The following is a 125,104-nucleotide window of genomic DNA, read 5'->3' as shown; positions in this document are numbered from 1 at the left end:
AGCGAGGGGAGGCTGGGCGGGAATGCCTGGGGGCTGGCCACAAGCTCAGGCACTTTCTGGAGCCAGGGCCCTGTCTGGCTCTCCTCTGTGGGGCCCTGCAGTGATCAGGACCACTTCAAGAAGGTCTTGTTGTGAGGTTTAATGAGTCCAAGTCCCTGAAAATATGCTCACCTTGTGTCAGGATAGACCATCTTAGACCTAAAAGATGTCAGGGGTCACCTCTCCCAGAGTCACTCAGGAAGGTCACAAAAGGTATCAGAATAACACTCTTCAAATCCCATTTCCCTGCTCCCAGAGGACCAACATGGCATGGGGTTGCCTCAGGGGATGCCAAGGCTTGGGCCAGAGGTGACAATGAATTGTGTCACTCAAAATTCATGTGTTATAGCCCTAGCTCCCACTGTATAGTTTTCGGAGCTGGGGCCTTTGGGAGGTCATTAGTCTTAGGTGAAGTATGAGGGAGAAGGCCTCTTGATGGGATTAGTACCCTTAGAAGTAGAAACAGCAGAGGGCTCCTCGCTCCCTCTCTCTGTGTCCCTCACGTGAGGATAGAGTGAAGAGTCCGCCTTCTGCAAGCTAGGAAGAGATCCCACACCAGAAACAAATCCTCCTGGACCTCTACCTTAGACTTTGCAGCCCCAGAACTGTGAGATGTAAATTTCTACTATTGAGGCCATTCAGCGTATGGGATTTTGTTACAGCCGCCTGAGTATGCTACAAATTAGGGAACTGCATTTCCCCCGACGAATGCCCCGCCATTCTCTGGTTGAGCTACTAATTAGTTTTGACCAGGTATTGTGGATTTCCGTAATGAATCCCAATAGAGTTAAAGTGTTTCAAATAATCTGGGAGCATCTATTAATAGAGCTCTCCTTTGCTGAGGCCTCTGCGCTAGGTATTTAGCAGGTACTCTCCCGATCTTCACAATCACCCTCTGAAGTGGCGTACCCATTTAACAGACAAGGAAACTGAGCCTCCGAGAGGCAACGTGATTTGCCCGAGATGATCCAGCTGGGGACAACTAGAGCCAAGATGAGATTCAAGACTCCTGGCTCGAGATAATTCTACTACCTTCTAGATGCCAATTGTACATGACTGTGACCCGTTCCCCAAGCAAATGAATCCTGAAGGAGAGATAGAGGTATTCCTTACCAAACACACTCTGCTTCGGCCTTCTCCCAAGCTCCCCCCCCCCCCCCCCCACTCCGGATGAATGGAGCCCACCTCTGGACCGGCCCTTTTTTGTCCACTGTCCCCCTCCCCCCCAACAGGACTCAGCGGGCAGGTTGCCTTAGGTTTATTTTCTAATTCCCTGCAGCCCCTGCTCAGGAACAGTTTCCCCCTTATTGCTTCGTACAGCACACAAGCCAGCACGGCTTTCAGGGATCCAGGCTGGAGGACATGAGGTACCAAGGAAGGCATGGAAGGGAGCAGAGAGGGGAGGTCCATGGGAAGAGTCTCCCCTCTCTGCAAAGTGAACATTTTGCCTAGTGGTGACTTGGAGAGCAACTGGGGCAGTGAAAGAGCAAGGAGGGAGGGAACAAAAGCAAGGCCCTGGAGAAGGGGAAACCGGGAGGGAGGCCAGGATCCGTCCCCTCCCATATCAGAAATTCATTGCTCCTTGGGGAGGCAGACACTGACTCCTCCCAAGGGGCCTCCCGGATCTCTGTGGCTGACATCCCTTCCTGCCTTCTCTGTAGCCCCCAGGCCTTTTGGGGTCGGTAGTGGTCACTCTGGCTCTGCGTCTGGTTCGCTGCCCGGGTGCCTCTCTCACCCAATAAACCTTAAATTCCTTTGGGGTCCGAGCCATGCCTTCTTCTCTGGGTTCCTGCAGCTCCAGATTCAGGGCAACTGACACACCAAGAGCCTGTTGACTGGGAGTCAGTTATTCCAGGGATGCAGCAAGGAGTGAATGTGTCCTGCACAGAGAGTGCCCCCCCCCCCCCCCGAGAGCATTCATAACGGAGGTGCCTTGCACAGCGCGCTTTGGCTCCAAGCACTTCGCATCTCAGCTCGGGAATTAGAATGGTGCTATCCAGTTGGCCGCCAGAGGGCGCTCCGAGCAAAAGCTCCCAAGGCGGCTCTTCAGCCCTTTAACTTAAACTCCCTCCAAACTCTGGAATCACTACTGTCCCCCAGAGACAGGGGATACAGGAGTCCCATGCAGGTGGCCAGGGTCTCAAGGTATGGGTGTTTACAGTTTGCTGGCACTTCCCCTGGGAGAGCAGAGGCAAGAAATCACCAAATTGACGATGGCCTGCTTGCGGGATGAAGAACAGGGCTGGAAAAAAGGCAAGGCGGTTAGTGCAAAGGTGTCACGAGCCCCGAGCTGTCTGGTCCCTGCTTTACCGATTTCTGGAAGTGTGACCTTAAAAAAATCATTCTCTTCTCTGGGCCTGTGAAGTGGCAGGGCTCAAGTTCTAGCCTGTCCCAGGATGTCAGCTCTCACAATCCTCCTGGGGGGTGGGTATGCATTGTAATTTAGTCCACACACGAGTTTAGTCTCTGCTTTCTGCCCCTCTTCGGGACTCGCAGTCATGGGCACCATGCAAGCCTGCAGCCCTTGCTGCAGTAGGAACCACTAATGTCCTGGACATTCCCCATATTCTTCCTGAGCTGACCCACGTACCACCAGAGGAGTGAACCATTCAGAAAAGCAAAAGCAGGCCAGGACATCCTTCAGAAGTGAGCTTCAAAGGGGCATATGCAGAAGGAAGCTATTCACACAAATTCTTCCAAAGCACAGAGATGATGATGGCCTGTGATGCAGGACTCATTCTTGTGTAGAACCGTAGAGCAACATGCAAAAGCACGAGGCAGCATTCAGGATGGGGGAAGGCTTGGAAGGGAGATGATGATGAGGAGGGAGAGAAGCAATTGTCTCTGTAGCATTTTATTTCAGACTAGACAGACAGAGGGGCAGACTTCAAGCATCTGTAGCAAATGTCCACTCTGATAAATCTGGTTGGTTCTTATATATATATATAGTTGGTTCTTAAATTGTTTTCCGTAATTCTATGTTTGATCCATCCTTTTAACTGAAAAGAAAAAATGATTTACAGTAATTTTTAAGATAACAGAGCCCACCAGCCCCTCAGAACACTTCAGAATGAAACTTGGCCTAAGGCAGGTTTTTTTTTTTTTCTGTGACAGAACTGTCCATAGCTGAAGACATGTGCTCCTAAAGTGTCTTAGGTTTCGAAGCCCAGGTGGGGCAGAATAATCCTAAAGGAGGGCAATACACTCTGGGGGAAGGACCAGCTCCTGCTCTGGATCCAAGCAGCCCTATAGTGACTCAGATCTCTGGGACTTTGTCTTCCTCATCTGTAAAATGGGATGACGTTTGTCCTCTCTACTGAGTTAGGACTTGCATTAAATGAGATATTTGTAAAAATAATGACCTGCTTGAAAATAATGATAGAAGCGGTAAACAGTGATTATTTACTTATCAAGCTATGAGTCCCAAGGTCTCATTAGTAACATTAGCAATAACAATGGAAAGAAATGAAGGGAGGCTCTATTACGGAGTATGGGGGGAAGGAAATATGAAGAGGAAAAACCTAGTGAAAGCTAAAACCTCCAAGGAAATAACTCCTCTTTCTGCATCCCGACTCAAGGCCTATCTTTCAAAATAATGAAAATTATACTCTCTGAAAAATGATCCCAGTGATCATTGCGATTAGAACTTAGAACAATATTTATATATCTCACCACAGTGAGTCAACAGTTATTTCCTACGAAAGCCACGGGGCTTCAATTTCCAGAGTTTAAATAATGGGCACAGAGATACCACCAAAGAAGCACTTATTAAATATCAATATGGAATAAACTGGAAGAAAAAGAGAAAAACATCAAGCTGCTCACTGCCGTGTTTCCAACTGAGACTCTGTTCTGCAGACCCTGAGGGAGCGACAATGATTGGGCAGTTTCCTGAGGCCCAGGTTAACCCCGCAGGCTACAGACTTTCGGGGGGCGGGCAGGAACAAGTCAGTGTGTCTTCTAGAAACCTGGCACAAAGGAAATCCAAACCAATCAGATGGAAGCTTTGCAGGAGGACTATTAATGGTATAAAAGGGTGCTGGGAGATACACCTGCAGAGACTTTCCGACAGCTGACGTTGGGGCCGGCAAAAGCAAAATGTGCTGTGGGTGGTCGCTGACTGGCTCCTCCCAACTCTGCTTCCTGGGCCTGTCTTCTGCTCAGTGTCCCCCATTTCTCTCCCCTTATATCAGGCCAAAGGATCCAGGCTTCTCTGCCTCTCTCACGACATTCCTAACATAATTGATTTATCTACTCCATGCTCTTGCAGGTCTAAGGGGATATCCCTTTCAGAAGGACCCCCAAAGTCAAAGAGAATGCTTGAGGACGGAAGCACAGTGCAGCCAAGGGCTTTGCCATCGGACAGACCTGGATGTGAGTCTTAATCTCCGCTTGCGGTAGTTGTTCTCCACTACAACCCACAGTGATCTGCCTCCTGGTATTCCTGCCCTTGCCAGTTCCCCCACAGATTGAATCAGGGGGTGTCCTGGGTGAGAATATGGTGGACGTGACAGTGTACAAATTTTGAAACTAGGTCACAAAGGGCAGTATAGCTTCTGCCTTGACCTCTTGGATCTCTTTCTGGGGAAGCCAGCTATCACTGTGTGAGGACGCTCAAGTCGCTCTGTAGAGGGACCCACAGGGAGAAGAACCGATGCCTCCTGCCAATAACCAGTCGACATGTGCCAACCTCGTAAGTGGCTTGGAAGTGGGGCTTTCAGCCCCAGTTGACATCTAACTGCAGCATCGCGAGGGACCTTGAGTTTGAGCCACCCAGCTGATCTGCGTCTGAACTCCTAACTCACCAAAACCATGAGAGATAATCAATGGTGGTTGTTGTTATTTTAAATCCTAAATTTGGGGGCAATATGTTACATAGCCATAGGAACAAGAACTTAACCTTTCTAAGTAGTGGGGGCAGTCAAGGCTGATATATTTATATCAGCTTTATCAATTGTTAAAATATTGAACTATTTCTAGGCTGCTTTGTAAAGAGCCTTGGACTTGAATTAATGTGATCTTAGGTGGCTAGTTCCCCAAGGTCCTTTGCAAAGGCAAATCATATCCTCTTCAGAAGAAGGAAACATTATCTTTGGCCTCAAATTATTTCAACAGATAGTTTACAAATACCATGTCCAGCACACAACCAAAGACAAACTGAGACATGGTCCAACGCAGAATTTTTTAGGCACCCAGAAGATATCCTTCACCCACAGCTTCTGGGGTGAAAAAATTAAGGAATATGTTGGCAATGGATTTAGTGTGTGGCAGGGAGGGAGAGACCAAAGATGGGAAGGGGTGCAAATGGGGCTAATGAAAGAGGAAAGAGGCTCCCGTTGCTTCCCCAAACTGGGACCCGGCTCTGGAAATAGCAGAAAGCAACCTCTTCTTCTTGATGTTCTTCAGAGGGTAGCTGGACCTCAGGTGGAGTATCCAGAGGCCCCTACAGCCCAGATTTTCATTTCTCTACAAAATCCCATTTCCAAGCTTGGCTGGAGAATGGCAAAGTTGCTTCTTGACAGTGGCCCAAACCATGGGCCCACGAAGGGGACAAAAGGGTTTAGAAGATCCTTAGCTGAATGTTCCAGACTGCGTGAGACCCAGAGACTCCTAGAAAACATGACTGAAGGAAAATGCTTCTCCATCCAGGAAGGTGAAGACCTGGGACAGCTATATCAGATCTAGGGTGGGGGGAAGGTAATTTTTTTTTGCATTGAATAATGTAAAATAAAATGAAAACCCACTCTAGGATATTAGCAAGATCTGTGGCTAGTCTCTCACTATACAGATGAGGAAAATAAGAACTGGAAGATTAGACAGTGAGTCCTAGCTTCCCACACTATGTGCGGCTCTCCCCTGGGGGGTGTTTTCGCATACGATTTCTACCTTATTCTCAGGATATCGAGACCCTGAATTTCATAGACCAGCCGGCACTTCTTTCTCAACAACCAATCTTGTTCCGCCCAAACCGAAAGGCTCAATTTGACATCATTTCAAGTATCCCCTGTTTTTCTTTCTTGTAAATTTCGACATCCACTGCTTTTTCCAGGCAGACATCCACACAAGGTCTTTCTCCTGACCCTGCCAACTCATCATCATAGGATAGCATTTTGAGTGGTAGCATCTAGCTTATCTTATTTCTCTGTGCCTTTGTTAAGAGTTTTATACACTTATATACTCTGACAAATAGGAGCTTCCTCCTTCCTCTTTAAAGTAATTTTGATAGTGATTCCCCAGTGGAGCAGATGATGTGGTCAGAATTTGCCAGGTGCTCCCAGGCCCGTGAGGGGATGAGCTCTCCGTCCCTGGAGATATTTGAGCAGGGTCTCAGTGATGGTCTGCCAGTCTCTCAAGTCAAGGAAGTTGCTCCAGATACTGAAGGCTCCTTCCAGAATTAATCATTATAAATAAAATGTTTTGATTTCTCACCATTTCTGGGGTGCCTACCCTGCCTTACCAACCCCAACCCCCCCTCCTATCTCCATTCACAGTCATTTCCAATCCTTTCTTCTCCTCACCTCCATGACAACCCCTGTCATGGTCTGGAGAGACCCAATTTTTAATCCCAACTTGACCACCAACTAGCTGTGAAAACCTGAGCAAATTCGCTAACTCCTGTGGACCCCAGTCTCTTCCTCTCTCCCTTCATCAATGGAGCTGCTATGGAAAAGAGCAATAATGAATATGAAGAACCAACCACTCTCCAGCACAAAGTTCCTTGGTACCCAGAAGCTTCCGTAGCTGGGCCACGGTGTCTTATGGTCACTGATTCATGTCTTCCTTCCCTTTAGCCTCCTGGAGGGCAGGCTCCGGGTTTTCTCTCTCTGTATCCCCCGGGGCCCCAGCCCAGAGCCTCATGGCTGACAGACACTCCATGAATTCGTTACTCAAACATTACCGAGGTAGAGAGACGGTGCTGTTGACACAGGGTCAGACTAGATCTAGACTCTCAAGGAAGTTATATTCGAGCAAGTGAGATAAAAACAGGCAAATGCCAAGTTCTTAGAGCTGAGCTATAATTTTTAGCTTTTCCTGACCTTCTAATATGACTGCTTCTACTTTAGTATATGTCAAAATAATTGACCTAGATGGGCAAAGAGTCATTAAGCAGGGAAGCATTTCAATTAAGGAAGATTTTATTTTCCATGGGGTCTTTGAGAGCTTAGAGAGAAAAGAAGCAATAGTGAAATAATAGCAAGCAGACTGCTGCAATTAAACGTGATTTACCACAACGTAAGTATCACTTTCAGATAGTGTCAAATTAAAGCATTTAGGAAGATTGCTGAAAAAAGACTTTTTTCTTTTTCTTGTCTAAGTGAAATGCTGGCACAAGAGTCCTCCAAAGGGAAACTGCCAGATGCTGTTTTATATGCGTGGCATGTTGGTGCCTAACGTCTCCTTAGTGTTTTTGAACTCTCCATTGTCTGCAAAATTGCCACTTCACTAAAACTGCCTCAGAAATTCCCTTTCAAACGATGCAGGTAGCTGTCAGCCCACGACTGTCCTGCCTCGTCTGCATTTTAGAAACGCCGGAGTTATTTTCAAAAATACTTTTATTTAACCTCAAATTTCCTGTGTGATTCAGGAAAAATGCCAGTGAGTCACGGAAACCAGAGGGATGACATTTTACAGTGGACATATTTATCTCTTTACTTTCACTGTTAGTAGCTAAAAATTCCTCAAGTTTGACCTTCCTGTTGTCATGATATATGCCCTAAACCCTCACCATAATTTTGTTTTGGTTTAGACTGTAGTCTCTTGCTATTTGGGGTCCAGTAGGATTTGAGTAAGTGTGCGTCATAGAGGTAGAGACAGACACAGATGTAGAAGTGGCAAGGTGGGGGAAACAGTTTAATTTGTAAATTAAAAAAAAAAACAATAGGGGAGTCTGGGTGGCTCAGGCGGTTAAGCGTCTGCCTTCAGCTCAGGTCATGATCCCGGGGTCCTGGAATCGAGCCCTGTGTCGGGCTCTCTGCTGAGTAGGGAGCCTGCTTCTCCCTCTACCTACCACTCCCCCTGCTTATGCTCCCTCTCTCTCTGTCAAATAAATAAATAAATAAATAAATAAATCTTAAAAAAGAAAGGTATATATGCAAACAGAGGATTCAGCCTAATAAGTTAGAATGCCTGTTCCAGCCTGGAGTCAAGTCTTAGTGTGGTTCAAGTACCTAAAGTTTATTTCTCAGGAAAAAAATAATGTATAGATTCAAAAACAGTAGTAAAAAGGAGAAAAATCTTCCTAGATGGCAGGAGCCAAGGTGAACTACAAGGTGATAGGTGGCATCAACAATATTGGACACACCTGATAAAAAATAGGTCAAAAAATATGTGGGCTGTGGAAAGCTTATTGGTGACAATGTATATCAGATCTTTTATTTACTTAATGTAGCTACAGATGCCTACACAGAACTATTTATAGATGTGCATGTATATGTAATACATGCATGTATTCCTTTGAGGTGAATGTACCTAAAAGAAATAAAACCCAGTAGCAACTAGCACACCTGGCTCTCAGATCTTCTAAAGGAAATAGGGCTTCTTGGAGAAATGACTGATTCTAGGACTGGGGAAGGACAAGATGAGCCTGGAGCATCTTGTAGGGCCTGAAAGGAAGTGCTAAAAACAAAACAAAACAAAACAAAATAACAACAACAAAAAAACCATTGATGGGAATGTGTCAGGGGGACACAGGAACCAACTGAAGATCTCCCAATGCAAAGCTGGAAATGTAAGCAACAACATAGAGTAGTATTGGATTATAACCCAAAATGTGACATAAATACCCATGGGTCCATAACCATATAAATGAATAAATAAATAAATAAATAAATAGGAGAGAGGAGACAATACAGAATTCCAAATAATTTATGTAGATACTTTGCTCTCAAGGAGGGGGAGCATAAATTCTCACTCCTTATATGTAGGCTTTACATAGAGACTTCCTTCCAAAGAGCGCAGTATGGAAAAAGGGCAGGGGGGGAGCAGTAGTAACTTTATAATGGAGAAATCTGAGAAACACTACCTGAGGTGATCAAGGTCAGCATCAAGAGTGAAAGGTCATGTTGGTAGTATGTTCCCTTTACACTACAATGTGATGAAAATGGCATGTTACTGCCAAGTTTATCCTCCCTAAACCCATAATCCTAGTCTAATCATGAGAAAAACATCAGACGAATTCCAGTAGAGTGGCATCCTACAAAGTACCTGACCTGTACTCTTGAAACTGTCATGGTCATCAAAAACAAGGAAATTCTGTGAAATTGTCACAGTCAAGAGGAGACTAAGGAGACATGACAACTAAATGTAATGTGGCATCTGGATGAGATACTGAAACAGAAAAAGGACATTAGGTAAAAGCTAAGGAAATCTGAATAAAGCATGGACTTTAGCTAATAATAATGTGTCAGTATTTGTCTATTAATTGTAACAAACCTACCACAGTAGTGTAAGATGTTAGCCATAGGGGGAAGCAATATAGGGTATATAGGATCTCTCTGTAATATAGTCTCAATTTTTCTGTAAGTCTAAAACTTTTATGAAAAAGTCTATTTTTTTAAAAAATCAAACAAAAGTAATATGAGCTATAGGCCAAATGCAAATCTAAGGCTATGGAAGTACACAGAAAGGATATCATTGACATTAATATGCCTATAAACTTGTGTAATTCTCACATGAGGAATGTGATATTATTAATATTCTCATTTTAAAGATGAGGAAATTATGGTTTAGTAAGGTTTAATGAATTGCCTGAGTTTGGACAATTACTAAGTAATAAACACAGATTTGAACTTGGGAAGTGTGAATCCTGCACCCACAGACTTAACCCTATGTGTACATACCAGCATTAACAGCTGAAAATATGGCTTTTGTTTTAGACAAGTTGATTTGTAGATTATTTTTCTGACAGAAGTTTGAAATCAGACACTGTTGCCTATTGGACATCTTGTGGGTTTACGATTTAAAAAAACTCATAAAACTTGCAAAAAAAATGACCATGTCAGGAAAATTCTCTTCATACTACAATTTTACACAGTGTTGAAACAGATTATTGAACTTAGAATATCAGGTTTTTGCCTGAAAACTATTTCTACTCACCAAGAGATGTTCTTCAATGGAAGCAACATTATGTCCAAGGCACTGACTTCTCATAAAAAAAATTAGAGAAAAATGCTTTTTTTCGTTGAGGACAGGGACTTCTCACCATTGGTTGCTCTTAGTATGTTATGAGTGAAATTCAGATTCGTATATAATAACATTCCAAAGGAGCTGCTTATCACACACACACTCCCAAGATACAGTCTTTGACCAGGAAGACTCCATCTAGCAAATGACCTTTTCCATAATGTAAATGTGACTTTCAGCCCAAGATGGTACCAACAAGTTTTGCCTTAAAGAACTTAAAAACTTAATTTTTAAAATTCCAATGTACTCCTTAAGGTAAAGTCAGCAACAATTTCTGAACTTAATATCAAGACCCAAGGAAGATGAAAACATACAATAAATCGAGCCTTACATTCTACAATTATAGAGGACCCAGGAGCCCTACTTCTGAGGCTCTACCAGCATGATCTGAGTTTCAGCTCTGAGCTCCCCGTTTTGATCCCTCAGCATTAGTTACAGGAGGGGGCTTTGCGTGGCTGGTGCCGGATTTCCTTGGGCCTAACTTGACCATAGCATCAGACCTCAACATCATCTTTCCTTCTCTCCCATTTGAGTCTTCTTCTTCCACTATATTCAGAGGGAAAATGGTGGAAGATCTAGGCAGAAGAAAAAGTTCATTCTGCTTTTATTTTTTATTTCTTTGGGCAGACAGTAGATAGTGGTGGTGAGGATGAGAAGACACCTGGAATGGGGCGTGGTTGGCAGTGAGTCACTAAGCCGCTGGTGCAGGACAGAGGTACAACCACGGAGGATAAGGCCACGTGACATCTTCCCACACCAGGAGTGTTGAGGGCTTTCCTCACAGCTTTCTGTGTAGTTTTGTGGTGGGTGGGCTGGCAGGGATGAGAGGCTTGATGGGAGCAACATAGCACCCAAGGCCCAGAGAGAGGATTGTGTCAACAGCCTGGGCCCCCAACATTTTAATGCACACCATGACAATCCAGGTGAGAGAAATAATTCTCTTGACACCTGTTTTGTTCTAGGCCAATATATTACTGTACCTATCCTTGGCTGGGAGAGTGCCAAAAAAACAAAATGAGAGGCTCTTGGAAGTTCATTCTAAGCTTTGGCTCTTCCCACCTCCAGCAAGACATGTCACCTCTTGGCTCCAAGAAGTGGGAATAACAGCCCTGTCCTGCCTTGATCACGAGACTGGGGAAAGAATCACAGGCCACACAGCTGTCAGGGACCCTTTCCCAAGTTCCCCAACCTGCTCTACCTTTATCTGATATTTTTAAGTACAACTGTAGGAAAGGCAAGTCCTTTTAGTCAACAAGTGTCAGGAGGTTGATGATGCTATAAAGGCATCTTGGGAAACCAGGGAGGGAGGCATGAGTCTAATTCCTACTGTGTTTCCCTGGCCTCCAGCAAAGCCTCCTCTTGTATTAGAGAGGCCCATTTTAATAAATATGGACTGCCAACAGCAGAACACAGCTCAGGAAAACCACCCAACAGATGGTTCAACTTTGTATGCACTAGCCAAGGGCCAATGTGGCAGACAGTAGCTTCTTCTTCCTCTTCCTCCTCTTCTTCTTCTTCTTCTGCTGCTTCTTCTGCTTCTTCTTCTTCTTCTTCTTCTTCTTCTTCTTCTTCTTCTTCTTCTTCTTCTTCTTCATGTTGGCTCTACACCCAGCATGGATCCCAACTCGGGGCTTGAATTTATGACCCTGAGATCAAGACCTGAGCTGAGATCAGGAGTCAGACACCCAACCCACTGAGCCACCCAGGTGCCCCCAGACAGTAGCTTCTATTTGTGCCTTAAGTCAGCGTCGTGGATATAGGATAATTGTGGGATGACAGAAATCCCTGGTACAGTTCCATCCAAGGCAGACATTTCTGCTGCCCTCTCAAAGCCTTGACCACCCAAACTCACTGGCAAAGGGGATTAAGGGCTCTGGGCAGGAGGGCAGCACATTTTTGTGTGGCTCCGAGAATGGGGACCAAACTTTGGACCTTCTATTCTAGCCAAGAGCTTGGTCCTTTGACCTGTGGGCAGCACTGTAGGCCAGTCCAGGAAGTGGGATGGTGGCCTTGAGCAGGGGGCTCTTGTTTTTGTCAGGTTCCTGCAGTAAGATGAGGAAGTGGCATAGTGGAAGGTGGGGTGGGAAAGTGGGGTCCAAATCCTGGCTCTGTCTTGGCTGGTTACTTAACTTCCCTGAGCCTCCATTCCCATCTGTAAGACGGGCATGACTTCAGCACACCGGGCTGCCTTGAAGAAAGGGTCTCCCCCGCATGGTGCTTGGAGCCTAAGTTCTCAACACTTCTGTACATTACACTTAACTCCATCTTAGTCCATTCGGGCTGCTATAACAAAATACCATAGACTGGGTGGCTTACAAACAACAGAAATTTATTTCTCGAGATCCCGGAGGCTGGATGTCCAAGGCCAGGGTGCCAACATGGCCAGTTCCTGGTGAGAAGCATCGTCTGGTTTGCAGGCTGTGGACTGCTCCTTGTATTCTCACATGGTAGAAAGGGCGAGCCGGCTCTTCCAGCCTTCTCTTGGAAAGGGGCTGATCCCACTCATGGAGGGCTCCACTCTCGTGACTTATCTCCCAACCACCCCACCTCCTAACACCGTCACATGGGGAATTCAGTTTCAACATATGTGTCAGGCAGGGGGTGGGGTGGGGAGACACAAATATTCAGCCCATAAGGCCCACTTTCCAATGACTGGCTCTGTTGCTTCGGGGCATGTCGCTCTCTGTGTCTGAAGAGCTGTGTCCGACGTGTCTGACCCACAGGCATCCGTGCCCACCCCCAGCCCCAGCCCCTTTCCTCACCGCACAGGGGAGCACTTTGGAACAGACTGGCCCTGAGACCCAGCTCCACGACAGCATTTTGAGCTTGTCCCGATGTTAAAGCTGCAGCCGCAGTCTCAAAAACGAGCTCTTGCAAATCAAGAGATAATCAGTCAAAAATATTACGGGCTCTAAAGAAGTCAGCACCTGAGAAGAATGAGGTGAGCAGCCTGCACTGTGGCAGAAGGCCGATTTGGGGACAGCTTGGCCCGTGACAGATGTGCCGGACTTTGGGCTATCCGGCAGACTCTCAGCTTCAGCTCCTGCCTCCAGTAGATGAGAATGATAATACCAGCCCCCAGGAGAGGCCGTTTGTGTATTTAAAAAACAGCATCTGTTAGACTACTACGCTGATAAGGGGATGGCTGAATACCAAGAGCATGTACATCTGTCTAGAAAAAACAAAGGCCAGAAGTCATGAGATGGCTCTTTGGGAAGGAAAACAGGGGGATTGGAGAAGAGTCCTGAGGCCTGGACAGAGTCCAGAGGGGAAGCCAGGATGTTTCTATAAGAAAATGGGTTGCCCAATGGCCCTGTGCAGAGACTGCTCTCTGAGGGGCTGGGTGTCACCTTACGGGCTGTGACAGGTGGGGAGTTGGACGAGCGTCCTGTTTTCTGCTCTGTAACAGAGGGCTGGGGTCTTCGGGACTGGCGGGCAGCTAGGACCGGGGGTCGGGCACAGCCTGGAGCAGGGTCCCCAAGGTGCCGTGGGCCCCTCTCTCTCTCAGGCCCTGGGCCTTCGGCAGTTTGGGCGCCTGGATGCTGGTGAGGTTGTGTCAGGGTGGAGGTGGGGGGCTCCTTCATCCCGAGCACATCTGCTGGGGAAGCAGGAACCATGTTTAGGCTGCTGTTGGACATGGAGAGCTCCCCTGTCCACTGTGGGTGGGGTGGGGGGGGATTCTCTTCAGGAGGCAAATTATTGATTTCCCACCAACCTATCCTTCTCTCCTCAGAATCTGCAAACCTGACAGACCCCCAAACAGACCAGAGGTTGCCTCTCTTTTGTGTTTAACTCAAATGTGCGTGTGGAAGCTGAGATAGAGAATCCTTAATTTTTATAATATATATTCAGTTACAGAACTGCAGAGGGGGACTATTCAGAGAAAAAACACACACACACACACAAAACCCGGAGGTGCTACCGACTCTGTGTGTGTCTTGGTTGCCGGCACAATTGGGATTTCCTAATATGGTTTTGTTCCAGTAAAGTGTCTCCAGAAGATTTCTGTCAGCAAAACACTTTGTCGGAGTACCAACTGGGCATTGAGCTGATCTCCTCCACAGCCTCTCCTCACCCCATTGCTAAGCTTCACGGCACCTTTCTTCCAAAGCCCGATTTTTAAATTTCTTACCATTTTATTTTTAAAATATTTTATTCATTCATTCATTCGTTCGTTCGTTCATGTGTGCAAATATCCTAAGATTCTTTCTTTCTCCCTTGGTAAGTGAAAGAAATGTGAATTCAGTTCTAGAATAAGGTTAGAATATTTACTCCAGCTCCCTTTAAAAGAAGCCTGTGTCAAAGGTTGAGCCATGAAGACAGAAATAAACGCGGAGTCGCCCGGCCTCCCTGTGGGCTGTCAGAGATGCAGCCGGAGGGGGTTTCCTGAGCAAGGCATCTTGCCCTGCCAAGGACGATGCCCCTTTCTACCAATAAGCGAGGGGTTTCCACTCAGAACAGAGGGATCATGCTACAGCATGACCCCTTTCTCTCCTCTGTCAAGAAAATAAGAATCAAGAAAGCCAGAAGGGGCATTTTGAGAATGAGCTGGAGATTTTAGAAAGCAACATAATACTTTCCAACTATGCTGGAAACAGAATCTTTAAAAAAAAAATATTTTTTTAAATAAGGAGAAGATCACTTAGTAGAGTGCAACTGAAATGGCTTTCAATACTCTGTGAGCCCCAGAGGATTTGTATTGGGTATATGTCCATGAATGTTTTCTTTCTAGATGGGTTTAAGATAAATTTGAACGTCCTGTTTCTCAGGGAACGGAAAGAAAGCCAGGTGGCCTACGAGATAACTGAGAACAGGTGGCTACTGCACGTAAAACTAGTTAACTGGACTCCGGCATTTGTATTTCATGCTGTTTTCAGGACAGGAGCTGGTTGCCTGAGGAACCAACTATGTGGCTAGAGGGCTGGAACTTTTGGCCCCACCCCTGATTTCCAAGGAGGGGAGAGGGACTGGGGCCTGGGTGAATCACCATGGCCAATGATTTCATTACTCATGCCTACCTAATGAAAGCTCTCTACAAACCCTAAGTGACAGGGCTTGGGGAGGGTTTGCCTCCTTTATAATATCCTTTATAAGAAACCAACAGTAGCGGTAAAGTTTTCCTTGAGTTCTGTGAATCATTATAGAAAATTATCAAACCCGAGGAGACAGTTGTGGGAATCACCTACTTGGAGCCAAGTTGGACATAAGTGTGGCTAATTCACCATTTCCTGCAGACAGTGCTAAGACACACGTGATCGGAGGCCTATCCCCCATGAATTGCCATGGATTGTGGGCTACAGTCCATGTCCTAATTCCAAGGAAAGCCTCCTAAGAGCACTTAGCAATTAGCATTTGTAGCCCCTCACGTGACACAGAGCCTGCTCTTGCATAAGGTAGGAACGCCATGTTCTTCTTTTTTTTTTTTTTTTAAGATTTTTTATTGTTTTATTTGACAGAGGGAGAGTATAAGCAGGGGAAGTGGCGGCAGAGGCGGAGAAGGGGAGAAGCAGGCTCCAGGGAGCCCGATGTGGGGCTCGATCTCAGGACGCCGGGATCATGACCTGAGCCGAAGGCAGACACTTAACCGTCTGAGCCACCCAGGCGCCTTGGCATGTTCTTTAGAATGAGTCTTCATCAAAGGCAGGACTCTGGTCTCAGCCCATTCGGGAGATGAGATCTGGTATTTAACAGGATTATAGTTTGGTTCTCCCTGCCAGGGGGTGAAGATAAATCTGCCTGTGTTTGCACTCTATCTCTCTGTATGTGTATACGGAAAGATTACTTTGATTTTTTTCTAATTAATTATGTCTATATGAATATGCTTCAAATGCTGGTGGAAGCATAGTAGATATGATTTTTGTCTGCTTTTAAATTTTGACCTAATTGCTTGTTTGTGCTGAGTTTGGATTGCCAGGGAAATAAGGACATGCATATTTATTTACATATGATTTTAGTTTCTATGTACTACAGCAAAAGGTATTTTTCTTCTTGCAAACGAGTTGAAATTGTACTAGGGAAGCTCTTAAATGATCTGTCCCGTTTCCAACCATTACATTTCCCTAGTTCTATACTGAGAATAGATCTGGATTTTTTTTTTAAGGTCTAGCTTTAAATGAAAATCTCCTGAAAGGCTTGTAATTAAAAACAAAAAGCAAAAAACAAAAAACAAAACCCACAACAGTCTCCTCTCCCCAAGTTCTGCTCCCCAGAAGCTTCTGAACATTTAGCTCTTTTCATCTTTTTTTCTGGTTGCTTCCTGCATTTTTCTAAGTAATATGCTTAGGCCATAATTTTATGATTTATCAGTTTTAAACACTACCAGCTTCCTATTAGGCTAGATGACGAGGTAGTTCTATAAATCTACAGGTGGTTATACTAATTCTCAGGGTGATTATATTACTATCTTATTTGAAGTTACTAGTCACCATTTACATTATCATGACTTCTTAAATATTGTCCACAGCAAAGTCCTTAGCATACTGTGAAAGCATTTTTTGGAAGCAGCTTCAGTAAAGTGGTTACGATTGTCCCCTTGAGTGAGATGTCAGGACCTAGCTGATACCAACACCTTCTCCCAAGAGAAACCCCCCCACACCCCCGCCGAAGGGCACCCACAGGGCTCAGGGCCACCCTACCAAGGCCTGACCCCATTGTTCCTACTGTGCTCCCCAGTGGGCATGGCGGAGCTCAGAAAAGTCTTGGTATCTCAGCAGACTCCCAGAGACACATTTTCTGCGTGCGTGTGTGTGTGTGTGTGTGTGTGTGTGTGTGTGTGTGTGTGTGTGTGGCTCAGCTCCAGTGTGGGCCTCAGAAGCAGGGGCCATGCCCTTGGATGAGAAAGGCATTCGGAGTCACAAAGATCAGCGTTTACATCACTGTGGTAGACAGAATAATGACTTCCTGTGATGGTTAATTTTATGTGTCAACTTGACTGTGGTCAGGGATGCCCAGGGAGCTGGTAAAACATTATTTCTGATTGTTTCTGGGAGGGTTTTTCCAGAAGAGATTAGCATTTGAATCTGTAACCAAGTAAAGAAGATTGCCCTCACCAATGTAGGTGGGCAGCATTGTGGCATCATCCAATCCAATGAGGGCTGAATAGAACACAAAGTAGGAGGAAGGGCTCATTTTCTCTTTTTGCTTGAGCTGAACCATCCATGTTCTCCTGCTCTCAGATCATGCTCCTGGTTCTTGGGCCCTCAGACTTGGACCAGAATTTACACCATTGGACTCTTGATTCTTAAGTCTTTGGACTTGGACTTCACCTTACACCTTCGACTGCTGTAGTTTTCAGCCCTTCAGACTTGGACTGAATCACACTACCAGATTTCCTGGTTCTCCAGCCTGCGGACAGCAGTACATGGGACTTCTCAGCCTCCATACTTGTGTAAGACAATCCTTATAAGAGAGACCCAAATAAATAAATCCTAGTGACTCTTTTTCTTTGGAGAATCCTGCCTGATTAACTGCCCAAAGATGTCCATGCTCTAATCTCTAGGACCTGCAAATATTACTTTACCAAAGAGGAATAGTGGTAAATCTTGTTCCTTCGGAAACCCTAGGTCTAGCAAAGGTGGTGGTTTCTCAAATCCTTCCAGCTTGAGGACCCCATGACCAGTGAGGAATTAAAAGATGAGAGAGATAAATGTACCTGGAGGAATTTAGCAGAAACCCAACTGGGTTGTGAAAGATGGGCCAGATTTGGAGACCTGAGTGTCTTCTTCCATACTTGGGTAAACTGAAATGAAGTACTTTGTAGAGATAAATGATCTGTTTTCCATCCTCTGTGTGAAGTCAATCATGACATCCCCCCCACCCCACTTCTGGGAATAGTAAACCTCACCCCACACTGTCCTGTCTCCTTGACAGCGCTGGGGCCAAGTGGCTCAGCCTGACAATTTTCCAAAGCTTTGTTCTTACAACATGTTCGTGCATCATACTCTGGCACGTATGGCAGATAGAGGCTATTTGCACTATCTCTTTAAAATTATTCGGCCATGAAGGCAGGAAACTTATAGACCATGAAACTGTCTTTTCTACCATTGCCCTTTAAGTGAAATAAATTTTTGCTAGATATAAGTTAAGATGGAACTAAAAATCCCTAAGAGTTAATACATCTTTCATGATGGAATGTGTCTATTTTGGTAAGGTGAATTTCTAACTTTAAATATGAAATTACTTGCCTTTGGAACAGGTTTTGTGCTAATGTCCTTATGGGAAATGAAAAATCGGAGTGGAACAGTTTTTGAAATTGTTAGTTAAAAATAGCATCTCCCATTATAACAAGTAAGTGCACCATCAGATTCTGAAATGTTCCGGAAGAAAATCAGCAGAAATCAACAAAATGGGGTTGGTGATGGAGGTGAATTTTCTTGAAATTTCTAGACAGTGCGTTTTCCTTTTCATTGAACTGGACTCCCACAGAGGGCACAAGATGGGGCTACTACACAGAGAATAATATATTTAAATCATGAATGCATGGAAGCTTTCAGAGTGTCTGTCTGCCCCTCCTAGGCAAGGACTAGAGAAGGAATAAGATATATACACTGGATCCAGATCTTCACCTTCACCAAAATGGTGCAGTATAAATCCTGCTTAAGGGCATCACTGGGCTGTTTTAGGACAGCAATTGAGTTCTTTTCCAAACTATTAAGCTAATTTCTCAATTTCCTTTATTATTATTATTATTATTTTTTAACACAGGGGCTCATGCTGCCCCTGTTTTGTTTGGCCATCTGCTTAAATCTTAAAATCTTAAATCTTTAATTCAAAAATCACCTTTAGCTATCAGCTAAAACTCCAAGTAATGATGACTGTGACATTTTATTTTATTTTTAAATTTTTATTTATTCATTTTTTCAATTCCAGTATAATTAACATACAATGTTATATTAGTTTCAGGTATACAATATAGTGATTCAACCATTCTATACATTACTCTGTGCTTTTAATCCCCTTTACCTATTCACCCATCCCCCACCCACCTCCTCTCTGGCAACCACCAGTTTGTTCTCTAGAGCTAAGAGTCTGATTTTTTATTTGTCCCTTTTTTCTTTGTTCATTTGTTTTGTTTCTTACATTCCACATATAAGTGAAATCATATGGTACTTGTCTTTCTCTGAGTTATTTCACTTAGCATTCTACCCTCCAGATCTACCGATGTTGTTGCAAATGGCAAGATTTCATTCTTTTTTATGGCTGAGTAATATTTCACTGTGTATATACATACCACATCTTCTTTATCCATTCATCTGTCGATGGACACTTGGGCTGCTTCCATATCTTGGCTATTGGAAATAATGATGCTATAAACATAGGGGTGCATCTATCACATTTAAAAAATTTTTTTAAGATTTATTTATTTATTTATTTGAGAGAGAGAAAGCAAGCAGGGGGAGGGGCAGAGGGAGAGAATCTTTCAAGTAGACCCAGCGCTGAGCTCAGAGCCTGATGTGGGGCTCGATTCCACAGCCCACGAGATCATGACCCGAGCTGAAACCAAGAGTCAGACATTTAAACAACTGAGCCATCTAGGCACCCTGCATAAATCACAATTTAAGTAGGTGAGAAGTGTTGTGTTGGGGAAAGGTATAGTTTGCTAAGCAGAGAGAGATAGAGACATATTCTTGGGAGCATTCTATGGTTGTTTCTTGGAAATGGCTTTTAGCTTTGATTGCAAAAATTTTGCAAAATTGTTCTATTTTGGTCAACACTAGGACAAATCCACCTGGACAGAATGGGATGTTTATAGAAATGAATCTGAGATATTTACTTTTTTTTAAGAGATTTTATTTATTTATTTGTCAGAGAGAGAGAGTGAGCACAAGCAGGGGGAGCGGCAGGTGGAGGGAGAAGCAGTCTCCCCACTGAGCAGGGACCTCGATGCGGGACTCAATCCCAGGATCCTGGGATCATGACCTGAGCCAGAGAAGGCAGACACTTAACCAACTGATCCATCCAGGCATCCCAATCCTGAGCTATTTTCTAATAGCCAAAAAATAAATAGTTTGTGGTGGTCTCACTATTGGGCCAGATATTTTCCATGAGTTCCTCTGTCTACACAGGTGAAGATGTCACCGTGAAAGCACCGTTAACTCTTGTAGGACACCAAGGTATTCGGGGTTTTAAAGGTTTTCTTATTGCCTCACTATGATGGAGTACATACTGTTTAGGAAGCTAGCATTTTGTGTATTAAATGTAGATTTTAATGTTTATTTCAAATGTTTCTCCAGCTGATGATCATGTTTTCCTTACCAAGCAGCAATGACTTTGGGAAATTATCTTTCATTTAAAAAAAGAAGATCATTAGAAAAAGTGACCAAACTCCAACTCACTGAGCTGATTGGACTTCATGTTCTCGTTGACAAATAGCGGTAAAGAGGCTGGGAGCTGATTAATCCAAGCCACCCACCCAACACCCCAGAGCCGAGAGTCCAAGAAGGTCTAGGACACTATTTACAGCGGCCATCCACCATCTGAGCATTTCGCTGCAGGAGAAGATGTTCAGGGTCAGGAATGAGGACCTGCAGTGCTGTCAAATGCATGAGGCAGGGATGATGTCAGTTCACCGCCCTATTCCCAGGACTTGGTGACACTGAGAAGGTGCTCAGCAAATGTTTGATAACTGATTCTGGACTGGTCATTTTATTATTTGCTGGCACATCTGGGGCAGTTCTAATTATGGAACATGATGACTTCCTAAGGGCTTCCATGAAATTTGCTTTGTGAATCTTCCCATGTTGAGTGTCTCCAAAGCACAAGTCTGGGGCATTGCAGCAACTAACATATTGAAATTTCTTGATGACTGGGACAATGGTCCACTATCCTCCCTCTCTGAACTTGTAGGTTAAAAAACTGTACGAGGCTAGCACCTTTATATGATGGGCTTGGTATGGTAGAAAAACATTTAAGAAGAAAAAAGAAATCCTCACCAGTAATAAATGACACTATGCCCTTGGTGCATTTCTGGCTCAAGGCTCCTCTGCTCTACCTGGCACTCTGGTAGGCCAGTAGCAGCACTAAATCTCCTCTTTCCTCATTCAGGAAAATGGGATGGCCCATCCTATGCTTCTTCTCTACAACACTTCGAGCAAGCTCTGCCAGATCCTAGAATCTGGAAGAGCCTCTCCAGCTACTTGGCTGTGGCAAGCATATTGGCCAACTTTGTTCTCCTACTTGGGATACTGTGAGTATGGATTGAAAGCCCCCACTTCTGTGTCCTGAATGTTATAAAGCCATTCAAAAAGAGCCAGCCCAGAGCCAGTGTGTCCTTACCAGACATTGCTGAGCCCCTGGCCTGTGCCAGGCGCTGCACTAGGTACAGGGGGTACATGAACAATGAAGGTGTGATCTCTGGTGGCCAAAATGGCACCAAATCACAAGGTCCTTGAATATAAAGAGGTGATTTAAATGGGAGCAAAGGAGGATTGTTTCCAACTCCTTCTTCACTGTTGGGTGGCAGCCACCAACACTTTCAGCTCCCTCCAGGTGTCAGCTGCCTCCCAGTGCCAGGGAGTCAAGCATAGGGATGCCAACTAAGTGCTCCCCCAGAGATGCATGTGGCAATTAAGCCATCAGCCGCTGCAGAAGCCTGCACTCTGGTTGCTTTTCTCTCCAACAGAAAATGAATCAAATTACAGGGAAGGTTCCTTCCCCCCGCCCGCCTCACCCCCCAGCCCCACACTATTATCCATGCCAGGGAAATGAGGCAGATTTCTCCAAAGAGCTAATTGCCAATTTTAACAGAGTAAACTTGAAAATCCATGTATGGACTTTGCTAACAGATCGGGCGTGGGTCACAGAGCAGACCCCAACACCCAGAGCAGGGCTTGTGGGATGTCCCAGGAGAATCAATTTCACAGCCAGAATCCTTGGAGATTTTGCTTCATAATGGTCCATTCTGAAGATGTAGACATTTTCTTTCTCTTTCCACCTTCCATACACCCAGAGGGAGCTGCATGGGTCCCGGGGGCCTCTTTTCTGGGGCAGACCACACTGCAGCTGTGTAGTCTTCTGGGCTTGAGTAGCAGGGATGTGGAAGGGGCTTGGTCCATAGGCTGGAGGGCCCAGACACATGGGGGCAAGGTCCCTCTTGGTGTGGAATGTAGCTGAGGGCAGAGGGAAGCGGGGAGTAGGGTGAGCCACAAGTAAGGGGTCGGTTATCTTGCATCATTATATTCCGACTCAGAAATCCAAGGGATATCAGAATTTGGCCACCGACCAGGTGGTCACAGAGATATATGTATCACAGCAGAGGACAGAGCATTTTATTTACAGTTTGTGAACTTGCTTTGGGACTTTAAAGATCTCTATTTGTATTCTTTCCCCAAGCCCCACAAATGTCTGAGGTGAGCCTGTGGTCTAGGCACACGGAGGGGCAGGGGCACTCAGTGGCTGTCCCCTCAGGTGTCTGGATGAGACACCACAAAGGGCACTTCCCAAAGCAGTGGGCATGGCAGATCTGGCTTGTTAATTCTGGGGTCCTATCACAGGCAGCTGCCAGCTCGTGATAAACCTGCTGACGCTTTATCCAGCCCAAATCATGTTTGCTCATTCATATGTCATCAGCATGTTTTCCAGCCCCAGAAGTGCATCTCAACTACACTATGTACCTCATTCATTTATTTCAAATTTCCTATGCATTCACAATGACACAAAATCACCAGCTTGGACCGCATTTTTATTAACAACAGCAGAAGCGGCAAACTGAAGCAAGGATTTATCAGTGACAAGAAGTCTATAGTCAAAGAACAAAGAATGAAAATGATCAGAGCGAGATTTCCGGCGGGGGTGGGGAAGGAAAGGGGGAGCAGAGTCTGGAGAAGGTCTCATTGCAGGAGAAGCCGGAGAATTTCAGTAGAGCCCCTTCAGCAAGCCGTATTCTACTGAGACTCACAGAAGGCTCCAAATATTGAATTGGCTAATTAATGTGACCAAATAGAAAACTACCAAGAGTAAAAGTACCAATGATGCAAGATTAAATGTGTCTGCTTAGGGATCTAAGGGAAATATAGTCTAGGGTGGAGACACACTTTGCAGAGAGTAAAGACAGGACATAGGCAACTGCTCTATGACCATCAGATCCGTGAACTCTTGCTTCTGAGAGCAAGCCTCAGACCAGTATCATCAGCATTGCCTGAGAGCTTGTTAGAAAAGCAGAGTCTCAGGCACCCTCAGTCGAGCCAAATCAGAACCTGCCCTCTAGCAAGTGGTTCCCATGCACATTAAGAAAGGGGCCAGGCTGCCGACAGTCCTTTGAGATGCTGGGTTTTCAGCTCTGACTGCTTTGGGCAGACTATAAAAATGAGCGAGCCACTGGCTGGAAACCACTCCTTCCTCTTTCCCTCACGACTTTTGTCCCTAGCCCTGTGTGTCTCTAGGCCGCCTCTAACCCTACTGCCCGAGATCCTGGGCGCCCTGGCCGCCAGGCAGAAAGAGGCTTTTGAGGGCACAGGGCAGAGGGACTGTTCTGGAGGCTTTGTGAGTGTTGGGCTAACCCCTGACTCTCCACCACAGGAACTGTCACCCCCATTGCTATATTCCTTCACATCCTAAGACCCCCCACTGTAATGACCAAACCTCACGTTGCCATCATTTGACAACTTCTTTTTTTTTTAAGATTTTATTTATTTATTTGAGAGAGAGAAAGAACAAACAGGGGGAGGGGCAGAAGGAGAGGGAGAAGCAGACTCTCCGCTGAGCAAGGAGCCTGACGTGGGGCTCGATTCCAGAACCCTGACATCATGACCTGAGCCGAAAGCAGACGTTTAACTGACAGAGCCACCCAGGCGCCTCCATCTCACAACTTCTAACGAAGCTAAAAAGATGACCAGAACAGCAACAGTGCTATTCAAAGATTCAGATGCCTTCATACCACGAGAAGTGTTAAGAAAGATGCCCCTGATTTTGAGCTCAATTCAAAAGCCTTCAGAACAGAGAATAATGCCTATTTTTGCTCCAGGGAAATTTACTCAAAGCCATGGAAGGCATCTCCAATCTAAATTTCATTTAACTCGTGCTTTAAGAAGCCCTAGCCAGTCCAGCCCTTGGAGAAAAGTCCACCCAATTTAACCTTTCTAAGATTACTTTTCTCTTGCTTGCTTTTTTTACTTGATAAATCCTTGCTATATATATGTGTGTGTATTTTGTTTTATTTTCATAATCAATTTTTATATTTTTATGAAATAAATGGATTTCTGGAAACAGAACTCCAGCTTATAACTTTGTGCCTCTAGGAAATAAGGGTTTCATTTATAAAGTGTTGACTTGCAGCCATGGCTCAAGAATTTAATGAACTCATAAGTCAGGTGAATTGTGCTTCCTCTCCTAGCCCAAAGCCAGAGTTCCTGTGTGTGTGTGTGCGGCGGGGGGGGGGGGGGCTGCTAGGCATGACCAGGGTGCCCAGGAACTCTGGGAAGCCGCAGGGCCATTTGGGGAAGCACCATGGCTGTGGAGCAGGATTAGGGGCTCTGGAGTCTGATGTTACAATTTACTAGCTGTATCTTCTCCTCTTTCATTATTTCTAAATGAAGATATTGGTCAATGCAATTACAAATTAATGAGAAGTGTTCATCACAGTGCCTGGCACTTAATAAATGTACGGTATGAGCTCTTAGCCACCCCTCCCCAGGGGTCAAAAGCCATGTGTAAAAGAGAAAACAGCCTCCCCCACCCACCACTAGGCCCAATCCTGGATGGATACTCATTCCTGGGAATGAAATCTTCCTGCAAGGTCTTGGCAAAGTGGGACTTCTGGGGAGCCTAAGTCTCATCTCTCAGCAGTGACCAGCGGTGGATGGCCTCCAAGTGTAACTTCGGCCAAACCGAACATCATGCTGCTACCTGTCCTGTGTGGTTATACAAGCATCTTCCAGGGATTACAGAATATTTGGATACAGAATATTTTGGATGGAAGAAGGGATTTTGCAAACCTCAATGGCTTTTGGCAGGAAACAAATAAAACCTTTCCTTGTGGCTGGCCCCACACCCATCTCACCATCAAACATCCTCTGGGGCCTCTGAGTTTAAAAATGCTCTGCTCAGAGTTGCTGAGATGTCAAACTCACCGAGGAAGTGTTTTCAGTGGTTCTTTGCAATGGACAGCACAAGTCCTGTAGTACATGTAGTACATGTCTGCAATGGACAGACACCTTCCTGTAGTAAGGAAGCTTCAGGGCCTTTGCTTCACTCTCCAGCTGTCTCCACTGAGAGGCAGAGCACCCTGGGAAGCAGTACAAGAACATTTTGGGGGAGCTGGAATGTTTTATATCTCAATGTGAGTGGTGGTCACGTGAGTGAATCCATTAACAAAAATGCTCATTGAGTTCTAAAGTGAAGACATGTGCACTTCATTCATCCTTTACATTATACATATATTACTATGTTTCAACTAAAAATTAAAAAAAATAAGACCTAGAGAAGCTGTGGAAATCAACAGGCAGAATACAGATGCCTGAAACACTCAGTGCAGACTCTCAGAGAGGGAAAAATTAACTTCTGCTTCTGATGAAGAAATGAGAGAAATCTGAGTGCTAATCACAGGACCTCTGGAAGCTTGGCTTTCTGTTTTATTTCTGATTTTCATGGATATGGCTGTTGACCTTAATTGAAATCCAGTGGTAAAGTTAACAGCAAAGAGAGTTGAGTTTGTTGCTTCTTGGACAATCTGTTCCAACTAGACACTGAAGACAGTTCTCCCCACACTTGGGTAATCCCCACCTAATTTCTTCAAGAGGGGCCAAGAAATCAGCCTACAGGAGTTTGGATTAAATTCAAAATTGGAAATCATTAGCTGCCTTACCAGCTCCTTAAGCATTTGCTGTTAGAAACCCTTTGCCGCAGACACAAATTGTGGGTTATAAATTATTTATGGACCCAATTAGGGACATAATTGGAGTGATCTGGCTGGTTGCCATAACACTAATGCATCTAAAGTTTTTCATCTTTCAGTTAAAACTTTTCCTGCTTTCTATAACATTTTGATATTCTTTTTTTTTAATTTTATTATGTTATGTTAGTCACCATACAATACACCATTAGTTTTTGATGTGGTGATCCACGATCCATTGTTTTCGTATAACACCCAGTGCTCCATGCAGTACGTGCCCTCCTTAATACCCATCACCAGGCTAACGAATCCCTCCTCCCCCCTCCCCTCTAGAACCCTCAGTTTATTTCTCAAGGTCCATAGTCTGTCATGGTTCATCTCTCCCTCCGATTACCCCCCTTCATTTTTCCCTTCCTTCTCCTAATGTCCTCCATACTATTCCTTATGTTCCACGAATAAGTGAAACCATATGATAATTGACTTTCTCTGCTTGACTTATTTCACTTAGCATAATCTCCTCCAGTCCCATCCATGTTGAGGTAAAAGTTGGGTATTCATCCTTTCTGATGGGGGAGTAATATTCCATTGTATATATGGACCACATCTTCTTTATCCATTCATCTGTTGAAGGGCATCTCGGCTCTTTCCACAGTTTCGCTATTGCAGATATTGCTGCTATGAACATTGCGGTGCATATGGCCCTTCTTTTCACTACATCTGTGTCTTTGGGGTAAATACCCAGTAGTGCAATTCCTGGGTCATATGGTAGCTCTACTTTAAAATTTTTGAGGCACCTCCACACTGTTTTCCAAAGTGGCTGTACCAATTTGCATGCCCACCAACAGTGTAAGAGGGTTCCCCTTTCTCCACAACCTCTCCAACATTTGTTGTTTCTTTCCCTGTCCATTTTTGCCATTCTAACTCGTGTAAGGTGGTGCCATTTGTATGTCCTCTTCAGAGAAGTGTCTGTTCATGTCTTCTGCCCATTTTTTGACTTGATTATTTGTTTTTTGGGTGTTGAGTTTGAGAAGTTCTTTGTAGATCTTGGATACCAGCCCTTTATCTGTAATGTCATTTGCAAATATCTTCTCCCATTCTGTGGGTTGCCTCTTTGTTTTGTTGACTTTCCTTTGCTGTGCAGAAGCTTTTTATCTTGATGAAGTCCCAAAAGTTCATTTTTGCTTTTGTTTCACTAGCCTTTGGGGATGTATCTTGAAAGAAGTTGCTGTGGGCGATGTCAAAGAGGTTACTGCCTATGTTCTCTAGGATTTTGATGGATTCCTGTCTCACATTGAGGTCTTTCGTCCACTTTGAGTTTATCTTTGTGCATGGTGTTAGAGAATGGTCGAGTTTCATTCTTCTGCAAGTGGCTGTCCAATTTTCCCAGCACCATTTATTGAAGAGACTGTCTTTTTTCCATTGCTTGTTTTTTCCTGCTTTGTCAAAGATTATTTGACCATAGAGTTGAGGGTCCATATCTGGGTTCTCTATTCTGTTCCATTGGTCTGTATGTCTGTTTTTGTGCCAGTACCATGATGTCTTGGTGATCACAACTTTGTAATATAGCTTGAAATCTGGCAACGTGATGCCCCCAGCTTTGTTTTTCTTTTTCAACATTTCCTTGGCAATTCGGGGTCTTTTCTGATTCCATACAAATTTTAGGATTGTTTGTTCCAGCACTTTGAAAAATGTCATTGGAATTTTGATCGGGATGGCATTGAAGGTATAGATTGCTCTGGGTAGCATAGACATCTTAACAATGTTTATTCTTCCGATCCATGAGCATGGACTATTTTTCCATCTTTTTGTGTCTTCTTCAATTTCTTTCATGAGTGTTCTGTAGTTCCTAGAGTATAGATCCTTTACCTCTTTGGTTAGGTTTATTCCAAGGTATCTGATGGTTTTTGGTGCTATTGTAAATGGAATCGTTTCTCTAATTTCTCTTTCTACAGTTCCGTTGTTAGTGTATAAGAAAGCAACTGATTTCTGTGCATTGATTTTGTATCCTGCCACATTACTGAATTGCTGTATGAGTTCTAGTAATTTGGGGGTGGAGTCTTTTGGATTTTCCACATAAAGTATCATGTCATCTGCGAAAAGAGAGAGTTTGACTTCTTCTTTGCCAATTTGAATACTTTTATTTCTTTTTGTTGTCTGATTGCTGTTGCTAGGACTTCTAGTACTATGTTGAACAATAGTGGCAAGAGTGGGCATCCTTGACATGTTCCTGATCTTAGGGAAGGGCTCTCAGCTTTTCCCCATTGAGGATGATATTCTCTGTGGATTTTTCATAGATGGATTTTATGAACTTGAGGAATGTTCCCTCTATCCCTATACTCTGAAGAGTTCTAACCAGGAGAGGATGTTGTATTTTGTCAAATGCTTTTTCTGCATCAATTGAGAGGACCTTATTGTTCTTCTCCCTCCTCTTATTAATGTGTTCTATCACATTGATTGATCTGAGAATGTTGAACCACCCTTGCATCCCGGGGATAAATCCCACTTGGTCGTGGTGGATGATCCTTTTAATGTATTGTTGGATCCTATTAGCTAGGATTTTGTTGAGGATTTTGGAATCCATATTCATCAGGGATATCGGTCTGAAATTCTCCTTTTTGATGGGGTCTTTGCCTGGTTTGGAGATTAAGGTAATGCTGGCCTCATAGAATGAGTTTGGAAGTTTTCCTTCTGTTTCTATTTTTTGAAACAGCTTCAGTAGAATAGGTATCATTTCTTCTTTGAATGTTTGGTAGAATTCCCCAGGAATCCATCAGGCCCTGGACTCTTGTTTTTTGGGAGGTTTTTGATCACTGCTTCAATCCCATTACTGGTTATTGGCCTATTCAGGTTGTCAATTTCTTCCTGTTTCAGTCTTGGCAGCTTATAGGTTTCCAGGAAGGCCTCCATTTCATCCAGATTGCTCAGTTTATTGGCATATAGTTGTTGATAATAATTTCTAATAATTGTTTCTATTTCCTTGGTGTTAGTCGTCATCTCTCCCCTTTCATTCATAATTTTATTACTTTGGGTCCTTTCTCTTTTCTTTTGGATAAGTCTGGCCAGTGGTTTATTGATCTTATTAATTCTTTCAAAGAACCAACTTCTAGTTTCGTTGATCTGATCTACTGTGTTTCTGGTTTCTAATTCATTGATCTCTGCTTTAGTTTTAATTATTTCTCTTCTAATGTGTGGCTTAGGCATCATTTGTTGCTTTTTCTCTAGTTCTTTAAGGTGTAGAGTTAGTTGGTGAATTCAGGATTTTTCTATTTTTTTGAGTGAGGCTTGGATGGCTATGTATTTCCCCCTTAGGACTGCCTCTGCAGTATCCCATAGGTTTTGAACATTTTGATGTTCTAATCTGCTCTCCAGAGGTGTGTGAAAAATGTTTATGAACATTCATAATGTGTACAAAATTCAGCTTTTGTAAAGAGTCTTTGACTATCAGCGAATTAATCCTGCTTTTGCTTCATCACGCTCCCAGAAGTATTAGCAAAGAGCACCGAGCTCAAGTCACTTATAAAGAAATGGCTTTGAAGTCTTTACAGAGACTCCTCCCTCCTCCAGGGTCATTTCAGGGATGTTTCATATCCCTTCTCTGTCCTCGTGGCTGTCTTCTTGCTGTTGGACTTAGTGAGATACCCTAGTCCCCTACAATGACATCCCTTAACTGAAATTAGTTTGACTGGATTTGGATTTCTTGCACGAAACTTTTTCCATGACACAGAATGAGCTTAGTTAATCCCTCCCTCCTTTGGTCCTGCCCCATTAAACACTCAAGCTCCTTCATCTTCTTAATGCCCAGTCCCACACTGACACACTCAATGGTTTCTGTGCTGACTTCAACTACTGGGACACTCGCCCACTCAGAGACATCTCAGCCCATGTGGATTTCCATGGTCATTGCCTGGCTGCGTCTCTCTTAGATGGGCCCTCCCTTTCCTATGAATTCCCTATAATTCCTGTTACTTGCTTGGTTGGCTCCACTGCCCCTCTGCAGGCTCCAGAATCACTAACAATGACCATGTCTCTACCCGTGTGACCTTAGGCAAGTTACTTAACTTCTCTGTGCTTCAGATTCCTCATCTGTAGGATAGAGTTCAAAAGCAAATCTTGATAGAGGCACAGTTTTGTTTTGTGTTATGCTCATAAGTGAAGCAACCATCTGTCACCATGCAACACTTTTATAATACCACTGACAATATTCCCTACACTGTATTTCACTTATCATCAGGGAGATGCAAATCAAAACCACAATGAGATATCCCTCACACCTGTTAGAATGGCTAGACTCAAAAGAAGTAACAAGTGTTGGCAAGGATGTAGAGAAAAAGGAATGCTTGTGTACTGTTGGTGGTCAGGCACACAGTTTTGATTGAGACAGCAAGTAGGAACTCATATTACCAGACGTGGTAGGCAGCAAATGTGTTTGTCAAATAAGTGAATGAATGAATGAGTGAACAAATAAATAGTATTAACAGTGTTGACTTGACAAGGTAGCCAATCCTCCTTGTGGGACTGGGACCAAAAAGCTTGAGGCTCAGCTTGCACTTAGGCATTTACTGATTCACTCGCTCATTCATTCATTCATTCATTAAGTCACTCATTCATTCAACAAATATTTGAGCACCATGCTTGATGAATCACACAAAGCACACACAATTCCTATTCTTAAATATAATTGGGAGATAGCAGACCTTATGTTCTTAAAACATTTTAAAGCTTACCATATTTTTTAAATCTATTATCTCATTGATCTTTACAATAACTTGATGAGGTCAGGGCTGTTATTTACATGTCCAGGTGCAGTTAAATGATTTGCTCAAGACCTTACAGGGAGAAGTTGTATCTGAAATCCATTGTTTTGAATACAGACCCAGGGGGTTTTCCATGACCACATTCTAGGCTCCAGACAGATAGATGTGAAAAATTAAAGAGTGTGTAATTAAGTGCCCAGTGATCGAGCCAAAAAACATTGCAGGCAGACAATAAGTGGTGAGAGAGTTATGTGAGGAATGGATTCCAGCATTTCTTCTGCTTTCCTGCTATGGATTATGGTGAAAACCACCTATTAGTGATGTCCATTTCTCTGCAGTGTCCACTCTCCCCTTTCCCACCTACCAAGATAAACTCTGGAATCTGGATTCATTTTTTTTTAATTGCTATATCCTCACCTTCTTAGCCTTTCCCAGAAATTAACCTGGCATCTAGTTCTGAAGCCTATGTTCTTAATTACCATGCAAATAGCCCTAGATAGTGATAAAAGGTGAAGGCCAAAAGTCCAAAGGTTCCACTAAGGTTAAAAGGTAGTCTCAGTGGAGTCTTTGATAGGAGGTGGTAGTTAGAGAATGGGATATTTGAAGTTGCCATTTCGGAAGTCATGAGGTAGGGTTTGACTGGATGTCTGAGGCAAAATGGAGAAGTCTTTAGAGATGATTAAGCCAAGGAACTGAGGATCCAAGGTGGCAGATGATTCACCCATGTAGAAGTAGAAATCTTCGTTCACATAGAATGAAGCAAATGTTGAAGAGAGAAGAAGACCATGAAAATAGAACCCACCTTTTTTGATAAATGAGGGGAAGTGATGAGGATGTTGGTGATTTATAATAATGAGAGGGAAGAGAGAGAAGACAAATGGAGTGATCCTCAAAGGAACAGGAGCTTTCCAGAAGAAATGGTTGGTATGTGGAAATGGGAATCAAGAAGAACTCCAACTCCACTTCCTTGTCCTGAAGAACTTGTGCTGTGTGAGGGGAAAATAAATAAAAACCAGCCTTCAGTTGGGAGAGCTATAAGCAAAAGACGGTCCTTAAAGGAGAGCCCATTCAAGTCCAGAAAGAAGGAATGCTTTGAGAAGGTGTTGATGACAGGAAACTTTGCTGGCATACCAGAGGAAGGCTTTGGGATGGAGGAGAGGTTTGAAGGATTGGTCTATATTAGGGCATAGACTCAACAGTACAAGGATGAATGAAAGATGGTGGCTACTGCTGAGATGTGACTTCAGACTCGCTCAGAAGCCTGGATGCATGGAGCCAGCTGCCCACTGGGTTTCTCCACCTGACGTCTTCTGCATTCCTCGAACATAGCTTCTTCCTTTTCCTCCTTCCTTCTCCATCACAGTTTCCTCTTCCATCTCAGTCAGTGGCATCTGATTCATCCAGTGCCCAAATCGGAAAAACAGGAATTTATTTTTTCCACCCCAACAGGTAAAAAGTTATCAACTCTTGCTACTTTTATCTCTTGAATATTTACTGAATATGTCCCATCTTCTTCATTTCTGCTAAGCGTTCTCTCATCTCCTGTCCAGATTGCTAGTTGCCTCCAGCCTTGCCCATCTCAAACTCCTCTTACACTTTGCCAAAGTGACCTGATGAAAACATGAGTCTGAGGCATCACTACTGACCCACTGGTTCCCTGCAAGATGACACTGGGGACTCTCATCAGAGCATACACAAGGACTCCATGACCTAATCTCATTACCTCTGCAGTCTCATTTCCACCAACTCTCCGACCTGTACTTTATGATCTAGAAATATCAAATTGCTTGGAATTCCCTAAAACACCCCATAGTTCCCCACTCCAGACCTTGCCCATGTTCTTCCCAAAGCCTATGTGGAAGCTGATTCTTTCAGATATGAGGAATACAAACATACTCGTGTTGCCTTGGGAAAGGTGCTATTGTCTTTCAGAACAGAATTTACACTGAGTGGCATGTCCTCATGGCAGGGCTAGAACCAGGACACTGACCTTGTGGAGACCAGAATGTGGTTCAGGAACTAAAATGCCCTTTTGGGTACTCTTGTGCTATTTTGTTCCTCCCTAGCTGGCTGTATATACCCATGGCTTCCTACCCAGTGTTTCACCATACGGTCACTCCAGATCAATTTGTCTGTGCTTTGTCTTTTGCTACCACTGACTGAGTGCTCTGCCCCTTCCATCTGATTCATGGCTCCTGCTTACTGCTTCCTTTTCTCTGCATGCCTTTCTGTTTCTGCTCCCTGCTGCCTAACACTCATTATCTCTCCCCCTCAAATTAAAACTCCCCCAAAGAAGGGCTCTGCTGAGTTGAGCCAGGCAGTATCCAGTGTGTGCTTGTAGGGAGGTTGAGGGATTGGGGACTGATTAAGGAAAAAGACATGACTACCAGTAACACACAAAAAGCTTTATTGAACTGCACTTGGTCATGGTTGAATGAGAGGGGGAAGTCCCTTATAACATGAGACTGTCCAGAGGCTTACAGCAGAGGAAACACCATCCAGGAGAGGAAGGCAAGGGAACTCCCAAGGAAAAGGGGGTTTGGGGAGGGGTCTACCTGTCTGGGTGATGTCACTCAGCAACACATTGGGGAGCCTCTGGGTCAGAGAGCTCCAAGTGGCAGGAGCAGCTTGGAGTCTTATAACCACAAGGTTCTGTCTTATCAATGGTCAGTAGATACTGGATATAGTTTCACAGGGTATGCCTAGCAGATGGGCCCTAAATGGTTAAAAATCTGCTTCTTTGGGCTAGTTTTAAAATAATATGTAAAATTTTAAGTTTGGTGCCTATGGGCTTTTAAGCTAAGTCTCAGCCTGCTGTGAAGACATAATCAACCTGGGGGCAAATACACAGAGGCCATCTTTGGCTTATTTATGTAACAGGGCAGTTCTTGTGTCTGTACCTTCCTATGTCTCCAGCCAGCCTGTAGAGTGGCTGCCCTTTGATTTGGTATGCACTTCTGCTCCAGTCAGCTGGGACTAAAGTGGGAGGGCTGATGTGCACTCAGAGGCTAGTTACAAGCTTCACAAACCCTGGACAGACTCTTTGATTCCCCCCCTCCGCCAAAAAAATCCCAGAAAGCCCTTTATTCCTTATTATCCGTGCCTGTTACCATCACTCACGAACAAAGTCAAATACTATCATTTGAGGTAGCCTTCTCCCTGAACACCAGCCCACCATTGCCCTCATTCTCCTGTCTCCATTGCACATACCTGTCAGGTGTCTTACCTTGTCATTTAGATAGGATTTTTTACATCTCATCTTTGAAACTGCAAATTGTGAACTGTTTTGAGTCACTCCCATGTTCCCAGGACATTCCAGGGTTCCTGGTACAAAGGTGCTCAATAAATAGCTACAAAATAGATTATTTCTAGAAAAGATAAAGAAGACTCCACAGAGGCAGTGATGCCTGAATAGTGCTTTGGAGGATTCCTAGGAATGACCCAAGAGATGAGAGGGTGGCCCATAGAAGGAGAGAGAAAGAACAACCTGAATAAAAGCCCAGAGGCATGAAAGCATGACGTGGGTGAAGAACCCTACGTAGCTTGGGGAAGGGGTGGGAATGGATGGTCACCAGAGCCTCCAAGGGTAACATCATCTGGGTGAATTCAGCCCAGACCTTCACTTTTGGCAGCACCTCAGATTCATTAATCCCAGGCAGGTTGAATTGTACTAACAAATCTAATTTAATAAGAAAGTATGAAGCCAGAATGCCAATTTCTTAATTAACAATGAGAAGTATAAATGCCAGGCAGAACAGAATGCTTGCGTCAACATGACCCGTACATTCTCTCCGTGTAGATGGATTTACATGTGAAGCAAGTTTATAAACAGAATAATGCTTGGTGAGGATGAGATTGGGGCAAGGGAGTTGGGATATGAATGCTTAATGATATCAGGCTCTGATCAAGGATCCGGCAGGAAACAGATGGCACGCTTGAATTGGATAATTTGGGGGACAGTGCAATACCACCATTATTTCCTGTGGACTAGAAAGAGTGACAGAAGAGAGGCAGCTGGAAGTCAGAGAGAGCTTTAGGAGAAGCCATAATGCTGAGGTATGGCCTTAAGTCAGGATGACCAGCATGGAATGGAGCTGGAGAAATCAGTAATCCAACCTCATTCTACTTTCTCTCTCTAATCTCCTATGTTCTCCATTAACTAAACCCAGTATAAATCCAGAGAGCAAACAAAGGAACCCAGGGTTGCAGTCCATTCAGGCCAGCCTCCCAAAGCCAGAGTAGGGTAGAGGGGCCAACTGAGAATAACCTGCATATCCCATTCACCAAACAAAGATGCATCTGTGACAAGGAGTAGACAAGCTGCCTGAGCAATGTTTGAACCAACATTGCCATTTCTTCTTTGTTGCAAACTCATCTTCCTATCATCTGCAGATGGTACCCCTACCCCTTATAAATGACATATTTTCTTCATAGATCTTTAAACATGGACATCACCTTCACTTTACCTGGGATTGGTCTGGATCACATAGACAAGCTGTTTACTCTTGCTGTTTCTGGTCCTGGAACTATTTTTATCTCTAAGGAGATTTTCATGTATCATTCTCATCTATTATGAGTTGATATTTATAGTTTAACTGCCAGAGCTTCTGGAGTGCCTTGCTGCAGTTTCTCCCACTCTTAAGACCTTGAATTAATCTCTATAGGCATTGGGATGGAAATTGTTAATCGCAGCTACTGAGGAGCAAGATGTTTGAGAGAAATCAGTTAGGAAATTATTTCAGTGACAATGGGAATGGAAAGGTGATGGTTTTAAAAGTTATTTAAGAAGCAGAGATGCCAGGACTTAGGGAATATAAGAGAGAAAACAGGTGACTAAAAAGGAAATTAATTTTGTCTTGCACTGTAAAGTTTGAAGGGGCTGAAGGACACCCCAAAAAGGATCTTCCGCAAAACTGTTCTTGATCATTGTTTAGACTCTGCTGCATTTCCAAAATCTCTGGGTAGCACAAGTTCAAAGTTAATTTTTCAGCACCACAACTGAGGACAGCTCCCAGTCAGGTTCTCACTAAGTCACCCTGTGACCATCAAGGTGCTAGATAACTGTTTGGAGGACCATATCCATATCCTTGAGCAATAAGAAGCATGATTGTTCAACCACACCTACTTGACTTCTTTATATTGGCACAAGTTAACTGGCTCCCCTACCTTGGGATTCACTGGAGATTACACATACATTTCATCACTTTTTATCTGCAAAACTGTCTATGCAAAATTTTCTTGGATGTTCTGTGATTATCCAGATATGCAAACTAAGTTCCATTGAAAACTGGGAGTTTTATATTTTCTTACATATATGAGTATGTGTTTCTTACTGGCTTCAAAGAAAGGTAGGATGTATTAATGGAGCCTACAATCTAATTGGATGGACAAAACATTTATATATTGAAATGATAATTATATGAAGCAACATTGGCATTCTAAGGAGGGAGAGACTGCTACCGGGGGTGGCTTGAAAGAAGAGGCTTGTAGGACATGCAAAATTCAGTTATGCTGGGAAGAGAGGGAAGGGCACTCCAGGTGAGGGAAGGGCCTGGGCAAGGGCATGAAAATAGGGATAGCCCATGTGTCCCATATGTTATGGGAAGATAGGGAGTGTCAGTGAGCAAGCATCTGTAATTAGATCATTGAGTAGATGTGGTAACTATAAAAATCAAAATTTGAGGATGTCGATGGCCTTTGGCTTCACCTACATCTGACTCCAAGAAAAGAAACAATAAGCCTAGTACATAAGAGCTGAAAACAGGGGTCTTGGGATCACTTTAACATTATGAAGACCTGCTATGAACAAGACTCCATGGACACAAAGATGAATGTCTTTGAGTACTTTCATTTTTGTTTAATCTATTTGATTACTAAGATACCTTTGTAAGGTCCACAAAAAGGAGAAGATATGTGCAATGTCCAGAGGAGAATGCTGAGCACAGGGAATTCAGATGGCTTGAGTAGGGTCATGAGGTTATTTAGCGAAAAAGTCAACACCATCATCTGGGTCTCTTTTTCCCCATTGGGGTATGACTGAGCCCAAACTTCACAAGCAACCCCTTGCCTGCCTAGAGAGTGATGGATGACCAAGAGAGTGAGAAATGGTGCCTACTGAACACTAGTAGTTCATATTGAGTACCTACTGTCCTAGGAAGTGCTGAGATTCATCTGAGAGCAAGAGAGTCATGGACCTGGCTTCATAGAGGTTGGTTTAGACTTTAACTATCTCTGTCCTAACTGTTGATCCATACAGTGGTAGACTTGCAAAGGCAAGAGTCCTACATGGTAGGAATGCTGCAATATAGGGCAATCACACAAGCTGATGCCCACTTTTTTTCTGCTTGGCTCTTTGTAATAAGCCAATTTGGAAAGAACTCCCCTGGGTCTCAAACCCCACACTCTAATTGGCTTGATCCACCATGTAGACATCTACATAGATATGTCCCCAAAGTGAATTGATGTCATGTTTAAAGAAGGCTAGGCATATGGGATTCCCTTCTTTTAGGTCTACAATCAACTGGCGATTATGCAGGGGATATAATGGATCCCTCGGGATTCTCCAGGCTCCTGTAACTCAGTCCTTTTTGCAACTGCTTGCTTTTTTAACCAGTTAATTAACACAATTACTCAAGAGTAGTTAAGGAGAGTGAAGAGAAGGAAGCCATGGGATCCATTCATTTCAGGGCAAGTTTTGGCCACTCTGCCACCAAATTTTTCCAATCACAATGCACAGCCAGACCTGTTAACTACATGATTTCTATGAACTGATGCTTAGTCAAGGAAGTATCAAGACAGACGTCATGCCTTATACCTCTTGCTTACCCCAGAGCCAATATCTTATTTCACTAGTACATAAATATTTTTTTAGTAATGACGAAAAAGCAGTGAGGACACATAGAATTGTCTGAGCAAACTCCGGAATTTAGGAATCAGCAATCTGAGATCTATTCCATCACTTCGAATTTCAAAGGAACTTTTCTATTGACTCTGCATTTATCACCCTAATTGAGAGCAACACTCCCATTTCTTCGTGTATTTTTCTACATCCACATCCAAATTTTCCACATTTCTTAGTATATTTTTCTACATCCTTGAAATGCTGGAAGTGCCTAAGTGTCTCACCAGACTGAATCTGTAACTTTCCTAGGTCTAATGTTTTCCTTGAAAATATTTTCTCCTGCCATGGATATGATCCTAACAAATTGTTATGCAGAAACCAGGGATCTCTCATTTCACCTTCTATTTCCAATAATTATATACTTAAACATTCTAAAATAATTGTTTTAATTCCCCCTATGATTTTTAACAAATCTTTATCTTTCCCCAGATGCGGAGACAGTAAAGTAAGTCAATGCATTGAGCTTACAGTACTTCTAATTCCTTGTCTTTAGGCTACTGTCCCATCACCAACTAATGTGACCCCATATGCAAGACGGATTATTTTCATTAAGTATTTTTAAGAGTCGCAGTGTTCTTTTGGGGAAGGTTGCACTATCTGAGTTTTTCCAGCAACTAGTTATTAGAACTCAGTTAAAAATGGGAGTTCAGTAGGAGCGGCTCAGTTACCCCACCTGTTCTTATTTGTTGTTCACAATTTTATTATGGCCCAGACCAGGAGGCTGCAGCTCAAGCAGATGGGGTGCTGGTAGAATAAAATCAACAACTGCAGGCTTTCTGCCCAACCAACTCCATATTGTTTGTAGATTCAGTGCAGTCAATCACTGTGGAAAGAAGATCAACCCACAGATCACTGGTATTTTTGTTTGTTTTATTAGCAAAAAGCATTCTCTCAGCTGACCCCTGGGCTAGAAAACTTGAAAGAAAAAAATGGTTAGAGCATCTGTTCTTAACCCTGGCTGTGCATTAGATTCAGTTGGGGAAAATTTTTAAACCCCCAGTGCCCAGGCTGCATCCCACATCCGTTAGTCAGAATTTCTGGGGCATGGTTCCAGGTATCAGTATTTTTTAAAGCCCCCCCCCCAAGAGATTCTAAGTGTGCAGCCAAATTTGAAAACTACTATCATCAAAATACTACTGATGCCTGGGCCCTGTCACCAACATTCAGATGCAAAAGATCAGGGGCAGAGCCTGGGTGTCGGGAGTCCTATAAGCCCCCCAAGTTATTCCAGCGGTGGAGCCAGGCAGAGAACAACTGGTTTAGAGATGAGAGAGCAATGCAGGGTCTGTGTAAAATAAAAAGTGTTCTAGGCGTTGTCCACCCCTGTGTCCATCTTATTTCCCACCCTCTCGAGGGAAACTATGTATTAGGAATGAGTGGCTTGGCATAGAGCTTTTCCTTATCAAGCTATTGAGGGAGGGCTTTGTAATGTATTGGGGAGGTGGGCAGACAAATCTACTATGTAGATCTGCCGAGGGTTTCCAACAAAAAACTACCTGCAACGCTGTGAGCCATCTCTGAGTTTTAGGCTCTCAGGAAAGAGGAAAAGGATTCTACCTGGAGTGGAGGGGCCTCACACTTTACCACCTCTTCTTCCCACATAGGGACTTTGAGTTCTTGTAACAGGCAGAGATCACATCAGAGGCCACCACCAGCTGCAGAATGGGTAAGACTCAAGGGGGAGGTGGGAACCTTATGGTTCTTCATGCTGAAAGGGAGGAAAGAGTTTGAATCTTGGAGAAGGATGAAGAGGGAGAGAAACATAGAAGACAAAGGAATAGGCAAAAGAAAGACACCTGGGAAAACAGAGGCCACGTGGATAATCAATTTTGGTAGCATATCAACATTCAGATTGTTCCAGGCTCTATGACTCACAGGAGAGCCACAACTAAAGAAGACCTAGAAAGGTGATATTTGGGGCAAGACTTCAGGCCTCCTTCATCTCTGTAGATGTACTGATCATCAGTAAATGTTTAAGCCAGTACTTAGACACTTGGACAACAGAAAACAGCAAGGATGTCATGTGGGGAGAAAGAAAACCAGACAAATGTAATTACCTTTTTTGCCTTTGCCATGTCGTTCCTGACCTATGGAGCTTATCAGCTCAAACACAGAACAACATTCAGTTTGCTGATACCCCCAATACCTATTTTCAAGCATAAAGCAAAAGTTGAATTCTTGAGTGTAAACAGTGCATTTCTGTGTTCTCTCTGAGGCACATGTGCCAGAAGAAGCCTCTCATATGCCCCTTCATTTGACCTTGGTCCTAGGTGGCATTCTTGGTGAATAAGGGCTCATTGGTCTCAGTCTCTGGAGTGATGAGATGGTGATGGAGCAAAGAAGATTGAGAGAGGTGGCTGGCATCAGAGGGTTGTGCCATTACTGACTTCAAAAATACTCTTATCCTGGGATTGTTTTCTCTACCGATTCTTTGGTTCAAAGTCAGTGGTCAGCCAGCACCATGACCAAGAAGACAACCCCACCCCCACCCCATCGCTCCACCTGTTCTGCCATCTCACCTGCTCTCGTGGCATTACTCATTAGGCAGCATGATTTGCAGGGCTTCCCTTCCCCTTTTGATTAGCTTGTTATCTGTCTTTGAAGCTAAGCCCTCAGTAATGAATCCCCAGATGGGAGAATAAGCCCAGCCATTGCCAGCACGTCCATCCCTCAGGGAATCCTTTACTTCCCATCAGAAAGGGGCAGACATTTGGCTTCCGTCCAGCCCAAGGCTTCACAATTCCACTTTGATAAAGCCCTGGAGAGTCTCTCTCTCTCTCTGGGAATCCACTTTCTCAATCACAAGCATTTCAGGGCTAATTACACTGATTTAATGCACCTGGCTTTCTCCTACACTTAAAATCTCAATGGGAGAGAAAATACTCTGACCCATCAGCATTTATTGGAAGGCCAGAGAACCAATGGTGAATAGTCAGTTCCGGAGCATGTGCTGGGTGGCAGGGGGCAGCAGTTACCTTCAGCCCCAGGGAGAGCTTTCTACCCTCCTGGTGTTAAAGGGTCATAAATCATCCTGAGAGTCTTAGCACTGGGGCATCTGTGGGCCAGGGTTGTTTTCTAATGGTTTAATGTGTATGGGTCTTCTTTCCTCAGTAAACAACAATAATAGATCGCCAGTTAGTGTTGTCCTTGTGGGAGCCCATTTGGAGGAGTGGGAATGGGAGCAGACTCTGAAGCCAGACAGATCTGGGTTCAAGTCCTACCTCCATCATTGTCTATGAATAGGATTTTAGATAAAGTAATGTCTCTAATCTTTAGTTTCTTCAGCTGTAAAATGAGAGTACTATTAGTCCACATAGCAGTGGTTCTCAACTTTAGCTTGTATTGGAGCCATTTGGGCCTCACTCCCAGGGATAGTGACATGATTAGTACAGCTGCATCTGAGGATTTAGAAGACTTAAAATCCCCCCAGGTGCGGTCAGGATTGAGAAGCACTATCATGAGAGCTTATTTTGAGGCTGAACCAAGATGGTGCATAGAAAGCCTTGCTCCTCAAAGTGTGGTCTGTGGACCTGCAGCATGGGCTCTAACAGAGAACTTGGCAGAAATGTAGACTCTTGGTCCCATTGATGTGGGAAACAAAGTTAAAAGAAAAATTAAATTTCCTTACTACCTATAGCCCACTGACAAGTCCTCGAAACAGGCAGAGTGACCTTCCTCTAGGAACTTAGCTAACTCGATGTTAATACTTTGCTAAGGGCAAAAGGCAGTCTTAACCTAACCCCCAGGATCCTGTAAGTCTTCTTTAACATACAAAAATTCCTTTGGAAACTTCCTTTATCTCTACCCCACTCCTGAGATATATGTTGGCAATCATCACCCAAGCATATGGCCCACTAATATTCATCTGAAGGGTCTCATGACTAAGGTTTTATTAGACAGTAGTAAATGACCTTTTCTCAACAATAGCTAGCCCCTTTGAGGTCCTGGAAACCTTGCTTCCAAATTCCTTAGAGACTTACGCTATCCCTAACCCCCTCCCAACTCCCATATATGATGGGCCGCTCCTCGTGACCCCAGTTCATCTCTTTCTGCCGACGGTCCTGTCCCATGCTTTCATAAGCACAGTTGAGGCGCTGTCAGGATTAGTCCATGAAAAGGAACCTGTTCATAAACTGTCAAATGCTATAATAGAGGACAAAAAGCTACTGGTATGACACTTTTGTCACTTTCCCTCTCCCCTGGCCCACCCAAAGGACCCTAAAACCCAAACCTCATTTCTCCTCCTCCTCCTGGGGAAGAGTTTTTCTGGCTGAGAGGACTAAGTGGACCTACATCATAAAGGAATGGAAAGAGAGAGGAGACCAGAGGGGGAGCCAAACAGTGTTGAGACGGGGGGTAAAAAGGAGACGCTCCAAAATAATGGTCAGACGTGTAAACAAAGCCAACGGGAGAGGAAAGGCTTCTGGGGGCGGGGTTTATTTAGAGCTCTTTCACACAGATGGGATTTCTTTTTCAAAATTATCTTTTTGTCATTAGAGTCGAATTCCTGGAATGGGACATTCCTCCGAGATTTGACTACACGAGTCCCACGGTTTAGTACAATGACATCATCAGGGCCCACCAATGAAAGATGCCCAGACACCCGTCTGTAGTCAGAAAGAAAGTCGGGTTTATTGAGCTTGCTGCGGCAAACAGGACGCCTGCTGCAGTGGCATGGGGCGCCTCTGTAGGAGGGACTTGGGAGAAGCTTCATATAGCATTTGGGCAGGTGCTAGGAGTTTACAAGGAGGGTTTAAGGAAGCAGGGGACCAGTTTTCCAACAACTGGGCTGTCTTTCCCATTCTAAGGGCGTTGTAGACTTTAGTGCTTATCAGAGTGTGGGTTAATTCTTGTAGCTGGCTCATGCTCATTCCAGGCGGAGTTCACCCATCAAAACAAAACTGTTTCTTGGATTATAAATGCAATATCATCAGCTTTTCTTTTTTAACTTGCTGTGATAATGTTTTAGGGAAAGGGTTTTCTCAGGGTGTCCAGGGACATCATTGCAATTTATTTTGATCGGTTTCTCTATGTAACTGAAGATCTAGAAGATTGTATGGTAGGCTTTTTATACCTCTCCATTGGGGTCAGTTTGGTAAACTGTATTTTTCTACAACTGTATTTTTTTCCTAAACCATATATTTTTTTAAAGATTTTATTTATTTATTTGAGAGAGAGTGAGCACGAGCGGGGTGAGGGGCAGAGGGAGAAGCAGACTCCCCGCTGAGCAGGGAGGCCAATGCAGGGCTCAATCCTGGGACTCCAGGATCATGACCCAAGCTGAAGGCACACACTTAACCAACTAAGCCACAAAGGTGCCCCTAAACCATATTTTTTCTAAATGCATTCATTTTATCAAGATTTTCAAATGTATTTCCATACATAGTTGTGCAAAGTAGCTTCTTATGGTTTTTTTTTAAATTTCCTTTGTTTTGATGGTTTTTCCCTTTGATATTCCTAATTTTTACTAATTAGGTTAGCTGTTTATCTAATTAATTTTTTTTTAAAGAACCAGTTTTTCTGGGGTGCGTGGGTGGCTCAATCGGTTAAGCATCTGACTCTCAATTTCGGCTCAGGTCATGATCTCAGGATCATGAGATAGAGCCCTGTGTCGGGCTCTGCACTGGATGTGGAGCCTGCTTGCAATTCTCTCTCTGTCTCCCTCTGCCCCCCTCACCCCGCTCACGTGCTCTCTCTAAAAAAGAAAAGAATCAGTTTCACTTATTAATTTTTGCCTTCATCCTTATTAATTTCTTCTTTCTGCTTTTCTGGGGGTTTTTTTGTTCTTTTTTTCAAGTTGGTTATCTAATTCATTAACTTTATGTTTCATTTTTATTGATTTAATTATATATAGATATGCTTTTTTTTCTGTTTGCTGATTATCATTAGCTTCAAGAGATTCTACAATTCCACTTAGTATTTCTTCTTTGACCCAAGAGTTTGTTGAATAGTGAGTTTTTAAATTTCCAAGTAGATGGTCTGACTTTGTAATTAATTTACAGCATTTTGATTAGGATCAAATTCTTTACAATTTGTGGAAGTTTTCTTTGTGGCCTATGCTGTGGTCAATCTTCATGAATATTCCATGTACACTGGAAAAGATAAATCCTCCATTCTTGGGGTGAAGAATTAGACTTTTATAAGATCTACTTGATTGTTACGTTGCATAAGTCTTCTGCGGTTTTTTTTTAAAGATTTTATTTATTTCTTTGATAGAGAGAGACACAGCAAGAGAGGGAACACAAACAGGGGGAGCAGGAGAGGGAGAAGCAGGCTTCCCGCTTAGCAGGGAGCCCAATGCGGGACTCAATCCCAGGACCCTGGGATCATGACCTGAGCCAAAGGCAGACGCTTAACCGGCTGAGCCAGTCTTCTGCATTCTTATTGATTTTCCCCTAAATGATCTGTTTGGAATTGAGCAAGATGTGTAAGTCATCTGCTCTTAATGTGTTTTTTTCCTTCTCCTTACATTTCTTCTAATTTTTGTTTTGTGAAAGCTGTTATTGGGTGTATAGATGTTAATAACAGCTCTATCCTCATAAAGACTTTAGCCTTAAAAGACTCTTTTTTTTTTTTAAATGCTTTTTGGGGGTGCCTGGGTGGCTCAGTGGGTTAAGCGTCCAACTCTTGGTTTCAGCTCAGGTCATGATCTCATCAGTTGTGAGATCCAACCTTGTGCTGGGCTCTGCATTCAGCAGGGATTTTGGCTGAATATAAAATTTTGGCTCATATTTTTATGTTTCTTGAATGTCTTAATGATATTATTTCATTGTTTTCAGACACAAAGTATTACATCAAAAATCTAATGGCAATCTGATTTTCTTTCCTTTATAAGTGACTTGATCTTTTTGTCTGGATATCCAGGCTTTTTTCCCCTCAGTTTTGGCCAATATGGGTTGATTTTCCCATATACATGATGTGCCCACTCGATGTGTAGTTTTGTGTCTTTTTATTTCAGAAAAATTTTCTTGAGTTATAGTTGTAGTATCTGTCTCCTCCATTGTGTTGGCTTTTTGCATTGTGGCTTCCTATTGTATATATGTTGGATCATTTTTCTTGTTTTTTATATCTAACTTTCTCGAATCATGTTTCTCTCTTTTTGCATTTATTTATTTTGTTTTTTAAAGATATTATTTATTTATTTGAGAGATAGAGCACAAGCAGGGGGAGCAGCAGAGGGAGAGGGAGAAGCAGATTCCCTGTTGAGCAGGGAGCCCAATGCAGGGCTCAATCCCAGGACCCTGAGATCATGACCTGAGCTGAAGGTAGACACTCAAACGACTGAGCCACCCTGGTGCTCCTGCATTTATTTATTTTAAAGATTTTCCTCTTTTGCAAATTTTCTCTTAAACCATTATTTATGGTAATATTTTACTTTTGAGTTCCTTCTAATTTTATCTTCAAACTTCTGAACTATTTTTTCCTATATTTAATTCAGACTGTGTTTGTTCCTTTCTTTTCAAAATTTCCTTTTGTTACGTCATTTGTTTCTTAATTTTTCTAACTTTGGTTAATGCTTTTATTGCTTTTTATCACTTCCTTGATTTCTGTTAGCTTGTTTTAAAATATATGGTTACAGGGGCGCCTGGCTGTCTCAGTCAGAAGAGCATGCAACTCTTGATCTTGGGGCTGTGAGTTTGAGCTCCACGTTGGGTGTAGCGATTACTTAAAGATAAACAAATAAACTTAAAAAATTATAATTATAAAAAAATGTGGTTCTAGTCTTTATCATCTTTGTAAGCATTTCTTTCTTGCTGCCTTTATTGTTTATAAAAATGTTATTCTGTTCTACATTCTCTTCTTTATAGTAATTTTGCATAGGAATCAAACTAAACTTTTTCTGTGGCTCATTTCCAAGAGTGATTAAGTCGTTCATATTCTTAAGATGAAAAGATGGGCCAGGACAACTTTTATGAATTCGCAACTCTCAAGTTCCCTCTTCTGTTGTTTTGGGAAGTGATCATAAACATGGTTTCACTCAGTGATGCCTCAGCCTCTCCCCACCCCACTTTTATCTAAACCTTCCCTTTCTTTTGTCCCTGTTATTTGGACTCTATTTCCAGTATTTTTTCTCTTTTCCTGATAGATACAGTATGAAGAAAGCATCCGTTCTAAGGATCAGTCTTGCAGAGAAGTGAAAATTGGGGCCAAGATGGTGGAAAACTAGGGCAAAGCAGGCATCAAGTTGGGAAGAGCCCCACAGTATATCTGGAAAGAGAGGAGGGAAGGTCCACATCCCATGTCTGGACACAGAAAGGGTAGGGAGGCCAGGCATCCCAGTAGAGTGACACGCCCTTATTCCAGAAGCCCAGGATAGATAGGACAGTATGTCCCTACATGTGTTGAGTGATTGGGATTATCCGGTGGGCCTGGTCCCCACCTTTTCCTCTCATCAGAGCACAATTTTCCCTCTTCCCCTCCAGAACCCAGTTTACACCTGTTCAGATACACCATTGCCCGAAGAAGAGAAGCAAGGGAGTTTCTCTGCTGAACACAGAACATGCCACAAATAGAAATGTCCTTAAAGGTAAGTGGTGCACATTTCATTTATTTAAATGTGCATTGAAATCATATTATGTACCCAGGACTCCTTTGGTGCTAGAGATTCAACCTTTGTTAAGACAATTGGCCAGAAAGAGGTAAGATGCTGTCTGCAGTTTTGGAAAAAAAAATTTTTTTTTGAGACAAGCTAATAAAAGCATATCTGTTTGGTAAGCAACTAATATAGGACGGACATGTATATACCTCATCTCATTTAATTCTCTTTAACAACCCTGAAAACTAGATAATTCTATTCATTTTTGGTCATTATAACTGACTCAGAGAGGTTAAGTAGCCAATCCAAGGTCATAGTAGATCTGTCTGGTTCTAGAACCCAGGCTTCTGCCATTGCATAAATTCGCCTCTCCACTGGTCGATATTGGACAATATTGAATAATAACCATATGATCTTGACCTCACCAGCATCCCTAGTTAACCACATGAACTAAATGGGCTAAAACCAGTAAATTACAAAATGCCCTAAAAACAAATTCAGTAAAGGCAGGATATAAAATCAATGCACAGAAATCAGTGGCATTCCTATACACCAACAACAAGACAGAAAAAAGAGAAATTAAGGAGTCAATTCCATTTACAATTGCACCCAAAACCATAAGACACCTAGGAATAAATCTAACCAAAGAGCAAAGAATCTGCACTCAGAAAACTATAAAATATTCATGAAAGAAATTGAGGAAGACACAAAAAATGGAAAAACATTCCATGCTCATGGATTGGAAGAACAAATATTGTGAAGATGTCAATGCTACCTAGAGCAATCTACACATTCAATGCAATCCCTATCAAAATACCATCAACTTTTTTTCAAAGAAATGGAACAAATAATCCTAAAATTTTTATGGAACCAGAAAAGACCCCAAATACCCAGAGGAATGTTGAAAAAGAAAAGCAAAGCTGGTCACATCACAATTCTGGACTTCAAGCTCTATTACAAAGCTGTCATCATCAAGACAGTATGGTACTGGCACAAAAACAGACACATAGATCAATGGAACAGAATAGAGAGCCCAGAAATGGACCCTCAACTCTATGGTCAACTAATCTTTGACAAAGCAGGAAAGATGTCTGATGGCAAAAAGACAGTCTCTTCAACAAATGGTGTTGGGAAAATTGGACAGCCACATGCAGAAGAATGAAACTGGACCATTTCCTGGGCACCTGGGTGGCTCAGTTGGTTGAGCGACTGCCTTCGGCTCAGGTCATGATTCCGGAGTCCTGGAATCGAGTCCCACATCGGGCTCCCCCTTCTCTGTGGGGAACCTGCTTCTCCCTCTGCCTCTGCCTGCCACTCCCCCTGCTTGTGCTCACTTTGTCTCTCTCTCTCTATGTCAAATAAATAAAATCTTTAAAAAAAAAAAAAGAAACTGGACCATTTCCTTACACCACACACAAAAATAGACTCCAAATGGTTGAAAGACCTAAACGTGAGACAGGAGTCCATCAAAATCCTAAAGGAGAACACAGGCAGCAACTTCTTCGACCTCAGCCACAGCAACTTCTTCCTAGAAACATCGCCAAAGGCAGGGGAAGCAAGGGCAAAAATGAACTATTGGGACCCCATCAAGATAAAAAGCTTTTGCACAGCAAAAGAAACAGTCCACAAAACCAAAAGACAACTGACAGAATGGGAGAAGATATTTGCAAATGACATATCAGATAAAGGGCTAGTATCCAAAATCTATAAAGAACTTATCAAACTCAACACCCAAAGAACAAATGATCAAATCAAGAAATGGGCAGAAGACATGAACAGACATCTTTCCAAAGAAGACATCCAAATGGCCAACAGACACATGAAAAAGTGCTCAACATCGTTTGGCATCAGGGAAATCCAAAGCAAAACCTCAATGAGATATCACCTCACACCAGTCAGAATGGCTAAAATTAACAAGTCAGGAAATGACAGACGTTGGCGGGAATGTGGAGAAAGGGGAACCCTCCTACACTGTTGGTGGGAATGCAAGCTGGTGCAACCCCTCTGGAAAACAGTATGGAGGTTCCTCAAAAAGTTGAAAATAGAGCTACCATACAAACCAGCAATACAATCCATTGCACTACTGGGTATTTACCGCAAAGATACAAATGTAGGGATCCAAAGGGGTACATGCACCCCGATGTTTATAGCAGCAACGTCCACAATAGCCAAACTGTGGAAAGAGCCAAGATGTCCATCGACAGATGAATGGATAAAGAAGATGTGGGGTATATATATATATATATATATATATATAGAGAGAGAGAGAGAGAGAGAGAGAGAGAGAGAGAGAGTGGAATATTATGCAGCCATCAAAAGGAATGAAATCTTGCCATTTGCAACGACGTGGATAGAACTGGAGAGTGTTATGCTGAGCAAAATAAGTCAATCAGAGAAAGACATGTATCATATGACCTCACTGATACAAGGAATTCTTAATCTCAGGAAGCAAACTGAGGGTTGCTGCAGGGGTGGGGGGTGGGAAGGATGGGGCGGCTGCGTGATGGACATTGGGGAGGGTATGTGCTATGGTGAGCACTGTGAATTGTGCAAGACTGCTGAATCACAGATCTATACCTCTGAAACAAATAATACCTTATATGTTAAAAAAAAAAAAAGAAGAAGATAACAGGAGGGGAAGAATGAGGGGGGGGGAATCGGGGGGGCGGAGATGAACCATGAGAGCCAATGGACTCTGAAAAACAAACTGAGGGTTCTAGAGGGGAGGGAGGTGGGAGGATGGGTTAGCCTGGTGATGGGTATTAAAGAGGGCACATTCTGCATGGAGCACTGGGTGTTATACGCAAATAATGAATCATGGAACACCACATCAAAAACTAATGATGTAATGTATGGTGATTAACATAACATAATAAAAAAATGCCCTAAAAACAGGGGTGGGGGAAAGGAAGGAGGTTGGTTACTCTTGAAAGTTGTTTTGCCAAAGCCACATTAAATGACCGGCTTGTAAATATTGTTCCATTGCTTGCCCCCTCCCATCTTGAATGGTTCAAAGCTTTCCTCCCTCCATCATGCGGGGCAAAGAGCAGCCACCATGGAGGGCTGAGTTCTAATGCTTATTCTATGCTATAACAAGTCTTGAAAAGAATAAAATAAAGCTATATCCACATACAAAAATCACATAGTTGAATGGAAAGAGTCTGACTGATTTCTTACTATTAGATTTTTTCCAAAAGCCTGCTGCTTTTGTCATCTTACTGGCACTTAGTGAAGGTTGACAACTTCTCCAAATAAAAAATTTTGGAGATTGATGACATGGGGAGAAAATACCCCAATTCCATGTAAACAGAGGAGTATTAACACCAGGTACAGGTACCAAATCAAAAAGCCCAGCAAGCTGGTGTTAGAAGGCTAACAATGCTTTCAAAATAAGAAGTCACCCCAGGAGCCGCTCTAAACCCTATTCAGTTATGGTGAGAAATAGCTCCAAGAGTCCAGGCATGGGGCTGAGGGGGTTGAGTGGCCACAAGAAAGGGGTTATTAAGCATTTTAATTAATATTTGAAAATATTGGAGGCTTCCCGGGTGGTGCAGTCTTGATACCCAGGCACCTGTTCAGAATGTTGAGCCCCCAAAGCCGAAGAAATGGCTATGCATTAACCCGACTACTCGTTCTGGGCTCTGATTATACCTAATATGACTTAAACGGTTCTGTATTTGTTCTGAGAGTGCGTTACTCAGCACGACTGTGTTTTCGGTTTCTTTTGTTCCTCTCAGCATTTATTCCCATGCCCTTTGTTTATGCGTTTTACCTGCAAAATCCCACTTCTTCAGGGTAGGAGGACTGGGTAAAGGAAGGTGTATCTGCCCACCAGCCATCCAAGATGAAGGAAAATGGTTTCAGATTATTGGGATGGTTGGCTAAGAAATACAGATCATGGTAACAATCTTATGGGAACAGATTGGACCCCTCCTGTGTGTGACAGCCCATACTATCTCCATGGTTCTACTCACATCTTGTTTTGAAGATATTTGAGTACATGACAGTCTCCCCAACTAGTGTATCTCATATATCTGTTGTTAACTGTATTTTTTGAGGTATAATTTATATGTAGAAAAGGGTATACATCTTACACATACAGCTCAGTGACATTGAACCTATAAGTTGCACCTCTATCACTACCACCCAGACCAAGACTTAGAATATTTCTATCATCTCCTTTTCTGTGCTTTCTAGTCAGTTGTTTCTCTTTTAAAAATCCAGCATTTTTTTCTTTGTGACACAGCATTGGAAATAAAGAGGTCCATGGGGCACCTGGGTGGCTCAGCCGGTTAAGCATCTGCCTTTGGCTCAGGTCATGATCCCGGGGTCTTGGGATCGAGTCCCGCATCGGGCTCCCTGCTCAGCCAGGAGCCTGCTTCTCCCTCTCCCTCTGCCCCTCCCCCTGCTTGTGCTCTCTCTCTCTCTCTGACAAATAAATAAATAAAATCTTTTAAAAAAAAAAAGAATTAAAGAGGTCCAACAACTCCACATCAAAACAAACAAATAAAAAACTAATTCAATTTAAAAAATGGGCAGAGGACCTGAATAAACCCTTTTACGAAGAAGACATACAAATGACTAACAGGTACATGAAAAGACGCCCCACACCACTAATCACCAGGGAAATGCAAATCAAAACCACAATGAGATATCACCTCATACCAGTCAGAATGGCTGTTACCAAAAAGACAAAAGGTAAGTGTTGGTGAGCATGTGAAGAAAAGGGAACCCTTGTGCGCTCTTGGTAGGAATTCTTGTACACAAATTGGTATGGCCACTATGTGGAAAACAGTGTAGAAATTCCTCAAAAAATTAAAAATAGAACTGTGTGATCCAATAATACTGCTTCTGGGAATATATCTGAAGAAAAGGAAATCACTGTCTTGAAGAGATATCTGCACCACCATGTTCACTGCAACATTCTTCACGGTTCCATAATATGGAAGTAACCTAAGTGTCCATCAGAAGATGAATGTATATATAACATACACACACAATGAAATATTATTCAGCCATCAGTAAAACCATAAGATACTATATATATATATATATATATAATGGAATATTGTTCAGCCATAAGAAAGAAGGAAATCTTGCAATTTAGGACAACATGGATGGACCTTGAGGGCAGTATGCTAAGTGAAGTAAGTCAGACAGAGAAAGACAAATACTGTATGATCTCTTTATATGTGAAAAGCCAAACTCATAGAAACAGAGTAGAATGGGGTGGGGGGAGTAGGGAGATGTTGGTCAAAGGGTGCAAATTTCCAGTTATAAGATGAGTACCTATAAATTCTGAGTACCTAATATTCAGTGTGATGACTATATACTGTATTATACACTTGAAAGTTGCTAAAAGAGTAAATCTTAAGTGTTCTCACCACATCAAAAAAAAATTGTAATTAGTGAGGTGACGGAGGTGTTAATTAACCTTATCATGGTAATCATTTCATAATGTATGCATGCATCAAATCATCATACATACATCTTAGGCTTACACAGTGTTCTATGTCAATTGTATCAATAAGGCTGGAAAAGAAGGAAGTAGGTCCATAAAAATAATGACCATGGCAAAGCACCCCCACCTCCCTGGAATGGAATTGTGGTTTTGAAACCAACGACAGAAAACGGTTGCCATTTACAGGTGGTAGAATGTGCACCTAACTGCAAGACAGAAGTAGAGACATCAGAAAAGAAATACTTGCATTTCTCCTAGCTCAGGTCTCTGCATGTGACACGAGCATTTGGGGTCAGAGAGCTCATTGTTCTCTGAGAGAGGATTTTTCCAGCTTTAGAATCTGAAGTCTTTATGAACACTTACAGGTGTAAAGACCATCACTTCTAACAGCCCGGCAGTATTTCTTAAGTTTGAGAAGAAGAGCATCTGGAATGAGTTCTTGCAGATGGAATCCCGGCCTTGGCACCTACTAGGTGTGTATCCTTCAGCAGCTTATGAAATTACTCGGTGCCTCAGTTTCTTCATCTGTAAAATAGGGACAATAATAGCATTTTCCCCCACACAAAGTTGTCAAGAGAGGGTAAGTTCACATGCAAAGATTTAAAACAGTGTCAGATGCGTGGTAAGGGTCTGATGATAAATGTTAGTCATTTATCATTTCCTCTTTCTGCTCCTTCTGTTCCTTCTGCTGCTGCTTCTTCCTCCTCTTCTTCTTCTTCATATGTTCCTTCTTAATTATTGAAGGGTACGAGAAAAAGTTTTGCTAGTCATATTGTTTCTTCAAAATTGAAAATGGTCTTCATTTCCCAGTTATATAAATAACACATGTTCATTGTTTTAAAAACGCAAAAAGTGGCGAAAAGAGTAAAGAACAATTTAGGAAAAGAAGAAATTCTAAGACTCACTACCTGAAGGTAACCACCACTTGTATTTTGATAACAATTTTTTCATCTCTCTCCCTCTGGGTATACACACAAACGAAATTTCAAAGGTGGGATTGTAGTATACGAGTTGTTTCATCCTGGAAACTTTTCTTTGTTTTTAGTCTTTCTCCCCCCTTAGCTCCCATTCCCTGATTTTCACCCTTCCACAATTTTCTCTATGCTCACCTAATCATATACATGTATGTGTGCACATAAATAAGGACTTTTAAATGTTTTTTTACAGATACAGTTAATCATACATACATATACATGTACATATGCATATATAATATATGTATTACATAGCTATCTACTTGCATCTTTATTTGTCTCTCTTTATAGCAACAAAAACCACTGGCTATTGAGCACATATGTGTCATGCACTCCTCTAGGTTCTTACATTGTTTTATCAACTGATACATATGTTTAAAAGCAACATGACACTCCCTGGAAAGAATGAATTTCCATGTATTAAATCAATCACCTATTAATGTGTATTCATGATATTTTAAATATTTTCCACTAAAAAAAAGCACAGCAGATAATCATTAAAATTATCCTAGGAGTGGAATTTCTAGGGTGAAGGGCATGCATTTTATTTTAACTCTATTGGTTTACCCCCTCCACTGAGGGGTGACAGAGTGGTCATGTCCCATTGTGTCAGGCATTCCTGTGACCTTCTGCAGAAATGAATCCCAGAACCGCATCACATCATGCAAAAGTACAGCGAATGGACACTCAGAAAAGGAAGGGGGAATGTGGCACCTTCCACCCCCAGTAACTCCCCAGGCCACCCCAGCCAGAGCCCTGTGCAGGAGATCTCACTCCCCAGCCCTGCAACCCCGCCCTCCCACTCCCCGCCACACACACAACCCAAACTCAACTAGGTCCCACTCTGCGGAGTTCAGAACTCATGCTCAGGTGGAATAGAATTAGTCACACTCAATTCAGTGATGATGATGAAATCCTAAAAAAGAACCCTCTGAATGGAGATATAAAGGTTATAGATTCTGCCCTGGACAACTCAGTGATGCCCAGAGCTTCCAAGAGGCATCTTCTAGACAATGCATTTCATTTCCCCCAGGACTCCAGCAAACAAAAGCAGAGAACAATCGTGGCCAGCCAGACACTTTACCCAGTGTGGAAGTAGATGTCTGATTCTAAAGGACTCCTAGCAGGCATGAGGGTGGAGAAGTAGCTCACCCAGCCCAGAGAATGGAGAAGAAGCTGGCAAGAGCAGAGGAGGAACCCTTCAACAATGGCTCCTACAGGAAACTCTGAATGGAATCTCACACAAGATCACAGATAAGAACCTTCCACCCCAGGAGGGACTGCTCAACAGCTATGTACTCTCCAAGAAGGCTGAGTGAGACAGAAACCCCAACATCTCTCTCCTAATCCAAAAGAGGAAGATGATGCTTAACCCACTCACCTTCAACATGTCCCAGCTGCTTGACAAGGTGAATCTGCTTTCTGTGGAGTTAAGCAAAACTAAGAAGCTGGTGAGTCCCAGCTTCGTGGAGATGAATCCTAAGTCCCAGGTACACTCTTGCCCCCAAAGACCAATCATGGCAATTGAATTCCAACACACTGTAGACCAGAACTTGTTGGATGGTGTTCCAGTTGTTTATTGCTGTATTTAAAGCAGCAACAACTTAGTAGTTTAAAACAACAACTGTCATTTTGCTCATGAATATGTAATTTGGACAAGTCTTGGAGGGTGCAACTCATCTCTGCTTAATGTAGCATCACCTGGAGCAACTCCACTGGGGTTGAATATCCACTTTCAAAATGGCTCCGTCACTTGGCTGGCAAGTTGGCACTAGCTGTCAGCCGGGAGCTCAGCCAGAGTTGGCATCCTGGGGTTTTGGTTTCTTTCCACATGGGCTTCTCTTCAGGTCTTGAGCTTCCTTACAACATGGGATCTGGGTCTAAGAGAGGGCGTTCTGAGAAGTCTGGGCAGAAGCCAAATGTTTTCCTATTACCTAGTCTCAGGAGCTCCAGAATATCCCCCTCACTACATTTTTTGGACAAACCAATCACTAAGTCCTGCTCAGAATTAAGGAGAGGGGAATTAGCAGCCACCTTGCAATGGGAGGAGTATCAAAGAATTTAGTGCCATCTCATCTGAGGATGACCTGCATTGGCTGTATAACTCTTCCTAGAGGAAGCCTCAGGCACATCTAAGCTGTGCATGATGGTGCCTCAGCAGTAGAATGCCATGCTCCCTCTGTTAGGACAGAACAGTGGAGGATGATGGGAATGTAGACAGACTTTGAAAACCATATTCACCAATTCATAATCTACCCCCATCCTCATATCCTTACAAATCCTTATAAACAGTATGTTCACCTACCTACCTTTGGGAGCCCTAATGCCTAAGAGGTAAGAGAAACACTCTAACCCAGACCGAACATCTCATATCACAAAGCTGGAAAAATTAGTGGGCTCATGCAAACAGTTCACAAAATCCTTGCAGACTTTTACAAATTTAACAACCTGATGGTTTGATTTTTTTTTTTTCTGAGTTAGTATAGGGCTACAGTAGAAACTGGGAATTGTCCAATCCAGCCAATTGGACTTCAGTTCAACTAGCTGAAGGACATAAACTTTCCTCCTGTCCACAGCAACCACAGTCAATTTGCACAGGATCTGAAATCCGGATGTCTCGTGCACAGTATAAGGCCCTGATTTTAATGAAATTATTTTGGGAAATCATGCGTGGATTGTTTCTGTGGAATCTGCACACCCAAGTTATTAGAGTTCAGACATTCATAGGCATTGAATGAAGTATTCTCTCTACCTCCTTCTTTCTCTCTCTCTCTGTCTCATGCACACACACCCAAGTCACCATACATTTCTTCTTGACTAAAAAACCCTGAAGTAGGGTAAAGGGGACTGCATCCAACTTCTTTGTGGCTGGACAGAAGAAAGAGCTGGAAGAGCCATGACATCCCCAGTTGGTCTCCCATTTGGGCCTTTCTCTATACCTAATTCCTCCAACAGAGACACACAGAGGCCCCACTCAGGGATGGTGGTGGCACTCTACACCATGGAAGCAGCTCTGGCCTCTGAGACATGCCCAAAGAGGACTGAGTCCAAACCTAATAAAAATGGTCTTGGGGCACCTGGGTAGCTCAGTCGGTTAAGCAACCAACTCGTGATTTCGGCTCAATTCATGATTTCATGGGTCATGGGATGGAGCGCCACATTGGGCTCCATGCTCAGTGGGGAATCTGCTTGAGATTCTCTCTCCCTCTGTTCCCCCCCCAACTCGCACTCCCTCTCTTTCAAATAAATAAATAAATCTTTTTTAAAAAAAGGTCTTGATTTCCAGAAGTTGGAACATGGACCTACAACTCAGAAGCAAAATTACTTATTAATTTAAAAAAAAGCGCTAGCTACCCTTGTCCGGAGAAATCGGTAAGAGCTAAGATTTCAAAGGTCTCTTTGCCCTCCAGAGAATGTTATAAATTTTTAGAAACCGGTACCTGGCTGTTTCCCTTACTGCTCTTACTGTCCAGGTCTCTCCCTCCAAAATGTGAGAGTACCTTCCAGGGCCAGGTGATACGCCAACACCTCCAGGAGCTGCCTCCTACCCCTTCGTCCCCCCTCACCCCAATCAGGAGATGTCTCCAGATCCTCTTTCACTTTCTTCCCTGTGTCTTCATAGCCCTATAAGTGGTCCCAGGTGATGGTAGAAGAGAATACTTAACAACCTTCCCAGAATTTCATGTGTTCTAGAAAATACGTCGTTAACCATCATTTTTCCCCTTCTAAACGGTTCAATGTGATTTTTTTTTTCCTTTGTGGCATCTTTATTTTTCTATCTGGTACATGAACAAAGTGAACATGGTCAGAAAAATCAGCTGCACCGAAACACTTCAGCCGGTTGTAAAACAGAGGGCACGTGGACATGGAAGGGCGGGGTGGCAATTCCAGACTAGCTTACCCCAAAGGGCTTATGCTCCAAGCCCGCAACCAGAGGCTGCTCTGGGCAGGACTGTGCAGTGCATCTCTGGGGAGGAGCGACAAGAAGGACCAGTCACAACAGGGACTGCAGCCGGGCATGAGTTTATTGGCTTCTGGCCTCACGCTCCTGCTTGATGAAGTTGATGAGCCCATTGGTGGAAGAGTCTTGAGAGGTCACTGGGCTACTGCCGTCAAGCTCAGGCTCGATTTTCTTGGCCAGCTGCTTTCCCAGCTCCACCCCCCACTGGTCAAAGCTGTTGATGTCCCAGATGATACCCTGAACGAAGATCTTGTGCTCGTACATGGCAATCAAGGCTCCCAGAATGAATGGCGTGAGCTTGGTGAACACAATAGAGTTGGTTGGCCGATTTCCTTCAAAGACCTTGTGCGGCAACAGCTTCTCCAAGGCCTCTGGACTCTTCCCTGTGGCCTGCAGCTCCTTCCGGGCCTCCTCTGTTGACTTCCCCTTCATCAGGGCCTCAGTCTGGGCCAAAAAGTTGGCCAGGAGGATCTTGTGATGCAAACCCTTCCTTATCGGGTGCTGGGTCTAGACTGGGATGAGGAAGTCACAAGGTATCATCTTGGTGCCTTGGTGGATGAGCTGGTAGAAGGCATGCCGGCCATTGGTCCCTGGCTCCCCCCACACAATGGGGCCCATCTGGTGGTCCACACGAGTGCCAGACTTGGTGATGTACTTCCCGTTGGACTCCATGTCACCCTGCTGGAAGTAGGCCGCAAAGCGGTGTAGATACTGGTCATAGGGCAGCATGGCCTGCGTCTCACACCTGAAGCAGTTGATGTACCAGACACCCAGCAGAGCCAGCAGGACGGGGGCATTCTTCTCCAGGGGCGTCGTACGGAAGTGCTGGTCCATCCAGTGGGCCCCTGAGAGCAGCTGCTCGAAGTTGTCAAATCCCACATGCAGTGCAATGGAGAGTCCAATGGCTGACCACAGCGAGTAGCATCCTCCTACCCAATCCCAGAACTCGAACATGTTTTGAGGGTCAATCCCAAACTCCTTCACTTTGGTCGTGTTGGTAGACAGGGCAACAAAGTGCTTTGCAACTGCAGAAGGTTCCTTGGCCGACAGGAGAAACCACTCCTTCACCGTCTCCGCATTCGTAATGGTCTCCTGGGTGGTAAAGGTCTTGGAGGCAATGATGAACAGGGACGACTCAGGGTTCAGAATGGCCAGAGTTTTGGAGATGTGGGTCCCGTCGATGTTGGAAACAAACCAGACCCGGGGACCTCCTGAAGAGTACGGCTTAAGGGCTTCAGTCACCATGAGGGGTCCCAGGTCAGAGCCGCCAATGCTGATGTTAATGACGTCCGTGATGGGCTTGCCCGAGTACCCCTTCCAGTCACCACTCCGGACTCGCTGGCAGAAAGACTTCATCTTCTCCAGGACCCTGTTGACCTCTGGCATCACATCCTTGCCGTCTACCAGAATGGGTGTGTTTGCCCGGTTCTGCAAGGCCACGTGCAGCACCGCCCCATCCTCTGTGAAGCTGATCTTCTCGCCGCTGAACATGTGCTCCCGGGCAGCCTCCACACCCCTGGACTTGGCCAGGTCCACCAGCATCTGCATCACAGTTTCGGTCACAAGGTTCTTTGAGTAATCCACCAGAATATGCCCATGGTTGGTGTTCAGGTTCAAGCTGAAGTGGCTGAAGCGTTCCTTGTCCCCCTCGAAAAGGCGACGCAAGTTGAGGTCAGAGCCGTGCTCGCGGTACCATTTCTGCAGCTTCTGGAACTGCGGACTCTGGGTGAGCGCGGCCATGGCGACAGCAGTGGGGTACACGGGCTCGGACGAGCTTGGAGGAGGAAGAGCTCAATGTGATTTTTTGATGTTTTTTCTTTAATTGGCTTTGTGTAACAAAGACAATGGAAGGAACACAGATGTATTCCAAGGTTGAATAAAAGTACAACATATCACCATAATGGTATAACCATCTCCTCTGCTTGTAAGTTTTAAAACATTGTGTGGAGGTAATTGTGCATGTACTAACTCTTCGACCCTGCTTCAGGCCATTTTGGCCAATTCCAGGGGAACTGTCCTCAGGCCAGTTTTCCTTGTGTCTCTCCTGCCGTGTGCAGGTGACAAAGGAAGCGCCTTCCAGACCTCCTTCCCCTGTCGCTCCTGGACCCCTAACCTGGGACCAGGCTGTGTTGGCTCCTCCTGGAGGTCTGGCTGCCGTACATCTGGCTCTTTGTTGAGGATGACAGCAGCCTAATTGCATATTTCTTTTCTCATCAAAGCAAAATTGTTGGCATTCCACGGAAGCTGTTTGCCGAATAATGCACCATCTGGCCTTCTGTGATAAGGAAATAATTGATTATTTTGAAGAGTCTTAATTCATCCTGCCTGCTGCACGTTAAGGAGAGAGAGAGCGGGGGCCTGAACTTGCAAGATAGCTGTGTTTTCACTAAAATAAAGAAAGAAGCTGCAACCTCAGAAAGCCAAAGTTCCCTTCTAATTCATTTATTTTTTAACAAATAGTGATTAACGTGATTACTCTGTGCTAGGCACTGTTCTGAGACTTTACAAATATCAGCTCATCGATCCTCAAAACAACCCTCTTCTGCAGAGGAGACCGTAAGGAGTCTTAAGAAGGTTCTGGTTCTTCATCTGGATGCTGGTTACCTGAGTGTGCTCAGTTTGGAAACATTTGTCGACTATACTCATACAGTGGATGTGCTTATGCATGTTATTCTTCAAGAAAAGTAGAACAAAAAATTCCAGTGCGGTGAATGCTATATTTGTTCACCCCTTTTGCAGACGGGGAGACTGAGGCCTGGAGGAAGCCAGCAGCCGGATGCTCGCCTCCAGGCCCCTCCCCGTGCCCCGCCCCTCGCTGCGTGGTGTCCTGGGGGAGGGGGCGTGGCTGGGGGAGAGGGATGCGAGGTACCTGTTCCCCGCACTGTTGGAACAGAGCGTTCTGGTCACCAGCCTGCTCGCTGCTCACGGCTTATTCTCTTAAGAAATAAGTTTCCAGGGCGCCTGGGTGGCTCAGTTGGTTAAGCGACTGCCTTTGGCTCAGGTCATGATCCTGGAGTCCCGGGATCGAGTCCCGCATCGGGCTCCCTGCTCAGCAGGGAGTCTGCTTCTCCTTCTGACCCTCTTCCCTCTCGTGCTCTCATTCTCTCTCTCTCTCTCAAATAAATAAATAAAATCTTTAAGAAAAAAAAAAAGAAAGAAGTTTCCACTGAGGACCGTGAGGAGACAGCCGTGGCTAGTCCAAGGCAAGCTGCTGCCGCCCTGGGCCCAAAGGATCCGAACGACACGGCCAGGAACGCAGGCAGAGTGGGGAGCCGGTGGACAGAGCGGAGGGGCCTCGGGGGGTGAAGGTGGGCCACCTGACACCAAGCAGGTCACATATTAGCCAGAAGTGGCCCCCAAGGAGAGCAGCAGCGGATGTCAGGGGACTGGACCCCCCACACCAGAGCTTTCTTCGTCCCCCAAGTTAACATGCAGTAAGATGAGAAAAAAGAAAAAAGAATAGCCTCTCGAATAACCTCGGGAGGATTTAGGCAGACGCCCACACTCTCAGCTCTATCCCTTCCCTACCCAGCTCAGGAAGAGCCCCACAACCCAGCCAAGGGGGGAAAGGCCAAGACACAAAACATTCAGGGTACATCCCAAGATGACCGAGTTCAATGTGGTTTCTTCCACTGTCTCTGGGGGCCTCTTCAGATACGGAGCACACATTCCCAGCGGCTCTGTCAGCATTTCACCCTCCCCAAAAATAAGCCATGACCATGGAGGCCCTGCTCTGTGCCAGGAACTTGACTCATGTTGGGGGGGGGGAAGCAAAAGTAAGAGGAAAAGGCAAGTTTCACCTTAGCTGCATGCTCAGGACAAGCAGTCACGGTGCTGTGAGGTACGTTTGGGAAGGAGAGTGCAGGATGCCATCTGAGCAGAGACACACAGGTTAGACCAAGAAGACTCTGAAGCCACAATACACTGGACCCCTATGTAAGGTGCTTGACCTTTTCTGCAGGCCCTGAGGTTGGTTCAAGTGCAAAAGGTTCTTTAAGGGGTGGTCCGAGGAAGTGAGGAGGGGGTAGGAGGGGGGAGGGGGCCAGCCCCTGGAGTGTGAAGGTGTCCACTGTGGGCACGTGGGGCTCAATCCTGCTGGGGCCTCTGGGAGACAGACACACACACACCACACCGGACTTGGCCATCATTTTACTCACTGCCACCACTTGTGACCAGCCCTGCCCGGGTGCCAAACACGCTCCAGTAGGTGGAGAGTAAAGCCCCTCCCTCCTGGGGCTTGCAGGAGGGAGCCCGTGCACCAAAACAGCCTCGAGCATGATGGGCCGAGGGCAGCATTGAAAGCCTCAGAGGCATCTTTACACCCAGGCCGCCTTAGCATCATGGCTCAGCCACCTGAGTCTTCTTTCGTGATCTACACGAGGTGTGTGGACTTCTTCTGCTTCCCATTCTGGGTTGGTCCAACCCTCCACCTGGACACAAGACCCTGCAGGCCAGCCTGGCAGGAACTCACTGGAGTGCTCCAAACCCGGCCTCAGGGCACCAGGGCAGTGACGGCATGCCTGACTTCCAGAATTTTCTTTAATCGCAGAGCTGGTGTAGACCAGTGTCTACCAAGTCGATTCAGATCTAGGGATTTAGGCTCAAGGAATAAATTTGACTGGAAAAATAAGAGGTCAGCATTCCCTTCAGCATGCTGACTCAAGGTAACCGTTCACACATAACGCACACTCCTCCTGTTTGTTGTATGGCCTGTCCTGAAGTATAAACCCCTCCCAGTGCCTTCCCCAAACCCTCCTCGCCTGGAGTTCACCGCTGACTTCATTTGCCCGTTGTTTTCCTCGCCATACCATAAAGGAGGAGAGAGGGCTTCTGACCAAAGCAACTGGCTATGGGGCGTGGGTCAGGCAGGGGAATCCAGGATCTGCCTCAAAAAAAAAAAAAAAAGATTCTGGTTAATCTGAAAATTCACAGAACAGGAATGCCCCTCAGCGCTAAGACTAAGGTTGCCCCTCAGCTGCGGAGGAGACAGAAAGCCCGGTACATCCACAGGATGGAGGACTGACACGCTTCAGCAGAGAGGAACCTTGGATGCATATGCTACATGGTAGCCGCCAGACTCAACAAGTTATACACTGTGGGGTTCTCTTTGTATTGCATTCTTGAAAAGGCAAAACCGTAGGGCCGGAAAACAGATCGGTGGTTGCCAGAGGCTAGAGGTAGAAGAGTTAAGCGCCAACAGCACCAGCCTCAGGATCTGAGTGACTTGAGGGCTGCGTGCTCGGAAGGGCCCCATGCTTAGCCTAATGCTCTGCTGTTCCTGTCCTGACATTTGTAATCCTTTTATCTTTGAACCTGGGCTTCATAAGTGATGTCTGGTGGATCAGAGGGGGATATACCCATGAGGGGAGAAGATACGTATAATATTCTTGCCGCCATCCCTTGCTGCCCCATTCATGTGGAATGTTCATGACGCCTCAAGAACACAGAACTTCCGATCCATGATGTTGGGAAAGTACAATGAGAATCAAAGCCAAGTACAAGGAAATCCTGTCACAGAACCTGGGAAGGACAACAGGCTGGAGCCAGGGCCTGGGTGAGAATGAAGCACCTTGCCTCTCATGTCTACCCCCTCCCCCATCCACACCTCCATGACCCCTTTGCCTGATCTCCCCTATCCCGCTTGCTCTGATGCAAATGGAAAGGTTGGGAGACCTGAATCTGAGCCTTGCTATGCTTTGGCACCGAGAAGAGAAATGCTGTGCCCCCCAGATATGTAGGTGTGCTGCCCATCTGCAAAGGCAGCCCCTTCTCATTTTCTGTATATCTTAATCCCCTAATCAGACGGAAATCATTAAGGACAGATTAGTTTGCCTCTTCCTTTTAGTATTTCTCCAAGCCATTTCCTCTCCACCACTGTGGGCTGAGTGCCTGGCACAGAGGAGGGAGGAAGAAAAACAGTTTCACCTTCCCCACCTCTACCCCCACCACCATTTCTCAGATGACTCAATTATCGGTGGGGAATGAGCCCCTCCAGTGTTGCTGCATTCACGGCACCGAACCCCGACAGACCAAATTGGTGTCGCCTTTCCGAAAGGCAATTGGTAGCATGTATCAAAAGCCTTGGAAAGGCACAAACCCTCTGGCTCAGTATTTTAAAGAATTTATCCTAGAAAATAATCATGAGATTATATGAGTTCCATGAGAAATGTAACTATAGGGATGTCAGCTAGAGTGAAAAAAAAAGGAACTAGCATTAAAAACCTACATCCACATACCTATAAGCAGAAGGAAGAAAAGACTAAAGATATACTCACAAAAATATTAACAGTGTTAGCTCAGGGTGGGCTAATTTTACTTTTCCTCTTTTCAGTTATCAGTATTATTCTTCAATTTTCCATAATAAACTGGTATCATTTCTTTTATTATCTATAGATTTATTTTTTAATCTATAACTTCTAGGGGTGTGAAGGCTCCTGTTTGTTGAATCTGATGATTCATTCCTGGTAGTTTATATCCTAACCACGTGATTTCCATCCACTCTACACGTAATCCACAAATATCTGTTGACTACCTGCTGCTAACACTAGAAGCTCTTCTGGGGCTGGAGGTGGGGGTTCGGGGAGGGGGTGGGAGTACGAGATTCAAGCATGATGCACAGCTGCTGTCCTTTACATATACCCTAGTCTTGTCTGGAGCCAGACGGAGAAGCCTTCCAGACGGGTAAGCCTTTCAACAACACAGTGATAGATTGTATAAGGAGGGGTACCTGCTTCTGTCCTGGGTCCTTGGTAGCTTCATCTTTTAGTTCTGGCCGTGTTAATAAATGCTAAACACCAACATTTCTGAAAGTATGTGTGTGTGCACACTTCCCAAAATGCTAGTTGTAAAAAAATAGGTAACATTTAAAATATTAAGGTTATTACTATAAGAATAAGAAAGAATAATAACTCCTAATTTAGTAGAATTCAAAACAGAAGAGGGTAAATAAAATTTGATCAAGCAGACTGCAGAAAAAAAGAACAAAAAAGAAGTCATAGGGGGAAAAAGAATAAATAGAAAGCACAAAGAGTATAGTGGAAATAAGTCTACATATATCAACCATCACGATAAATGTAGACAGATTTAACTGACATAGTAAAAACCAGAGATTCTCGATTTTAAAAATTTAATCTCTATGCTCTTTATAAGACAGAAACAAACAATGCCCCAGAGAAGTTGAAAATAAAAGAGTGGAAAATAAAGCATTAGGAAAAAAACAAAAGGAAGCTAGTGTAGCGATATTAACACCAGATTCACTTGACCCAGAAAACCCTAAGAAATCATGTAAATCAAGAGGTTCAAATCTTCGTGTTCACTTTAGGAACGCACATGAAACTGCCCAGGCCATCAAGGGTATGCACATCCGAAAAGCCACCAAGAAGAGCCCCTCACCCTGCTCTTGTGCTCTCTCTCACTCTCTCTCTTTCTAATTTTTATTTATTTATTAGAGAGAGAGCGGGAGAGCACGAGCAGGTGGAGGGGCCAGAGGGAGAGGGAGAAGCAGACTCCTCGCTGAGTAGAGAGCCCAATGCGGGGCTCGATCCCAAGACCCTGGGGTCAGGACCTGAGCTGAAGGCAGGCATTTAACTGACTGAGCCACCCAGGCGCCCCGAGAGAGAAAAAAATTAAATAATTATCAGAGATATTGAAATACAACCACAACAGAAATGTATTTTAAAACTTTTTGCTATGGAAATTTTCAAACACACACAAAAGTAAAGAGACTAATACAATGGTCCCCAAGGACCCATCACCCAGCTTCAAAAATTACTAACACATGGCCAGTCTCATGTCGTCGCCACCCACCCATCGCCCCTACACTGGGATGGATTATCTTGAAGCAAACCTTAGCTATCACATCATTCCTTCTGTAAGTATTTCAGTATGGGACTCTAAGAGTTAAGGAATTTTTTAAAACATAACTATGACCTTAAATGTATATTCCTAAGTGAAAGAAGCCCATCTGAAAAGGCTACATGCTGTAATGATTCCAACTATATGACATTCTGGAGAAAGCAAAGCTATGAGGTCAATAAAAAGATCAGCAGTTGAGGGGCAGGGTGGGGTGGGGAGAGATGAACAGGCAGATCACAGAGGACTTTTAGGGCAGTGAAAATACTGTGTGAGATATTATAATGGTGGATATACATCATTATACCTTTGTCTGAATCCATAGAATGTACAACATCAAGAGTGAATCCTAAAATAAACTATGAACTTTGGGTGATTATGATGTCTCAATATAAGTTCATCCTAGGTTTTAAAAAAGTGCCATTCTGGGGTGAGGGGGAATGCTGATGATGAGGGAGGCTGTGCAGGTGTGGGGGCAGGGGGTGTATGGGAAATCTTTGCATCTTCCTCTCAATTTTGTGATAAACATAAAACTGCCCTAAAAAAATAAAGTCTTTATATTAGAAAAATGATGAGACTATAATCATACCTGTACTAGGTTCCCCAAATATGTCCACACCCTAATATGGCTCTACGGCCTAATTAGGTTCCCCTAAATATGTCTACAGAAAAAGTTTGTGAGCCCCTGTTCTAGATCTATGCTGCCCAATATGGTAGCCGTTAGCCACTTGTGGTTTTTGGACCCTTGCAATGTGGCTAGTGCAATGAGGAACTAAAATTTTAATTTCGTTTAATTTAAGTTCATTTAAATTTAAAAACTGATACTGTATTCAGTTATTAGAAACCTTTAGTTTTGTGGAGGGGAGGTGGGTAAGGGGATGGGGTAATTGGCCATGGGCATTAAGGAGGACACTTGATGAATGAGCACTGGGTTATATGCAACTAATGAATCACTAAACTCTACCCCTGAAGCTAATAATACAGTATATGTTAACTAAGTTGAATTTAAATACAAAAAAATTTTAAAAGAAACCTTAGTGATCCAAAGGGGCACCTGCACCCCAATGTTTATAGCAGCAATGTCCACAATAGCCAAACTATGGAAAAAGCCAAGATGTCCATCAACACATGAATGGATAAAGAAGATGTGGTATATATATATATATATATATATATATATGCACAATGGAATATTATGCAGCCATAAAAAACCCGAAATCTTGCCATTTGCAATGATGTGGACGGAACTAGAAGGTATTATGCTAAGAGAAATAAGTTAATCAGAGAAAGACAAGTATCATATGATCTCACTGATATGAGGAATTCTTAAAACTGAGAGTTGCTGGAGTTGTGGGGGGTGGGAGGGATGGGGTGGCTGGGTGATAGACATTGGGGAGGGTATGTGCTATGGTGAGCGCTGTGAATTGTGTAAGACTGTTGAATCACAGACCTGTACCTCTGAAACAAACAATACATTATAAGTTAAAAAAAAATAGTAGGACGGGAAAAATGAAGGGGCGGAATTGGAGGGGGAGACAAACCATGAGAGACTATGGACTCTGAGAAACAAACTGAGGGTTCTAGAGCGGAGGGAGGAGGGGGGATGGGTTAGCCTGGTGATGGGTATTAAGGAGGGCATGTATTGAACGGAGCACTGGGTGTTATGCACAAACAATGAATCATGGAACACTACATCAAAAACTAATGATGTAATGTATGGTGATTAACATAACATATTAAAATAAAATTAAAAAATAAAACTTTAACTCTGGGGGTGCTTGGGTGGCTTAATTGGTTAAGAATCTGACTCTTGATTTGGCTCAGGTCATGCTCTCAGGATCATGGGATTGAGCCCCATATTGGGCTCTGTGCTGAGCATGGAACCTACTTAAGATTTTCTCTCTCCCTCTCCCTCTGCCCCCATCCCCTGCTCATGCACTCCCTCCCTCCCTCCCTCCCTCCCTTCCTCTCTCTCAAATAAATAAATAAAACTTAAAGAAAAAAGAAACCTTTAACTTTGGAACAACCTTTCAAATATAAGTTTTATGAAATCTAAACACAGATTAAATGCTTCCAATGAAAATTGAGCATCCAAATTAAAACGTGCAGTAAGTGAAAAATACACACAGGATCTCAAAGACTTGTATAGAACTAAAAAATGTATAATATCATGGTAATAAATTTTGTATTGACTGAACGTTGAAATGATTTGGGATATATTGAATTAAATAAAATCTAGCATCAAAATTAATTTCATTTATTTTTCCTTTTTATTTAAGATTTTTATTTTTAAGTAATCTTTACGCCCAAAACGGGGCTCAAACTCGAAACCCCAAGATCAGGAGTTGCACGATCCACTAACTGAGCCAGCCAAGCAACCCCCCCTTTTTTTTTCTTGCTTTTTTAAGTGGTTACTAGAAAATTTAGACTCATCTCTGTGACTCCTGTTGTATTTCCGTTGGACAATGATGCTCTAGAACACTGTGAAGATGAAGTATAACATCAAAAGTCAGACACTTAAAATTTTTTAAAAGGGCAAATTTCATGTCACGTATCCTTTTACAATAAAAAAAGAGTGAGGAATTTACTTTTTAAAATCTATTAATAATCCATTCTTTTATTAATTATATGCTTTCATAGAACAAAACTTGTCACCCAGGGGAAGCTTCACAGGATTTTGGAAAAGATACCAGAGGCTTGATTCTGTTTCTTACCAGTTGTGTGTCCTCTGGCAAGTTACTCTGTGCTCAATACCTTCATCTGTAACATGGAGATGTCCCTCACAGGGCTGTAAGTGAGGACAGGTTTATAGGAAAAGTGCTGCCCTAAAGACAAATGTTAGTTATTATTTCAATTATTTTGGATGTCTTTGAAAATGAGCTCCTGATCGTATTTTTATTATTTCCATCTTGAGTTTTTTCCCCATGTGAAATCTTCAGCCTAATGTTTGTTTGAATTAATAAGCACTCTCAAGAATTCTTTCTATTCTCTTGAATTCTTCCACTAAGCCTCACAACAATGGAAGAACTTACCATAATTGCTAATTGGCTCTAATTTAATATGTCTGCATGAATGCAAATTCTGGATGGTAATTTGGTGTCTGATTTGTGTTTCTCAAGTGCCTCAGTGCTGACGGAGAGTTAGTACTTCTCAGGAGCACCAGAAAACATCTGGAACAACCCATCAATGAACTCAGATAGTACACAGTTCAGGGTTACTGAATTTTACACAAAAAATTGCAACTGGTATCAGGAAACCAACTCTCCCTCCACCCTTCGCCAAAAAAGGCACTGCAAAAATAAGATTGGTCCTTGAGTGTGATGGAAATGCTCTGTTGAATAGCCATGGAAAGGTGAATATTATTATATTATTATAACGTTAATATAATATTGGGACAGCCTGGGTTGCTAACACCTGTCCTTCAGATGGACCCCCAACCCTGATGGGAATGGGTCTTTAACATAGCAGAACACCAGAGTTATATACCCTTCTGTGAAGGCTCAAGGATCCACTAGGCTGGAGTCAGGAACCACCTGACCATTTCTGCCTTCCTGACACCTGGGCACCACCTGATGGGAGTCGGGACAGGAAGGGCAGGGAGTAGTAAAGAGTAGAGGAGGGAGGCCAAGGGCAGAAGGGAGTGTGAGCACCAGCTGAGGCTCACCAATCTGTGGGATCAGAGGGAAACCCAACGGAAAGAAGAAAAAAAGTCTCCTGCCATCTTCAGTGCTCCGTGTGCTCATGACTGTTGACTAATAGGATGGTTGTTCTGTTTCTGGTGCTGAAATCTATCAGGGCACCAGGCATTCTAGGCATAACAATGGGATAACAACATAAACAGCCGCCATTTATTGTGTGTTTTCTCTACTCAGACACTACATTCCTACCTTATCTCACCCATGAGATAATATATTAGCTATCTATTGCCGCATAACAAATTACTCCAAAACTTAGCGGCTTCACACAGGAAACGTTTATTATCTCACACAGTCTCTGTGGGTCAGAAATATGAGAGTGATGTGGCTGGTGGCTCTGGCTCAGTCTCTTACGAGGCCACCATCATCTGAAGGCTTGACAAGGGTTGGAGGATCCTCACTCGCATGCCTGGCAAAGTAGTGCTGGCTGTTGAAACCAACATGTTGCCCCACGGACTGTTTGAGTGTGGGGCTGTTTGAGTGTCCTCGAAACATGACAGCCAGCTTCCCCCAGAGCAAGAGACCCAAGAGAGAGCCAACTGCCGTATGTTTTATAATCTTGCCTCAGAAGTCATATCCTGTCATTTCCACAATACCCTATTGGTTACACAGGTCACCCCTGTTCTGTGTGGGAGGAGCATATACAAGGGCATGAAAACCAGGAGGGAGGATCACTGGGGAACACCTTGGAGTCTGGTGACCTCAGGAAGGTATGATTGTCCCCATTTCACAGCAGAGCAAACTGAGGCACAGAAAGGTAAGTCAGTTTTCCCAAAGACACACAGCTGGTGTGTGGCAGAGCTGGGATTTGAACCCTGGTCTCCTCGAGTCCAACACCACGAGGAGGCAATGTGGAAGCCTGAATGATGATTAGGTGAAAAGGTGGGTGGGGTCACTAGCTGTACCTCAGGGCACAATGCACTTAAGGATTTTATGTCTTATGGCCTGGCCGTCCAGCCTCCACTTAGGACATTGATTCCATGGTAGATCATCTTCTCAATTCCAGATACCCAATCTGCACATTTTGGAATCCAACCTGCTAGTAAAATGAGAACAGTCTGCATCATCACATTCCAGGCATCCGCCACGAGTAATAATAATGTGGACTTAATGCAGAACAAGAGTCCCACTGATTCATAGCCACCAAACTACTGGGGTCAACTATGAATGCTGTATTTTGGAAGAATAACTATGCCCAGCATCCTCTTTAACTTACCAAGTTTCTTCCAAATTCAAGAATCTTCCTGATTCTTTGATTATAGGAAATTAAACTGTTTTATTAATTTGCCACTTCTTCATTTCCTCTAATATGCAAAGCTATTCATACCAAGAGAACTATTTGAGAAAATTAAAGCTGAACAGTGATAGCTAGAGAGAAGCCCATTTTATTCATTAAGATTCAAAACCTTATTAAAAAAAAAAAAAGATTCAAAACCTTATAAAATGTTCCCGGATTTTGGTGCAAATACTTCATGCAGTGGCTTGTATGCCTCCTGTTGGGTCTGTCAGCCTTTTCCAGTCTCCATTCTGAAAACAAGAAAACCGAATTTTTCTGCTGTTCTGTTTATCTGGTTGAACGTTTTCTCACACATATAAGACAAGGATAATTAGCATTCATAAGAAAGGTCCCAAGGCATCCAGAATCCTGAACTGTCTTCTGATTTGCCGAAGGAAAAGTAATTGGTTGACAATATTAAGAATACTTAGTAACTGTTTAATCGATCCAAATGCACCATTTCGACCTAGACAAGATAACAGGAAATTTACCACATATGGGGAAAATTAAGATTATATTCATAAACAGTGCAACTTAAGTGACTTACCCTTTCAGCCCCAAGCCACTTCCTCAAAGAACAACTTAGATGCTAAATGTATTAAGCTCTCCATTGTCAGGGGTTTTTTTGTTTTGTTTTGTTTTTTACTATATGCTTCCTAACATTTGGCCTTCCCATCTGTGATTCCTTTAGTTAAAAAAAAGAAAAGAAAAGACGGTAGATTTATAAGGACAACTGCCCACTAGTGTGATGAGTCAGCTGGGTCATCAGCCCATGTGAGAAACACTGAACATTACGATAAACTGTGTGGTGAGTGAGGAAAGTGACCTTGTCCATCAGTCAAAAACATCTGTGATACACCCACCATGTGCTAGGCTCCTTGCGTGCCCTTTGCAGGGATCCTGAGTGTCCGGAAGCCCAGGGGAGCTTGCTGGGGCCTCCTCCACCACCACCCCTGCCTTCTAGAACACTTTCAGGCCAATACTCTTCAACCTTTTTTACTGTAAATTTATGAGAGTTTCAAAAGCTCTGTCTCTCCCTCACCCACACATTGGTATGTTTGCATCTAAATATTCTCATCATAACTTTCAGTGGTTGAAAAACAAGGTAATTTCTGGCATACTGAAAAAAAATGGATATTTAAATTAAAATGTTACCTCCCTTTGTAACCAATAACCAGCTGTTCCTTAATCCATCCAGGGAATTATTGGCTTCCTTGCACCTCCCTCCACCCTAGTCTGTCCTTGGATTAAAACACGACTAGCCATCCTTAAAAGAGTTCACCTCTCTCTACTAAGATACCTCAAAAGAAAGAACTAAACACATGAATAAGGATTTGCTGATTCTTTATCTGCCGTCAAACTTTGTGCTTCTACCTGACATGTTGATCTTGACTCACATTCAGTAAAAAACCTGGGAGTGTGTTATATATGTGGAAAGTGTATTCACATCGATGCTAGTCCATTACTACGTGGGTGAAACCCCCAACACAACACCTGGTTTTGGCTGTCTTGGGCACTGTCGTCGGGAAGTGCCTGTTCAATTCTTAGTCCACCTTTCTGTTTGGGTGTCCAACTTTCTTCTCAGTTTGTAGAAGTTCTTTATGTATTCTGGATACAAGTCCTTTGACAGACATAAATCTTACACATATCTCTTCCCACTCTGTGGCTTGCCTTTTGCTCTTTGCATAGTCTTGTGAACAGATATTCTGGATTTTGATGGAGTCCAATTTTTCAATATATAACCTGCTTAAGAAAGCTTCTCTAGGGGTGCCTGGGTGGCTCAGTCGGTTAAGCGTCTGCCTTCAGCTCAGGTCATGATCTCAAGGTCCTGGAATTGAGCCCCATGTCGGGCTCCCTGCTCAGTGGGGAGTCTGCTTCTCCCTCTCCTGCTCCCCCTGCTTGTGCTCTCTCTCTGTCAAATAAATAAACAAAATCTTTAAAAATAAATAAATAAATTTTTTAAAAAAGAAAGCTTTTCTCATCCACAGATATAAAGATACTCCCCTTATGTTTTCTTCTAAAACAGCATTGTTTTTCCTTTCTCATTTAGGTCAACAAGCCACCTGAAAATTATTTCCTGTCACCTGCGTGCGGTGGATGAATGCTAGCAATGGCACTGGGGTGGGCACAGCCTTCTGCTCCCTCCCTAATTCATCAGATGTGCCCCGGGTACTCCAGAGCCAGAACAAGCCATAGAGACGTTCTGTAAGTTTCTATTTGCCCGTTTCTTAGAGGAAAAACTGAATGTTATGTGGACATAAGAGCCAGAAAAGGAAAACCTCTTTAGACTTTAGAGCAGAATTCTCTTTCTCCCCAACTTATTGCCCCCACTCTGTGCAATACCACTTTGAAATTAACAAGAGCCCACCCCTCCCTGGAAATCGATCTATGACCACCGGCAACCAGTGCAGCAAAGATGGCCACGCCTCTCCCTAAGTTTCCTACCTGCTGCCAGCCCAACCTCACAGGTGATCTTTTCATCTGACAACGCACCCAGCACCACACTCCCTCCTTCCTCACCTCTGCCCTGACTTGGGCTGGAGCAGTGCACATCTTGGCTCCTCTTAAGAGAAATTACGGACTTCCACATAGGAGTCAATGAGGGAGTAACAGGAGCCCAGGCTTGTGAATCAAGAGACCTTATTTCTAGTCCCAGGATGCTGGGCAAGTCACTCAACTTCTCTGAACTTTGGTTTTCTTAACTCTGACAGAAGGGGTTGGGATGGACAGTCTCAATGACCCCTTCAACACTGCAGGATCCTGTGAGATTCAAAGCAACGTTCAAGTCAACCATGATGCAAAATGTTTCTGCAGTTGAAATTTGGCTTTTGGGGACACCCCCAAGTGTTGTGTGTTTTGATGACGATTTCTCAAACCAGCAGTAAACTTCCTATATGCATTTAAAATAATAAAATCTGAGAGCCACAAAGGAACTCTGAGTTCAGCTTTTCTTTTTGGTGGTGAAGAAACAGACCCAGAGAAGTGATGAGCTAATTTTTGGTTGAATCGAAGTCCTTGGACTCTGGTGTTCTTAGAACTAACCCATTTGGCTTTACTAAGCTCCATTTTCTAAATGGGTAAACTGGATGATGAAAATGTCACATTTAAAGTTCTCCAGTTGTGCTTTAGCATTTAACAAAAGGAAAGGATGATGTGAACTATGGTGTTTATTTGTTTTTTCCTTTTGTGCCCACATTATTACTGGAATGCCAGAGAGCATTTGCTTTGTGGTCATCCACAGCACTTCCTAGAAGGAGCCAAGGAAAATAACCCATCAGCAAACTTGGGGACCCTTTCCCCAGACCAGACTTGGACCCCACCAAAGGGTTGGAGACCACTTCCCCAAGATAGAGTGGAAAGATCACCTTGTCACGTTTTACTGATAAAAGCTTTGGTGGGATGCCAAGAGCTATGCTAGAGAATTTTCCCTCAGCTGTACCCCAGGGGGATGGGGGACCATGTGCAGAAAATGGCCACATATGCCTCTGAATTTGTCAGAGTGAAGATGAATTTGTCATTGCAGGGGACATCGATTTCTACCTAAAACAATCCAGAGAACAAATTTTGTTGACTCACTATGTAGAGCTACTGCATTGGTTTCCTATGGCTTCCATACCAAATTACCACAAACTAAGTGGCTTAAGACAACACACACTTATTCTTTTGCAGTTCTGGAGGTCAAAAGTCTGAAATGAGTCTTCTAAGGCTAAAATCAAGGTGTCGGTAGGGCTATGTTTCTCCTGGAGGCTTCAGGGAAGGATCCATTTCCTTGCCTTTTCCAGCTTCTGGAGGCCTGCTATGGCCCTTGACTCATGGCTTTTCCTGCACCTTTGAAGCACATCACCCCAACCTCTGCTTCCATCATCCCATCTCCTTTCTCTGACTTTGACCACCTCCCTCTACAAGGACCCTTGGGATGACATTGGGTTATCCAGGATAATTTCCGTATCTCCAGACCTTTAACTTCATCACATCAGCAAAGTCCTTTTGCCATGTCAAGTACCACCATCATGGTTCCCGCAATTAGGACGTGGACATCTTTGGGGAGAGGGGAGCATTATTCCACCTCCCACATCCACTAAACAGGCTTTCTGTTGGGAAGAGAGGAAATACACCACAGAAAGTCACTACAGTTACTCATGGGCTTTGGAAAGCTACTCACTTCGCTCTCTGCTTCCATTTACCCATCTCTACAGTGAGGTGCTGGTAGAAGCTGCTTCTAGTTCCAACACTCTATGATTCTAGACCCATGCTGCCCAGTTCAGTAGCCACTAGCTGCGTGTGGCTACAGAGCACTTGAAAGTCAGCCAGTGCCACCTACTGAAGTGGTAATATTTTGGCTATATAGTGTTAAATAAGGGATTTTATTAAAAGTAACTTTATGGTTTCTTTTTTATTTTTTTCACATGGCTACTAGAAAATTTTAAACCGCATGCATGGCACACCTTATATTTCCATTGAATAGCACCGTTGTGGACCACGTGGCCCAACCTCTGTGATAGGAATCTGGACTGTGATATCCTGAGAAATGAGCATCTAGCCCCAGGATGGCAAATGCATGGCATGATTGACACAACTCCCCTTCCCACTCCTGTGACAACACTCACCAACCTTACTCTTTCCACTGTATCAGGATTTGGCCCCAGGATCTTCCTCAGTGCAGGGCTGTAGGTGGGCACTATCGACTGATCAGAGCTGACACTTAAATCATTTGAGACTCATGTTGTTGCAACTAACAGAAAACGCAACCCAAGGAAAAATGTTGGCTCATGTTGTAGGAATTCAGGGTGGATCTGACTTCAAGCACACATAGAACAGGGTTTCCCTCTTTATCTCAGTTCTACCTTCTTCCAAATCAGCTTCATTCTCAAGTTTCAGATGGCGGCCACTGGTTACTCTAGACCCTCATCATCATGACACCAAATCCCTCAGGAGAGTCTATTTCTTCTAAGGCTCAAATGAAAGCCCTGGGTTGGACCCAGTTGGCCCTGCTTGACCTGATTTGGGTCACATGCATGCTCTTCTTGAACTAGTCACTAGTTCCAGGGGAATGGAATGTACCAATTATGTTAGCCTCTGGATTTGGAAGTAGAGTGAACTTCCCAGAAAACACAGGGCCTGAGAGTGAAAGAAGGAAACACCAAACAGAAGTTGGCAGGAGCTGTTATCACAGAAGAGGGTAATGGATGTCCATGCTGAAATCCCACTGCTGCTTCCAAATTCAGAGTCCTATTATTCATGAGATGGACTATAATGCCATCTGGTAACTCTGGTTATTAGAAAAGCCTTCCTTGGGGTGCCTGGGTGGCTCAGTCATCAAGTATCTGCCTTCAGCTCAGTTCATGATCCCAGGGTCCTGGCATCAAGCCCTACATCAGGCTCCCTGCTCCTCAGGAAGCCTGCTTCTCCCTCTCCCACTCCCCCTGCTTGTGTTCCTGCTCTTGCTATCTCTCTCTCAAATAAATAAATAAATAATCCTAAAAAAAGAAAAGAAAAAAGAAAAGTCTTCCTCATCTTAGTGGTATATATACACAATGGAATATTACTCAACCATAAAAAGGAATGAAATCTTGCCATTTGCAACAACATGGTTGGAGCCAGGTAGTATAATGTGAAGCAAAATAAGGGAGAAAACAAGTACCATATGATTTCACTTATATGTGGAATTTCAGAAACAAAACAAATGAACAAGGGGAAAAAAAGAGAGAAACAAACCAAGAAACAGACTCTTAAGTATAGAGAACAAACAGGTGGTTACCAGAGGGGAGGTGGGTGGGGGATGGGTGAAACAGGAGATGGCGATTAAAGAGTACACGTGTCAAATAAATAAATAAATAAATAAGAGTACACGTGTCATGATGAGCCCTGAGTAATGTATAGAATTGTTGAATCACTGTATTGTATACCTGAAACTAACATAACGCTATATGTTAACTATACTTGAATTTAAAAATTTAATAAAATAATAAAAAAAGGAAAGTCTTCCTGATCTTGAGCCAAAATTCACATCTCGATACCAATGACACATTCATTCCTGTCTACACATGGGACAATGTGGGATAGGTTTGCTTCCCTTGGATGTCCACTTATTAATACATTCCACAAGTATTTATTGTCTACTACTCAAAGCTTAGGGGTCCAGCAGTGGGCAACAATGGACAGTTGTCGAAGAGGTCATATTCCAGGGGTAAGAGTCAGAAAATAAACAAGCAAAGACATAAGTAAGCAAGAAATGACAACTATTGGCCGAATACCCCATTTGGATGTTCCCAATATTGTGTGGTCTTGGTATAAGGGCTGTCCCAGTGCCAGCCTCCCTCTGCCTCCTCCTGGGTCCCCAGTGGAGAAGGGGTTCAGCATATGACTTTGGGTCAACCAGTCAGATGCTTTCTCGCTCCACGACTTGGGTGGGGGGAAATATTTGGAGTCCTGGCAGCCTTTGTCCTGAACAGGGGTGCACACACCCGCCCCCCTTAGTTCCTGCCCAGGCCCCAACCCTAACCCCTGTTCTGTAACTCCAAATCCCCTTTCCATTAATACCAATTTGGTTTCTGTTGGTTGAAACCAAGTTCCCTGACTGGTATGATGAAAATTATTTCCTACCCAAATCACCTCTTCTTCAGACTGTGATATGTTAGCATCTTCAGCCTTTCCTTCAATCAATTGATTTCCTGATCATTCTCCATCTCGACCTCTGACTATTGTAATGGGACATAAGTCATAAATAGTCCCCATATTTTCCCTCCTTCAGTGGGGGTGAGGGAGGGGTTGAACACAGAATTCTATGTATATTTTGACTTCCCTCTTATTTGTTCCAAAAGAATTTATAAAATAGATCATTTGCATTGTGCAAGCAATAAGTATGTCTATTTTAATACTTTTAAAAAATTGAATATTTTAATCAAATTACACGCAGAGTTTTGTTTCTATATGCCTATGGAAGCACACAGAAGTGAGGGCAAAGCCTTTTTGAGGACTGCAACAATTTTTAAATTTCCCTTGTATTTTCCTGAAAGGGAATTACTATGTAAATAATTGTGTTTGGGCTTTACTTGTCTCCTAAAATATGTTTAATATCGTTTGAAGAAGTTTAGGTATAAAAAAAAATTTATCAGCTCACTGTCCTGGGAGTTGAACAGTTCAGGTCTTGGAAGAATAAAGACTCAGAGGTCTCCTTGGCAATGACATTGTGTCTCTTGAATCCAGGCTTTGCTCATGAGGCTCCATCTGCCTGGGACATTGTCCCCAGCCCAGCCTGTCCCCTGGTCTTTCTTGACTAAAGCCAACTCATCCTGCCATTCCTGGCTTCTCAGGATCCTTTCTCTATCACCCCAGACTAACTTCAAAACCTTATTCTACACCTCTCAACACCCTACATTTCCCCCGATGATGACTTCTCTAATATCTGTCCTTCAACACCATGAGAGGAGAGAAAGCATTGTTCACTGCCAAATAAATCTCCAACATCTAGCTAAGTGCCTGACACACAGCTCTCAAAACCTCATGCACTGAATTGAATTTGTAGACAAAAGTAGAAAGAGGAAGAAAATCCGCAGGATACAAAAGAAATCTAATCCAAATACATTCCAGGAAAAAACAGTCAAGGAAGCAGGATCACAATGCCCCAGACTTCCATTGTGAGCACATCCCAGTTCTGAGAGGGGCTTGCTTCTGCTTTAGGCTCTTGGGGCCCACATCCCTTCCCCCCCTTTCCTCACCAGGACCAGCTCTCTGCTGGGCTTTCAGCGAGTCCCTGGGAAGAGCCCTGATGGACTAGTTCACAGACTGAGTCCAGCCACACTCTTCCACTAACCAGGTGTGTGGACTTGGGGAGGCCACCTGGCCTCTGCAGGCTTCATTTTACTTACCTGTCAAAAGAGCAAATTGCACAAAAGGATCTCGAATGTTCCTTCCATCTCAAAAGCCCAGAAATCTAATTTGGATAGAGTTGTGGCAGGATTTTCCATTAAACCTGAACCCGGGTAATGGAAATAAAACCAAGCCCTGCGACTCTCAAAAGAAACCATTATCTTTCTTCAACTACCTTGTAAATTATAATGGGAGAGGGGCTGTACCTTGCCCTTTTGAGTCTGAATAAATGCTGATTATGTTGGCATGTTTCTCTGTTTCTCCCTCTTTTCTGATTAGTTATCTAAAATGCAGGTTAGGCCATGCATATGTAATAAGTATTTGTGCGTTTTGGAATGAAGCTGTAATGATTTGCAAATGTCTTCATTATGAGTTCATAACGTCTCCTAGATGTTCATCTTACTCAATAAAATTACTTCCTCAAAAAGCTCTGCCCACATGTTTACCAAGTGGGCTGATGGGGAACAAATAATCACACAGAATTTTCTCTTCCATGGAATTCCAAAGGTGATTTAAAGAGGATCCCCCGGAAAAAAAGACAGTAAAATTACTATATCAGAAAAAACAATCCAGGGAAATTGCTCATGAATCAAAAAGATAAATTGTATTGCAAAACCTGACTCGGAAACATCAGCAAGATGTATTTTAGAACCCTTTATAAACTTCTAATCATTTTCTAGTGTCAACACTCTGTTCCAAATAAGGTTTTGGCAATTAGTGCACCATGTGGGTCACTAATGTTCCTCAACCCATGCATCGAAAACAAGAAACTGGACCCAAACCCCAAATATAGGCTACAAAAAAATATGCTGTAGGAAAAAAATCACATCAGGACTCAAACATTTTACAACACCCACCAGTATTTTTTAAAAATTTCACAGAAGTATAACATAATTACAAAGAAGAATACAAATGGTAAGTGTATGGCTTGATACTTTTTTTTTTTTTTACAAAAGGAACACATCCGTGTCAAGAGCACCCAGAGCAAGAAATAGAACATAACTAGTTCCCCTAAAAGCCCTCCTTGTGCCTCTTTCCAGACACTTCTCCTTCCAAGGTGACTTCTGAATGAGGAGCAGAGAAAGGCCCCTGAAAAAGTACATCTAAACTAAGAACAGCAAGCTGAGGAGGACCTAGAGAGGAAAGAGCAGGGGGCGGGGGCTGGGCTGGGGTGGGGACAGTGTCCCAGGGTCGGGGAGCATCGTGCACAAAGCCTGACTGCTCACAACATACATTACTTTTGCCCGGGTTTTTATATCAATGGAATCATACACTATGCATTCTTTCGTGTATGGCTTCTTTCGTTCAATGTTTTGTCTGTAGCTGCAAATCATTCACTCTCGTTACTATACTCTGGTGCGTGAATATACCTCCATTTGTTTATTCATTCCCCTTTTGTGGGCATTTGGGTCCTCTCTAGTTTGGGATTCTCACAAAGAGAGCTGTCCCACCATCTTTTTATCAAAGGATTAGATGTGACATCCACGCACCATTTACCCAGTGGTTCTGAAGGTAAGAGAATGAGTGGTAGACAACCAAGGAACTAGAACAGTAGTCCTCAAGCACGGCTATGCACCAGCATCTCTGGGAAGGATTCTTAAAGCACAGATGGCTGGATTCCCCCACACACACCCCAGGGTGTCTGACTCAGTACGTCTGTGAAGGGGCCTGAGAACTTGTGTTTCTAACACCTTGCTGGGTGATGCTGAAGCTGTTGGTCCAGGGCCCACTTGGAGAACCACCGAACTAGAGTTATTTGTGAAGCTCTACCTCTGTGGGACCCGCTATTATGGAAAACACCGGATAAAGGGCACAGGCGGTCTGCAGCGATCCGTAAAGCCCAGACTCATTTTCAAAATATCTCCAGCTTTAGACGGCTCTTACGCGGAAAGTTGTATTGACCTTCCCGGGGATAGATCTTTCTGGTTGCAAGAAACAGAGACCCACTCAGATTCCCTCATGTGATTCCCTTATAAGACCCAGGGAGTAAAAGAAGTCCAGGATATAATACGAGAAACCACTCAGCCAGGCTATAGTTACAGCTGTGCTTGACAAAGTTATTGAGCAAATGAACTTCCCCGGGCTCTTGTAAAAATGCAGATCTTGGTCAGGAGGTCAAGGGCAGGGCCCAAGGCATTCTTAACGAGCTCCCAGATGATGCTGGTGTTGCCGGCCCTCAGAGTAAGGAGACTGTGCGGCAACATGGCTGGTTATTCCCGGGCAGCTCTGAGGACGCTCCAGCAACTCAAAAAGTCTTCCAAACTCAGATTCAACACTTCGTTTCTGCTTTCCTCTGCAGCTTCTCCCCCACCTCCCCAGCACTGACCTTCCCGCCCCCTGCCTCCCACTTACTCCCATCATCTGCTTTTTCATGGCTTCTCCAGCTTGAGCTTGGGCTCGCTGCCTTCTGTCTGCTTCTGTGCCTCTCGATCATCTGCTCATACTGTTTCTATATCTCACATTCAAATTCCCAGGTGAGAACCTAGTCTTTCCTGTACAGGATTCTCATGTCGGACACAGTTCTTGCACTTCAAAAGCCAAATCATACCTAACCGTCATTCAGAGATGCTGATCATGGCCTCATTAGCAGGAGCCTGAGAAACATGGGCATGGGGTACAAAGCATGATGACGTTCTCGGTGGTTCCAACCTCGCTGCATGGTGGAATTACCTACTGGGGGCGGGGAGCAATACCCAGGCCAAAACCCACACCGCGGAAATTCTACCAATCTAGGACGGGGGCCCAGGCATTCGTATTGTCTATGAGCTCCCCAGGTAATTCTGAATACCAGCAGTGTTGAGAGTCGCTGGCCATATTATGTTCCGAAGGCTGCTGTAACAATGTACCATAAGCTGGCTTAAAACAATAGACATGTATTCGCTCATAGTTCTGGAGGCCAGAAGTCTGAAATCAAGTTGCTGACAAGGCCATGATCCTGCTGAGACGTCTAGCAGAGGATCCTTCCTTGCCTCTTCCAGCGTCTGACAGCCTCAGGCGTTCCTTGGCTCCGGTCCCTGTCTCCATCTTCACATGGCTGTGTACTCCGTGTGTGAGAGTCTGTATCTGAATTTCCCCCTTCTTTTAAGAACGCCAGTTATATTGGATGGGGGCCCACCCTAATGACCTCATCTTAACTTGATTACATCTGTAAGGAATCTATTTCCAAATGAGGTTACAGCCACAGGAATCAGGGGATAAGACTTCAACATATTTTGGGGTGGGAGGTGCACAACCAACCTGTAACACTGACCTTTATATAGGAACCTTCCAGAAGGAGGTTACAGCTTAGGCAGGCATGATAAGAGTGTTCTGAGGGGCTACTATAGGTGACTGTCAACTTGCATGACCCGTCCTTCCCACATTTCCTCCCACCCACCCAAAAATAAAGCCACCTTGGAAACTGGCGGTCTGTTTGCCCCCTCAATTTTGAGAAAGCCACTCATCTGTCCGCTGCGAACTCAACACTCAAGAAAACAAAACCCATACCCTTGGGGTCTACATTTGGAAGGTGGTTACCCCCCACCCTCCCTAATTTAGTCTCAGACCTGTTTACAAAATTGCAGAGAGGGCATTTTACTATCATGTAATTAGCATCATGTACTTCGTAAGAAAATCACAACTCTTTAAAATACTAAAGTAGATCAAGCCAAAACAAAATTTTTGTGACCAGAAAAATCTGGGTTGTTTTTGTTTTTTTTTATGGTCAGAAAAATCTGGCAGGTTTGTCAGGCTCATTCCATAAATGATGGGGTTTTACAATTTTGTAGGAATTATGGGCTCCCCCCATTCATATAAAGATATAAATGTGGAGAGATTCTTCATCAGTCACTGACTTTTTGGCATATCGATATTTGAGACATTTGCAAATTATCTGAAAAGTATTAAAATGTTCCAATCTTCCGAGGACTACATGAATAATACTTCAAAGGTAAATACAATTACTACCTCCCACTCTTAAGAGTCATCCGTTACATAAGCAGTAGCCCAGAGCTGATTCCAAAAGCCAAAGAGTGATTTTGGTTTTGACTTTGGCTGGGCCACGGGACTACCCAGTGGCCACAGAAATCACATTTTCAGGACAAAAGCAAGTTTTAGTTGTGGCCTGGGCTGAACAACCCACTCAAAATGTTTTAACGGTCACTAAGCAACCTGGTCCTGGGTCCGCTGCTGTTGCCTTTCAGGGGGCCTTGGAACTGGGTGGATATCCGACCACACGGTGCAGCCAGCCAGACCCGGACGCCTGTCCCAGCTTAGCTGTTCCTGGCTATCTGCACGTCACCCTCCACTCTCAGCCTCGGCATCCTCCCTGGAGCAGGAGAATCACACTGCCTCCCTCATGGTGCTGTTTTGAACATGACCTGAAACAACTAATTAAAGAGCTTAGCACAGTGGCTGTCACACAACAGAAACTCAGTTAATATTATCTATTAGTGGCTCATTATTTCTGAGATAGCAATCATCACTTGCTCCCATCATTGATGTCTGCATATGTGCAGTGTGTTATCCAAGAAGAATGCCCCAGATTCCCAGCCTTTCCCCTGAAATCAAAGTTCCACTTTCCTTCTCTGTGACCTTCCAGCACTTTTCCTGTATCAGAATCATCCAGCCAGGGCGCCTGGGTGGCTCAGTCGGTTAAGCGACTGCCTTCGGCTCAGGTCATGATCCTGGAGTCCCGGGATCGAGTCCCGCATCGGGCTCCCTGCTCAGCAGGGAGTCTGCTTCTCCCTCCGACCCTCTTCCCTCTTGTGCTCTCTATCTCTCATTCTCTCTCTCAAATAAATAAATAAAATCTTTAACAAAAAATCATCCAGCCAACATGACACGAATTGCCTGTGTCGGCACTGAACTAGGATCTTGAGAAATACAAGGGAACAGAAGACACCTGATGTCAGGCGGTTTATTATCTTGTGTGATCAGAGAACCAGATTTATCCAGTTGGGGACCAAAAGAGGCTTCGTGGAAGAGGAGTTATCTCAGATGAATTAAGGGGGAGCAGGTTTGGTGGAAAGTGCATTCCAGGCAGAGGGAACAGTGTAAGAAAAAGCCCAGATTACAGAAAGCAGAAACAATGTAAACCCAAAGAAAGTACAGGGACGATAATAAAAATCTGGAAAAAATGGCTCAAAGGTACTAATGAAGAGAAAATGGCTGAGAATTTCTCCTCACTGAATAAAGACATGAGTCAACAGATTAAAATATTCCGACAAGCACTCAATAAAATCAGTCTAGTTTTTTGTTGTCTTGTTTTGTTTTAAATTCATACACACACGCTTCGAAACAAAAGGATCCCTTAGTTGGTGGACGTCTTGGCTCATGTGTCAGGGAAGGATGAAGAATGAGCTATGAGAATTAATGTGTACTCCTGGTGATCACTGATGCTTTGAAGGCACTTTCAGCCCCAGGCTCCTCCCAGGCTTGTTGAAAATAAAAATAAAAAAGGGGAAAGATAAAACCCAAAAGCAATCAGAGTGGAAGGCAGGTTGGCTACAAAGGACCAAGAATCAGATTGACTCAGGTTTGTCTTTGACAACTGGACTGCAGAAGTCATGTGAGTAATAAATACCTTTAAGAGGGCTGGAGGAAAATAATGGAAACAAACCGAAATGTACAAACGGCTCGATTCTTAAGCATTTGGTCGATTGCCAATTCTTGATGATTTCATTGTCTTGTCAGAGAAAGAAATCAATAGCATACTATTATTTGTATTTTAAAAACCACATCCAAGTGTTATGATAGAATATGAAGAATACTCTGGAACTGAATTCAGCCAAAGAGTGGATATGAATCCAGTCACGTCTCCCTCCTAGGTGGAAACACTGGACTCTCCAGCCACTGAGTGTGGTGTTCTTGTTGACTTTGTGTCCGACAAAGTGCTGAGTGTGGTTTTCTGGGAGAATTCTCCATAATTTCTGTCTCTGTGCAATCCATGTGTGCATATCCATTTGAAAGAGCAGCCAGATATTGGCTGCCATTCCCAGGATGTATTGTGAGTTGGGAATCTCCAATTTTAGAAAGACTAAGAAAAGAAACCTGTGGAACATGATGGCACAACTTTTCTCTTCTTGAGCTTTGATGAAAGCAAAGAAAATACCATCTCACTGATATGAAACAATTATTTTCATTTCTTTAAAAAATCCGTACGCTTCAATTGTCTTAAGATTGTGTTGAATCGGTTCTTCTTAATTTACCTATAATCAGTGATCAGTGACCCTTTAGAATGACATCCAACAAATGATTCACAGGTGATAAAAATGAAAAAGGACTGATTTCGGGAATGAAGTCTAAACTCCTAATGTACCAAAAGTGAGACTGCCTGTGGTCTGTCCCTTGGCCACCTCTTCTGGGTTCTCTACTTCCTGCCCTACCCTCCAGCCTCACCAGATGGCCTATGTACCATGCTGCCCCCCTATCTCCACACCAAAGGTCACCAGCCTGGACAGTCTTCCCCGCTCCTGCTCATTTACTTCCCTCCCCTAGGCTACCAGTTCGTTATCCAAAACCAATTCAGAGTCACCTCCCCTCCCTAGTTTGGCTAACAGGCAACACTTGATGAGTTTCTTGTCAGAGAAAGAAATCAATAGCATACTACTATTTATATTTTAAAACTGCGTCCAAACGTTACAGTAGAATATGAAGAATGTTCTAGAATGAAATTCAGAACTGGGTTCTGTCTGCTCAGGGCTGCTGGCATTCAGACCAGGAGCTGCTGGGTTGGGCAGTGGGGGCACAAGTGGGTGGCCGCAGCCCGGTTTTGGAAAGTCACCATGAGACCCTAGAATGTGCTGGGAGAGGTCTAATAGACCATCTGGGGTTCAGAAGCGCAGGCAGTCCGCCTTTGCAAGGAATCATAGGAGAGAGGAAGATTTTTCATTGTAAATTTCAGGTCTTGCTCAGAAATAATGTTTAAAAGTAATGCATACCTGGTCAACATGGGGGACATGAGCCTAGAATCTACCCGAAGTGGAACCAGCCAGTTTCACAGACAATATTAAGCTTCCTGTTTCCCAGCTGAATCTAAGACGAGTGGTTTGGGAAGCAGAGGGATTGACAAGTGATAATGACAGTTTCCATGCTGCCTGGGGCTTCCTGGGGGAAAGCACCCAGCACCGAAGTGGAGTGACGCCAAGACATCCCCAGAAAAGGCAGTCGAAGGAGGAGCAGGGCACCTTCCGTGGCAAAACTGATTTCAAAAGCCAAAGTGAGCTCTCGGACCTGGTGGTCTGCACATAGCAGAGGAGTCCTGACTTTAAGAAGAAAGATGCCCCCCTGGGAAAGATGGGGCACTTTCCTGGGCTCTTCCTACCCCAGCCTCCTGAGGGGCTTGTGTCCAAAGACTCCCTGTCATGGAGTATGAGAAATCCTCTGCAGGTTTTGCTCTTGTTCTTGTTTTTTTGTGTTTGTTTGTTTTTGCCAAAAAGCAAGCTCAGAAAATCCAGACCGTGAGAGAGGATGACAGTTTGTCCTTTTGGTGTTAGTGCAAACCTCCAAAACATTTTCTCTTTTTATCTTGAAACTTCAAACCTCTGAGAATTTGAAAGAATAGAGCAATAATCATCCACATACTGTTTGCCTAGAATTACTGATTGTTATCTTGTCACATTTGCTTGCTTTTTACTGAAGCTGCTTCGAAAGTAAGTTGCAGACGTCGTGATAGTTAACCCTGAGATATTTAGCTATGTGTCTTCTAAGAGTATGTATTCTCCTACACGGCCACAATACTGTTAACATGCCTTAGAAAGTTAATAGCAATTTAATAATATTGAATACACACTCCATATTCAAATTGTCCCAGATCTTCCCTTATAGCTCCTTTTTCAACACAGAATTCATTCCAGAATCACATTGTGAATTTGATTTTCACATTTCTTTAATCTTCTTTTGTCTGGAAAAGTTCTTCTGCCATATTTTGTCTTCTATGATGTTGGTTTTGAACTATCCAAACTAGTTATTTTGCACAATGCACATCAATTGTATTTTTGTGACTTTTTTCCACAGAACAAGATTCAGCTCAGGCATATAGGCCAGGAATACCACAGATGGGAGGTTGTGCCCATCCCAGCGCATCACATCAGAAATCACACGATGTCACTTTGTTCCATGGTTGGGCATGTTGAGTTTGACTCCTTGGCTAAAGTGATGCCCTCTGGATAACTCTGTTGTAAAGCTACATTTCCTTCTTTATAAATAACGAGTTATCTGAGGTCTGAGACTTCAAGGCTGAAGGAGAAGAGCAATTACTCAAGATGGAGTGAAAACGGTAATTCATCGACAACTCTGTGAAAGAAGAAAATTAATGCAAGAATGTGGGGGACGGAAGTTAGTGCCCCCCCCCTCCTGCACCGCTTCCCCCCACCCATCTCTCCCTGCCTCCTTCCCTCCCTCTCTCCAAGCATCCTTAGAGATGCTGGCCAGAGCAATCATGGAATACTCCAGGTTTATGGGATGAGGGCTTGAGCCATCCAATTTTCAAATGAAAGGTAAGCCAGAATGCTGGCAGAATGGGCAGCCCTGAGGTGGCAGGCACCCTGGCGGTTTGTCTGCGGTAATGAACCCAATTTGTTCACGGCCTCCTCTATCCAAGCCCTTTGGTAATGCCCTCTCACACAGGCTCTGAACTTCACCATATGACTTGCTCTGGCCAACGGGACATGCAAGCAGAGAATGAAAAAGTGTTTCCTCACACATTGGCACCTGCCCTCTTGCTGCTCTTGGAACCTTGGGACAATTATGTGAGTGAGGCCAGGCTAGCCTGCTGGAGGAGGAGAGACCACATGGGCCAGTCACTCCTGTCACCCCTGTCTTCAGCCGGAAAACCAGCAGATGGATGAACGAAGCCATCCAAGACAACCTGGCCCACATCCAGCTCACCAACCGACCTCAGACACGTGAACAAGCCCAGCCAAGGTCAGCCACGCCTGGCCCACATCAGCAGACCTGCCCAGCTAACCCACTGACTCATGGGAAGTAATGAATATTCTTATTTCAAGCCACTAAATGTTGGGACAGTTTGTTATAGGGCAAAATCTGAGTGATACACTTGGGAACAACTCTAACTCACGAACTGATTCAAGATATAAACTGTTACCTGTTTTTTTAAAAAAATCAGATCCCTTTTCATAGATTATAACCTTTTGCAAAACAAAATTAACACTGAATCCTTAGCATGTTCTCCAAAGAAAAACCTAATATGGCTTCAGCGGAGTCTAAATCCAACTGAATTCAAATCCGTATCTTGTGAATTTCCACATACATACTTATTTTAGTACAAATAGACGTATATGTGCAGTTAAAGAATACAATGGAATATTCTAAATGTTCTTTAGTCAGGACTTAACATAAATACACTGTTCAGTAGAAACTCTCCAAGCCTCAATGAAGGTCAAAGAATCCAACCTCAAGGAGTAAATCTGTTGAAAAATGTTTAAAGTAGTAAAATCCCATAGATTGCTCAGGCTTTGCTATATATTAGAATCATCTGGAGAAGCTTTTAAAAATCCCAATACCCAGGCCATACCCCAGACCAACTAAGTCAGAATCCCTGGGGATAGGCCTTAGTACTTTTATTTTTTTACAGCTTCCCTGGTGATTCCACGGTACAGCCAAGCCTGAGAAGCAGACTCACTCACCGAATGTGCCTGCTTGTAAGCGGATCCACAGATGTAAGTCATTCGCAGTCTGGGTAATTGAGAAGCAAGACGACAGCACACGATCCACTCACCAATACACATTCCACAACACTCTCTACAAAAGCATCGGAAGGCATGTCCATTCATCTTCGGTTTCTACTTCAGCCAATTTAATATTCAGGAAGGGTAATGTAAAACAAATGATCTGATGATCAAACTTCCCAATTATCCAATAAAGTTTAATGACATCTTTCCTTTTCTAGAGTGTCTCCTGAACTCTGGGCAGTTACCAAAACATGACAGAAGGTGTCCAGCAGTTTGATTAGAGGATTAAATAATATAATAATTTTCTCAACAGCCTGCTCCACTCAGAGGATCCCCTACTCCTCTCCCTGCCTGGCTGGCAGAAAACAGTTTTAAATCTATTTTGAAAATTATTCTTGGCTTGCTATTCTGAGTTCCTTGGCCCTAACCTCTTAACAATTTTATGGCTTAACCACGGGAGTCCTAAACGGTGCACACGAAAAGTCATTGCATCTACCCTGGGACTCTCCCATTGGGTCTTTTGTTGCTTGGGGTTTCTGTCCACGTTTTACAAGCTGGCTTCTCCAAATCCTCTGCAGCTTTTTAAGCCAACGGTCTCTAAAACGAGACAAACTCTTATACTCCCTAGACTTTTAAAACCTTCCAAGACACCATCGAATCGTTAATTACCTAAGTCACACCTAGAGCATAAGACATGCTGTATACTTCAATATTTTCTGAACAAAAAGAAAACACACCCGGACAATGAGGTTAGAAAACCTTCAAAGACTTCACAAACTCGGAACAGGGCTAATTCAATTATGCCCCAGCTGTTACTATGAGCATCAGAATCTCCCGCCAAGGTTGACCCACCCAGCCCAGAGTTGGTATTGAAGTACCTTGAATCGAATCGAGTCAAGGTTATTCTGTGGCATCAAATAGGCAGTAGAATCTGAAGCAGAAACCCTAGGAACAGTCCCGAGTGTCAAAAAATATTCTAAGGTCAATGATGTTGATCTCCGTTTACAAGAGGAGAAAATGACTTGCCATTTCACAAAGGCTAACAGAATGACGTTTTGAAATGTGTGCCTAGCTCTGTTGGGTCTAAGGGATGGTGAGGAGCTGGGAATGAGCCATCGGAGGCAGGGGGTGAGGGCCAAAGGAAATTTGGCAATTCCATGTCCCCAGAAGGGCAGGGAAGTGAAGCCTGAGGGAAGGATGGCCCATTGGGAGAGCCTGCTATGCAGAGAGAAAAGGGAACCAGGGGACCCCCGACACAGCCTGGAGTTTCATCAGACAGGGGACAGCAGAGAGTGGGGAGGAAAAACAGACACAGAAGAGATCAGCGACTTTCCCGAAATACAGATGGCGCTTCATGTCTAATATGGAAACACGGCTGACAATTACAAGCAGATTTCAGAAAACCATGAGCCGGTTTATAGGAGTGGGTTCAAACAGAGTTCAAAAAGGAAAAATCTGATTGCTTTCTCTGAGCCAGATCTCCTGGTTCTGGAAGGGCACAGAGATGCACTCCAGACCCCACTCATCCCTGCTCCCCCTCCCGACAGACCCAGTTCCCTCCATCCCAGGTGCTTCTAAGTTTCTAGAATGAAAACCTCCTGAAGGTAAACTCCTATTCCTTCCTTTAACAAACCACTGGTTTTTCAGTGGTAAGTCTCACAATTATGTTTCACTCAGTTATTTGATGAGCTTAGGTGATCTCTGTTTTCCTTTCTTAGCTCCACACACTTAAACAACTTTGATTTAATCAAGTCCTCCATCCTTACAAAGGTTAGAGTTTCTCCACAGAATATGCCCGCACAAAGTACCTCCAGCTCTACTGTAATATGATCTGCCTGAAAGAGGTTGGATGATAAATGCTAGAGCTATTTTTGTTCCTGGGGTGGGGGCCAGAGGGAAGGAGTGCTTTCTCCCCACCCCCATGCTTGGGGGAGACCATATGATTATGCCTACCTTCATTCCAGCCGCAGCTGATTGGACCAGAAGTGGACAAGTGTTCCTATGTACTGTTGTCTGGGTTGTGCACTGCACAAGGAAAAGGGTGGGTGGGTACAAGTGAGGCCTGAGTGTGTGCGCTGGCTCAGGGCTACATCTGCCTGGAAGAATGATGCCTTTTCCCAATAACACAAATGTACTGTGTGGGCTAGTGGCCGCCTGGGCAGGCACCTGACCCAAGTTGGGTCAGGTAAATTCTCTCTCTTTTCTAGGCGTGTTGGATTCTTGGGCTTTAAAACTGAGCAGTCAGATGGAGCTGGGTCTGGGCCAAGGAGAGAGAAGAACAGACCAAACACAGAGAGAGAAGAGGAAGCAGAAAAACAGGCAGAACCCCCAGAACTTGGAGACAAAGCCATTGTGGTGACCCTCCAGCTATGATTCTGGCCCCTAGGAGCTCTGGCTAGGGTTCCCCTCCTCAGCATCTGCAGTCCAGGTAATTGAGAAGGGAGAATACAGCACACGATCTACTCTCCTCTCCTGATTCCACTCCCTGGCATGGGCTGGTTCAAGTGCATTTCTGGTCATTGCAACCAGTGATGCTTGACTAAGGCAAAGGTCTGGTGAAAACCTACACCCTGGGTGCTTGAGATGGATCATCAGAGTCCTGTACCTGGTCTAGAATAACTTTCTCTAATATTTCTACTGATTGGACCCCCTGATGTAAGGAAGGTTCACCAATACCATTAGCTTTCTCCTCGGGAAGTCTTTTCACTGGCTAACCATTTGACCAGCTGGTTCCTAACCAATCGTTTGGCCTTTAGAAAACATTTGGGCAAAACTCTCTGATTGGTTTCATTCATTCCCCAGTTAGCTTTTCAAAAACATTGAAAATATTACAAAGAATATTGTCTTTTACATAGTACCAAATATCTGGACAACTTTTTGCTTTGGTTTTGTATGTGTATTCTTTGTTAGACAAAGTAACCCGTGTCTTCTGTGCATCAATTTAAAAATAAAGACAAAGTAAAAATTTATCCATAATTTTACCGCCTATAAATAATCACGGCTAACGTGTTGCAGTTTCTTTTTCTGAGATTTTTTTTCCTATGTATGAAGCATTTGGATTATAACCAGCTTTCTATTACAAAGCATTGCCTTCTTGGACGGCTGACCTGGCTTGGTGTGCCATTTTCATTAATAATATTCTTTTTTTTTTTAACTTGTCGGTTTAATTTTTTTAAGATTTTATTTATTTATTTGAGAGAGAGAGAATGAGAGATAGAGAGCACGAGAGGGAAGAGGGTCAGAGGGAGAAGCAGACTCCCCACTGAGCAGAGAGCCGGATGCGGGACTGATCCCGGGACTCGATCCCGGGACTCCAGGATCATAACCTGAGCCGAAGGCAGTCGCCCAACCAACTGAGCCACCCAGGTGCCCTCATTAATAATATTCTTTAAAGGGAAGTTGAAAGAGCTTAGGGGGGAAAAATCATAACCGGAGTAACCTATCTGAGCAACCCTCAGGCACGGTGAAGGAACTGCTTTGGCATTTAGGGTAGATGCGGATGATTGACTCTAATCAAAATCACAGAAACAGAAAGTAGAAACAAGGTGATTGCCAAGAGCTGGGGGGAGGGAGAAGGAGGAATTGGTATTTAACGGGTATAGAGTTTCAGTTTTACAAGGTGGGAACATTCTAGAGATCCGACGCACAACAATATAAACATACTTACCATTACTGAACTCCATGCTTAAAAATGGTTAAAATGGTAAATCTAATGTTACATGTTTTTCACTACAGAAAAGATGTATATAATTAAAGAAGTTAGATTATTATTTACTAGTTCTGGGAGTAGCCAGACTTTTGTCTAAACCTGTCCAATTACAAAATGACCTCCCCTTAGAGTAAGCTCTGTCTGCAAGCAAGTAGAAAAGAGCAGTTGTCCCACCAAGAACTTTCTCCTTTCAGAAAAACAGCAACAACCAGGAATTCAAGGCATAACCTAGAAGCCAGACTCTAGCTCTGGGAAACTCAAACCCACCAGCTGGGCCTCAGAAAGGTCATGGGTGTGAACTGACTTTGGAAGGTGCACGGAAGTCAACAAGAAGATGGGTGACTTCAACAGGAAGATGGGTGACTCCCTACAGTTCAATATCCAGAGACTCAGATTGAATTAACCGGCCTTAAAGAACAGCAAAGTTGCAGTCTGAACTCTAGCTCTGCAGAGTACAAAGCGAGGGGCATTCTATGAGAATTGGACATACCCAGGGGAAAGCAATCAATATCAAGGAGGGCCATTGCCATTGAACAAAATGTGGGCGCAGGGGTGGGGAAGGAACTGGGAGAGAGCACGGGCACCTCTGGATCTTCAGACACAGACAAGGTCAGTGGGGTCTTACTCGTTCTCCTCTTACCTTCCGGGGTAAGTATAAACATGAATATTTACAATATCACATCTTTGCAGTCTCTTGTCTGCCTTTTTCCTCTTTCTCTTAACCCAGGCTCATCTCCAGTTGGGGGTCTCTCAGTTGGGAGGCTGGGTTTCAGTAAACACTATGTGCTATGTATGGCCCCTTTTAGCCTCTACCCCTGTTTTTGCCATGGGGAAGCCCCGTGGCCCCTGCTGGTCCTGCCCACACCTGCATCCTCACTGTTCCTTATAAAAAGCCCCTTGGGGAGACAAGGACAGCTTTGAGTGGAGGAGAGAGTGTAGGTATCCTATGATGGGGCTCAAAGCAGGTGTGCCATTACTCTAGCATGTCCCCCACCCCCATCTCCCACCTACCATTTCCTCAAAGTCAGGGGCAAGGACACCAATGTTCCATGCTCTTGGATGCCTTTGTTTAAAGACATTTTTTTATCTCTTCTACTATGTCTGATGGGAATGGTAAGGTTTTGGAGCTACAGTCTTTATTGTCAGCTTATGCCAGAGTGACAGCAACATGAAAAATGTGCCACCAGCTGGACTATGTGGACTCCTGAGCTGGGAGCCACCCCAGCACCTCACGGCACTCATCCCTGTGGAAGCATCTCTGAACTCAACCGTCAGTTGCTTTCTATTTAAAAAAAGACACCTGTGCATGATTCAAACCACTTATGGGGTATATAGTTTCTCAAAACCCACTTCCCATGCCCTGAACAAGCTGTGTCTTTGTATAAGCTGGTACCTTGCACCTTCCCCAGCTTGGCCCCAGCACAGCTGCACTCCAAGCTGGGAGGAAAACCTGACATTGACTAGCAAAGTGTGTTCCAGAGAGCAGGGACTCAAAAAGCATGTTGATTTGTTACTGGTCTTAACTCTCTGTTCCTGGCCCCTGTGTGTTCTTTAAGTAGCATCTCCAACTAGTAGAGGTTCAAAAATGTCCACACTGAATTAAATACAAGGGGAAAGTTCAACATTGATTTTTTTACTTAAGGAAAAGGAGTATTCACACAACTGAGGCTGTTTCAAGAGATTACAAGCAAGAAAGCAAAATGCTGCTTTGCTGGGAATATGCTCTGCAGTTATGCATCAGAATTCATTAAGGCCACTTCTTAGAGTCAATGACTTCATCAAGGTATTCCTAGTTTCCATGCCGTTTTTTTTTTTTTAATTGCGAACCCTGGTAAAGAATAAATACTTGGAAAAAAAAAAAAACAACAACAGGAAACTCTTATTGATCTATGGGATAAGAATCTACCAGCATGGGGCGCAGTCATGTGTATTTTGAGAAAGGTCTCAACACACACTCCAATTGGAGAACTGCATTGTGGTCCAGTCTGGGATGGAATGCTCATTGTCCCTGGAGTCAAGCATGGGTTTTGGGTATCTCCTTCATTCTTCTCCTGCTTTGTCCAGCTCTGGCTTCAGTGCCATGCTCCCTGCCCCACCCCCCCACCCCCGCCCCCAGGCAGGAAGAGTTGGCCAGAGCTAGAGCATGTGTGACGAATCCTGACCTCTGCCCGTCGCCCTTGCACTAGGGACACCACAATTCCCAAGTTAGCGCGACAGAAAGTCTGGAATTGGGAGCCTGGTTTGCATCTCAACTCCTCCACCCACTAGCTATGTGACCTCTGGACCCTATTAACCTCTCTGAACATGAGAATACCTGAATCTGATGGGGTTCCTTGATAGTAAGCAACCGTATCCAATCCTGGATAAATTAAGCCAAAAAGGGTAATTATTGAGCCCATGGGCTGGCTCACAGAATCAGAGCAGCAGCTGAAGGAGCAGGGCAGGCAGCCCTGGGATCCAAGACACGGGAGCAAATTGTGGCGGATTGTGTTGTTTGGCCCCGATGCCTCACTCCTCCCTGCATAGGTGCCCTTTGCAATGTAACTTCGCAGGGCCCTCCCATAGTAGGTAGGGTGACCTGCTCCCAACTGGGACGCTGCACTCAGCCACATGACTTGCTTCAGCCAATGGGATGTTAGCGGACGTGCTACAAGGGAGGCTCGGAATGGTTTTACGCTTTGGGACTTGCTTGATGCTGCATCTCTGACCCCACCGTGAGGCCACACTCAGATGAACCTGCTAGAGGATGAGAGAAAACAACAGGGCCCGCCAAGAATTGCAGTACAGTACAACCATGCAAAGTAATGTCCCTGTGGCAAATGTTCTCTCTCTCTCTCTCTCTCTCTCTCTCTCTCTCTCTCTCTCTCACACACACACACACACACACACACACACACACACACCCTATTTCTGTGCACGCCTTCCAAATGCCAGCAGTGACATCTCTTTGCTGGAGGACGCTCTGGGGATCCCAAAGTTCGGCTCTGCCCTTGGGCCACGCCGACTGAAGCGACTGGGGAATTAACAACCCCTCCCGCGGAAACAGTCCTCGGGAGATGACTGTGAGCTCCCGCACCCCCTCTGCTGGTAGAACTCTGGGGCGCTTGCTCCGTGCTTGGTCCCAGAGTTGCACCCCCCCGCCCCCCACAATTAAGTTCCGTCTGCCCTCAGTGGTGACTTGCATGGTTTCACAGCATCTTGTTGGCTCCTGTCCCTTCCCTGTCCCACTTTTCTACTCCCCTAACATCATTTCTTGGGAACACCTCCCCAGTAAACTCGATGTCCTCAAATCTTTATCTCAGGTTCTGCTTCTAGGGGAATCCAAACTCAGACAGCCTACTTTGACTTTGGGGCATGAACCAAGTCACATTCCTTTTACTATTCAAGTTAAATATCTCAGAGACCTATGTCACCCATAGTGAAAATGGCTTTCCTCCCTCCCTTGACTCCTCCTCCCATCGTGAGCCCAAACATCGCCAGAGTTTAGCATGGTTGGCATTTGAATGTATATGATAAAGTCCAAATAACAGGGGCCACTTCTAAGAGGCTGGACTGTGGAGAGGGGACAGAGGAGGCATTTAACCTTTGACTTTCTACATTATGTGAATTTCTACATTATGTGAATTTCCCCATGTTGGCCCCCAAATCCTGTGGAGAGGGGACAGAGGAGGCATTTAACCTTTGACTTTCTACATTATGTGAATTTCCCCATGTTGGCCCCCAAATCCTGCCTCAGGTAACATACCTGAGGAAGGAGCTTGTGTCTTTCCCTGAGCTCAGGGAGAGGCAGCATGCGAGCACCTGGGCCTTTACCCAGGGGGAGAAGCCCAGGAGGAACAAGCCCCAGGAGGGCTTGAAAGCCCTCGATCTTTCTGATCATCTACTTGTCATAGTCCTCTTACTCATCCATCCTTCCAGAGAACAATGCCATTCCCACCAAGAGGGTTGTATTAACTAACATTTCCTTTACTGAGACCGTTGATGACCTGCTTCTTCCAAGGACTTTGCTCTTTCAACCCACCCTGTCTCTAACACTGCCTCCTTCTGAGGGCTCTGAAAACTTTCCAAAAGTCTTTAAAGCAATCACAAATTTCTAACCAAAAGTCTAGCTTTCGCGCAAACTATCATGTTTTTTTTTTAAGATTATTTATTTCACAGAGAGAGAGAGATAGCGACAGAGAGAGCACAAGCAGGGAGAATGACAGGCAGAGGGAGAAGCAGGCTCCCCACTGAGCAGGGAGCCCAATGTGGGACTCGATCCCAGGACCCTGGGATCATGACCAGGGCAGACACTTTACTGACTGAGCCACCCAGGCGCCCCATGTTCTTGTCTCTCCTTCCGTAGGTAGGGAGTGTGCTGGCAGACACAGCCTGATGCCTCATCTCACCCCCAGCTATCATCTTCCTGGCACTGCCCCGGGGAAGCGGATGGAAACCAGAGAGAGAAAAATGCCCTACCTGGGTCAGGTGAGTCAACCAGCGTGTCTTACAGAGCCACTCCTTCCAGAATGCCGGGAAAACTGGGTAGATGGAATGAAGGGTAGAAGCCAGTGCCAAAACGCACTTTGAACCATTAATTATATCCCACTTTTTCCAACAATAATTTGTAGAGCTTAATTACATTTACCTGCAAAGTAATTTAAAAGCTTACCTAAAAATGTGTCTACAGTCGATAACAAGGGCAGCTTCTTAATTTGATGATTAATTACTCCGTGAGAGACACACAGAGACATAGGAAAATAACTGGAGGTGACTTTCTTGGGAACAGTGCCCCTCCCTACTATTCTTGGGATGACTGAGAGGACACTCTGAGGTCAAGTGTGAGAGACCAGCATTGCTGAGAAGTCCTGCTTTTGATGACTGCCTTCTTAGGGCTTCAACAAATATTTGTTTATTGACTCAGGTGCAGCCCCTGGCACTCACTTCCACCAAAGACTGCTTACGTGGGAAGTGCAAAATGGCAAGACCCCTATGGACTTGAACATGTCAATATCTACCCAAATTACAAATGCTTTTATTATTATTATTATTATTATTTTATTATTATTTATTATTATTGCTTTCAGCAATACCATTTTAGGAATTTATTACCCAATTTATTGTCATTTGCACATATACAAATAGATGTGACATACAAAGTTATTTACCGAAGCACTGGCAATTTTATATCATAACATTATGTATAGCACTATATTGGCCAAAAATTGGGAAATAACCCAATTTGTGATTTAACAGACATAGTTTGAAAATATTAAGCCAATGTGACTATAGGAACAGGGAACTTAAAAAAACCTGTAGCATATCCACACAACAGACTACAACTGTAAAAGAAGGAAGTAGCACTCCATATTTTGATATGGAGACTTCTTTGAGGGGAATAAATGAGAAAATATCATTGAATTGGCCAAAAGAAACACTAGAAGAATAGACAGGAAATAAAAGTTGCAAGGGGGAAAAATAGAAGGGGACAGGGGTGAGAGGGATGCTTCCCAACGTATCATTTTGTGTATGTTTTGATTTTTGAATCCTGTGAATTTTTACTGATTCAAAAAAATTTTAATGATTATGTGGTCTTTTATAAAAGACATTTTTAACCACATTTTAATGAACTCTGTAAGGATGGCAAGTTCAGGTTTTTTGTTTCCAGTTCCTTGTTATACTAAACAATGCTGCTCTCAGCGTCTTTGGGATGAAATCTTTAACTGCTCCATTCACTATTTCCACAGGAAAAACTCATTGAAATATAATTTCTGCATTAAAGGATGTAAAATTTCCAAGGCTTTTTATATGTATGAACAAATCAAGCTCCAGAAAATCTGTACGCACTTTATTAAATAGCCTTTATGCTTTAGAGCAGATTTAAGTTCACAGCTACAAAATGTAGCTGAAGGTACAGAGATTTCTCATACACCCCCTGCTCCCACACATGCAGAGCCTCCCCCATTAATTACCAACATCCCACACCAGAATGGTACAACTGTTGTAATCGATGAACCTACATTGACACATTATTATCCCCCAAAGCCCATAATTCACATTAGCGTTCACTCCTGCTGTGGTACATCCTATGGGTTTGAACAAACGTGTAATTGATATGTGTCCACCATCATAATATCATTTAAAAAGTTTCACTGTCCTAAAAGTCCTCCATGCTCCAACTACTTATCACCTCCTCTTGCCTAACCTCTGGCAATCACTGATCTTTTTACTGTCCCCACAGTTTTGCCTTTTCGAAGATGTCATAGAGTTGGAATGGTACAGCAGGAGGGCTTTTAGATGGGCTTCTTTCATTCAGTAATATGCATTTAAGGTTCTTCTGTGTCTTTTCATGACTTGATGGATAGCTCACTTCTTTTTAGCACTGAATAATATTCTATCCTCTGGATGTACTCCAGTTTATTGATCCATTCAACTTCTGAAGGACATCTTGGTTCTTTCCAGATTTGGGTGATTATGAATAAAACTGCTATAAATGCCCATGTGCAGATTTTTGTGTAGATCAATCTTAAACTGCTTTGGGTAAATACCAAGCAATGTGATTGCTTTATCTTATGGTAAGCATATGTTTAGTTTTGTAAAGACCCACCACACCTCCAAAGTGGCCGTACCATTTTGCATTCCCACCACAAATGAGAGTTCCTGATGCTCCACATCCCCACCAGCATTTGGTGTTGTCGATGTTCTGGACATTGGCCATTCTAATAAGTATGTAGTGGTATCTCATTGATGTTTTAATTTGCATTTCCCTGATGATATATGCTTATTTACCATCTGTATATCTTGTTGTGAGGTGTCAGTGAAGGTTTCGGCCAAATTTTTAATTGGTTTGTTTGTTTTCTTATTGAGGAGCTTTTAAAGTTCTTTGTGTATTTGGGGTAAAAGTCCTTTATCAGATGTGTCTTTTGCAAATATTTTCTCCCAGTCTGTGGTTTGCTTTTTAATTTCTCTTGACAGTGTCTCTTGCAGAGCTGACATTTTTAATCTTTTTTTGATGTAAAATCAATTGTGTTTATTTATTTATTTTTGCATTTCTTTTTTTTATTTTTTATTGTTATGTTAATCACCATATTTTACATCATTAGTTTTTGATGTAGTGTTCCATGATTCATTGTTTGTGCATAACACCCAGTGCTCCACGCAGAACGTGCCCTCTTTAATACCCATCACCAGGCTAACCCATCCCCCTACCCTCCTCCCCTCTAGAAACCTCAGTTTGTTTTTCAGAGTCCATTGTCTCTCATGGTTCGTCTCCCCGTCTGACTTACTCCCCTTCATTCTTCCCCTCCTGCTGTCTTCTTCTTTTTTTTTCTTAACATATATTGCATTATTTGTTTCAGAAGTACAGATCTGTGATTCAACGGTCTTGCACAATTCACAGTGCTCACCATAGCACATACCCTCCCCAATGTCTATCACCCAGCCACCCCATCCCTTCCACCCCCCACCACTCCAGCAACCCTCAGTTTGTTTCCTGAGATTAAGAATTCCTCATATCAGTGAGGTCATATGATACATGTCTTTCTCTGATTGACTTATTTCACTCAAGCTGACATTTTTAATCTTAATGAAGTCCAGCTTCTTAATTCTTTCTTTTATGGATCCCGCCTTTGTTGTTGTATCTAAAAAGCCATCACCAACTCCAAGGTCATCTAGATTTCCTCCTATGTTATCTTCTAGGAGTTTTATAGTTTTGCATTTTACAGTTAAGTCTGTGATCCCTTTTGAGTTATTTTTGTGACAGCTATAAAGTTTGTGTCTAGATGGATATTTTTTTACATGTGGATGTCTAATTATTCCAGCACCATTTGTTGAAAAGACTTTTTCTCCATTGTACTGCCTTTTCTCCTTTGTCAAAAATCAAAAGACTGTATTTATGTGGATCTATTTCTGGGCTGTCTGTTCCCTTCCATTGATCTATTTGTCTATTCTTTCACCCATACCACACTGTCTTGATTACTGTAGCTTTATAGGAAGTCTTGATATCGGGTAATGTCAGTGCTCCAACTTTGACTTCTCCTTCAGTGTTGTTAGCTATTCCGAATCTTCATATAAACTTTGGAATCTGTTTGCTGATACCCACCAAATAACTTGCTGGATTTTGATTGGGATTTTATTGACTCTATGGGTCAGGTTGGGGAAAACTGACATCTTGACAATATTGAGTCTTCCTATTTGTGAATATGAAATAGTTCTCCATTTATTTAGTTCTTCTTTGATTTCTGTCATTAGGGTTTTGTAGTTTTCTTCGTATGGACCTTGTACATATTTTGCTAGATTTATACCTAAATATTTTATTGTGGGGGGCCACTGATGTAACTAGTATTGTATTTTTAATTTCAAGTTCCACTTGTTCATTCCTGGTGTCTAAGAAAGCATTTGACTTTTTGGGGGGTTGGAAGGAGAGGTTGGGGGAAGGGCAGAGGGAAAGGGAGGGAATCTTAAGCAGGCTCCATGCCCAACCCCATGGGGGCTTCGTCTCACAAACCTGAGATCATGACCTGAGCCAAAATCAAGAGTCTAACATTTAACCAACCGAGCCAAACAGGTGCCCCAAAGCATTTGACTTTAAAATATTAACCTTGTATCCTGAAACTTTGTTATAATCATTTATTAGTTCCAGGAAGTTTTTTTGTGTCAATTCCTTAGGATTTTCTACAGACATCATGCCATCTGCAACACAGACCATTTTATTTTTTCCTTCCCAATCCGAATAAAGAATCATCTGCCCAATCTGTGTAAGAAAACCAAGGACCAGAGAAGTAATGGAAATTGCCTAAAATCAGAGCCTGGCGGAAGCAAGGTAGAGGGCTCTGGAAACAGGGCTCCAGACAGGCGGAGGCCCAATTGGGATGGTCTTTGAAAGGCCAAGGAATCTGGCAGTGGTGGATATGGATATCGCAGGCTTCTGGTGAGGACTTCAGGGTAGGAGATAGCAGGGCAACCTGCCCGGGATCCCCAGCTTCCTCCCCCGGGGCCTCCTTCTCCACCACCACCCACCTCAAAGGGCCCACTCTGCACCCTCAAAGTCTCCCCAGTACCAGTTCTCGGGCACAACGGAATGTACTCCAGCCTCCTCCTGAAGGAGTAGCCTTGTGCGGGAACGGACCCTAGCACGGGGCTCCTGCCGAAGACCGGACACTCGGTTTGGCGACCCCCGCGAGGCGCCTCGGCGGGGCACTGAGGACCTTGCCGGTTCCTCGGAATCCGCACCCTCTAACCCCAGTTACTGAAGTCCCATTCACACTCGGGTGCGAGGACGCAGAAGCCCCTTCGAGCGGGGGGCCAACCCAGCGGACTAGGGATCAGCGCCAACGCAGCCAGAACTGCGCGCGCCCCGCGCCCGGGGCACACCAGGTGCAGGAGCGCAGCGCCCACACTGTGCCACTGAGCCGAGGGAGGCGGGCTGGGGACCCCAGGGCGGAGTCGAGCGCGGGGCGGGGCGCACCCGGCCGGGTCCGAGGCGCCGTGCTCAACAGCAGGGGCGGAGCGCCAACTCCAGCGGGAAGACAGAGACCGCAACGCGCGGGGGAAGCGCGCCCGAGCAAGGAAGAAAGCAGGACAACCCGTACGCAGCGCCACGGCACGCGCAAGTTGGGGTCCCCCAGGACCCAACCGAGCGGCCAGGGCAGCGGAGCGAGCCGGGAGGAGGCGCCCAGGCAGGTAAGGTGCTGAGCTCTGCGCAGTCCGGGTCTTCCCTTGGTGCGGTGGGGGGCGTCGCCCGGGCTGGCAGCGCTGACGCCCACTTCTCTCTCGAGGGGATTCCGGTGGCTTTGCCTCCCGCACCTTTCGGGAGGCACTCGGGCTGGCTCCAAGTAGAGGAGTTCGAGCCGGGAGAGTCCGCCACCCACCACGGGCCCGTCAGGACCCGGCGACGGGAAGCCGGGACTGGGGCGCGCGGGCGCGGGCGGAGGGGCGGAGGGGGCCGGGCCGGCGGGTGCTGGGCCGGCGGGCGAGCTCCAAACTGTAGGGGAGGGCATGGGCGGGGGGCGTCTTGTTGAAAGGTAAGCTGAAAAGGGAAGCCTCTCCGGGAGAATTCCCGGCTCACCGGATCCTGCCCCTACCCACAGTTTTCTTCTCGTCCGGAGGCCCCTCACGCTTCGCTTTTTGAGCCTGAATTTCTGACTCGATTCCCGCCCTTGCGGGGCGGCGCCGGCAGTGAGTAAGAGAGGGCAGGGGAGGGGAGAGGACTCCCGGATCGGGTTGGTCTGGGGCAGGGAGTGCATCCCGCGAAAAATGGGGCCGGGACCTGCGCCACCCAGTCTCACGTTCTCTCCTCTAGGGTCTGGGGACTGGAGAGCCGCGCAGCGCGGAAAGGCGAGAGGACGCGAGTCCTGCTTCCCGGTCTCCGGCTGAGCGCCGTCTGCGGGGATCCGGGCTTCGCGGGAGAGGGAGAAGCCACCCGAACGGAGGAACTCATCTGTCGGAGGTCTATCCCTCGGGTGCGCAGCGGGCGGACGCGCCGCAGGTCGGAGTGGCCCGGCCACCCCGCTTCTGCTGTCCCAGCTGCTACGGTTCCTGTCCCTCGCTCTCCGCCTCCTCTGACGGGGCCGGGCCAAACCCACTGTCCTGTTTGGTCCACTTCTTGCTACTAGCATCCCGTGGCCCCCACACTTGGGGTCGTTTCCAGTTGTGTTAAGCGGGCAGAGGCGAGTCACAGCTCCGTGGCTGGGGTCCTCATTTTGCGGGTTTGGGGATGCGGGGGGTTCTGAGGCCCTCTGACGCCTTGAATCCAATGATGTCCCCTCAGTACTTCAGAGAATTTATTTTCCTTTGCCGTGGGCATCTTGAGGTACTGAGAACATAAAGGACTCAGGCAATGAGGGATAGTTCAGCCCTCAGACCCTCCCGGGTCCTCACTGATACCACCTTACCCCCGCCCTACCCGCCATTCTTGGGGGCTGTTTTCGGTTAAAATGGAGCGGCCACCACTTTCAGAGGATGGACACCTTGGTGACAGGATGTGGTGCCTCCCAGTTAGGGCTGGTTCTGGTGGGCAACCGGGTGGGGTCTGGTGAAGGGGACAGGGAGCTGATCAGAAGAGTGGGAGCAGGGAGGAGACACAGACAAAGCATTTCTTTTTAGATCTGGTTTCCAAAGCCCAGAGGAGTAGCAGCAGCATTCCATCCGATCCACAGCCCCCTTCACCTACACAATCCTGGGCAGATCCTCATTCATTCATTCATCCCACAGACTCCTGTCCCGTCCCTACTACGAGCCAGGCCCTGGGCTAGGCAGCAGGAATTTGGTTTACAGGAAGATCGGGACTCAGACAGTATAACTCACTGGCCCAAGATGACTCAGCCTGTTCATGTGAAAATGGGTTTGGTGATTTCCACGTCCGAGGTTTGGCCAGGACAGAGGGAGCAGTGCCCTGCTTTAGAGGAAAGACCTGGCTGTGTCTCAGTCCTCTGGCTTCAGTGTCCTTGACCAACAGATGGCGCAACTTTGTGACTGCTGTGGAAGCCTGGGCCAGCGGCCTGGAGCAGGCTTGTGAAACTTTGAGAAGACCCTGCAGGAGTTGATGGTGGGGAAGGGGAATGTGACTGGGCAGGCACGCAGATCCTGGCCCCTGGGAAAAGGGCAAAGATGCAGGTTCTTCTTGGATGTCTTTGGAGAGTCCAATTCATCCTTTGCCCAGGACCGCCGGACGGCCCATGGAAGATTTCCCAATTTTCAGATTTCTTGTCTCCTTTCCCCTGTACCCCCGGGGTAGTTCTGTCTGAGGGGAGTCACTGGGTCTGGTTGGCCTATACTTGGGGAACCCTGGGAGAATACTCCCAGGCATCCTCCTGCAGAGTGCCCACTGGTTGTGTCTCCTTCCAGGGTCCGGGATGGCACGCTGACTCTCCTCAGGGATGTGGGCAGGGTGCTGGGCTGGGTGAGTCGTGACAGCAGAAGGTCTGGACCCCCAACTCAGCCCGCTGAGACCCCCACACCACTCCACCTGCAGTCTTCGCCATGGCAGCCCAGATTGGAAACGCTAGTTTTGCACCCAACTTCAGTCCGGCTCAAGACCATACCTCCCCCGTCCCCTTCAATTTCAGCTACGGTGACTATGACCTCCCTCTGGACGAGGGTGAGGACATGACCAAGACCCGGACCTTCTTCGCTGCCAAGATCGTCATCGGTGTGGCACTGGCAGGCATCATGCTGGTCTGCGGCGTTGGCAACTTCATCTTTATTGCTGCGCTTGCCCGCTATAAGAAGCTTCGCAACCTCACCAACCTGCTCATCGCCAACCTGGCCATCTCCGACTTCCTGGTGGCCATCATCTGCTGCCCCTTCGAGATGGACTACTACGTGGTGCGCCAGCTCTCCTGGGAGCATGGCCACGTGCTCTGTGCCTCTGTCAACTACCTGCGGACCGTCTCACTCTACGTCTCCACCAATGCCCTGCTGGCCATCGCTATCGACAGGTGAGGATGATGTGGGCCAGGGCGGGGGGTGGATAAAGACGGGGGCCGAGCCAGGCTGTCCCTTCCCTCACTTCAGCTCTGACACGTTGGCGCTGCTGCAGATCTGCGTGCCGCTCATCTATCCGGGGCAAGAGGAGACCCGGTGTCTCCACTTGTGGCTCAGGTTCCCCCCAGACATGGGCAAGAGCGAGACACCTGAGCCCCCCAGCTCTGGGCCATACCTGCAGATACGACATCTGCCGTGGATAGGCATGCCACCTGACCGCGAGGAGCCCCAAACACAAAAGCCAAAAGCAGAAAGATTGGGCAGCTTATTACTTAGAAGCCACGGCAGACTTCACCAGGGCAACTTCCGGTCAAGAGAACACGTCCCAAGTTTTTCCTGCCACCATTCCCCAAATCAAGATCTAGAACGTTTCCCACTCCCTTATGCCCTGCACCAGTCAGTCCTCCCACCCCACCCGTCTGATTTCACTCAGCACAATTTAGTGTTGCCTGTTTAACTTCATAAAAACGGAGTCCTACAGTAATGTACCCTTGTTCCTGGTGGCTTTGTTGTAGAGCTGATTTTAAAATAAGGTAAGGGCCTATTTGTAGAAAAGAGAGAAGGACATCCTTCCCTTTGTTTTCTTGCATACATCCATGTGCTCATTTGCATACATTTGCATGAGATGTTCTAGAAGTCCTTGCTCTATTATAAATTTACAAAATTTATAAAATTTCTAGTAGCAGCTTATGACAAATCTTACACATTTTAATTATGTAAACAGCTATAAGCGAGTGTCAGACCACCAGTGGCTCTGTTCCAGGGGGGCAGTTGGTGAAACATCCTCTGGGTCCACGGAATGCTGAAACTCATTTTGATGACGTGTCTTTTAAAATATCTTTCTTCTTTTTGGTCTCCTTTGAATTCATCAGTTTTTTCCTTGTTCTTGGTGCTATTTAGGTTTGTCATTCTTTTTAATCAGCCAGTTGATTATTTTCCATAATGAAATACACACAGAGGTAGAAGAATCATCATCTTTTTGTAACATAATTCCAGCAGGAAAAACCATTTTGTTATTACAGCTCTGAGGCTCTCCCGCCCTAACACCAGTGTTTATAAAATGCAACTGTCAACCAACTGTACAGAATTGCCCAGGGCAAATGATACAAAGTCAGATCCCTCAGCCCCACCCCAGCCCTACTGAATAAGAATCCCTTGAGCTCAGTCCCAGGAATCTGCATTTTTATTCAATTCCCTGAGGGATTCTGATGCTCACGCAAGGGAGAGTTATCACTGTTCTCATTCCCCTTTGTCGCACTGAAACCTTTGTCTTTATCAGGCTGGGGAGTTTTGGGCAACATAGGACTTTCTTAGGAAGCAACCATCCAGTTACAACACAAAGAATGGTTCCTTTTTCACCCCGAACCAGCTTCCCGGCTCCAGTCCACCAAGTCACCCAGGCTGAAAACATTACCACCATTCTTCTTTTTTTTTTAAGTTTTTATTTGAATTCCAGTTAGTTAACATACAGTGGAATCGTAGTTTCAGGTGTACAATATAATGATTCAACAGTTCCATACAACACCTGGTGCTCATCACAACAAGTGCATGCCCTAATCCCCATCACCTGTTTCTCCCATCCCCCCCAGCCTCCTCCCCTCCGGTAACCACCAGTTTGTTCGTTGTTAAGACTCTGTTTCTTGGTTTGATTCTTTTTTCCCCCTTTGCTCATTTGTTTCTTAAATTCCATGTGTGAGTGAAATCAGATGGTGTTTGTCTTTCTCTGATGGACTTATTTCGCTTAGTATAATTCCCTCTAGCTCCATCCATGTCATTGCAAATGGCAAGATTTCATTCTTTTTTTATAGCTGAGTAATATTCCAGTGTGTGTGTGTGTGTGCGCGCGCGTGCGCAATATATGCTAATATATATATATATACACACACACACTCACACACCACATCTTCTTTATCCATTCATCAATTGATGGACACTTGGGCTGTTTCCATCATTTGGCTATTGTGAATAATGCTGCTATAAATACAGGGGTGTGTTTATCCCTTTGAATTAGTGTTTATGTATTCTTTGGGTAAATACCCAGTAGTGGGATTGCTGGATCATAGGGTAGTTCTCTTTTTAACTTTTGAGGAGTCTCCATACTGTTTTTCACAGTGGCAGAACCAGTGTACATTTTCACCAACGGTGCATAAAGGCTCCTTTTTCTCCACATCTTCACCAACACCTGTTGTTTCTTGTGTTTTTGATTTTAGCCATTCTGTCAGGTGTGAGGTGATATCTCATTGTGATTTTGCTTTGCATTTCCCTGATGATGAGTGACGTTGAGCATCTTTTCATGTGTCTGTTGGCCATCTGTATGTCTTCTTTGGAGATATGTCTGCTCATGTCTTCTACCCATTTTTTAATTGGATTATTTGTTGTTTCAGTGTTGAGTTTGATAAGTTCTTTATATGATTTGGATACTAACCCTTTATTGGATATGTCATTTGCAAATATCTTCTCCCATTCCAAAGGATGCCTTTTAGTTTTGTTGATTGTTTCCTTTGCTGTGCAAAAGCTTTTTATTTTGATGTAGTCCCAAAGGTTTATTTTTGCTTTTGTTTCCCTTGCCTCAGGAGACCTATCTAGAAAAATGTTGCTATGGCCGATGTCAGAGAGATTACTGCCTGTGCTGTCTTCTAGGACTTTTTATGGTTTCAGGTCTCACACTTAGGTCTTTAATCCATTTTAAATGTATTTTTGTGTATGGTGTAAGAAAGTGGTCTGGTTTCATTCTTTTGCATGTAGCTGACCACTGGAGCGCGGGAAGCAGAGCCTGAGATGAGAAGGGGAGGGCTGTTCTGGAAATGCTGTGCGGCTAGTCAAGAGGACTCTGGAAGCAGAACTAATTCAGGACTCTCTCTCTCTCTCTCTTTCTCTCTTTCCTTCTGCTCCCCCTCCTCCAGTATAATTCCAGCATGAAGAGTATCTCGATAACCAATGCCAAAGAGAATTTCTATATTCCTACCTCTATTCGGATCAATTCTTAAATTCTAATATTTTCTCATCCCATAACATCTTCCTCATTATAAAAGATATCCCAAAATGCAGAGTTGACATCAAATAAATGAGAAAAGAAGGAACATTGGCCTAAGAGTTACTCAGAACATCTGGGTTCCCAGCTGTACACTTGGATAAATCCCTTATGCTCCTGGGACTTAAGTGTCCTCATCTGTGAAATGGGCATAATAATAACTTTGCTGACAACCTCTCCAGCTTCTTATCAGGTTCAGAGAAGGGAGACAGACATAAAGTATGTTGGAGGCTATAGGTCTTTGTTAAAACTGATCGTTTTCCATGACTTGTCCATTGGCAAGAGGGACATCTGCAAGGTCATTGTTACCATCTCTCTGCTTGGACGTGTGTGTCCCAAGATCCACACTCTCCTAGGGTCTCTATGAAACCAGGTCCTCTGCACATGAACCTCGCTCTTCTTCTGACTGTGGCATCCAGAAATGCTAGTAGATAGCCCTTCTGATATCTCTACATAGTAGGACAGGCATGTTTTACCAAGGAGTAAACTGAAGTGCCCAGGGAGGCCTGTGTCTCTCCCACTCACCTGTGTCGGGGTTTGTAGGTTTATTTAATTGAGTGTGAAGTGGTCCTTATGCTCAATATTCAATACCAGTGTCATCACAACGGAAGTGAGAGTTTGGCCATCCATCTTTCTTGTCGTTTTGCCTTATTTTTCAATTGGTTTAGAAACCTGAGTGCTATTTATTAAGCTCTTGTGTTATAAAGTCTGAAATTTCATGTGCTGTTTTGACATCTTTGAACACCACAGGGCCCCCAAGGTCCCTAGCCATGAGGTCCTCTGTTCTTGGCAGATACACCACTCCACCCAGCAGGAAAGTCTCCTGGCCTGTTATTCCTATCTCTGCTGGACCAGCTGCACCCCTAATCCTCAATCTGATGGGTTTCCCCCCTCCCCACCAGCTGGGAAAATTATTCAAACAAGCCAATCACATCCTCCCATGGGAGTCAAGGGTCACTTCATCCTCTTGTCACCATAAAGCCTGCTTCCCACAGCCCCTGCTGGTTCATTCTATCCCTGAGTGCAACTCCCACATGTTCCTACATAGTGGGCACTGTCCCTCCCCCTGGGCTGTGAGTGTATGTGACTAGTTAACTGCTGTTGGTCTCATCTGCCCAGTGTCAGGTCTTGTGTGTTCACTCATCTCGTACTATTTAGGTCAGGAGAGTCCCACCTTCATCAACAGGGTGAATAGGAGGTGGCCAGAATCTCAATATCTTTGTGAAGCATTCCCAGACTACATCACTGACATAATGACTGTGTCTTCCTTCAAGTTCTTAACCTATCACTTGATTATTCTAGTTTTTGGGTAGAAGAGAAGCTCTCTGAGGTCAAGGACTGTGTCTTCTACTTTGTTTCCATATACATAGGTTGGGCACACAGCAGGACCAGCAACCTATTGTGCATTTACCAGATTGTAGCAGATGCAATCGATGCCCCTCTCATATCCCCTTATTACTATCACTTCAGTGCACATCTGTCCACTGCCACTTGCCAACACCTGCTTTTCTTTGTCTGAAGGCCATCTCTGGCTCCCTCACCAATGACTTTGATGGTTGGTGTATCAATATCCCGACTCCCTCCCACTCCTGGGTGAACCACATCTGCTCCAGGGGTTCTTCAGCAGGAATAAGCATCAGCTGCCTACAGTGAAGCCTTGCTCAATAACACAGCCTGTATTGACTGCCTTCCCATGCCTACCCCACAAAGGGCTCCAGCCTCTTTCCCCGGCACTGTTGCTCACTGGAAAGAGCAGGATAAAGCCTCATGCTATGTTACGGCTGTATGATGTCAAGGCAGCTTCACACACCTCATCTGAGCTTGAGACAGCCCAGGAAGGTGGGTGTAAAAGCTTTGTATCAGGAGCCTGCATTCTGGTCCCTGCACTCAATGGGATTGGTCACGTCTTTTACTTCTCTCATTAGATAGATTCCTTAGATTCCACACCAAGCCCAACCCCTGTTCTCTTTCCTGCTCTGTAATACAGGATGACACCTGGGGGGGTGGAGAAAGAGAAAGCCCTAATCCATTGCCCTGAGAAGCTCTCTCTGAGCTCCAGAGCCCTTCTTTCCCCTCTGACCCATGAGATATTTGGAATGAAGAGTTTTGAAAGGATTAGGTTCTTGGGCAGAATGACAAGATGGAAAGCCAAGGTGGTATCCACAGGACTAACAATAATAATGCCATGTATATTTATTGAACACCTACTGCATGTGAAGCATTTTACAGACATTATCATATTAAATACTTACAGCAGCCCCTCAAGGTAGGTGTCACTTTATCCCATATTGCATTTGAAGAAACAAATCTCAGAAAGGCTGAGTGATTGACTCCAGAGCCCAAAGCCAATCAGGGGGCAAAGCTGGGATCTGTTGCTCCTGTTTGACCAAAGCCTGTGCAGTTTCCACTAAATACAGACTACTCCAGATGCCAAATGATGTTGCTAAAATAATATGAAGGCTGTTGAAGCTGGATAATTACACAGACTCGTTGTGCCACTCTGTCTGCTTTTGCAGTGTGTTTGGGCTTAGTTCCAGGAATGTTTCCCAGCACACCTCATTATTACTGATGGCTCTCCTCCCCACCCCCCCCCCCCCCCGATATCTCGCCATCGTTCACCCCTTGAAACCACGGATGAACTATCAAACGGCCTCCTTCCTGATCGCTTTGGTCTGGGTGGTGTCCATCCTCATCGCCATCCCGTCGGCCTACTTCACCACGGAGACGGTCCTGTTCATCGTCAAAAGCCACGAGAAGATCTTCTGCGGCCAGATCTGGCCGGTGGACCAGCAGCTCTACTACAAGTCCTACTTCCTGTTCATCTTCGGCGTGGAGTTCGTGGGCCCCGTGGTGACCATGACCCTGTGCTATGCCAGGGTCTCCCGCGAGCTCTGGTTCAAGGCGGTGCCGGGCTTCCAGACTGAGCAGATCCGGAAGAGGCTGCGCTGCCGCAGGAAGACAGTGCTGGTGCTCATGTGCATCCTCACAGCCTACGTGCTATGCTGGGCGCCCTTCTACGGCTTTACCATTGTGCGCGACTTCTTCCCCGCCGTATTCATCAAGGAGAAGCACTACCTCACGGCCTTCTACGTGGTCGAGTGCATCGCTATGAGCAATAGCATGATCAACACCGTGTGCTTCGTGACCGTCAAGAACAACACCATGAAGTACTTCAAGAGGATGATGTGGCTCCACTGGCGGCCTGTGCACCATGGGAGCAAGTCCAGTGCTGACCTGGACCTCAAAACCAGCGGCATGCCAGCCACGGAAGAGGTGGACTGTATCAGGCTGAAATAACCCGCTGGCGTCCGGAAAGCCCAGAAGCCGGAACTCTGCACATACTCCATCGGTAGCCAAGTTCATGCTGGGCTGCCCGGGGAAGGATAGCTGTGTTCCATGCCTCACAGCCCTCAAGGGGCAGGAGGCTGCTCGGTCCTGACATGCGTTGAGACTCGAGACAGGTAACAGCAACTGAGATTGACCGAACAGCTACTGTGTGCTGGCCGCACCAAGGAGATCCGACAAGGCCCCCATTACCTACTGTGGGCCGAAATTAAATAACAAGACAAAATGGCAGAAGTTGTTGGAATCACCAAGCTAGGGCCAGTCAGGGGCCTCAGATGGTTATCTGCACTCACTCTCCATCTCCCTACCTGCATTCTGCATCTCATCAGGGCAGGAACATCAAAAGTCTATAGAATAAACCACTTAGCCATGACCAAACATAAGGATGAGTTCATCAGAGTGTGTGGGGTTTATAGCCTTGTGGGAAGAGGGTTCATGCCATCCCATTGAACTTTCCCACTCCATTCGTACTACCTCCCTAAAGATATTCTCTAGGATTCTGGCTGTGAGAAAAACAATTTTCTCATAACCAGGCCATTGGTTAGCTACAATGGTGTAATTTCAAAGGAAAGGACCAAAAAAATCTCTTTTCCACTGATGCTTGCAAGCTCATCATGCTTTTGGGTGAAGACATGCAGTCCTGAAATAAGGAACACACCCAGTCTGATACCTTAGTGTAAAGGCTTTCTGGGCTTTTAAGGTCTGGGAGGAAGGAGACAGAGAAAGGGGTGGAGCTTGTCACTGGCGATGAACACAATCTATGTGGCGAAGGTCTGGGTCACTTTCTAGGACAAATCTCTTTTGAGAACAAACGAAATGAGCTCTACTTGGAAAGGAAAGGCCTGGGTTTTCAAGACTTAATTCTAAGATTTATGTGACTGGCTGCTTATTCTCTCTGCTTCTTGGTTTTGCTTCAGCCAAACAAGGATGATGAAAACACTTGTGCTGTCTCCCTTACAGGACTCTTGGGAGAGCCCACGGGGGCCATAGTTGGTGAAAGTGCTTTTTAACTCTACCAGTGATAAGAATGAAGAAGTGATATTGAACAGTTTGGATAAGGGAAACCCCATCCACTGTAACTTAATGTGAACAAACATTCCCAATTTTTCATTCCTGTTTTTCGGACCAGAGACCCCAGAACTCTTCACAGTGCAGCCTATCCTCCTGGGGCAAAAAAAGGAACCCCTGTCCTGGGTTAAAATGTGGAAGATTTAACCTCAGAATTTCAGTGACACCCGCCCCTCCCCACCAACCTCCTCAGAAGTGTTGGCGATCTTCCCTGCATGTTGCTAAGCAGCACAGCCCTGGACTGCATATGTTTGTATTATTTTACATCTGTGGTGATTGTGTATATATGTCTTCAGTTCTTCCTTGGTCCTTTTGAAGCAGAGACTACAAATGGCCCGTGTTTTGGGATTGACCCATCCGCATTGGGATAACTCCTACTTTTCTCTAGAGAAAGGGTCATTGGGTTGTTTGCTTGTTTCTTAATTAATGGTTTGTTTACCCAACAGTGAAGCTTCAACCAACATTTTCTTTTGTCACCACCCAGCACACTCACCTTCAGCCCAATCACTGTACCTCAGAAAATGCAAACTGACTTTAATATTAGCTTAAACCAAATGGTTTGTAAATTCTGTGTTTACAAAAATTACATAATGCATTTTAAAGCCAATCAACTAAGTATTTGGGGTTATCTGCTTTCCTTACAGATATAACTGTGCTTTCATTTATTACCCCCATCCTGACTCTTCTCCTAATCAAAAGATTCTTTTAAGAGTAGACTGGGCACCAATTGTGTCTGGCAAAAGAATTCAGACCCTTTTTCCTCTTTATCCTAAAATGTACCATCCTCCTTTAATTTAAATTTAACTGAAACAGCTTTTGTAAATATCAGTGCGTATTTGTGATTTTCCAGTGAATAAGTGTTATGTTGCTATCCAATTAAATAATCAACATATGGAATCTTAACCAGTGTTCAAACGTTTTCCCCACTAATCTTTTATATATGTTCATATATTTCGATATAAACAGTTAATATGTTTAGATATAAACCTAAACAGTTCAACCCTGAAACAGAGAAGAAACTTGTTGAAGGCTATTTAGAACAGTGGCAGCTTATGCCAGCATCCAGCCTCCCGTTGGTTACATGCATGCAAAAACTACTCTGTGCCTGTGTTACCCCTTCGTTTTCAAATTGTCTTGTTTGTGTAATGCATACTGGTGTTTGCATGGAGATTGTCCATTCACCTAACTGGTGTTAAAGTAATAAATAATAAATTAATTGCATTTGTATTTATTCTTCTCAAGACTAATTGATGATAAGCTTAAGATACTTTTAATGAGCTCAGCTATGTCAACATTTATACATACTATCATATATTGAAAATTTAAACCAGGTCCATTTCTTTGGCCAGAAAAAGAGAAAAGATGGCTTTGTGATGAAGCTAATAGAGGTTTTTCTTTCAGCATCCAATATCCAAATAAGTTGATTCTCAACCTAAAGAAATCAAAAGATGGCTTTGAGGTCTCAGGCACAAAAACCAATTCTAGACTTATGAGGGAGAATGTGACATGTGGGAAGTGATTAGAAAACTTAAAAGAGTTCTCTTTCTAGGGGGAAATGATGGCTTTGAAATGCATCTCTTCAATTTAACCATTATTCTCCCTTGGGCTCAAGAAGACACACACACACACACACACACACACACGCAGGAAATGACCTTTTAAGGGTATATGATTCAACTTACTCCTTGCTTAGGTAAGGAGATCTAAATTCCAAATGAAGAAAAGACTTGCTTAAGGACACACAGTGAACACTCGTTGGACCCAAAACATTGCCCCAAGGTCTAACTCTGGTCCAGAGAACTGACTGCACTCAGTCACTGTATGCAGAGCCCAAAGGAGATGACCTTCTCTAAGAATGTTTAAAGGGCCATTTAAACTGGTTTCTGACCTCCTGGGAGAATCTTAAATTGCTCAAAAGATACCTTCCCTCCCTCTAGCAAGGAAAGAGTGCATCCCATCCATGTGACTCCAGGATTCCAGAGAAACCAAAGAGAATTACACCACCGCCCCTCTAGTGCTCCTGTGTTTCTTTTCCCTACGAGAGAGGGAGGTCTGAACACATTGATTTGAAGGTACATGGAGCTATTTGGAAATGATGCTAGAGCATGAAGGAAAGCTGATCGTGATGAGAGGTGACCCTGACCCAGATAGTGGGAGAACGGGCTCATATTCAAAGACAAAGCAAGTCTAGGGCCCCCAAGACAGAGCGTGCAATCTTCACCTAAGTCACTACTAGCTGGCCCTGAGTAGGGGTCATTCTTCATGCTTCCCAAGAACCAAATGCCATCTGGTCACCAAGTCGGCCTCCCTCCTGAGGTATGCCAGCCAGGCACACATTACCTCCTGGACTTGCTTGCACCACCTATTCCTGTACAGATGTTCAAAGAGCTCCAAATATGGGACAGTTTCTCCAAGAGAGAAACTGGTATGAGAACAAATGTGTTTGGCACTTTCTTCAGATAGAACACTGGTGGCAGGCAAGGGATTCATTGGAACTTAGAATAAGTAATCGCTGGACAGGGCAATAGGCAGGAGGTTGGCCTCCAAGAAGCAGGAAGGTCAGTTCTTGGGACAGAAGGCCATGTAGACACAGGGTCCTTGCATCCTTTTACTGACTTTTCCTTTTTTTTTTTTTCCTATTACTGACTCTTATACTGAATTTCCACAGATGAGTCACAGGCTGATATGAAAGAGGTCATTCCCAGTATCTTGTTTAATCTTGTTTAATCATGTTAATCCCAGCTCTGGATCCAACACAGTTCTTTGGCTGAACTCTGCTTTAGGGATGGTCCACTATGTGCAGACAAGGGTCTTCCATCCACTCATCCGTGTCTTGTGCTAACTGCTAGCGAGGAACAACGGTGATGGAGATGCAAGCCTGAATCCTGAGGTAACTCTTGAAATAACATATGGCTAGGGGTGGCTCAGTCATTAAGCATCTGCCTTTGGCTCAGGTCATGATCCCAGGGTCCTGGGATCGAGCCCCACATCAGTCTCCCTGCTCAGCAAGGAGCCTTCTTCTCTCTCTGCCCCTCCCCCTGCTCATGCACTCTCTCTCTCTTTCTCTCTCTCCCAAATAAATAAAATCTTTTTTTTAAAAAAAAGATTTTATTTATTTATTTGACAGAGACACAAGAGAGGGAACATAAGCAGGGGGAGTGGGAGAGGGAGAAGCCAGCTTCCCACCGAGCAGGGAGCCGGATGTGGGGACTCGATCCCAGGACCCTGGGATCATGACCTGAGCCGAAGGCAGACACAACAACTGAGCCACCCAGGTGCCCCCAAATAAATAAAATCTTTAAAAAAAAAAGAGGGGCGCCTGGGTGGCTCAGTTGGTTAAGCGACTGCCTTCGGCTCAGGTCATGATCCTGGAGTCCCGGGATCGAGTCTCACATCGGGCTCCCTGCTCAAAGGGAGTCTGCTTCTCCCTCTGACCCTCTTCCCTCTCGTGCTCTCTAACTCTCATTCTCTCTCTCTCTCAAATAAATAAATAAAATCTTAAAAAAAAAAAAGAAAGAAAGAACATGTGGCTAATTCTGTATTGAAATGGAGACACTGTAAACAAAAATGAAATTCAGAAGACAATTTCCCTTCAGCCATGGGGATCAGAGAAGGTTTGGGGTGGTGAGGTAGTTAGGCAGAGCCCTGGACCATAGTGAATGGTTGGGGGAGGGCATCCCAAGCAAACGGGCCATGATGAACAACAATGTAGAAGAGGGGAAATGTGATGGGATACACATGGAATGATGAATTGTTTGGTTGGCACAAAGAATGCCGAGTGTTTAAAGGGAGAACAGACTTGGGCAGCAGGCTGAAGAGCAGGATGAAGAAAGAGGCCAGGGGATAGAGATGGCCTGAAAGAGCCTGGGATACACAATCATACAGAATCAGCTTCAAACAGTAATTCCTGCTTAACCGTGTGCATTTGGAAGATACTTTACCCCTTATCCAGGCCTTAGTTCCTTATGTATTAAATGGGAGTAATAATAGTACCTCCATCATAGGATTATATGTGGATTAAATATATATCTTAGAAAAATGCATACTACATAATAAGCAGTCAGTAGATATTATCTATTATTTTTAGAATGATTAATTGTAGGAATTGTAGGAACAGAATTTCCTCTAGATGAATTATCTATTATTTTTAGAATGATTAAATGTAGGAATTGTAGGAACAGAATTTCTTCTCGATGAATCCAGAACATTGTATCATGTATAATGGACATAATATTTGGGGGTTATCAAACCAGAGTATTTTTATTTTCTGTGATCTCAAGTCTCTAGTCATCTTGGACTCCCAACCATACCAGGCCAGCTCAAATCACAGGATTTTTTCTTTTTTTTTTTTTAAAGATTTTATTTATTTATTCATGAGAGACCGAGAGAGAGAGAGAGAGAGGCAGAGGGAGAAGCAGGCTCCCAAGGAGCAGGGAGCCCGATGTGGGACTCGATCCCAGGACCCTGGGATCATGACCTGAGCCAAAGGCAGATGCTTAACCATCTGAGCCACCCAGGCACCCAAGGATTTTTTTCCATAATGTGAGGATGCCCTTCCACCATTAAGCCCAAGCCAGGAAGTTTAATGACCTTCAGGAAGGTCCTTTCCATAGAGGAACTCCTCTCCATAGAGGAAGAAAAAAACAAAGATCACTCCTTCCAGTCCCTATAAGATTAGGAAAGAAAGAAAAAATGCTAGTTGAATACCAGAGGTATTTGTCCTTGCTTTCTCCTTTATGGACTAAATCTAGGTGGTGGAGGTGGGGATGCAATAGAAGCATCTAAGTTACAGGGAAGCCTAGGATCAAGAAGTAGGGAAGAACCAATGGAATGCTTCCCCAAGCTCACTCTTCCTCAGGCTCCTCTAAGAAGAGTCTTGCATATGACCCAGAGAGATTGTGAACTGGTGCTGGAAGGGGCTGCCATCTTGGTTGCCAGGTTTTGTGAGAAGCTCTTGACATGTGGTTGTGTGGTTAAGCCTCTATGTCATCTCACTTCATCATTTAAAGATGGTTCAATCCCCTGCCACCCCTGCCCCACCTGGAGGTCCTTGATGTAGGAGTGAGATCAATGGGCAAAGTGAAATGTGGGTTGTTATCACGGTTCCCTTGTTAATAGCTGTTGGGAGCACAAGGCACCTCACCTCATCCAGGAGTAGTTCAAAAAATAAGTTCTCTCAGGGCGCCTGGGTGACTCAGTCATTAAGCGGCTGACTTCTGCTCAGGTGGTGATCTCTGGGTCCTGGGGTCGAACCCCACATCAGCCTCCCTGCTCAGTGAGGAATCTGCTTTTCCGTCTCCCTCTGCCCCTCCCTCCACTCGTGTGTTCTCTCTCTCTCTCTCTTTCTTTCTTTCTCAAACAAATAAAATTCTTTAGGGAAAAAAGTTCACTCTCCTCAGAGAAAGAAAGAGGAGAAGGAGGGAGGGAGAAACCGAGAGAGAGAACACACAGTCACATGCCTTTCCACCTGATTTAACAGCAGCTCACTGGAAAATGTGAAGGGTGAAGAGGTATGTCTACAGAATATGCAGATGGGGACTTCTGGAAGAGCTCATCCTCTGTGGGACTTGGAATGTCAAAAGCCTTGAACTGCCTTCTGAAACCCCCAGGGCATTCTCATGGACAGTGTTCCTCAGCACCAGAGAAAGTATGGCCAAGGGGAGAGGGGTAGATCCTGGGTGAGGCAAATCCTTTGGGTAGACATGGAGTTTCTAAAAAAGTGAATGGGAGTCCCATGATAAAAGTGAAAGAGGGGAAGCCTGGGTGGTTCAGTCGGTTAAGTGTGGACTCTTGGTTTTGGCTCAGGTCATGATTCAGGGTCATGAGTTGGAGCCCCATGTCAGGCTCTGCCCTGGGCTGGGTGTGGAGCCTGCCTAAGATTTGCTCTCTCCCTCTCCCTCTGCCCCCCTCTCTGACTCATGTGCATGTGTGAGGACACACCCTCTCAAAAAATTTTTAAAAATACAAACCTTAAAAAAAAGAATGAAAGAGAAGTTAGTGCTCCCTTTAAAGCAAGAACAAGATAAAAAAGTCTGTTTTCATCCCTTCCGTTCAACCTGTAATAGAAGTCAACATAATAAGATAAGAAAAATTATATAAGAATTATAAAAAGCCATTGTCCTTATTTGCAGATAATATAATTGTCTACACAGAAAAAACGAAAGAATCTAGTAAAAACTAATAGAACTAATAAAAGAGTACAACAAGGTAGTCGGCTATAAGATCCAGAAACAAAAATCAGTAGTGAACTTGACAAGCTTATTCCTGGGTGGCTCAGTCGTTAAGCGTCTGCCTTCGGCTCAGGTCGTGATCCCAGGGTCCTGGGATCGAGCCCCGCGTCGGGCTCCCTGCTCAGCGGGGAGCCTGCTTCTCCCTCTCCCACTCCCCCTGCTTGTGTTACTTCTCTCACTCTCTCTGTCAAATAAATAAATAAAATCTTTAAAAAAAAACCAAGCTTATTCCAAAATTCATGCCAAGTCACCTTTTTGAAGAACGGACTTATTCGACCAGAGACCAGTATTTATTACAAAGCAATAGTCATTAAATAGGCCAAGGAAATAGAATATAAAACCCCAGAGACAGATACAGATGCATTTATATATGGGATTGGCAAAAAAAAAATCAAATTTTCTCCAAAATGTGCAAGTCAAGACTCAAGAACTAATTTACTCTGTTATAGAGACGTAAAGTGAGACTTTTACACACTTGACTTTTTTTTACTAAAAATTTACACCTCCAGCCTCCTCTCATACTCTATTGTGGAGGTGCTGAAAGGGATAAGGGGAGAGGAGAGGAAAAGGAAATGTAGTCTGCCCCGCTTCAGCCTGTGTGAATGCCTGGACAGAGGCATCTGGGTCAGGGAGGGAGTATGGTGTGCAGGCATTCCTGGGTCACTAGCAGCAAAGTGAGCAGAGGCGGAGATGGAGCCATGATGCCCTGCCTAGGTAGAGGTAGAGACCTCATGCAGGACTGAAGAGAAATTCCCCTGACACGAGGCTAGGAGGCTGGGAGGCTGGTCCCTAGATGACTCTACCCAAGCCCAGTCAATATCATATATTACCAACAGAATTCCTCTATTATGTGTAACACACCAGCAACTCACTTCCTAAACATTCTGTGATCTCCCTTCATGTGCCAGAGACAGTTTTCCAGTGTCTTTGCCCATTTTTATAATAATCCTTTCCTTCCCCCTACCGTCACTAAAGAGTAAACCAAAGCCACATAATCAAGAGCTATGATTCTGCCACCATACATTTATCACCATGTAAAACAGAGGGTGTGGGCTTCTGTTTCATGTGTCCTTTCCTGCCTGCCCCTGGTCTCATCCCTACTCAGACTCCTCTAAGACCACGAAAATAACCCTCAACCTCCCTGCCTTCATCCATATTACCTACTCCAGTTTCTCTGGTGGAACCGGCTCTTTCTCACAACTCTCAGAATGCTAGCTGCTTCCGGTCTCATGCCCAGGTCTGGGCTCCCCACCCCATTGGAACTGAGCCCTGTTAGATGCAGAAGGGATTTCCCAGAGTGAACTGTGTCACCAAATGTATCTCCACTGCCCAAGACCCCTGCCTCTTCCCCTCACCAGAGAATGCCTCCCTGGTGTCAGCACCAGCACAAACCAGTAACAATAACCTATCATTTAGAACCATGTGAGCCAGGTCTCCTATTGTGCTTGATTCCCGGGGCCTGCCCCACATGTCCCAAGTTTATTCTACCTCCTTCTCCCCTCTAACCTGCCCTGCTGCTGCCTCAGAAAATCAATCCTACACAGACTAGGACCCTTGGTGCCTTTACTCTCTCTCCATGCACCAGTCGGAAAGTTCAGATGAGAAGACTTTAATGGAGGGACTATTTACAGAAGTGTGGGTGGGGCTAAGGACACCAACAAGTGGTGACTGGGCACCCAGACACAGGCAGCAGAGGGCAGCTTTGCTGCCCTGAGGACTGGAGAGGAAGGGAAGGAGATGGTGACACAGGAGCCCGGAGAGAGCTGCAGGCCATGGAGGGGCCTTTTCCGGGGGGGGGGGGGGGGGGGGGGGGAGCCAGGGGGGAGGGGGGGGGGGGGGGGGCGGGGGGGGGGCTTTGGGGGGGGGGGGGGGTGGCGGTGAATGGAGCCAGTGTGAAAGCAGGGGGCAGGGATCGTACACTCCGAGCTCTCTCTCCTTCTGCCCTCCAGTCTCAGATGCCTCCCATTAGTAAAACCCAACAAGAATCCAGCTGGAACGTGAGCTCCCAAAATGTACCCCTAGGGTCAGTCTCCAAGCACAGAGCAGAGAAGGGCAGAAAATGAGTCTGGGGTGGACAAACAGCACAAGCATCCTACCTCTCATGGTAGGTCCTGCAACCATGAGAGCTTCCGTTCTATCACATGGGCTCTCTCGGCCTCTGGAGAGAGGAGTTTCTCTTAAGTCCTTCACAAGGTGTCCACCTGGCCGTTGCCAAGGCCTTAAGGCTCCCATGAGGCTACTCCAGCTACTCAGCTATGAGAGAGACCATGACTCTCTCTCCCACTCCTAGGGGTGGAGGATCTCTGGTACTTCTCCGATGTCAGGAGTGACGGTGACTTTCCAGAGAGAGGACGGGGGGTGGGCATCCCACCAGGGACCCCCAGTGGAAAGGCAGGCAGGTGGGACAGAAGCAAAAGGGAGGAAGACCACAGAAGCAAAAGGGAGGAAGACCACAGAAGCAAAAGGGAGGAAGACCACAGAAGCAAAAGGGAGGAAGACCACAGAAGCAAAAGGGAGGAAGACCACAGAAGTGCAAAGCTCAAGCCAAGACCCTTCAGTCCAATCGCTCGGGACACTCAAGGGCGACGGTCCCTTTTCTCCCGCCTGGGGGCGCCCAAACAAGCAGCAGAATGGCTCGGCAGCCCTGATCGGGAGGGCTAGGGACCATGTAGCAGTGCCCTTTCCCAGTCCCCACCCTTTGTTCTGCCCGGACCAGGCTCAGGCTCCCAGCGCCCCCTCGGACACTGCTGTCTGCTCTGACTTAGCGCACATTTCCCTACCTGCATCTTGTCCTCCTAGCTCCTTCCTCTCCCTTCTTTCTAGGTTTATTTATGTCATCCCATCACTTTGTGTTGTCACCTAGTCCCAGTTCCATGTTCTTTGCCAACTTTTAGTGACTTTAAAAAATATGGTTGCTATAACAACACTTGCAAAAATCACAGGCTGACTGCATCACTTAGCAGTTGGCATGTCCCACCTCAGAACAACATCCTGGCAAAACAGAGGGTGTGGGCTTCTATTTTGTGCTAACATTGAGATTCAGGAGGGAGAACCAACACATTCACCACTGGCTGGCAGGCACACACACACACACTAGCTCGTTTAACTCTTCGACTACCCTATTAGGTACAAACCCTATTAGCCCATTTTATAGATGAGAAAACTAAAGCCCAGAGAAGTTGAGCAACTTGGCCAGGTCATGCTGCTAGTGAGTGTCAGAAGGGGGACAGGAACCCAGATCTGTCCAGCCCTAAAACACATGCTCTGAACCAGTTAATTAAGTCTCCTCTATAAATCACCTCAAGGACCCTGAAGAGAAGACACAAACCTGAGAGAGATTCTGATGCCCGCCTCCAGGAGCCCCTCCTCCTAGCCACCTGCCCCTGCCCTCCCAGGAGCTTTTCTAAGTGAGAATTCTGCTTCTGGCCCATGGCTGGTTAAGCTAACATTTCCCTGGTTCTCTTCCTTCCTGAGAACCTGGAGTGTTAATGAGAATATCCTCCTGGGGTTCAAACACTGGTTGCCCGCCCCCCATATTATGATTAGATCAGAATCTGGCCCTGAGACTGGAGTTCAGGTGTGAGTGGTCAGTGACAAAATAAGTTTCTTCAAGATGAAACCAGAGAGGGAGACAAACCATAAGAGACTCTTAATCTCAGGAAACAAACTGAGGGTTGCTGGAGTGGAGGGGGCTGGGAGGGATAGGGTGGCTGGGTGATGGACACTGGGGAAGGTAGGTACTATGGTGAGCGCTGTGAATTGTGTAAGACTGATGAATCACAGACCTGTACCCCTGAAACAATATATTATATGTTAATAAAAAAAAGTGTTGTAAAAAAAATAAGTTTCTTAATGAGTTAGATAATTAACATATTAAGGAGAACCCAATAAGAGAGTGGCAGAAGCAGGATATGGAAGGGGAGGAAGCCAAGGAGGGGAGCACTTCTGGTGGGGCCCCAGGCTCAGCCTGCTCCCATGGGGAGGTCTGGAGCATTTATCACCTTGGACTTTGTCTGCCTTGGGGAGCTGAGCTCTGTACTTCTACACTTGTCCTTGTCTAGGAAGGGAGGATTTGGCAGCAGGGGGGATGGTCATGGGATTCTCAGGCCCCTCTAGCTCTTGTCATTGCCCAAGATGATCTTCCCAAAGGCACAGGTGCCAACATTCACAGCAAAGCCCACGACAGCTGGGGATGCACGCAGAGAGCTGGGCAGAGAGACCTCAGGGGATCTGGGTGGGACAACAGCAGTGTCCACGACACACACCAGCTCCTCTCCTAAAGCCAAGAGCCAGTACTGTTCTCCTCTAGGGTGAGCTCCACCCTCCTGTAGCCATCACTCTTCCAGGCTGTTATGAGGACACACTGGTTGGATTTCCAGCCCTAGCATGAGCTTTGTCCAACTCCACAATGTGAGTTCTCCATGTCGCCAAATGTCCATGATCCAAGGGTGAGGGATTAAAACAGCATTTTGGAGGGAGGCACTTCTCTCTCCCCTTCTTCCCCACAGATTCTGGATACATCAGCCCCTCGTCTCTACCTTATGTTTCAGAGCAGGCCTGAATGAACGAGTAGCCAGGGCTGTCCGAGGCAGCCTCCCAGATGGGGTGACCCTAGCCTTAGGTAGCTCCGGGGGGAACTGGGCTCCTGTGGTTGGGCCTTTTCAAGCTCAACACAACAGTCTGCCATTGTGTCTTTGTTCCCTTTAATTCCAGAAACAGGAAAAGGAACTTTTGTTTTCTCCAGGGAATGAGGAGGGATGGAGGTGAGGTCATTCTGAGAAAGTAAATTGAGACAGAAATGGGGCAGCACCTTTAACTGCTCCTCAGCCGCCCACTATCTGTCAGCACAGGAATTATTTCCACACTACAAAACTGAAAAAGCATGGCTGTTAGCACTTAACAAGCCATTTCCTGCATTATCTGGGCAGTTTGGGATCTCTCATTCACCCCCCAACACACACACACACACACACACACACACACACACACACACACAGCCCTAGCTGGGTGCAGAGGGGACAAATGACCACAGGCTCTTGTCCCGGCTGTCCTTGGAAGCTCGTACGTGATGTCTGAGGGGTCCAGAGACACGCCCCCCCAGCCCTCTCACTTTCTAAAGAGGGAAATCGGGTCCAATAAGGCTAATTGCCCTATGCCAAGTCACAGAACCTGTTGGGTGCAGACCATGATCTAGAACCCCGGTCTGGTCTGCACTCTAAGGCATTCCCATCGGGCCATCCCTACTCCCTTCCATCCATGAGAACCAGTTGTGGAGAGTCCACAGCAGTGTCCGGCTGGGCCCAGCCTGCTGGCCTGAGGAGAAGATTTGTAGGGGAAGAGGTTCTTGAAAAGCAAGAAATGAGTCTCATCATCTTTCTCAGGACAGAGAAAGCCCTTCCCAGGTTGGGCTGCCAGACTCACAAATTAAGGTATAGGATGTCCAGGTAAATTTGAATTTCAGATAAGACATGAATAATGTTTTGGAATGAGGGTGTTAAAATATTGCAACTCTATCTGGCAAGCCTATTCCCAAGGTTTGGATGGAGGGGCAGGAACACCATGACTGCCACAGACCCTTCCTCCTTTCCCAAAGACCCTCAGTGCTCTGACTATAACAAATCGAAGATGCCCTGTTTTCTAGCTTTGGTTCTGGCCTGAAGTCAATAGAGCGCAAGCTAGCTCCTGGAAACGTCGGAGTGTTAAGTGGGAAAGTCCAAAAATAGAGATTTCAAAACATTTAACCCACACTACCTCTTTGCTTCTCCGAATTTCTCAGAGAGTGAGAAATAGACATGTCACGCCACTCTAAGAAAGATGCTGAGCAGATGACCCTGAAATGAAGCAGATGCTCCCCCACATATTTCTTGAATGAATGAATGAACGAACGAACGAATGAACGAGCGAACCCAGGCCTGAACTATCTTTCAGGGCTCAGTGGAATCCCCTCCTTCTCTAAGGGCTCCTTCTTCTGAGGAGCTCCTGGAAGTCAGGGATCTGGCTCACTCATCCAGGACCCCTAGGGCCTATCTCAATATTAAGCACAAAGCATGAAGCCAATTAAAAGAATAAATGAATGAATGAATGAATGAATGAATGGCAGATCTGACCATAAGGACTTCAGGAGTCCAAGAAACTAGTAGCTCTCTAGGATTTGGAGTGCACAATGATATGAATCCATTATCACCAATCCTAAATCCACTCATTCAATACTAAATACATTGAGCTTGTTGAGGTCTAAACAGGAAATAGCTTCATTTACCCATTTTCCTTCAACATTGCTCAGGCCCCACCCCTAGAAAACATCTCAGGCTAATTCACCACTTTCAACAATAAGAACAGTCTCATTTTGATTCTGACTCACTGTTTAGCTATTGAAAGCCAAGTCCAGTCCATTCCAAGTCAAAAACTCCAGCCTCGTGTACAATTCCAGGCATCAGTTCTCCTCGTAGCTCATTCCAGAACTGTGGCTCAAGGCCCCGTAAAGAGGAAGGGTGCTGTCAACTGTCCTTGCTTTCCTCCACTACCTGTTTGTGGATGTGACTTGATTGTGAAGGTCTTCTGTATGTGGAAGGCCCTCAACCTTGCTCCTGGTGGGGTACACCAGGGAGTCCTTTGGAAGTACCTTTGCACGAGCCTCCACACTGTATAGCTCTCTGATGTGGGCAATGTACTCTGCATAACCAACATGCCTCCTCCTTGCTGATTCTTGCCCAACACTTCCTACAATTTCTTCCTGCTGGAATCCCCTCACCTCTTGGGTAAGCTCCCATCAAGACTGCTTAAACCTGGTGATGGTCCACAGTATCCATTCACCCATCCTTGCTTCTCGAGATGAAGAGTGTTATCTGCCTATTGATGCCTTTACTCCTGGCCCTGCCATCAGTCAGCACCAACTAACATTCCACCTTTAGCATAACCTGCTAAGTCATGGACTCCAATATGTGTCACTTAAATCCCCCAGTTCCAGGTTCGCCCACACACTCTCGCCTCCCTCCTTCCCCAATGGCTGCACCAAGATGGCTGCAGGACTCTGCATCTCAGCAGGCCACTAGTGAGGAAGTAAGAGGCCAGGTGGGAGAGTTTGGAAGAACCATGGAGAGAAGAGAGAAAACACCACAGCAGCTCACACTAGACTGAGCTTTCCTTTCCCGGTGACTTCCCCAAAATCATTTCAAACAGAGAGTTTTCTCATAAAGACTAGAGGTAGGAAGGGGTCGATGGCCATTGAACTTATTCTAATATGTCCTAGTAAGTCTGGCATAGGTATGTCTAGTGCTTCTCTTGGTAATATAGGTAAATACATCTTACATCACTCATTCTACTACCTCTCTTTGGGAAATGAAGGTAACCTTTGCCTAGTATCCTCACCTTCCGGGATTCACCCAAATTCCATGACATCCAGAAAAGGCCCTTTCAACTTCCTGTGGAAGTCCATTTATTCATTCACTCCTCCATCTATTTATTAATTCAACACATTGTCGGAGTCCAGGATTGAGTGTGGCAGGGGGAGACCCCACAGAAGGAATCTAGATGGAAGATCTCACTGGGAGAAGGCATCTGGTTCCAAGACCCCATCAAACCATCAGTAAGAATGGGCTTTAAAAGCAAAAAATGAAACAAAACAGTGTCATCAGTGGCCCCAATAATATATGTAGAGTCTGATTCTGCAGACATAACAACCAGCCTTCCCTCTGCACTCACACACTCAGTATTGGGTTCCCTTTGGAACACCACATTTCCTTGAAGGATATTGACAAACTGGAGTTGGTTGCCAGACCAACTGCACGGGATGGGGAAGAAGGGGTAGGTGAGTTCGCCCAAGAAAAGAGGAAGCCAAAGGGAGAAGTGAAAATGGTAGCTGCCTTCAATATTGCCATAGTAACCAGGCAGGGGGGGGGGGGGGGGGGGGGGGGGGCGGGGAGCAATCTCAAAGAGTCAAACTACAAACAATGACAGAAAGTTCCTGGGGATCCAGAGTTAAGTTGTATATATTAAATCCCTTTCCAATATTCAGTCACCTAATTATTTGCACAGTGTGCCGGTGAAGGTGTAAACTAAGATCTGCTGGACCATGTGCCAGGGAGTTTCTCTACCGAAATGGGCTTCGGACAGCATTTGTAGAACGTGTTAAAATACAGATTCCTGGGCCCCATTCCAGGCCAGAAATCAGGACCTCTGGAAGCCTGTGTGTTTCCATCAGCTCCACAGGTGATTCCAAAGGGCTAGTCGGGACTGAGAACAAGTGCTCCGTGGGGTTGGGAGC

General features: G+C 44.7%; 1 protein-coding gene, 1 long non-coding RNA gene and 1 pseudogene across 2 annotated transcripts; 2 read left to right on the top strand and 1 right to left on the bottom strand.

Moving 5' to 3' along the window:
• The first annotated feature begins 21,270 nt into the window (after positions 1-21,270).
• Positions 21,271-72,389, top strand: LOC112827786 (uncharacterized). The gene is made up of 4 exons (XR_003209323.2): positions 21,271-21,406; positions 46,126-46,229; positions 71,507-71,661; positions 72,168-72,389. It is a non-coding gene; the product is annotated as an uncharacterized lncRNA (long non-coding RNA).
• On the bottom strand, positions 56,681-58,418 carry LOC112827453 (glucose-6-phosphate isomerase pseudogene; annotated as a pseudogene).
• A 27,822-nt stretch (positions 72,390-100,211) lies between the features above and the next one.
• On the top strand, positions 100,212-111,827 carry LOC112827567 (prokineticin receptor 2). The gene is made up of 5 exons (XM_073878355.1): positions 100,212-100,365; positions 100,773-100,860; positions 100,985-102,191; positions 102,529-103,118; positions 108,796-111,827. Exons 4-5 carry the CDS (start codon positions 102,664-102,666, stop codon positions 109,493-109,495), a joined length of 1,155 nt encoding a protein of 384 aa, XP_073734456.1. The 5' UTR covers positions 100,212-100,365; positions 100,773-100,860; positions 100,985-102,191; positions 102,529-102,663; the 3' UTR covers positions 109,496-111,827.
• Positions 111,828-125,104: the final 13,277 nt, after the last annotated feature.

The sequence above is a fragment of the Callorhinus ursinus genome, unplaced genomic scaffold (genome assembly GCF_003265705.2).
Source record: "Callorhinus ursinus isolate GAN/ISIS: 27379988/994484 unplaced genomic scaffold, GSC_fseal_2.0 scaffold29, whole genome shotgun sequence".
Taxonomy (NCBI): Eukaryota; Metazoa; Chordata; class Mammalia; order Carnivora; family Otariidae; genus Callorhinus; species Callorhinus ursinus.
Note: the sequence above shows the minus strand (reverse complement) of the source record. Positions and strands in the feature narration are given on the sequence as shown.

Coding starts and splice junctions, on each gene's coding strand:
- LOC112827567 (XM_073878355.1), top strand. CDS start 102,664: ATGGCAGCCCAGATTGGAAACGCTAGTTTTGCACCCAACTTCAGTCCG. Junction 103,119..108,795: donor CTGCTGGCCATCGCTATCGA/CAGGTGAGGATG, acceptor CCCCCCCCCCCC/CCGATATCTCGCCATCGTTC.